This window comes from Ctenopharyngodon idella, chromosome 9, assembly GCF_019924925.1.
Source record: "Ctenopharyngodon idella isolate HZGC_01 chromosome 9, HZGC01, whole genome shotgun sequence".
Classification (NCBI taxonomy): domain Eukaryota; kingdom Metazoa; phylum Chordata; class Actinopteri; order Cypriniformes; family Xenocyprididae; genus Ctenopharyngodon; species Ctenopharyngodon idella.
This window is the reverse complement of record NC_067228.1, coordinates 2131408-2275586: the sequence shown is the minus strand read 5'-3', so window position 1 is coordinate 2275586 and position 144179 is coordinate 2131408. Positions and strand designations below refer to the sequence as shown.

The window sequence follows — 144179 nt, the reverse complement described above, 5'->3', positions numbered from 1 at the left end:
AACATTTTAAGTGAACGATCCATTTAAATAATAATGGGACGAGAAAAACTGACCCTAGACCATGCATTACTTACATGCTCTTAGAAAAAGTATTCATTCTTTACATAATTATAAACATTATTCACAGCAGCGCCATCTTTGATTTTTGACGCGAATGAAAGCGAGGCTGTGAGGGATCGACATACATCTCTTCAGAGGGTTGTTGTCATTTAATGTTAAGTTAAGAATATTTTGTATTTCCAAAATACTTAAAGGGTTACTTCACCCAAAAATGAAAATAGTGTCATTAATTACTCACCCTCATGTCTTTCTACACCCGTAAGACCTTCGTTTATAAAATATTTTGATTAAATACGATGGCTCAGCTAGGCCTCTTTAGACAGCAATGCTATTGTAACTCTCAAGATCCATAAAGGTACTAAAAACATATTTAAAACAGTTTATGTGAGTTCAGTGGTTCTACATTAATATTAGAAAGCGACAAGAATACTTTTTGTGCGCCAAAAAAAAACAAAATAAGGACTTTTCAACAATATAGTGATGGGCCGATTTCAAAACACTGCTTCGGAGCTTTACAAATCGGATCAGTGATTCAGAGCGCCAAAGTCACGTGACTTCAGCAGTTTAGCCGTTTGATAGGAGATCCGAATCACTGATTCGATTCGTAAAGCTCCGAAACAGTGTTTTGAAATCAGGCCCATTACTATATTGTTGAGAAGTCTTAATTTTGTTTTTTTTTTGGCGCACAAAAAGTATTCTCGTCGCTTTATAATATTAAGGTAGAACCAATGAACTCACATGAACTGATTTAAATATGCTTTTAGTACTTTTATGGATCTTGAGAGTTACAATGGCTGTCTATAGAGGTCTCACTGAGCCATCGGATTTAATCAAAATATCTTGTGTTCTGAAGATGAATGAAGGTCTTATGGGTGTAGAACGACATGAGGGTGAGTAATAAATGACATTATTTTCATTTTTGGTGAACTAACCCTTTAAGAATGTTTTTTTTTTTTTTTTTTTTTTTTTTTAATATGCTCTTATAAGACAAAACTTAAGAAGAAATCAAATTCTTGAAAAGAATCTTCTTAAAAATCACCTTAACTTATTAAAGTTAGGAAAACATCCAACTTGTCTTAAATGCCCAAAGGTAAGACGTTTTATGAATTTATTGGGTTGTTTCTAATTAATTGTTGTAATTAAGCATCACAACACAACACTATTTTTGTAATACTTTTATTAAGCAAGGAAGCATTAAATGGATCAGTAGTGACAGTAAAGACATTTATAATGTTACAACAGATTTCTATGTTTCTTGAGCATCAAATCATCATATCAGAATGATTTCTGAAAGATCATGTGACACTGAAGACTGGAGTAATAATGCTGAAATTTCTGATTTCATTACAGGAATAAATTACATTTTACTACATATTCATAAAGCAAACATAGGCATAATTTGCGGGTGGGACATGTCCCCACCACTTTTTGCCAGGGTCGATATTGTCCCCACCACTTTTTGACATCTCGCGGCACGAATGGATATTAATACAAAAGAAACATCTCCAGTTGATTAGCAATTCGTTCGTTGAAATGTAAATAGTATTTCACTATTTTTCCAGTATTTATTGTATTTTTGAACAAATACACTACCAGTCAAAAGTTTGGAAACATTACTATTTTTCATGTTTTTGAACGAAGTCTCTTATGCTCATTAAGGCTGCATTTATTTCATAATAAATACAGAAAAAACTATAATATTGTGAAATATTATTACAATTTTAAATTAAGGTTTTCTATTTTAATATACTTTAAAATATAATTTATTTCTGTGAAGCAAAGCTGAATTTTCAGCATCATTACTCCAGTCTTCAGTGTCACATGATCCTTCAGAAATCATTGTAATATGCTGATTTATTATCAATGTTGGAAACAGTTGTGCTGCTTAATATTTTTTTATAACCTGTGATTCTTTTTTCAGGATCATATAATGAATAAAAAGTTAAAAAAGAACAGCATTTATTCAAAATAGAAATCTTTTCTAACAATATATTCTAACTTTTTATCAATTTAACACATCCGTGCTGAATAAAAGTATTAATTTCTTTCAAAAAAAAAGAAAGAAAAAAATTTACTGACCCCAAACTTTTGAACGGTAGTGTATATTGTTACAAAAGATTTCTATTTTAAATAAATGCTGATATTTTTTAACTTTTTATTCATCAAAGAATCCTGAAAAAGTATCACAGGTTCCAAAAAAATATTAAGCAGCACAACTGTTTCCAACATTGATAATAAATCAGCATATTAGAATGATTTCTGAAGGATCATGTGACACTGAAGACTGGAGTAATGATGCTGAAAATTCAGCTTTGCTTCACAGAAATAAATAATATTTTAAAGTATATTAAAATAGAAAACCATAATTTTAAATTGTAATAATATTTCACAATATTATTGTTTTTTCTGTATTTATTATGAAATAAATGCAGCCTTAATGAGCATAAGAGACTTCGTTCAAAAACATTAAAATATAATACTGACCCCTTTAACTTTACGTATTACTATTAATGTGCACAATTCTTTGGAGTGCCACCAATGATCAATAATGTATACAGTGGTTGGTCATGATTATGTCTGACATGACTTTTTGTCTCTACAAAAAAAAAAAAAAAAAAAAAAGTCAAATATCAGACCTCGCCAAATAATGCCAAAGCCTGTCATTTGTCAAATGTTTGTGAATCCGGCGCCTGAACCTAAAATGAATCTCTTGCATTAAACTGTTAAACGCTGACATTCTAGTGATCCATTTTTCGAACTACTCTTCCGATGGGATGACGCAACAGGCATCCTGTATCGCACTCTCTTCCAGAACCTCGAGCTTGGTGAGGATTCGCCGTCTCTCCACAGTAAAGGAGAATTCTTACAGAGGAGATGTTGCAGTCCGAGAGGCAGATGTGTGTAGTCTTTCATCTGTCCCAGCTGGATGAGAATCACACCAGTTTCTCCTTGTACCAGAGCCTGATGGAGCCCCAATTCCAGATCATAAGCCGCAGAAGAAATGGTACTTGTTCCAGATGTTAAAATGATGATAAGTCTCCGACTAAGCTGTATCTTAGATTCAGTCATGTTCATGCAGTCTGGTGGAAACACATGGAACATTTGAGGAACATGCATCAAAAAGCAAAAAAGTAGAAAAGTATTCTTCCTTTACAAATATCTAAACATTCTTAAATCAGGATACATTTACTTGATAAGCAATATAAGTGAGTTCATGCTTAAAACAATATCAAAAATCTGCCAATGGGGTCAGAAAAATAAACTTAATTTAAAGGGAAAACAAGTTGTTACCCACTGGCAGATATTTGTTCTTGTTTTAAGCATAAACTCACTTAATTTTGATGCATTTTTAAGAATTCAGTCATTTTGCTTCTTCAGTAAATGTATCTTGATTTAATAATGTTTAGATATTTGTACCGGAAAACAAGACAGAAATACTGAAGGAAAAAAATCTTTTTTTGCAGTGTACAGTGAAAGCAAGCACATAGATGACAATGTTCATCACACAATGTATCAAAAATATACCACTGAAAGATGTTTATATGAAGCGTACCTTCCCCAGGTAGGTCATCTCTGCCGTGAATAAAAAGTTTGAAGCCACAGTAGCTCTCCAGCACTGTTACAAGAGATCCGTTGACAAAGTCACTTACAGTTTTGTCTGTCTTCTCTTCCAAGTTTCTCTGGTAAATCACATAAGCGTCAAACAGTTTCCCATCTGTCAAAAGAAGAATTAGCATTTTTGCATTGCATTGCAGTCATAAGTGTTAACGACAGTATTTTGCATTATTACTAGCAGATATTTATTCTTGTTCTAAGCGTAAACTCGCTTATTTTACTGAAAAACAAGACAAAAATACTGAGTAATAAATCTTTAATCTAATAAATATTATAAAATATTATTCTTTACCCTCTGTCCTGTTGAGCTTGACGATAATTTCCCTTAAGAACAGCACCAGATCCAGTGAAAACCACTTCACTATTCCACTGAGCACCAGGACAAGAAGAAATGTGCAAACGCATGCCAGAATCTCAGGGAGCATTGATGCTAAAGTAAAACGTGAATAAATGCACAAAACAACAAGGCTTTGACTCTGTTATGACTTTTGCTGAATAAATCATTTTGAATATATATTTAAATATTTTAGCAAATATTTTAATATTAACATTCATGCATTCAAAATATTGTAATAATAGAAATATTATTAAAGCCGCAAGCAGCATTTATCGGGGTTCAAGCATTTAAGGCCTTTAAGCACATATGCGTAAAAAGGATGTTAAGTTTTATTTAGCAAGCATGTAACCACTTAAATCATAGAAGGAACAGACCATTTTCAGCCAAAACAGGCAATTTACTATTAAAAATATATGGTTTTTAAAGTTTTTTAACAGTTATAGCGCCACCTATGGTCCGATCTCCATAAAAATTGGCATGCTTCTTTAGTCATATTCTGCATGTGCTCACTTAATTTCGTGAGTTTTCGTTTAGGATTCATTGGTTTTTGAGTATATTTTGCCACACCCATTTACTAAATGACCCTGTTATAGCTATCCAAAGGGTAAAGTTCAACTTTTTTTTTGTGATAATTATTGATCTAGAGAGTCCAGAGAATTGGTTCTGATCGGGCAAAAACCTAGGACTAGTTCGCAAAAGTAGTTTTTTTACATAATTGCGAATATTTAATGAACGATTTGATTGACAGCAGTGGTTCTTGAGGCAAAGTTGTTCAGCATGAGGAGATCTATCAAATGATATGCATATTGTGTGGATCAGTGAAACACAACGTGATTACAGAGGCGTAAAACTTGTTAGCGCCAACTAGTGGCCGATTTCTTTCAAAATTCTTACAGACCTCTAGGCCTACGAGTCAAACATGCACATTGCGTTTCATTCCATTCGGCCTCCGTTAACCTTGTCTAATAGGTGCTCAAAATTCATTGGCCGATGGCGGCCATGTTTTTCGAGATACGCCAATGTCCTCGTAGACTATCATGCCGCCTTGGACCAAAACACTGCATGCCAAATTTCAAGTTGATTGGACTAACGGTTGCATAGTTACAGCTGTTTTCATGTTTTTTTTCAAGTTATAGCACCACCAAGTGTCCAATCGACGCAATTTTTTTTACTGTCACCAAAGATTGAGCCCCTACATGTGTTCCAAGTTTGGTGAAAATATCTCATTCCGTTCAAGAGTTATAGCCATTTTAGTAAAAGTGGTTCTGCCCATTTCGAACAATTTGGCGCCCCTTAGCGACCGTGAATTGAAATTTAAAGTTTTTCAGACTCCACAGAATCTTTCTGCACTGGTTTGGTTCCGATCAGGTGACTAGTTCACAAAAGTAGGAAAATTTGAAATCAGAAATTTGATAAATTTGAAATCAGGCAGAAATGAAATCATCTTGATTACAATGATATAAGACACTTGAGTCTACGACAAACGGTCTAGGAGTTATGAGCAGTTTTGCATTTTTTAATCCCTGTAGCACCACCTATGGGCCAATCTGGGTCATACTCTGTCAACCTCTCCCCAAATTGAGACCTATCATCTGGCCAAGTTTCAAGTCTCTAGGCCTTATGGTTTGGTCTGCATGATCAGTTTTACGGCGGAAGAAAAATAATAAAAATCCTTACAATTACAATAGGGTTTCAGCACTACGTGCTTGAACACCTAATAATGATAAAATGTAACAAATATAAAGTATTAATTCTAATAAACATTAATACTAAAACAGAAATCTTAGCAACATTTTATTCAAGTATTAACTTTGCTTTATATTGTAAGTCAAGCAAGAGGCATTACTCACAATACACGCAGCACACAAATATTGGGTTAAATAATGCATTTTAATTTAGGTTGAACTATATTCATCATAGATAGGATCAGAGGATCTTACCTTTACGCTTCAAAATGACTGATACATAATACACTTTATAGGAGTCTTCAGCTCTGCAGCGATACTCAGAACGGAGGTCCAGCTCAGAAACTTTAGTAATGGTCAAAAATGACTCCATGATGCCATCTTGCTTTCTGGAGAAAAACCGCAGACATATTTAATTACCCAGTTCTTCATCAGAAAATGTACTGTTCATATCACAGGTCTGTTTAGAGTAACAAGAACTAGAGAAGAGCGGGATATCAGTTGTTTAGTTTAAATATGTATACTTATTTTGAGCCACTACGTTTCTGAAAATGTAGCTCAACTGTAGTTTAACTACTTTTAAAGGGGTCATGACATGAGAAATCAAATTTGCGTTGCTCTTTTGACATATAAGTGGTCTTTGTACTATTAAAACATTTTGCAAGTTTCAGAGCTTAAAACATCATTCTCCTTAAACAAAGCATTTATTTAATCAAGCTCCAAAAATGGTTAGTTTTGATATTGCAGGATATGTAACGTCACATTTGCATATTACTGCCTCCAGAGCTAGACATCGACGAATAGTTTTACAACCCGAATTCGGGAATTTTGGGACGTTTTTTAAATTTGAATAAAATGAAAACTAAAAGACTTTCAAATCACATGCGCCAATATTTTATTCACAATAGAACATAGATAACATAAATGTTTAAACTGAGAAATTTTACAATTTTATGCACAAAATGAGCTAATTTCAAATTTGATGCCTGCTACAGGTCTCAAAATAGTTGGGACGGGGGCATGTTTACCATGGTGTAGCATCTCCTCTTCTCAAAACAGTGTGAAGACGTCTGGGCATCGAGGTTCTGAGCTTCTGGAGTTTTGGTGTTGGAATTTGGTCCCATTCTTGCCTGATATAGGTTTCCAGCTGCTGAAGAGTTTGTGGTCGTCTTTCGTTTAATGATGCACCAAATGTTCTCTATAGGTGAAAGATCTGGACTGCAGGCAGGCCAATTTAGCACCCGGACTCTTCTACGACGAAGCCATGCTGTTGTAATAGCTGCAGTATGTGGTTTTGCATTGTCCTGCTGAAATACACAAGGCCTTCCCTGAAATAGATGTCATCTGGAGGGGAGCATATGTTGCTCTAAAACCTTTACATACCTTTCAGCATTCATAGTGCCTTCCAAAACATGCAAGCTGCCCATACCGTATGCACTTATGTCAAATTTGGACTCGTCTGACCATAGAACACTTTTCCACTTTGAAACAGTCCAGTTTAAATGAGCCTTGGCCCACAGGACACGACGGCGCTTCTGGACCATGTTCACATATGGCTTCCTTTTTGCATGATAGAGCTTTATTTGGCATCTGCAGATGGCACGGCGGATTGTGTTTGCCGACAGTGGTTTCTGGAAGTATTCCTGGGTGCATTTAGTAATGTCATTGACACAATCATGCTGATGAGTGATGCAGTGTCGTCTGAGGACCCGAAGACCACGGGCATCCAATAAAGGTCTTCGGCCTTGTCCCTTACGCACAGAGATTTCTCCAGTTTCTCCGAATCTTTTGATGATGTTATGCACTGTAGATGATGAGATTTGCAATGCAATTTGTTGTTGAGCAACATTGTTTTTAAAGTATCTTTTTACGCACTCTTTCACAGATTGGAGAGCCTCTGCCCATCTTTACTTCTGAGAGACTCTGCCTCTCTAAGACATCCCTTTTATAGCTAATCATGTTACAGACCTGATATCAATTAACTTAATTAGTTGCTAGATGTTCTCCCAGCTGAATCTTTTCAAAATATCTTGCTTTTTCAGCCATTTGTTGCCCCCGTGCCAACTTTTTTGAGACCTGTAGCAGGCATCAAATTTGAAATGAGCTCATTTAGTGGATAAAAGTGTAAAATTTCTCTGTTTAAACATTTGTTATGTTATCTATGTTCTATTGTGAATAAAATATTGGCTCATGTGATTTGAAAGCCTTTTAGTTTTCATTTTATTCAAATTTAAAAAACATCCCAACATTTCCAGAATTTGTGTTGTACATCATCGCACCATAGGCCCCACCCATTGGCGTTCAGTTGCTTAATGGCTGACATTTGCTTTGATGTGAGCGTTGCATCAAAAGCAAATATAATCCATTATAATCACTTTGACATGTCCAAATGACAGCTCATTTGCGTCTCTGTACAGACTTCAGAAGGATCCCAGTGTCGGAAACAAGTGGATGGTTTATTTTAATGGCATCCCGGTGTGGTGAGAAATTGAGTCCCCCCAGAAATCGGGTCTCCTTTAGGACCCTGAGTGATCCCATTGGTTCAACAGACTTTTAATGGGTAGCATTTTTAGCGCTGATTATAATTCCTGCAAAATCACGTTATGATTTATACCTTTTAAAATGCGTTACAATGACCATTAATGTCTTTTACATTACATGGTTCATATATACTGAAGCTACAGGTTGTGAAATCAGCCTGCTAGCTTAGCTTATATTCTATGTTTTTTGCTTCCAATATAGTTCCCAATTACATGTTTAATGCTCAATGATGTTTGTGTATACTTAGCATGACAATTAATTTATTAAAAATTATAATAGTAATATTATATACTATACCACATTGCTATTATTGTGTAAAAGTAATATTAAATTACTTTTACAAAACATAGTAATTACATTTTTAGGCATGGTTGTGTTTCCAGTTTGTTTTATTATGCAATACATAGGCATTTATTTTATATTTTAAGCATGTTGTTTGTGCACTTAATGTAATAAACATCATACAAGAGTGAAACGGGTTATAATTAGTCAAGACATCATGATAACAACTTTTGATCAGGCATTACTGCCTGGGTCCTAAAGGAGACCTGATTCCTCAGGGGACTCGATTTCTCATGACAACCTCAAGGAACATATTAAAAAATCCTTTAATTATAAATAGTTTACAGCAAGTTTATTGAAGGAGGTATCACCTTGTTTCCTGCTTATATCCATTCACCGCATTTATCCTGGTTTTATTCCTTTCCCAGTGAACAAAGCACTCATCACACACAGTGCGTCCAAAGAAGACAGAACATTGGAGGATCAATTCTGTACCTGAGAAACAAGAGCAATCGAGGCTTTCAGATTGGACATTAACATTAAATCTTCACTTTACTATGAAAACATGCTGTAACTTTTGGTGCATAAAAAAACGCCAACATTACAAAAGCACCTCAAGGTGGGAAATTAAATAATAATAAATTATTTGACTCCTTAACCCGCAACACATATTTGAAAAACTGGTAATATTTTGATACTATTTCTCAGTTAGGGTCGTGAACATGCATGCAAAGTTTCGACACTCTGAGATGTTGTGGAACATGCATATGAAATTTCTATTGCATTTTTAATGTTTTGCGGGTCAATTTGATAAAATATGTATTTTGTTTTGTCAGATTCTCAACTACCCTCCAGGATTATTATTGTAATCTAAAACTATTAAAAACATTTCTGTTAATTGAAAGTGAAAGTAAGAAATACAAAAAATAAAGCTTAAATTAAAATATAAACATTTGTTGATAAACATAAACTAAATGAAAATTAGAAATGTTGCCTTGGCAATAAACTGAAGTAAGTTGACATTATTAACTGGAAATAAAAACTAAAACTAAAACCAAAATAAAAACTAATCAAACCTAAATAGCAATATTTAAAAAAACAACTAAATATTAAAAATGACTAAAAATTAAAGTAAAATTAACATGAAAACTATAAAAATGTTAACATGAAAAATATAAAAATAAAAGCTATAATTCAAAATGAATAAATTAAATAAAAACTAAAATAACACTGCTACCCTCTGAGGGTTTTATATTTAAATATTTAAAATACCATTTATAATATTCACATTTTGAGAAAAACAAATGTTTAAAAAAAGTAAAAAAAATAAATAAAAAAAAATATGTTGACATGTTTACCTTTTTGATAAAACTTTAGAATAAGGTATGGAAGCTTGTTTCCACCATGAAATAATAAATAAAAAAGGTAATTGCGACTTTTTATCTCACAATTCTGAATTTTTTCTCGCAATTGCGAGTTATCAAGTCAGAATTGCGTCATATTAAGTCAGAATTGCGAGTTACAATGTCCAAATGTGAGGGAAAAAAGATTGACGTTTTTTCTCAGAATTGTGAGTTTATATCTCGCAATTCTAACTTAATAACTCACAATTGTGAGAAAAAAAGTCAGAATTGTGAGATAAAATGTCGCAATTACCTTTTTTATTTTTTTTATGTAGTGGCGGAAACAAGCTTACATACATTTGTTAAAATGAGTTAACGTATTAACTAACATAAACGAACAGTGAGCAATAATGTTTACAACATTTAAAAATCATTATCAATGTTAGCTAATAAAAATAGTTTATTGTTCGCTCATGTTAGTTCACACTCAGTGCATTAACCAATGTTAACAAATACTACTTTTAATTAAAAAAGGTATTAGTAAATGTAGAAATTAACATCAACTAATGTTAATAAATTCTGTAGAAGTTCGTGTTAACTAATGTTGACAAATGAAACCTTATTGTAAAGTGTTACCATTTTTAAATATGTCAGAAGTATTAAAGTTAAAGGATTACTGTTTTAACCGGACTTTTTTATAGTGTGATTTATGATGATAAGAGATTTTAACCCATTCCTCACCCACATCAGTGATCACAATGGAGTTATTGACGGGAAGTTGAAACGCAGGAGGAATGCTGGACATATCTATGAACAAGAGGAGGACAGTGTTAGAAACTAACTTTCAGCACAGAGTATAGGACCAGACACGGCCGGATGAGGAATATATACCTTTGATGGTCAGTCTGCGAGATGCAGAGGTGTTGTGTTTTATCCCATTGTGCTCCCAGGTGCAAACACAGGTGTAAATACCCTCGCTTTCTTTTGAAGAGTTACGGATACGTAAAGCCTCAGCCTCTTGGTTTGGAATAAGAGAGAAATCCTGCCAAAGAGAAAAGATCGGGACAATGATGTTGCATTCATGAACACACTGTTAAAAAGAAACTTTGATGGAGTAGATTTAAACATAATAGTGTAATCCACACTTTCCACAATCAACTGTAACTGTAATTATAATTTCAACTGATTCGACAGTCCCTCATGTATAATTAAGTTGGCTTGAGAAAGCCAACCCATTGTAGCAATGTGCTAATCATGTTAACTACATACTAGTAATGTTAGCAACATGGTAGCAATGTGTTAATCATGTAAATAACATGCTAGCCAGCGCAAACTATGGTCGTAAGTTCCGTTGTTGCAATAGAGTTCAATGGGACTTACGACCATAGTTTGATAACGATGCTTTCGGGAAACGCAACCCAGAGTAGCCAGAGCGACTTGAGTGACATTATCAAGTATGCTGCTGTGCCATTTGCAGAATCACCAGACTTGTGTCCTCCTGTCCACGGGAGTCCGTTCTCCTGAGTCGAACTTGCCAAGTCCTAACTACCAAGGACGCAAGTCCGAACTTTACGAACTTGGTATTGAGAAATGCCTAAGGGGTTCGGCAAAATGAATCGCTGAGCGAATCGTTTGGGAGTCGTTGAGCAAATAAGGCTAACAATAAATGCATATTATAAGAAAATTAAAGTGTTTTTTGACTTTGCATGCTTTTAAACCTGTTGTTGGGGACTTCCAAAACAAAACTAGGAACCTTTCAAATGCCATAATAGGGGCACTTTAAAGATAAACAAATCTATCTCTGCTAATGCTGTAAACTATTAGAGAGCCCTTACTTGCACATTACAATTAACAACAGAGCCCAAATGATTAAATTCAGTTGCTATTTATTTTTAGATATAATCATCAACACTCAAATGATAATAAAAATCTATGTATTGTAAACAAGTAAATTACATGTCATGAGCCGGGTTTGATTTTCTCCTTATTTCCTCTTTTTTCCCTCTGCCTTCATTTCCTATTAGACTCAGCTGTTTGTCATTACTATCAGCGCTCGCGCTGAATATGCTTTCACACCTGTTGCACTTCTCTGATTTTCTTTGCTATTTCTCCATGCTGTTTTCTCGTTTCTTTGTCAGATGATTAATTACCAGATTGTGGCGTTATCTCTCTGCTCACATCCAGATATCCTTAACGTTTATTTGTGTATTCATCCTAGTCTTAATCCCAGTAACCGTCTTGTGATCCGACCTTCTGAGCCCTCTGTACTTCAAACCTGGTTTCTTCCAGCTGCCAGGCATTGTACATTCAATCTACAACCTGTGGCGCTTCCAGATCCGAGACCGAGCTACTGAGCACTGCGAGCCTTCGCCAGATTCTGCTACTTAGTTTAGTTTTCTCTGTTTACCAGCTGCAAGCGTCCAAGAGGACGACGCTTGGCAGTCTGCCTTTGTTGTACATTTTCTGAACTGTTAATAAATCCTGGTTGATCTGCTCTTTCGCTTCTGGGTCTTCTGCTTCACACAACATTACACATAAGGCAGTTTCTCCAATTCGTTGTTGAAATATAATCATTTACACAACTTGTTTTTATGACGGATTTATTTAGGCCTTACATTAACAGGTTAAGTAAAATATAATTAATATATAACTAATATAGTGCATATATTTAGCGAAACAGTTAATTTCTCTAGCAAACTAACAGGCCGTTGACACTGGATGGCTTTTCTGAGGTAAATGTACATATTACGAACTGTTTTACTGACATCTTTCCGCGGTTGAAACACTGAGCGATTACACGAGATATGATACGTTTCAGTAAGTTGTACTGTATCTTTCAACATACCTTCATGTTCATTCTGTAGTAGTGAAGAGGAAGAGATGCTCCGCGCTGCCGTTTGAACTGAGGCGCCTAAACAGCGATCTGTCACGCCACATCAAAAAGCGTCAAAACGCCATTTATTGTTCGAATTTCGTGATAAAATGGACAGAATCTGAAAGATGGCACTTTGTTTCTTATCGAAAGTAACAAAACACAGAGCTTATTGCGATTATTGGTGGTTAATGCTGGTTAGTTATGCTCAAAAGCATTACCGCGTGCGCCCCCTTCTGGATTGGAGAGTGGATCGCCTGTGACTGACTGTATTCGTCGTGTAACTGCATGAACCGCACCGTGACGGTTAGGGACGAATACATGTACCAAAATATATATATTCGTCCCGAACCGTCACGGTACATGTATTGATATATATGTATATATATATATATATATATATCATATCATATACAAAGAAGATGTTAAGTTGAAGTCTCAAAGGAGACACAGCCCTTTAAACAGAGTTTTCAAAAACAGTAGAAAAAGGCCATTTCTAAATTATGACTGTTTTTCATGTACAAATCTTACTATAATTGGATTATAAAATGAAAAATGCTATTCATGACATCTTTAAGTATTTGAACAGATGAAAAACAGCCTATAGTGAAATTAATGAGTTTCGCATTATTGTCTAATTTCATTCAGTGTTATAATTTAGTAAATTATTTGCAATACGAGTGAACAGCTGAATTCCCCTTTGCATTAGCCAACATGAAACTGTATGAATCATTTCCAAGTCAAACACAGGATATTTGTCACGTCTAAACCTTGATCAGATGAGTGATCAGTTTAGTTGACTCATACATTGCAAACATGCCGTCAAATTTACCACAAACATCAAACCCATCATACAGTACCTTATACCAGATGAACGTGGCCTGCTGATATTCACACACCGGACAGTGGATTTGTGACGCCTTTTCTTCTACCAAAGTACGGTACAAGAGATCTGTGTTGAACTCTTCATAAACCACAATGTCAGTTTCATATTCATCACATTTGTCCTCCTCATACCACCTACAGGACGACACACACTGCTGTTAGAGGAAGATTCTGGGATGAAACAGGAATAAAGTTTGAACTATTTCTTTAGAGCAGGTGCATTGACAGTGAATGGAAGTGTGTGCGATCACCAGCGTGTGATGTAGCGTCCCGTGTCGTTCAGGGTTAACCAAAGGATGTATAATTCAGAAAGGTGGTAATGGATGCGTTCGCTCTCCTCCGTCCCGATTTGCTCAACCTGCTCTGTTCTTTCGAGGTATTTGAACCATTCGTACGAGGTGTTTTCAGTCTCAGTATGGCAATCAGTGTTGGGGCAGGGTAAATACAGGGATTCTCCAGCCATCACTCTCACTGTTTTCCTTTCATCAGATCTTTCACACTTAACTAATAAAACAGAGACACGTTTAAATGTGTTTAAAAGCATCTCCTTTTAACCCAGTCAGGAGCAAAATTAACTGAATGCATATTAATATTCAGTTAAATAATCCCTTCAAACAAATAAACAAATAAATAGGTCAACCAGTTTATTTTTTGACAAAAACTTTTTTCTTTGCCAAAAAAGCTTCTCAGCTTCTTTTATTCCAAAATCTGTCCATTTGTCAACCCATATAACTTTTTTTAACAAATGTGCAAATAATTAAATAATAATAAATAAATAACTGAAAATCTGTTCACTTGTCAACAACTCAAATATCTATTTTTTAAAGAAATGTTTAAATAAACAAATAAAAATAAATGAATAAATAAAATCTGTTCACTTGTCAACAACCCAAATATCTATTTTTTAAAGAAATGTTTAAATAAACAAATAAAAATAAATGAATAAATAAATAACTTAAAATCTGTTCACTTGTCAACAACCCAAATATCTATTTTTAAAAAAATGTTTAAATAAATAAATAAAAATAAATGAATAAATAACTTAAAATCTGTTCACTTGTCAACAACCCAAAAATCTTTAAAAAATGTGCAAAAATAAATAAATAACTTAAAATCTGTTCACTTGTCAACAACTCAAATATCTATTTTTAAAGAAATGTGCAAATAAATAAATATATAAAAATAAATAAATAACTTAAAATCTGTTCACTTGTCAACAACTCAAACATCTATTTTTTAAAGAAATGTTTAAATAAACAAATAAAATAAATGAATAAATAAATAAATAACTTAAAATCTGTTCACTTGTAAACAACTCAAATATCTATTTTTAAAGAAATATGCAAATAAATAAATAAATATATAAATGACTTAAAATCTTTCAACTACCCATCTATTTTTTTTAAATGTGCTAATAAATAAAAACATAAATGAATGAATGAATGTTTGTTTTGGTTTTTGACAAAATCAAAAGCATCTCTATTTAACCCAAAATCTGTCCTTTTTTCAACAACCCAAATATCAAATTTTAAACAAATTTTCTGATATGAAGTTACCTGTGGAGTTCGACTGATATGACGAGACCAGGACATATTCAGTCAGGAGCAAAATCATCTGTAACATCCTCCTCATCCTCCTCATCATCATCCCTGTAAAGCAAATAATCTCAAACTAAGCTAAAATACCAGTATTCAGTTCATAACTACTTTACTATAACGCAACACCATATACTGCTAACTCTACAAACGAAATGAAAGTGCGGTACCTTTATGCCAGGATGTGTAATCAGTTCCAGTGTGTGATAATGAAATAAGTTCTAGTGAAGCTGATGGCTGAAGGTATTTCTTTGCAACAGTCTGTGGTAGATGAAAGAGGATGTAATTTACCCAACTCTTCTATCATTTAATCTTCACTTTATCTTTTTGACCTTATGCTTTTGAAAACAGGATATCATAAGAAGAGATTAAAGGGATTAAGCAAGTTTTAACAGTTTTAAAGTTCATAAAACATTAAACAGTTTTATATTCAGGTGCAAGATCAACAAATACTTTTTATTACTTTAACATTTATGCACGTGACGGATGCTTTTATCCATAAGCGACATTGCACTCAAGGCTTTAATAATGGCTTCAAGTTCAATAATCCCCTCAAATAAATAAATACTAATAAACAGCAAATATCCTAGTAATATGCAAGCTAATAAGCAACTAGTTAATAGTGAGATCTAAACTAAAGTGTTACCGATTTTTCCCCCATAAATCTGTTAAAGATTTTGTAAGCATATTGCGTAGTTGTGCTTGGAGTCAATTGTTTTATTTGTAATAACGCAATGAAACATAAATTGTGCAACATCATTTTTTTTTCTATATAGGCTGTCAAAAAAGAAATTAACACATGCAAAAGCAAGAGAGAACCAATGAACTGTCAAATGCTTTTGTTTTTCTATACATTTGTTTTTTTGAATAGTAAAATAAAACCTGTAAATGTAGTTTGCCTTTTTTATGCCAAATAATTTTGTCAGATAGAAAATACCTTAACCAAGTTTAGTGTTTTGTTCTTCCCTCATATTTAAAATGTTTAAAAACATAAAATATTTTCCCCATATTTTGATGGTTTAATCCAATTTATAGTGTCATTAAAAACAAATGTCCCCTCCGGACATCACTTTTGGCACTACTGTATTATTTCCATTACAGAAGTTCAGATGAACGAATGCAGTCGTATGATGACATGTTCAGAGCTCCTGCGTATGAATTTTGGTAGAAATTAAGCAAGACGAAAACCCCACGGACAAAGAAGCCACAAGTTGAGCAAGAACTTCCTGTTTTCTTTTAAGTGCATAGAAAGATTATCTCCTAATTTGAGGTAAGTGCAAAACACACGAGAGGCCTTTGCGTTACAGTGACAGACAGCGCTCATCTGGTTAGGCTGTTGTGCTGGAAAACCCCCTGAGCCGTGATGTGAATCATTACATTGCTTATTGCTTTCATAATGTACAATAATTACATGTATTATTAATGTATTTATCCTTAAATTTATCTGCGCTGAAGAGCTGAACCGAAGCGCAACTGATGATTATCAAAAAAAATTTCCTCTAACAGTAACTCAGATGCTGAAGGGCCAAATCGTCATTACAGTACCTTAACATAACATAACATAACCAGGCTTGGGAGGGTTACTTTAAAAATGTATTCCATTACAGTTACAAATTACTTCATAAAAAAAGTATTCAGTAACGTAATCCAAGTGCCACAATATTAAAGTAATGTAATCTGATTACTTTTGGATTACTTCAAGGTCACACACACACACATATATATATATATATATATATATATATAAAGAAAGAAAGCAAGAAAAAGAAATTTGGGGGGGATCAACTTTACTATAAATAAATTGCATTTTTAAATTTAATTTTAATTATTTCTTCTCAATTTCTGCAAGTTTTTAAATGTTACACGTTCCATACTTTTGAATGGGTCTCAACAATAAAAATATTTTACAAATCTGATTAATTATCTATTGCAATATTATTATTGTTGTTGTTGTTGTTTAGAGCTTAAAAATATAAAAGTGACATCAGATCATAAACAAACTGAACAAGCTCGGATCAAACATTTCTGTTTAAGTTTGTTCTGCTTTAATTGTAATGTTTAGCATTTTGGTTACTTTTAAAACCTATTAAAACTAAGCAATCATGTCTCATTTCCACAACTTGGGAATACACAGCCCTGAATATATATATGTAAAGGGCTATTCAGACATCTAGTGGCTACAGCATGGTATTACAGATTATTTTTTAGTCCTTTGATAAAGAAAGTGTTTTCGTAGCTGGAAGGCAGAGTTTGCACTGTACAACCATGTTGTTTGCATTTTCTTCTTTGAAAACAATAGCAGCAAAGTTTCCATGAATTGAAAGCGTTTTTTCCCCCGAAGGCAGCATCGTTTCAACCTGCAGCAGTGATTCAATCTGCGTCTGAGGAGATTGTAGACGGGTGTTATTTGCGCATGCACCAGCGGGTGGCTCACGCGAGTCATCAATGGCAACAGAACCAGGAAATACTGTATAATCAAGCAGCGCTTAATATGTGTTATTATGGCAAAATAATGATTTATTTAGTTTTAAATGAAACCTGTAATCCTGATAGTATCCCCTCCTTTTTTCAAAATGTAACTGTAATCTGATTACTACGTTTTTTTGACGTAACTGTAACGAATTACAGTTACTGGATTTTTGTAACCTGATTACGTAACGCCGTTACTCCCCACCCCTGAACATAACATAACATAAATAAATAGGAGAGGATGAAAGTCACTGTCAGTGTCCCGTTATAGCGCTATCCTCTATTGCCTTTTTTCCCTATCGCATATTTTAGTAATCATCATAAATTAGGTATTATTCAAAAGCTTAAAAACTCAAAATTCGTCCTGTCAAACCCGTTTTGAAATCGGACATTGCGTTATGGAAACGGTACTTTAAAACGTTTTAGCGGGCTCTTTCCCCTACTGAACGGTGTATTTAATTTAAACTATTTTATGATCTTTCGTTTCCATGACCTTCATCAGGCATACATGTGTCATGGGACCGAAACGTTGCGCTTAATAGATAATTTTTGAAAGTACAGTAATTTTTGGCTCTCTTCATGAAGCTTCGGAGCGTTATGAATCAGCGTGTCAAATCATGATTCGGATCGCGTGTCAAACCGCCAAACTGCTGAAATCACGTGACTTTGGCGCTCCGAACCGCTGATTCGACACGCTGATTCATAACGCTCCAAAGCTTCATGAAGCAGTGTTTTGAAATCGGCCATCACTATATAAATCGTTATTTTGTTTTGTTTTTTGGCGCACCAAAAATATTCTCGTCGCTTTATAATATTAATATTGAACCACTGTACTCACATGAACTGATTTAAATATGTTTTTAGTACATTAATGGATCTTGAGAGAAATGTCATTGCTGGCTATGGAGGCCTCACTGAGCCATCGGATTTCAACAAAAATATCTTAATTTGCGTTCCGAAGATGAATGAGGGTCTTACGGGTGTGGAACGACATGAGGGTGAGTAATGACATAATTTTCATTTTTGGGTGAACTAAACCTGTGAGAAAATGGTGAGAAATATTAACGGTGAGATCATTATGTAAGGCTAGCAAACAGAACATAAAATTACCTCAGGTAATGTTATCCAGCGCTAGTTTCGACAACACTGTCTTGCTTCCTTTGAAGTTGCAGTAAAAAAGACGTTTTTATTCCACTATACTGACTTCGTCAGCTAGATTAGCTCGAGTACATGCTGAGGACATCTGCTGGTTAAAGCCGTGTAAATGCAACAAGCAAAAAAACATGTTGTACGTTATACATTTTGAAACCGCAGCGCGCCATCTTAGAATAAACAGACCGTTATCATTCGCTGGTGTGGACGCAAATATAGTTATCTTTATAGTTGTCTGGCCTTTAGTCTTTGTCCTACACACACCTATCTATTACTTACAGGTGTGTGAGGTTAATTGTTCATTGATAACTATTTTAAAGTCAAAATTTATTCTAATCTTAACAAAACATCGTCGGAAATGTCTGAGACTTTAAGGTTTGGTGAGTGTTTTGTGATATAAGTGATACTGAGATAGAAATGTTATAAGGCAGTGGAATGTGGGAGTCAGCAGTAGCTATTTTTTGGTATAGCGCCAAAACAAAATCTCAGCAACTTCAATTTTTGTGATATAATCTATAAGCTTTGATTTTATAGCAATTTTAGAGTAGGCTAAAACGTATTTTGTAAAATATATATTGTATAAAATAGAAAATGTTTAGTAAAGTACATTTTTTTACAGTATGTGTGTGTCTCAAAATGAGCCATTTATGAATGTACTCAAACGTGACGTCACATTAGAACAGGCCCCGCCCACGACTGGTGACAGAATCTGCCCTATTAGCTTAGCTCCACCCCTCAGTGAGCTGTACACAGTCCGCCATGTTTATCTCCTCACCAGAGCATTTAACAGCGCCATTCAAGTAAGAAATGTATTCTTATTAAAGCTACTAAAGTTATTCAATCAAGAGCAGTTTGTGATTTTCTGTTTTTCTTTTGTTGTTTTGTTTATATTAATAGCATATATACCAGTAGGTACTATATATTAAACTGATTTCACTTTAATACACAGATCTAATATGCGATTTCTTTCCCTGCTGTTTACGTTCACAGACATACCCAACTGTGTTTATTTGACAGTTTAAGCGCAATAAGATGTGTAAGAGAACTTAGTTTAATACTCACAGGACGCGCCGTCTGACAGCCAGCTTTCTGTGCGTGTGCTTCAGATGTGTGTGCATATATCAGAAGTTTAAACTGATATGGCTTTTAAACGCATGCAGATAATAAACTTTCATGATGATGAAAAACTGCAATATCACATGAGCTTGACTGCGATAGAGATGATAATCAAAACCAAACAGATGTTTTGATAGTTTTTGGCAGAGCATCCGAGGCACGAGCTGCAGGCTCCGCCCTCTGCTGGATGGGGGGTGGGGAGCTGCAGCTCATTTGCATTTAAAGATACACATCATATTTTGATGGTTCAATTGAACTTGTAGGGTCATTAAAAACAAATATTACTTCTGGCCACTACTGTATTTAATTATGCAATTTAATTAAGTAGAAACAAAATGTGTTGCTTTAACTAATTTTAAGTAGGCCTAAGTAAATTTTAAAAAGCATCAAAAATCATTTTTTTCAGTTAGTGATTGTTTGTTGGCCCCTGTCCTACTTGTGTAAATCATTGAGCGCATTGTCATAATCCAGTAGACTGATGTTTATGGTGATTTTGCGCTCCGACAGACAGATGGTTCTGCATCTGGTGCATCAGTGACGTGCAGCTGGATTCTGATGGAGCGCTGCAGCGACGGATAACACACTCGGAGCATCTGCAGCAGGATCTGCTTCACTGCTGGAAAAAAGAAGAAAACATGAATCAGACGGCTGGAGTGTCCAACCACTGCCACAGGCGCTCATCTATCGATGTGAAGGTGAGGAAGACTTCTGCTCATCATTATGTGCAAAAGAAACGATCAAGGCTGTTTCTGGTTTTGTGATTCTGACTGCACGCAACTACTGCTCCAAGTTTAATATAGATTTGAAACTTTTCAAAAGTGCTTTGGCAACAACCGTCCTGAATTATATAAGAAATGTTTTTCTTTAAATGGATTACAGACCGATATGCTGCATAATGTCAATTTTGTAAACTAGAGAGCTAACCTTGAACTCATTCTGTAATTCATAAGAGCGAAATACTTACATTTAATCATTTAAATTAATACTTCTATTCAGCAAGGACACATTAAATTGACAGTAAAGACATGTATAATGTTACAAAAGATTCTATTTCAAATAAATGCTGTTCTTTTGAACTTTTTATTAATTAAATAATCTGATTTGCTGCTCAATTATTATATTATGAGCAGCAAATCATCATATTAGAATGATTTCTGAAGGATCATGTGACACTGAAGACTGGAGTAATGATGCTGAAAATTCAGCTTTGATCACTGGATATAAATTTAAATTTAAAAATATATTCACATAGAAAACAGTTCTTTTAAATTATAATAATATTTCACAATTTTTACTGTACTTTTGATCAATAAATGCAGCCTTGGTGAGCACAAGAGACTTCTTTCAAAATATTATAAAATCTTTCTAACCCCAAACCTAGTGTATGATCACTATCTCTGCATGTGGGGTTAGTTTCCCACCACCATGGTTAGTTTTAAGATCAGCACAAAATAAAATAGCTCATGTTAGGTTAAAGCGCTCTGCAGATTAAAGGTTTAACTGGATGAAGGTCAGGCAGATCTCGAGGGAGACGTCAGAGGACTTTCAGTCAATGATTCATGAGACTCACTCAAACTTATACTAAGTGCATCTAAATGTAGAGCATGAAGGAAACTGCAGGGGTGTGTATGTGTGTTTATATGCATGTATTTCTTGATAATGTTTGTAATGAAAAATACACATTCATAACTGTCTTCCATTGGTGTCTGAGAGAGATGTATTGTGTCATTGAAATCTAAAGTGTTTCAACTCTTCCCCATCTGCATTAGGAAGAGCAGATCGTGTATTTAAAAGCTCCTGTCATTTAAGGTTTAAAGCTTCATGCTGAAGAAAGTATCTGTCTGTATAAAGTCTGAGTTGCTTGAGATTAAAGTTAAACTCACTATTTAATCTCCTGCTGATCTCTAACAGCACTTTAAGCCTTAATGCCAGTGGAGACTGAAACAAAAGACAAAATGAAATAAGAAAAACAACACATAAATCTGTTTGTATTTGTGCTGAGATTGTGTTGAAGGAGTATAGTCGTGGCCAAACGGAGATACTTGTTTTTAATGACACTACAAGTTTGATAAAACCATCAAATTATGAGAAAAATATTTGTTTTTAAATATGGGATGAACAAAACTCTAACTGACAAAACTATTTGGCAAAAAAAGGCAAGCTACAGCTACAGGTTTTATTTTACTATGCAAAAAAATGCATATAAAAACAAAAAGGTCAGAGGAAAAAACAACATTTTCTGACCAAACTTGGTACGTCATCAAAAGCGTGACCTGAGGTTACATGCTGCATTTCGGCACAGCGCCACCTACTGGTCCGGAGATAGCAAGAATAGCTATTTTTGCTTATAAATGACCAAAAATGATAAAACCGGTCTTGTTAGATTCAGGGCAGCATGCCGAGTCAGCCATTTTGTGCATCGGCCATTTTGTATTTTGTAGCAAAATGCTATGTTTTTTGAAAGCATGAGAGTATCATTACGAAACTCGGTATGGGTAATCAGCACGATGCCCTGAAGGAGCCTGAGAAGTTTCGAGACGGCGCCACCTAGTGGTGAGTTCAAATATTTCATATGCTCATAACTTTTGATGTGCTTGACTTATTTTAATTGGAGTAATCTCCTTAGATTCCTGAATCCTTGCCAAGTCCAACGACACCTAACATGCTAGGTTTCGCCTTATGGTTTGTGCAACGTTGCGATTTAGCTTTAAAACAACGTTCGCGAATATCTTCGAAACTGTTAGTCTGATCGAGACGAAACCACCGTAGGAAATTCGGAAACATAGGTCGTTGGCTATACTTTAATGCCAAAATACCAAAATTTTGATAGTAAGTGGCAAAAAAAATGCAATCAAATTTTTATGTACTCGCACATATACATGTCTATAACTACTAAACAAAATGAGATATTTTCACCAAATTTGACACTTATTTATGGGCACACTCTGAGGACACATAAAAAAAAAAGTGGTGGGATTGCACCTGTTGGTGGCGCTATAACTGAACAAAATATTAAATTGCCACTAACTACAATAAAGTATATGAAATAAAATGCTATATTTTACTGATGATTTTACATCTTGCTTGCTTCTTTGTGCATGGCCCCTTAATGGCTGCTTGCAGCTATATTTTTTAATGGTTGGGTTTGTCCATATATGACCCAAATTTGACCCAGCATTTTTTAGGCCACTACTTTACATACTGTATATAAACTCAGTGTCTGTCCTAATCGAATTCAAAGCACTGAATTTTACTTGTCTGACCAAATGAATGGGTGGCTTTATTTCACAGAGTTTTGAAGTTATATAACAAAACAAATGATGGCATAATACCCAGCACTCATACTCATATGTCTTAACATGTTCCTAATGCCCTAAATCCAACCGATTTTGACTTTGGTTTATGAGTATGTCTGCTTCCAGATAAAATTGTGTTAGTTTATCAGATGCGTTAATAATTCAAAGTTTGTCTCATTCTGACAGAATCCAAGACAGAGGGTTGTCATTTTAATAAATAAATAGTGTTCAGTATGCACTTAAAAATAGAACAAAGTCAACCAGATTCAGTCTAAATACAAACACACACTTCAGTGGAACAGTGGCGCTTTCAAGTGAAACTTTATCACAGTTTCTAAGAAAATAATATATTTGGTGCAGCTTTTACTTGATTCGTTTTTATAACTAAAAGCCACCAAGCGTCAACAGACACTACAGATTTGACTTTTGACCACTAATGTATATATAACCAGCGTAATTCAAATAGACCAAGGCATTCACATTCCTTTCCTGCTATTTTTAACAATCGTTATGTGGCATTTTGGTGATTCTTCTAATTTAATGTTTAATTTAATATCTAATTACAGTGGATCTTCTGAATAAGCTGTTAACGTGACAAAGATTTCTGATAAATATAGCTATATATCAGCTGTCTTATTCAGATTTCTTGTAACTGGAAAACAGGCTTAGCCTGGTTATGGTTATCAGCTTAATGTGTTTACATTAAGCTTACTAATAATTTAATATTACACTCTAAAAAATGCTGGGTTAAAAATAGACAAACCCAGCAATTGGGTTGTTTTGACACAATGGTTGGGTTAAATGTTAGTAGTTTTATTTATAGTTTTATTTATAGTTTATAAGTTTAATGAATAATAATTAAAAAATAAACATTTATTAAATTGCCTCTTGTAATTACGTGTCTGATTTGGGTTCATTTTAAGCCAGCCTTATAGTACTTTTTAATCAATAGTTGAGTTGATTAAACTACCCAGCACATTGATCAAACATTTAACCCAACTGCTGGGTCAAAACGACCCAATCGCTGGGTTTATCCATATTTAACCCAACTTGCATTGTTTTTAAACCAGCATTTTTAAATATCCTTGTGCAAGTAAACAGGGTCAGTGGCTCAAAAACAGTCTATGGTCACCTAGACATTCTGATTAAAGATTAATGTATTATCTAAACTCATCAAATGGATTAATAATGTTGAAATATCATCCTCCTCTCTCCCTCTCTCTCTGTCATCTGTAGGATGTGGGAAGTATTTCCTCGGAAATGAACTGGAAGGGTGTGGGAATCTCACTTCTGGTCATAGCGTTTGTGCTGTCGTTGATCGGTCTGTCCATCTTTCTGCTGTCTAAAGGTCTGTGTGTTTCCAGTGTCAATAAACATTCATTCACATAGAATTGAAGTACCAAATGTTTGGTTTTAAGTCAGTTTTTCACATTTTAGTTTGTAAACAAAAAACAAAAAACAAAAAAAGTATTCTTTGTTAAACCACATGGCTGGTGAGTGCTTGATTCTGATTGGTTGACAAACAGTCTTAGTTGTGTAATTAATTTCCAGTAAACGCACAGCTAAAGTAGTTCCAGGCAAGTTGTGACAGCTCCATGTATCACTTCGCCAAATTATTTCAGCTATTTAACAATAGGCACCTATAATAGCAATAGAACCAAAAACCCACAAAGACACTTTTTAAGAAATTAAGAAATTAGTCCTACACAGAACAGCATTTTTTAGGACAAAAACCTGAAAAATGTCTGACAAATTGACTTTGCACTGTTAAAAATGATGTTCTTCCTCAGTATTTTTGTTTTGTTTTCCAGTACAAATATCTAAACATTCTTAAATCAAGATACATTTACTGGAGAAGCTAAATGTCTTACATGTTCTTTTCTGAAAAATTAATCAAAATTAATTGAGTTTATGCTTAAAACAAGAAACAATATCTGCCAGGTGGGTCAGAAAATATACTTAATTCAAAGGGAAAACAAGATAATTTTTCGTATTCCACCGGCAGATATTTTGCTTTTTAAGTTAATGTATCTTAATATAAGAATGATAAGATATTTGTACACACACACACACACACACACACACCCACACACACACAAAGATAAGACAGAGGTTTGTAATCGGAAATGACGCACGGAAAACATCTATTGCTCCACATCTTGACTCTCTATCATTAAAACCCAGTAATCAGATCAAGAACTTATGAATCATGTTTGACAGTGACCTCAGTTTTAAAAAAAACATTATTACTAAAACAGCATATTGTCACCTGAGAAACATCTCCAAAGTATGTGACATTCTCTCCCCTTCTGACAATGAGAAATGTGTCTGTGAAGTTTCAGCTCAAAATACCCCACAGATCATTTATTATAGCTTGTCAAATTTGCCCCTATTTGGGTGTGAGAAAAAACACATTTTTGTGTGTGTCCCTTTAAATGCAAATGAGCTGCTGCTCCCGGCCCCCTTTCCAGAAGAGGGCGGAGCTTTAACAGCCCGCGCTTCGGTTTTGTTTGTCAAACAGAGCCATACACACCAGGCTAACGTGTATGATTGCTATCAAATGCTGTGAATGGTCTAATATATTTTCCAAAATATCGCTCCTTTTTTAGCAATCCGGCTTGCCAGGGTCTATCCAAACTAACGAGACTCTAAATAGTGTTCAGTGCTCATCTGTGGAGCCAGCGACAGAACAGTTAGCATGCTTTGCTCAAACTTTTGCCATGGTGTTAGAACTGGTACACCGTTGTCGCTTGCGAAAACAAAATGGCGGCGCCGTGGGTGGAAATGTGCAGATTAAGGGGCGGTAATATTATAATAAGATTCCCTTCCTACGTCACTAGCGGAGTGAAATCTGAGCAGCTTGTTTTTTCACATGTTTACAGAGAAAGGCTTGCCAAAACAAAGTTACTGGGTTGTCCTTTTTCACGTTTTCGGGGTTGGCAGATGCACCCGGGACCCGATTATAGCACTTAAACATGGAAGAAGTCAGATTTTCATGATATGTCCCCTTTAAGACAGTATCAGTCAGGCACAGGCCAGGTCAAGACACGAGAAACGTGTTTAACGTCCTCATGTGGCATTTGTAACTTACCACTATCTTGAACATGCTCATGTAAGTGTGTGTGTATTTGTGTTAATGGTCTCAGGTGATGCTCACCACACTCTGGGATCCTGTTTGACCCTGGATGACCTTTTCTCCAGTGAGCTGCAGGATCACAATCTCGAAGCTCAGTGGGTTTCTGGTGAGAAAGATCACACTCACAATCTCTGTTTCAATCTCAGTACATTCTGTGTGCGTGTTGGACTAAACAAGACCTGTCAAATAGACACAGAAGACTGTAAACACATGTAGGCTCTTTAAAGGGAACCTATTATGCCTTTGATGTTGTTTTTGGCTCTACTAGAACAGGTTTTAATGCTTGAATGTTGATTATTTTCCTCATATTCTCCATTGTTCAGCTCCTCTCTTCCTGGTCTGTCAGTAACGCTCTGTTTAGTTCCTGTCTCTATGAAGCCCCTCCTTCTGAAAAGCACAGTGTGCTCTGATTGGTCGGCTGGAGCAGTGTGTTGTGATTGGTGTTTGGGAAATGTCCCTGCCCCTTACCATAACCGCCAGTTTCAACACACTACTAACTAACTCAACCAGGCCCCGCCCCTTTATTCTGCGTATGAATTATTTAAATGAGGAATATTGTGACGTGTTCGTTCCCGGAAGAAACTCAAGACTACAATGGAGGCGTTTCAGGGAGTTCAGAAACAGTGTCACTGATATAGAGAATAACTTCTTTTTCATGCTCAAACAGCAACACTAAAGACAGATGAACATGTAGAAAAGCATATTAGGAGCCCTAATATTTTTTTAATCTGAATAGTGGTGTCACTACTGTTTACAGTATGTGCTGTATGTGAATATGCTTGTCCTTCAGCTCATCGGCTCGTCTACAGGGACAGAGACGGAGATCTAAAGATGCTGAACATGGAGACCAATCAGACGGAGGTTTTAATGAAAAACAGCACATTTGTGAGTAATGTCAATGGCAGTTGAAGTGTTTATAATAAAATGTGAAGCATTTACATTAAAACACAGTGGGACACTGAAGTCTGGAGTAATGATGCTGTAATAAATCACAGGAATAAATTACATTTTACAATATATTCACATAGAAAACAGCGATTTTAAATTGTAATAATATAACAATATTACTGTTTTCACTGTATTTTTGATCAAATAAATGCAGCCTTGACTTCTTTCAAAAACATTCAGAAATTTTTTAACAATTTTCTAACAATTAATTGCTAAACTCACACTACAGCATCATAATATTGATTGTTGAAGGATTACCTTCTAACATTTGATTGGTTGCCTGCTTCATCACTGTATTGTATAATTCAATGATCAATTAATGAGACTGTTTTTCACACAGGCAGTATTCAAGGCCTCCAAGTTTGCAGTGTCACCAGACCTCAACTACGTGTTACTGGCATATGATGTCAGAAAGGTCAGAGGTCACAATGATTATCAGGAGCTTTTGTTCATAAAAGGGCCAATATATATTTATATACACTGTGGTGTTTTAAAATTATTATGCAAGTGACATATCAGTAGGATTTCAGTACAATAAACATTCAGATTTTAGTTTTTCTAAGAAAGTGTTTGTTTGTTTATTTATCCATGTCTTTTTAGATAACTGGTATCAAAATAATTTGCCAGGCTCTACTTAGGCAAATGGAAACCCTACTTAGAGGTTGTTCCACATTATTAAGCAAGTCACAGTTCTCATGCAATATGGGGAGGAAGAAAGATCTTTCTGAAGATGAAAAGCATGAAATGGTGCAATGTTGTGCAAAAGGCATGAAAACAGCTAATATTGTGTGAAAACTGAATGGAGATTATCGAATTATCATAAGATTTGTGAGTGATTTAGAGCACAGCAGAACTCGGTCAGATAAAGGCTTATTAAGGAAAGTTCCTGTCAAAAAAATTAATTGTATTAAAAGGGCAGCTATAAAAAAGCCAGTGTTGAGCAGCAAACAGGTATTTGAAGCTGCTGGAGTCTCTGGAGTCTTGAGAAGCTCTCCATGCTGGCTGGCAGTTGTGTGTAAAATTGCATTTCAGCCACTCCAAACCAAACCTCACAAAGAGGAACATTTACAGTGGTTGTAGAAATGCATGAAGACTCATTTTTAAATAGTTTTATTCACTGACGAATGCCGTACTACAATGGATGGATTTCTGGATGGTTGGTGGATGGCCACCAGGTTCCAACAAGACTGTGACGTCAGCAGGGAGCTGGCGGGTGATGATTTGGGCTGGAATATTGGGAAGTGAGATGGAAGGTCCCTTTAGGGTCTCTGAGGGTATTAAAATGACTTTTGCAAGATATGTGGAGTTCATAACTGGCCATTTTCAGCTATGGTATAAAAAACCTTCTGAAATACAACGTACTATGCACTATCCCATGCTGCAAAAAAACACCACAGCAATAAAACTGTTTGAAAATGTATTTCTAAACCCACTGTAAATGTTTCTCTTTGTGAGCTTTGGTTTGGAGTGGCTGAAATATAATTTTACACACAACTGCCAGCCTGCATGAAGAGCTTCTTGAGACTCCAGAGATGCCAGCAGCTTCAAATACCTGTTTGCTGCTCAACACTGGCTTTTTTATAGCTGCCCTTTTAATACAAATAACTTGTTTGACAGGAACTTTCCTTAATAAGCCTTTATCTGACCGAGTTCTGCTGTGCTCTAAATCACTCACAAATCTGTGATACTTCAATAATCTGCATTCAGTTTTCACACAGTATTAGTTTTCATGCCTTTTGCACAACATTGCACCATTTCATGCTTTTCATCTTCAGAAAGATCTTTCTTCCTCCCCATATTGCATAAGCACTGTGACTTGCTTAATAATGTGGAACAACCTCTAAGTAGGGTTTCCATTTACCTAAGTAGAGCTGGCAAATTATTTTGTCTGAGATTGATACCAGTTATCTAAAAAGACATGGATAAATAAACAAACAAACAAACACTTTCTTAGAAAAACTAAAATCTGAATGTTTATTGTACTGAAATCCTACTGATATGTCACTTGCATAATAATTTGAAACACAGTGTATATATATATATATATATATATATATACAGTATATAAAACAACAAGTTTTATTTTGTCTTGTGTTATTTTTAGGTATATCGATACTCCTATCTGGCATCTTACTTGATCTTCAACTTACAAACACGGTATTATACATTTCTATTGTATAAAGCACTATAAAAATAAAGCTGACTTGACTATACAGACATGTAATGTGCATAAGAGAACTGTTATTTGTGTGTAAGTTATGTGATGTTTAGTTTGTGTGTGTGTGCAGGGAAGTGCATGAACTGAATCCTCCAGAGGTCTCTGATTGTCTTCTACAGTTTGCATCATGGGGGATTCACGGCCAACAGCTGGTGAGTAAAACACACAAACGCACAACAACACACCACAGCACTACAACACAAAACACTGTCAGCAGAGAGACTGAAGGTGCGGTCACATTAGCGAAATTTCATGGGCAAAAAAAAGGTCCATTGTCAATAATGTAGTGATGTACATGTATAAAAAGGTATTATGTTTTATTTAGCAAGCCTTGTAAAGACAGAGTATAATTGCACACTCACTTAAGTTTATTTAGCAAGCCTGTAACCACCTAGATCAGAGATTATAAAAAAATGTATAGTCAATACAGGCAATTTACTATGGAAATATAAGGTTTTTAAAGATTTTTAACAGTTATAGCGCCACGTATGGTCCGATCTCCATAAAAGTTTTCATTCTTGTTTAGAATCATATGTCGCATATGCTGTGAAGTTTTGAGTTTTCGTTTAGGATTTATAGACTTTCAGATATATTTTGCCACGCCCATTTTTAAATTAATGGTTATAGCTATCCAAATGCCAAAGTTCAACATTTTTTTTAATAATTATTGACCTAGAGAGTCCAGAGAATTGTGCCACAGTGGCTTTATCGAGGTTTAGTGACCTAGGACTAGTTTGCAAAAGTAGGTTTTTCAAATAATCTCCAATAAGAAAATGCATAATATATAATCATTTACGAACCTAAAAAATGCGAAGGCGCCCCCCGGTGGCTGATTTCTTTCGAATTTCTCAGGCCTCTAGGGCCGTGAGTCAAAAAGGCCAAGCCAGCCTCGTTCAGATTGGCCTCCATTAACCTTGTCCGATAGGTGCTCAAACATCATTGGTGGATGGCGGTCGTGTTTTTCAAGATACATGAATGTCCTCATAGATAATCATGGCACCTTGGACCAAAACACCGCATGGCAATTTTCAAATCAATCGCACATAGGTGTACTCTCATTTCGTTCAAGAGTGAGAGCCGTTTTAGTAAAAGTGGCCCCGCCCACTTTGAATGTTTTGACTTCCCGACGTGGACGTGAATCGAACTTTCGACTATTTTTCGATAATTATTGACAATCAGACTCCAGAGAATCTTACTGCACTGGTTTGGTTCCGATGGGGCAAAAAACCTAGGACTAGTTTGCAAAAGTAGGTTTTTCAAAAAATCCAAAATACCCAAAAATTGCGCTTAAATCCGAGACATGCGTTTTGTTCGTCTTGAGTGTTTTAGGAGTTATCAGCGATTTCATACTTTTGATCAGTGTAGCGCCCCCGTCAGGCCGATCAGGGTGAGCCTTGGTGACGTTGTAGATGGGATGGGTACTACCATCCCTCAAAGTTTCAAGTCTCTATGACTTACGGTTTGGTCTGCTCACTTTTAGGGCAGAATACCGATCTTTGAAAATCCTAACAATTACAGTAGGGTTTCAGCGCTATGCACTTGAATGCCTGATTATGAGCTGATTGAGATGCACCCTATATTGGTATATAAACAGCAGGAAAACCATGATTCACAAGCATTTTTGTATCTGTGTTACACTACAACCCTGTTGAAAAGTGCTGGTCGCCTACCAGGCTTTTCATCTAGCTTAACCAGCAAGAAACCCACGGTCAAGCGGCTTCATCAGAAAGACCTGGTTAGGCTATGTTGGTCCACTGACTAGACCATCACCAAACAAGCACTAACCAGCATTACAAAATCATAAGCTGATGTGAAACAGATCAAACTGAAAGAGCCAGAAAAGCTTCAGCATCCGTATATAGTGCAGTGTGCCAAGTACACATGAAAATTTTATATGTACAAAAGAGATATAAAAAATTGAAAATATCATGTCAAAAGTAGCTGCAGTTTTCTAAGAAATAACAGTAAATTGCCTCTGGAATATGCATTTACATCAGCCAGTACAGTCACTGACTATTTCAAAATCTACTGAGCCAAATACTATGTAAAATGATTCACAAAACACTGCACTGAGGACATCTGCTGGATAAAAATGTGTAAAGCCTTGAAACACACAATGCTTTGAATATTACTGCCATATATATGTCATTTGGGTTTCATAACCCCTTAACACTTCATCTAGTCAGGTATATTATTAATATCTGGTTCATTGGTCATATGCAAGAGGTAGACAAATCAAAACCACTTATAAACAAAAGTTAACAGTGAACATTTTAAGGCCGGAACACACCAAGCCGACGGTCGGCTGTCGGGCAGTTTTTGTTCGTCGGCCGACTAAGTTTTCTCAGTGTGTTCTGCACCGTCGGCTGAAGTTGATCATTCTGATTGGCTGTTCAGCTACTGCCACCTGCTGGTACGGAAAGGCATTTCATCTTGCGCAGGCGCAGAACGGACGTGCTACTTGGCCGTCGGGTGTCGAGCGTCGGTTTGGTGTGTCAGGGCAACTTTGGACACAGACGCTGCCGACGTGAGCCAACCCCGCAGTCTGCTTTTGTCACCACTAGTTCGTCGGCGTCGGCTTGGTGTGTTCCGGCCTTTAGAGTTTATATTTTGCAACCTATAGGTCAGGGTTGCCAGGTTTTCACAACAAAATCCGCCCAATTGCTACTCAAAACTAGCCCGGTCGCATTTCGGGGGTAAAATCAGCGTTTTTGGCGGGGTTCCCCTAGTAAAAAGCACATTCCAGGGGCTAAATATCATGTTATTTGGGGTCTCTTCAAGCCACTGACATGAAAAAAATAACCCGCGGCAACAGTGTAAAAGTGGCCCAATTCCGTGGGAAAACACTGAAAATAAAAAGTCTTGAGTTTTCTTCCGGGAACGAACACGTCACAATATTCCTCATTTAAATAATTCATACGCAGAATAAAGGGGCGGGGCCTGGTTGAGTTAGTTAGTAGTGTGTTGAAACTGGCGGTTATGGGACATTTCCTCATACATGCGCAAAGTGCTTGACCAATCACAACACACTGCTCCAGCCGACCAATCAGAACAAATTGTGCTTTTCATAATGTGTTTTTTTAACATTCAAGCATTTACACCTGTTCTAGTAGAGCCCAATAACAAAATCAAGGACATAATAGTTCCTCTTTAGTGATTGACAGCTGTGGCCCCAGTCTTTTCTTTTATTCTCTTCCATAAGCGTGGCGTCCTCTCAGCTCGTTCTCTCTCTCTCTCAGGTATACATATTTGAGAATAATATCTACTATCAGCCAGAAGTGAAGAACAGTTCTCTAAGACTGACATCATCAGGGCAAGATGGCCTCGTATTTAATGGAATAACTGACTGGCTTTATGAGGGTAACGCACCATCATCATATTGCTATGAATAACACAAGCCATGTCTCTATTACTGTCTGACCCTAACCTTTGCTGTTTTTCTGATTGGCTATTAGAGGAGGTCTTGCATTCTTCAGTTGCTCACTGGTGGTCTCCATCAGGCTCCAGTCTGGCATTTTTAACCATCAATGACACTCTTGTACCCAAAGAGCAGCTGCCCCGTTTTACAGGGACGCTTTACCCTCGCGGACAACAGTATCCATACCCGAAGGTAAGCAAGTGTTGTGCCCAATTTCGATCCCCTGCCAAATTATTACCCCCCTCGTTGAAGTCGCTACCTGATTGTCTAATCTTAACCCCACCCCTAATCCTACACCTACTCCTAAACCCACCAATACTAGGGGGGTAAAAATCTGGCAGGGGGTCGAAATTCGGCACAATGCCGGCAGAAATTCCTGGACATCTGTCTGCCTCAGCCTGCTTTTAAATGTGTATCTTACAAAAGATTAACAGCTCATGATGAACTGACTTTCTGGATCTCTCCCTCTTCTAATGTTTCTCATACTCAACTGAAATGACAAACTCATGAAGTTTAAACTGGCCTCTGTTTGTTCTTAGTCACCAGTGTAAAGATCTCTTCTCAAAATCAACTCACTGGCTCCATCGTGTGTGTTTAGAGATGGGTTAGTTACGGCTGTGACAGCGAACAACAGAACACTGGATTTCACTTCATTTCTCTGTGTGTGCAACAGGCTGGACAGGTGAATCCTGAAGTGACACTGTATGTGGTCAGTGTGAACGGATCCACACACACTACACAACTCCTGCATCCAGACAGCTTACAGAGAAGGTACCGCATACACACAAACACACACACGTTTACTTAGCTATCTAAATGAGGACATTGCACAGACTTGTTGTTTTATATACAGCTAGTTATAAATAAATACTATAACCTAACAGAAAACGTTCTGCATTTTTACAATTATAAAAAAAAAATGAAGTGATGGGAAGCTTTTTGAAACTTTGAATCAAATAAACCAGTTGCTTCACAAAATGATTCACTGTTTTGAAGCGCTGAAAACACCACACTCTGGTGACGCCTGCTGGTCATAACAGTGTAAATGCAACAAAACATGCATAAAAACACCTTTTACGAATTGCAGATGTTTTATTGAAAGTATAATCTATTAAATGCAAATAACAAATCATCTAATACCATTAAATATGAAGTGTCTGTATGTGTTATTTTATTAAATTGTACGGCTTGTTTTTTAACCATTAACTAAAATTCTTCCTTTTTATTATACAAATCTGTCATTAAATGTCTACGCATTTATAAAACTTTTAAAAACCATATAGTCACTGGTTCATGGGAACCACTGAAACATTCTGAAAAATTTTAAAACAATTGAATATTGTATGTCCAAATTGCATTCATACTACCCATATTCATACATACTTTAATGGTCATGAAGTTCAAATTCAAATGTAGTATCCAGGGTTGCCAGGTTTTCACAACAAAACCCACCCAGTTGCTACTCAAAACCAGCCCAAAACTAGCCCAGTCACGTTTCGGGGGGGTCCCCCAGTAAAAATCGTGTTGTGGGGGGTAAAATGGCTGTTCAGCTACTGCCACCTGCTGGTACGGAAAGGCATTTCATCTTGCGCAGGCGCAGAACGGACGTGCTACTTGGCCGTCGGGTGTCGAGCGTCGGTTTGGTGTGTCAGGGCAACTTTGGGTTGCCAGGTTTTCACAACAAAACCCACCCAGTTGCTACTCAAAACCAGCCCAAAACTAGCCCAGTCACGTTTCAGGGGGGGTCCCCCAGTAAAAATCGTGTTCCGGGGGGTAAAATCTGTGTTTTTGGTGGGTTCCCCTGGTAAAATTCCCATTTCCAAGGGCTAAATATCATGTTATTTGGGATCACTTCAACCCACGGACATGAAAAACAACCCGCGGCAATAGCGTTAAAGTAGCCCAATTCCGCGGGAAAACCGCGGACTTGGCAACACTGGTAGTACCGACTCAAATTACACGATTTTGGACGCAGTGAGTGTGTTAAAAACTCATGGTTATGGTAAGGGGCGGGACATTTCCCAAACACCAATCACAACACACTGCTCCAGCCGACCAATCAGAGCACATTGTGCTTTTCAGAAGGAGGGGCTTCATAGAGACAGGAACTAAACAGAGCGTTACTGACAGACTGGGAAGAGAGGAGCTGCAACAATGGAGAATATGGGAAAATAATGAACATTCAAGCATGAAAACCAGCTCTAGCTCTAGTAGAGCCCAAAAACAAAAACAAAACTTTAAAAAAAGGCATAATAGGTCGTCTTTAATAAGGCTGCTCCATTTCTAAACCTTCAGATGTTCATAATGTTTGAGCTGACAGCCTGCTGTGTGTGTGTGTGTTTGTGCAGTGAGCTCTATATCAGCATGGTGCAGTGGGTAACAGACGAGTGTCTCGCTGTACGCTGGTTAAACCGTCCTCAGAATGCCTCCATACTCACACTCTGCTACACGCACACGGGGAAATGTGTGATGGTGAGCTTACAAAAACACACCATTCATGAGAGAGAATTTGAAATGAATTTGCCACAAAAAGTTGAACTAGAAGAGGAATTTACTGAATTGCAACTCAAAGAAATTAAACACAGGTGCATTCTGGGAAATCTATTTGTCTGTCGAAGTCCCTTTCAAGGAAAGTCAGTTCACTCAGTGGCCACATTGCCGATGTGATGACTTTACAGATTAAGATAGGCTCTTTTATTTAGAACAAAGTCCCTTTAAGACAAATTATTTCACTTGGCGGCCATCTTTGAAACACCTCTCGGGCATGCAAGCGCAGCTCCTATCTCTTTGAATGGGGAAACATCAAATTCTCCAAACTTGACTGTTTCTATAGGAACCGGAGCTTCTAAAGGCCGCTGCAGTGACACAATGACTTTACCAATCGCTGATTGGCTCTTATTTAGAAGGCGGGACTTATTCCGCCATCTTACGTGTTGCACTTTCTCCCATTTGTAATAATATGCACCGTATATGCGCCTGGTATATACAGTCTTTCTGTCTGTCTTGAAAGCCTCTAAACACTTTTAAGACTTCGGTTTCAATTCATTTTAATTCTACTTCCTTGCATTCAAATTTGAATTGCAATTCTTCATGCTGGTTGCTTCCTCAATTCACATTCAGGAACTGAATTGGAATTTAAAAGCCATCTCAATTCACTTCTGAATGGCATACAACCCTGACACACACACATATATAAGTTTGTATAATGTATACAAACACATATACATGTTGGTTTGGTCTCTCATTGCAGAAGCATGTCATGTCATCAGACAAATGGATTGACAGACAGGTAAGATTGTCACTTTAGACTTTGCCATATTTATTTACCTCAGACAAGACATTGAGATAAAGTAAACTGATGCTCTCATCTCATTGGTGCAGAATGAAAAAACTGTTTTTTCTAAAGATGGAGCAACATTTTTCGTGACATCACCCCTCAGAAGCGGAGACCGAGGATCCTTTAGACACCTCACCATGATGTCAGAGCAGGTATAAAAGTGACTTTAAAAGGCTCTTATTGTGCTTTTTTTCCATGTTCATCTTTCTTTAGTGTGTAATGTTGCTGTTTGAGCATGAAAAAGCTCTGCAAAAGTCCCTCCAGTGGGAGTTATTCTCTAAATCAGTGTCACTGTTTCTGAACTCCCTGAAACGCCTCCATTGTAATCTTGAGTTTTCTTCTGGGAACGAACACGTCACAGTATTCCTCATTTAAATAATTCAAGGGGCGGGGCCTGGTTGAGTTAGTAGTGTGTTGAAACTGGAGGTTATGGTAAAGAGCGGGATATTTCCCAAACACACTCAAAGCAGTTGACTAATCACAACACACTGGTCCAGCCGACCAATCAGAGAGACAGGAACTAAACAGAGCGTTACTGACAGACTGGTAAGAGTGTGTGTGTTTGAATGTTAAAAAAACAATGTGTCAAAAACAACATCAAGACTTTGAAAAAGGGCATAATAGGTCCTCTTTTACCTTTTCTGCTTTCAGCCTGAAGGTGAAGAGGTCAGCATGCATCACCTGACCTCAGGCACCTGGGAGGTCACAGAGATCCTGACCTATGACGAAAAGTGGGATACAGTGTGAGTCACTTTTTCACACACACACAAATGCACACACATATGCAAGAGCCAATTAAACATCTGATGTGTGTTTTCATGCAGATATTTTCTCAGTAATGAGGCTGGATTCAGTCACAGGCACCTGTACAGGTCAGACACACTGATTCTGCACAGACTTCTTTTGTTTTTATTCTTCCTGAATGCCTCACATTACAGCAGTGTGACCTTTGACCTCCAGGGTGAGCACGGTGGATCCGTTCCATCGTGAGTGCTTGAGCTGTTCTTTGTTCAAACCTCACTGTTCATTCTATGAAGCCTCTATGAGTCCACACGGACGAGCTGTACTGCTGAACTGCAGGGGTAAATGACTTAGCACACACGCACATCGCGATTTCTTGTTTAAAGTAGAGGTCACGATTCTCCCATGATTCTGAATAGACAATTAAACAAAATAACATGTAATTTACTAGAAGTTCTGACAAAATGTTAATTGCGGCAGTCTATTTAAAATGTTTAATTAATTAGAATTATGCTTTTTTAAATCGCTTGAGTGAATGATTCAATGACTCACTCATAAAGACTTCACTTGTTTCATTACTGGATGAATCAGCATTTTTGAATAAATCTCTTGAATGAATGATTAAATGACAAATAAATTATTTAACTGTCACTTGTCGCCACCTACTGGTATAATAATGTAATTGATACAATCATTATTTGAAGCATCAAGTTACTTTCAAAAGGTGATTTACTCTATTTTGTTCACTACTGTAGACATCAGTGTTTATATCCGAAACTTTTATCCAGTACTTTTGTAATAATTTTAATTATTTTAAGACAAATAATGATACTGTGTGGTTGAAAAGAGTGTTTGTGAAGCTGTTTCATACCTATACATGACAACGGCTCTCTGGATCAGCACCAAAACAGATCTGAATGTTCACTGTGATCATAGACATAGACAAATCATTGTCATTTAGGAATAAGTTCGTGCAGCTCTAGTTCACACCATCACATTGGATTTTTCCTATATCAGCCTCATTCTGGTTTACAAAAATGTCTGAAGATTTCTGTAAACAATCTGTATTTTATGTTCAGGCCCAGGAATCCCTCAAACCACTGTGCACCTTCTCAGCAACATCAGCGGTGAGTCCAAACACAAAACACTGATATACACACACACAAATGCTTGTTTTTCATCAGAGCTGTTGTGCATGCGCACAGTGATCATGACATATAAGAGCCGCTGCTCACAGGGACCTCGCTCATGTCCCAAAACACCAGATTTTGGATTTCATAGTGCCCTAACAATCCCACTCTTCGCTACTTTTCCATCTACTCTATACTGTCGATAAAGGCAATGGCCCTAAAATAAAATTATGCTGTATATGCTGAAACATACTGCTGTTCTTCTGACCAATAATATATATATTTAGTTTTGCTAGGACACATCAAACCTTCAGCTGTCTTGCTTTCTTTCTCTTCCTCTCTAGATCATGTGATTATAGATGCTCGTCTGAAGATCAGAGAATTTCTCAGAAAGAAACAAATTCCAGTTAGACAAATCATGACTTTACAGATTAACAACCAGGGTATGAATCATCATTAACATCACAGTCATCTTCACCACCATCACCATGCAAATGGTAACTGGGTACAAGAGAACGTGACAATAATGAGATTATCATCTTAGACAGTATAACCAAAATGCATTTTCCAAGAACATACATAATAATAATCATCATCACTGTAAAGATAACCATCCTTCTGATCATCGTCATCATGGTTGTCACTGTCAGTAGAATTAGGGTTAGTCACTTCACTGGTCAAAGTAACAAAGTGTTTTGTCTCTGTCACTGTGACTGAAGGTTCAGGAGGTTTTAGTTGTAGCCATGTGTGGAGACTGAGGCTACATTCACACCGCAAGCCTTAGCGCTCAACATCCTCAGATTTTGTTTGTCTCTTTGTCTTGGATTTCAGTACAAATATCTAAACATTCTTAATATCGAAGTAATTTTCCCTCTCAAGTAATTGTATCTTGATTTAAGAATATTTAGATATTTGTACTGGAAAACGAGACAAAAATACTGAGGAAAAGTATGCAGCGTACCGGTATGTAAAGTCTATGCAGCGACTCCCGTCAGCACAGAACTGTGACAAACATCGATCTAGAGTGACTTAAAGGGTTAGTTCACCCAAAAATGAAAATAATGTCATTTATTACTCACCCTCATGTCGTTCCACACCCATAAGACCTTCGTTAATCTTCGGAACACAAATTAAGATATTTTTGTAGAAATCCGATGGCTCAGTGAGGCCTGCATAGCCAGCAATGACATTTCCTTTCTCAAGATCCATTAATGTACTAAAAACATATTTAAATCAGTTCACTTGAGTACAGTGGTTCAATATTAATATTATAAAGCGACGAGAATATTTTTGGTGCACCAAAAAAAACAAAATAATGACTTATATAGTGATGGCCGATTTCAAAACACTGCTTCATGTAGCTTCGGAGCGTTATGAATCAGCGTGTCGAATCATGATTCAGATCGCGTGTCAAACCGCCAAACTGCTGAAATCACGTGACTTTGGCGCTCCGAACTGCGGATTCGACACAAAAGATTCATAACGCTCCGAAGCTTCATGAAGCAGTGTTTTGAAATCGGCCATCACTATATAAGTCGTTATTTTGTTTTTTTGGCGCACCAAAAATATTCTCGTCGCTTTATAATATTAATATTGAACCACTGTACTCACATGAACTGATTTAAATATGTTTTTAGTACATTAATGGATCTTGAGAGAGGAAATGTCATTGCTGGCTATGCAGGCCTCACTGAGCCATCGGATTTCAACAAAAATATCTTAATTTGCGTTCCGAAGATAAATGAAGGTCTTACGGGTGTGGAACGGCATGAGGGTGAGTAATAAACAACATAATTTTCATTTTTGGGTGAACTACCCCTTTAAAGGGGTGAGAAATCAAATTTGCCTTGATCTTTTGACATTTAAGAGGCCTTTGTACCATTAAAACATCCTGGAGGTTTCATAGCTTAAAACATCCTCCTCATTAAACAAAGCATTTATGTAATCAAGCTCCAAAAACGGCTCATTTTGATATTGTGGGATCTGTGACGTCAAATATATTTGCATATGACCGTCTCCAGAGCAAGACATTGACGAATAGTTTTACATCATCACACCATAGGCTCCGCCCACTGGCGTTCAGTCACTTAACGGCTGACATTTGCCTACACTGGATGTGAGCGTCGCGTCAAAAGCAAGTAAAATCCATTATAATCAGTGATGCTGTCTACACTGATACATATACAGATGTATGTTCAGTTTCTGACGCACTCCACACACTTAAGTCTGTCGACAACGGGACAAATGGAAATGTGAAAGCTGGTTTATGTCTCTGTATAGACTTCAGAAGTATCTCAGCGTCAGGAACAAGTGGATGGTTTATTTTAGTGGCATCCCGGATCGCGTCGGAGGATTATTATGTTTGTTCGGAGCATTTAGTTTTGTAAATGAGACACAGTGTAATGGAGAGTTCGCAAAGAAACTTGTTGAAAGATGAAGCAGCGAACTGTATTGTATCTGAATTTGTGCCACTTTTGGCTTCAGTCTGAATGTAGCCTCAGATGATTTGTACTGATTCAGTTTCTTTGCTGTAAATGACAGATGTGTGTTTTACTGTGTGTTTACAGCACTGAGACTTGAGCTCAGCCTCCCTCCACAGTTTGAAGAGAGTAAGCGGTACCCTCTCCTGCTGCTGCTGTACGATCACACACACACACACACACACACACACATTGGTTTTCCATGTTTCCATAGATAATTGTACAAATTTAAATATTCTATCCCCTAACCTTAAACCTACCCTTCACAGAAAACTTTCTGCATTTTTAGATTTTCAAAAAAAATCACTTATTATGATTTATGATTTATTACCCACCAAAAAAAGACTATTTTAATGTCTGCAAGTGTTTCTCATGTACAAATCAGTAACACTGATCATGCCACATCTGTCTGACCTCTGTGTGTGTGTGTGTGTGTGTGTGTGTGTGTGTGTGTGTGTGTGTGTGTGTGATAGTGAGTGTGATCCTGGCTGCCAGCAAGTGAACGAGCGCTTTCGTCTGGAATGGGCCGATGTGCTGGTCAGCTGTGATGATGTCATTGTGGCCCGGGTGGATGGCAGAGGGAGTGGCTTTCAGGGCCAGCAGATTCTCCAGGATGTTTACAAGCGTTTGGGACTCGTGGACGCAGAAGATCAACTCTCTGTTTTAGAGTGAGTGTGCTGAACCTCAAACCTTCAATCTCCATCTACTGTGCGAAAGTTTTACACTGTGTCCTAACCAGATGTGATGCAATAAAATTCCAGCGACAAGCAATTTGTCTGTCCACACCAGGGCTGCATCCAAAATCACATACTTCCCTACAATATAGTAGGCGAAAAACAGTATGCAACAAAAGTAGTATGTCTGAATTTACAAACCTGATTCCAAAAAAGTTGGGACACTGTACACATTGTGAATAAAAAAGGAATGCAATAATTTACAAATCTCATAAACATATTTTATTCACAATAGAATATAGATAACATATCAAATGTTGAAAGTGAGACATTTTGAAATGTCATGCCAAATATTGGCTCATTTTGGATTTCATGAGAGCTACACATTCCAAAAAAGTTGGGACAGGTAGCAATAAGAGGCCGGAAAAGTTAAATGTACATATAAGGAACAGCTGGAGGACCAATTTGCAACTTATTGGGTCAATTGGCAACATGATTGGGTATAAGAACCTCTCAGAGTGGCAGTGTCTCTCAGAAGTCAAGATGGGCAGAGGATCACCAATTCCCCCAATGCTGCGGAGAAAAATAGTGGAGCAATATCAGAAAGGAGTTTCTCAGAGAAAAATTGCAAAGAGTTTGAAGTTATCATCATCTACAGTGCATAATATCATCCAAAGATTCAGAGAATCTGGAACAATCTCTGTGCGTAAGGGTCAAGGCCGGAAAACCATACTGGATGCCCGTGATCTTCGGGCCCTTAGACGGCACTGCATCACATTCAGGAATGCTACTGTAATGGAAATCACAACATGGGCTCAGGAATACTTCCAGAAAACATTGTCGGTGAACACAATCCACCGTGCCATTCGCCGTTGCCGGCTAAAACTCTATAGGTAAAAAAAGAAGCCAAATCTAAACATGATCCAGAAGCGCAGGTGATTTCTCTGGGCCAAGGCTCATTTAAAATGGACTGTGGCAAAGTGGAAAACTGTTCTGTGGTCAGACGAATCAAAATTTGAAGTTCTTTTTGGAAAACTGGGACGCCATGTCATCCGGACTGAAGAGGACAAGGACAACCCAAGTTGTTATCAGCGCTCAGTTCAGAAGCCTGCATCTCTGATGGTATGGGGTTGCATGAGTGCGTGTGGCATGGGCAGCTTACACATCTGGAAAGGCACCATCAATGCTGAAAGGTATATCCAAGTTCTAGAACAACATATGCTCCCATCCAGACGTCGTCTCTTTCAGGGAAGACCTTGCATTTTCCAACATGACAATGCCAGACCACATACTGCATCAACTACAACATCATGGCTGCGTAGAAGAAGGATCCGGGTACTGAAATGGCCAGCCTGCAGTCCAGATCTTTCACCCATAGAAAACATTTGGCGCATCATAAAGAGGAAGATGCGACAAAGAAGAACTAAGACAGTTGAGCAACTAGAAGCCTGTATTAGACAAGAATGGGACAACATTCCTATTCCTAAACTTGAACAACTTGTCTCCTCAGTCCCCAGACGTTTGCAGACTGTTATAAGAAGAAGAGGGGATGCCACACAGTGGTAAACATGGCCTTGTCCCAACTTTTTTGAGATGTGTTGATGCCATGAAATTTAAAATCAACTTATTTTTCCCTTAAAATTATACATTTTCTCAGTTTAAACATTTGATATGTCATCTATGTTGTATTCTGAATAAAATATTGAAATTTGAAACTTCCACATCATTGCATTCCTTTTTTATTCACAATTTGTACAGTGTCCCAACTTTTTTGGAATCGGGTTTGTACAGTACTCGTAATAGATTAGGCAAAAAGTACCCGGATGACCCACTACTTCTGGCAGGATTCTGAAGTGTGCATATGATGGACACTTTATTATCCCCTGAGGCCACAGGAGAGGATTTGTGAATGGTGAAATGACGCAACTGACATTGGTAGGTCACATGACAATGACAACATGGCACTCTGTACTTGCTGACTGATTAATAAAACATAAAATAAAAAAGAACATACTTTTCGGGTCGTGAAGTAATTACTTATTCAAAATAAGTGTCCAACTCAAGAGAGTATGCGATTTCACTCACAACCAAATCAATCACAAATCACAGCCAATCAGAAGAACGTGTGGGCATAGTCTCTCTGCAAGCACATATAAACTGAACCCAAGATTGTCATTTCATAATTTTTCTTTTAGCTGTGACGTCACAAATAGAAACGGTTTCTAAAATAGAATCGTCGCGCATCGCTGTCACAGCTGGTTAGGAAAAAAATTCTGATTAACATGATAGAAAAGATGCCTTTTATCGCACTGGTCACTTGAAGAAACTGTTTTCAGGTGACTGATGATTCATCATCTCTTCTACTGTGGAAATAACAGTGATCTTAAATGAGACTGCATGAGTATTTTCCCTCATATTAGCATTACACCTTGTGCACATTTGTTTATTTGTCTGCGGCAGGTATCTGGTGAAGCAGCCGTACATTGATGGAGGCAGAGTCGGGGTTTTTGGCAAGGTGAGTCTCACTAGAATCATTAAAGGGTTAGTTCACACAAAAATGATCATTTACTCATCCTCATGTCATTCAAGCCTGGTGGATCCAAAATGGTCAATATTCATATTCATGCATTTTATTCATATTTTATGTTAATCATTTAAGGCTTATGATTTATCAATATTACTTTTGATTTCATATATTCATGTACTCCTACTCCATATATTAATCCTCATCATATTTTCAAGTATTTACACTTTATTGTACCCTTTATGGTTATTATTCTTTTATATTTAAGTTTAAACTTATATATTAAGTTTGTGGTTAGATATTGGACACCTGCCAAGTACTGCAGAAGTGATGTTTTCGGAATTAGTTGCTCATTTGAACTCGATGTACCTTTGTATCAAAATATGTCCATTTCTATTTCTGCTAACATGTGATAATGTAAGATCTGCAAAATTCCCTTAAGGGGGTCAAAACAACCCCTATATCTATTTTCATCTATTTTTTTGACATCAGACCAGTCTATGACATAATGGATAAATTCATTTGACCTTTTCTCATTAGAACAAAACATAAGTTTGAGTGGGATGAAAATTTCCCTGTGCTTATGGTATAAAATGGACTGAGTCGTTGATAGTTTAGCCTTTCCCTTTGCTTTTCTTTGCTCTTCTGCTTCTTCTCTTCTATCCCTCATTTCATTGCAAATGTCTTAATTTTGTTCCTTCTTTCTGTATATTCTGATCTTCACCTATTGGATGCAGTGCTCTGGATTGTACAATACTCTAGATTTTGTTGTTGACTATTGATTACTTGATGAATTTGTGTGTCTCTATAGTTTCTAGTTGGTAAGTTTATTTGGGTTTGATCTCTGGCATGGTCATTGCTGGGCTGCCTGGATCTCATTTTCTCAAGTTTTTGCATCAAAGCCTGTAAAACTTCGTTCTTTTGCTGAACACAGATATTTTGAAGACCATTTCTGTCACCTGATGGAGTTTGGATTCCTCGCCACTGTTGCCTTTGGTTTGCTTAGTTGGGGTTTAAAAGACACTTAAAGGGTCATGAAACCCCCCCTGTTTTAGCCTGGTCGTTCACACCTCAAAGCTGAAAAACTCTGTGAAAATGGGCGTGTAAAACTCTGGAAAAGTGGGAGTGTTGAGGGGGAGAGGGCGAAAAACCAATGAAACACAGATATACAACACACTCATTATACAGAATAATGAATATTAATATATGAGCACTGAGAAAAATGACAACAAACTCCCAAGCACAAGGGAGAAATGCGGAAGAATATTTAAAAGGGCTAATAATACTTTCATTACGTTTACAAGCACTGCTGTCTCATGATAAATGACACGTAGTTTAACACAGAAAGAATAAAGACATTTTTGTCCATTCTTCTTTGAATTTTCGATCTAAATCAGTCATTTGTCTATCAGAATAATCATGTCGTCGCGTTTCCAGTTTGCACATATATTTCATTTGAAGAAGACTTGATGAAATATGTGTTCATAAACCATGCTGGGGTTTTATGACCCTTTATTATTCAGTAATATTATTGATTTGACTGCACTGACACTACTAGATGAGAAGAAAAATTTAACTGATCTGAATAAAGACACTATTGTCTTTTAGAGCCGTTTTACAGCAAAATTTGAAGTTTGCATAATTGATTCTGTTATTTTCCTGTTTATTACTGACTTAAACATTGGAAACCAAACAACATTGGAGCCCACTAACTTTCATTGTATGGGCAAAAAAACAGACATTTTTTCAAAATGTCTGCTTTTGTGTTCCACAGACAGGTTTGGAATGACATGAGGAGAGTAAATGATGACAGAATTATAATTTCTGTGTGAATTATCCCTTCAAGTGTATGCTGCAACTGTACACTCTACAGGCTTAAATAAATTAATTCACACAAATCAGCTGCTTTAAATAAACAGCATCTCTATTAGAGAAATGGAGATAAAAATACCTGTACAGACTATAATTAAAGTTTCAGTCTACTACAGAAATAGAAACAGGCTCTTCAAGATCAAAACCTAGTATTTTTGTCCATTTCAAAGTATGTGAATTGATCTTAGATGTCAGATGTTCATAATGCGGTTCTGTGCAGGTCTACGGCGGGTTTCTGAGCTCACTTCTGCTGCTTTCTCACAGTTCTGCGCTCCGCTGCGGCGCGGCCATGACACCCGTATTTGACTGGCAACTCTATGGTACGTGTCACACAAACTTAGCATGGACACACACACACATTCAGTAGTGTGACCATTCTGTGTTTCTACACAGCTTCTGCCTTTACAGAGAGATACTTTGGCTTCCCCATACAAAATGAGCTAAAATACAAGGTAAGATATTGTTGCTACTGTATAGTTTGAGACATAAACGTGTGACATTCAGTGTTACTTTTAAAAGTAATCCATTACAATATTGCATCACTCCCTAAAAAAAGTAACTAATTGCGTTAATTAGTTACTTTTTATGGAAAGTAATGCATTGTTACTTTTTCTTACCTGGGCTGGGCTTGCTTGTTTGTTTGTTTTTAATAAAAAAAATCTATTTTTGGCAAACGTAAAGGCTCTTTCACACCAAAAGTGAAATAAATAAGCCTCAGGCTGAAGGAAAATTAAATTCACATCTGTACAGTAGAGGGCGCAGCTCAAACAAACCTTTCAGCTGTGCTGCCATTCTGCATCACAGAAGAATAGGACTCAGGAGAAGAAAGTTCAACACTCTTATTTTAGGAATAAAAACTAAAAAATGAACCACAAATGTGATGTTTAACTAAAGTCATTTTTGCTTATTCGTATGGTTTAACTGGATCATTAAATGTCAGCAGCAAAAATATTGGTTAATAAAGTGATATTAAATGCATAAAGTGTATTTGCGTTATTTAGCATATTTATTTACTGCAGGTTTGCGTAATATTCTGAGTTTGCATTTCACTGTTTTTATTCATTTTGAGGAATACTGAATGTGTTGATGAAGTGAGGTGAATAAATGCATGTTCACAGTTTGCATTCTCCAGTCAGATACTGTAGTGGAGTGTGGGAAAGATGGAGCAGAATCAGTCGGGAGAAATGTTTTTGTAATCAAACTCTAAATTACTGCAGGAACTGTATCTCCTGCACCAGTTATTTATTGTATTTATTTTGCATGTTGAAAGCTCAATTGAATGGCATCAGTGAATGTGGTTTAGTGTGAACTAGAGGCTCAACTCTCTGCAGTAACACAAAGGCATGCGGCGTGAACGGGCTCGACATCACAGTCACAGAAGACTTTTACTGTGTGTCCTTCAGATCTCCAGCCTCCTGCTGAACAACACGCGCTCTGAGATGTTACGGTTCCTGATTCAACACGGAACAGCGGATGGTGAGCCCATTAAAAAGGAAACCCATAATTCAAAGGCGAACGGCTGCATCATCACATGACTTCTTTCTCTTTCTCTATTAGCGAACGTTCATTTTCAACACACTGCAGAACTAGTGAAGCTGCTGTCTGTGATTAATGTAAACTACAGGTTACAGGTGAGTCCTTCACACTGACAAGCACCTGCACCTTTTGACCTCCCGCGCTCGACCCTTTGACCTCACTCTCTCGACCCTTTGACCTCACACGCTCGACCCTCTAAACTCGCATGCTTGACCCTTTGACCTGACACATTCAACCCATCACGTGCTCGACCCTTTGACCTCACTCTCTCGACCCTTTTACCTCACATGCTCGACCCTTTGACCTAATTTTCTCAATCCTTTTACCTCACCCTCTCGACCCTTTGACCGCATGCGCTCCACCCTTTAAACTCACGTGCTTGACCCTTTGACCTCACGCTCTTGACCCTCTGAAATCATGCTTTCAACCCTTTGACCTTACGCGCTCAACCCTCTGAACTTACGCTCTCAACCCTTTGACCCTTTGACCTCACGCGCTTGACCCTTTTACCTCTCGTGCTCGACCCTCTGACCTCACACGCTTGACTCTCTGAACTCACTCTTTCGACCCTTTGACCTCACGTGCTTGACCCTTTGACCTCACGTGCTTGACCCTTTGACCTCACGCGCTCGACCCTCTGACCACATGCGCTCAACCCTCTGAACCCACGCTTTCGACCCTTTGACCTCACGTGCTTGACCTCATGCGCTCGACCCTCTGAACTCATGCTTTCGACCCTTTGACCTCACACGTTCAACCCTTCTACCTCACGCTCTCGACCCTCTGAACTCACATGCTCGACCATTTAACCTCACTCTCGACCCTTTGACCTCACTCGCTCAACCATCTGACCTCATGCGCTCGACCCTCTGAACTTGTGCTCTCGATGCTTTGACTTCACGCTCTCAACCCTCTGAACTCATCTTTCGACCCTTTTACCTCGTGCATTCGACCTTTTGACCTCACACACTCAACCCTTTTACCTCATGCTCTCGACCCTCTGAACCCATGCTTTTGACCCTTTTAATTGATGCGCTTGACCCTCTGAACTCAAGCTTTCAACCCTTTGACCTCACACACTTCACTCTCTGAACTCACTCTTTCGACCCTTTGACCTCACGTGCTTGACCCTCTGACCTCACGCGCTCGACCCTCTGAACTCATCTTTCGACCCTTTTACCTTGTGCATTCGACCTTTTGACCTCACACACTCAACCCTTTTACCACACGCTCTCGACCCTCTGAACCCATGCTTTTGACCCTTTTAATTGATGCGCTTGACCCTCTGAACTCAAGCTTTCAACCCTTTGACCTCACACGCTTGACTCTCTGAACTCACTCTGTCTCTCTTTGACCTCACGTGCTTGACCCTTTGACCTCACACACTCAACCCTCTGACCACACGCGCTCGACCCTCTGACCTCACGCGCTCGACCCTCTGAACCCACGCTTTCGACCCTTTGACCTCACGTGCTTGACCTCATGCGCTCAACCCTCTGAACTCATGCTTTCGACCCTTTGACCTCACATGTTCAACCCTTTTACCTCACGCTCTCGACCCTCTGAACTCACATGCTCGACCATTTAACCTCACACTCTCGACCCTTTGACCTCATGCGCTCAACCATCCGACCTCACGCTCTCGACCCTCTGAACTCATCTTTCGACCCTTTTACCTCGTGCATTCGACCTTTTGACCTCACACACTCAACCCTTTTACCTCATGCTCTCGACCCTCTGAACCCATGCTTTTGACCCTTTTAATTGATGCGCTTGACCCTCTGAACTCAAGCTTTCAACCCTTTGACCTCACACACTTCACTCTCTGAACTCACTCTTTCGACCCTTTGACCTCACGTGCTTGACCCTCTGACCTCACGCGCTCGACCCTCTGAACTCATCTTTCGACCCTTTTACCTTGTGCATTCGACCTTTTGACCTCACACACTCAACCCTTTTACCACACGCTCTCGACCCTCTGAACCCATGCTTTTGACCCTTTTAATTGATGCGCTTGACCCTCTGAACTCAAGCTTTCAACCCTTTGACCTCACACGCTTGACTCTCTGAACTCACTCTGTCTCTTTGACCTCACGTGCTTGACCCTTTGACCTCACACACTCAACCCTCTGACCACACGCGCTCGACCCTCTGACCTCACGCGCTCGACCCTCTGAACCCACGCTTTCGACCCTTTGACCTCACGTGCTTGACCTCATGCGCTCAACCCTCTGAACTCATGCTTTCGACCCTTTGACCTCACATGTTCAACCCTTTTACCTCACGCTCTCGACCCTCTGAACTCACATGCTCGACCATTTAACCTCACACTCTCGACCCTTTGACCTCATGCGCTCAACCATCCGACCTCACGCTCTCGACCCTCTGAACTCATCTTTCGACCCTTTTACCTCGTGCATTCGACCTTTTGACCTCACACACTCAACCCTTTTACCTCACGCTCTCGACCCTCTGAACCCATGCTTTTGACCCTTTTAATTGATGCGCTTGACCCTCTGAACTCAAGCTTTCAACCCTTTGACCTCACACGCTTGACTCTCTGAACTCACTCTGTCTCTCTTTGACCTCACGTGCTTGACCCTTTGACCTCACACACTCAACCCTCTGACCACACGCGCTCGACCCTCTGACCTCACGCGCTCGACCCTCTGAACCCACGCTTTCGACCCTTTGACCTCACGTGCTTGACCTCATGCGCTCAACCCTCTGAACTCATGCTTTCGACCCTTTGACCTCACATGTTCAACCCTTTTACCTCACGCTCTCGACCCTCTGAACTCACATGCTCGACCATTTAACCTCACACTCTCGACCCTTTGACCTCATGCGCTCAACCATCCGACCTCACGCTCTCGACCCTCTGAACTCATCTTTCGACCCTTTTACCTCGTGCATTCGACCTTTTGACCTCACACACTCAACCCTTTTACCTCATGCTCTCGACCCTCTGAACCCATGCTTTTGACCCTTTTAATTGATGCGCTTGACCCTCTGAACTCAAGCTTTCAACCCTTTGACCTCACACACTTCACTCTCTGAACTCACTCTTTCGACCCTTTGACCTCACGTGCTTGACCCTCTGACCTCACGCGCTCGACCCTCTGAACTCATCTTTCGACCCTTTTACCTTGTGCATTCGACCTTTTGACCTCACACACTCAACCCTTTTACCACACGCTCTCGACCCTCTGAACCCATGCTTTTGACCCTTTTAATTGATGCGCTTGACCCTCTGAACTCAAGCTTTCAACCCTTTGACCTCACACGCTTGACTCTCTGAACTCACTCTGTCTCTCTTTGACCTCACGTGCTTGACCCTTTGACCTCACACACTCAACCCTCTGACCACACGCGCTCGACCCTCTGACCTCACGCGCTCGACCCTCTGAACCCACGCTTTCGACCCTTTGACCTCACGTGCTTGACCTCACGCGCTCAACCCTCTGACCACACGCGCTCGACCCTCTAACCTCACGCGCTCGACCCTCTGAAACCACGCTTTCGACCCTTTGACCTCACGTGCTTGACCTCATGCGCTCAACCCTCTGAACTCATGCTTTCGACCCTTTGACCTCACACGTTCAACCCTTTTACCTCACGCTCTCGACCCTTTGACCTCAAGTGCTCAACCATCTGACCTCATGCGCTCGACCCTCTGAACTTGTGCTCTCGACGCTTTGACCTCACGCTCTCGACCCTCGGAATTCATCTTTCGACCCTTTTACCTCGTACACACACCTCGCAGCGTCTGAATTGGGAAGCAGCTTTTGACTTTGTGCGCTCGTCCCTTTGACCTCTCTCGCCTCTGTGCAGATCTTCCCTGATGAGGGTCATGATGTCATCAGCAGACGCTACATGCTGAACACACGCTTCTCCTTCTTCAGAGAGTGCTTCTATGACAACATACCTGTTCCCACAGAAACCAGTGACGACGACGACGACGACGACTAGCATCGGTTGCACCAGGAATTATCATCTTGGTGACCAGCTCTCCCATCTTTTAAGACAATCTGACCTGGAGGCAGAGACAGAGTGATGCTGAGTCTGAGGACACACTCAAACTACTTGTTCAAGTTTGTTATTTTTCATCATTTGTCCACACTATAGCATTACATCTGTATTTAGCAGCAGCGTGACTGATGTTGAGTGCTGTCACTCTTAACAGGCTGAATGAAACATTGTTCTGTCTCAATTAAATCACTGGGCTGATCACGGGTTTTTATGGCCTGTACTGGTATATATATTACTTTCAGAGAAGTACACAATATAAAATCTAACATCTAACGTGTTTGTAGTTCAGTGTGTGTTTTTCCTTTCAAAAGGAGCATGACTGACTACTCTGGGCTCCCGTTGAGTCATTGATCCTCTGGTTTTCTAGGCTCTTTCTGAAGGCCTAACCCTGTTTCATCATCCATCCTATCATCTCCAGAAGAATAATGATGTGAACATCAGATCATACAGCGCATGTCATCTGCATTCACTGCATTCACTGCTGTTTGTTAAAGGGAGCATGAGAAACCTGTACTACTGCAGTCTGACATTAAGAGTATTAAATGACACAATCACTATAATAATTCAGTTTTTTTCCAATTTTGTAACCCGATACAATATTAGCAATTATATATAAAAGTTGGGGGGGGGGGGGGGGGGGGGGGGGGGGGGGGGTTATACCATTTTTATACAAATTATATAAATAATACATAATATCAGTACTTTGGAGATGTTTCTGAGGTGACAATATGCTGTTTTAGTGACATTGCTAATATGTTTTTTTTTTTAAAAATTGAGGTCACTGTCAAACATGATTCCTAAATTCTTGGCCTGATTACTGGCTTTTAGTGATAGAGAGTCAAGATATGCAGCAACAGATGTTCTCCATGCATCATTACCAATAACAAGTACCCCTGTCTTATCTTTGTTTAGCTGTAGAAAGTTCGGGGACATCCACAATTTTATGCTCTCTATGCAGTCCAGCTGGGTGGAAATTGAATTGTGGGCATCTGGTGCAAGTGAAAGAGTTGTGTGTCATCTGCATACTGGTAAAGGAAATATTGTACTGATTAATTACACCAGCTAAAGGAAGCATGTATAAATTAAATAACAGAGGACCCAAAATTGAGCCTTGAGGAACACCAGAGGATATGTCGTCATCTGGAGGTGTAGGTACCCAGTGTAACGCCTGCTACTTAAGTAGGATCTGAACCAGTCTAAGACAGGACCTGAAAACTGACCCGGTTCTGTAGTCGGTCGAGTTCAATGTTTGTTGGAACTATGGTTTTGGGAAACACCGACTCATTGAACTGTGCTGATAATGACGGAACTTGCGACCATAGTTAGCAAATAATGCTTTTGGGAAACGCACCCCAGGAAGATCTGTCCTGGGAAGTAAATCAGTTTTGCTGAAGTTCACCTCAGCAGCTGCCTCTTTCCACTACAGTAGTTACTTTTTATGGATTAAAAAAAAACACAAAAGATTTGGGGACAAAAGTGCCGAAAAATTATGCAAGTCACTAAACACTGCTGATATATAGCTGTGAAACACCGTCTTCATCATATCCAGTGACCTTCATTAACTATTGATTTGGACAGGAGTCTGGACAAAAATATTTCAAACCTAGAAAAATTTGAATGTGTAATGTCGTTGCTGTTTTCATGTTTATTATTGTTTGTTTATGTAATGCAGGGATTCCCAAACTTTTTTTGTCAGACAAACTTCTTTGATCTAAAATATTTACTTTTCAATAATTTAATAACATTTGCATGTTCTCAGTCCTCTGATGTTGGATAATTGTCACATTGACATGCAAGTAAACAACTAAAATATACATTTTTTTTTTTAGTGTTTTTATTTTCAAATAATCTATTCATTTTAGTTTTACATTTTTATGATTTAATTAATCATTAGCTTTTCATCAACTCACAATCCCCCTGCAGTTTTTTCATTAACCCCAGTTTGGGAAACTCTGGCATAATGTAATGCTTAACGCATTTCATGTTGTTGATAACAAAGAATGGAAAATATTATCTTTCTCTATGTTTAAAAAAAAATAAAAATCACAGAGCTACTATAAACAATACCATAAAAAACATCAACCATTTTATCAGAGATACAGACTTTGAATGAGATGAGTTGGTTAGACCAGTGCTTCCCAATCCTGTTCCTGGAGGCACACCAACATTACACATTTTTCAAACTCTTACTAGTCAAACACACCTGATTCAACTCATCAGCTCGCTAGTTGAGACTCCAAGACCAGAAATATGGGTCAGATAAGGGAGACATCCAAATTGTGCAGTGTTGGTGTGCCTCCAGGAGCAGGATTGGGGGAAACAGAGTTAGTTAGACCACTACATCATGATAATGTCATCATCCGTAGACAACCATCAACACCTGATCAGATTTTCTCTTTGTTTTTCTTGCCATATCAAATGTGCCTTATAAACACGGTTGTAGCAACCAAGAAAAAGTAATGTAAAAAAGTCAAGGTTCAAGAACCCAACTCAAGCAAACACTGATCACCATGATGGTGACTTTAACCTAGACCTATACTTCATTTACCGTTTGTAAACTTTGATTCCCACAGCCACTGGCTCCAGATGGAAATTCATCATCATATGGAAAATTAGCGATCCTGTCATATGAAATAAACTACTTGGTAAGCAAAATTTATCTGCAAATTTCAGTGATGTTCAATAGCACTATCTTTACCTGTGTCTGCTGTTAAGGGACAGACATCTGACACTTGAAACTGGTGATGCAGAACTGGGTTCCTGATCCAACAATATCTTGTCAACTAAAAAGTGCCAAACATCCAATACACTTTAAAATCTTGAGTTCTGTCTTGAGTTGTTTACAGTAGTGGCCAAAAGTGATGTCCAGCCTTGGAAAATTGACATCTTCACCCTTTATTCAAATATTATTCAAAATTTGTTGAAGATTATATTGCGTAATTGTGCTTAGATTCAACTGTTTTATTGGTGGTGATAACGCAATGAAACATGACAAATTGTGCTGACATAATTTTTATCCAGGCTGTCATACAAAGAAATTCTGAACACATGCAAAAACAAGAAAGAACCAATAGACTGTTAATAACTGATTGTTGTAGTCAATGTTTGCTTTCCTGTGAGCTTTTTGCAGAGTAAAACAAAACCTGTAGCTGTAGTTTGTCTTTTTTGCCAAATAATTTTCTCAGATAAATACTTTAAACAAGTTTAGTGTTTTGTTCTTCCATCAAATTTAAAGGTCCAATAAGACATTTTCGGAGAGGCTAGCAATTGCGAGCTAGCTTTCAATTCATAACCATCTTCTTGGCAAAGCGTCACAAGAGATGGCATTAAACTACCTCATGTCTCAAAGCACATAACATTACAATAATAATGAACGTAAACAACTTTAGAGAGCTTGTATCTGACTGCTGCAGATTAATTTCGGTGTTGATACTCTTAACATACGCATAATTCCGATTCTGAGGACGTGAACAGCTCCGGTTAGAACGTCACGGGTTGCCATCTCTTAACTACAGTAGTTATGGTGTGAACACAGCATAAGATCATTGTTTTGATTTGGTAGGAACTGTAAAAGGCGGCTGCTATTAGTTTGTGGTGCTCCTGACTGTCTGTATAAACTAGACAAGTCATTTCACTTGGCGGCCATCTTTGAAACGCCTCTCGGGGATGCAAGTGCAGCTCATATCTCTTTGAATGGGGAAACATCAAGTTCTTCAAAGCTGTTCCCCAAGCTTTCGATTAAATTTCATATTTGAAATCACCAATAAAAATGTCTCATAAATTTTGTTTCTAAACACTCGAATCATGACAAAAAACGTCATTTTTCAGGCTGGATCAAGCTAATGCGCATGCGCAGACCTAAGTGTGCGTCTCTATCCGCTTGTTAAGTCGTGACGTAAGGAACGCCGTTTCCGGGACTCATTTCACTTGAGAATGCCATCGACGGCCATTTATGAGCTCTATTTATTCATATTAAACATCAATTATTTTAAAAAGTTAAACATTTTAAATAATTACAGTCTCCGTGCTCACAGCATCACAGACATTAATATTTTAACGATTTATAAAAGATGAATCATTGTCTGGCCATCTGGAATTTTGGTATGGAGATAAAGGTTATAATTATATATTTTTTGTAGTATTACACCACATCGTGTGTGTATATTAGCACCATTTGTTGTTTTCTTGTGGTATGAGATAGAGCGTTTGGACCCGGAAGCGCTGCAGCGTGACGTCTGAACCGGAGCTTCTAACGGCCGCTGCAGTGACGCGATGACTTTACCAATTGCTGATTGGCTCTTATTTAGAAGGCGAGACTTTCCGCCATATTGCGCGTTGCACTTTCTCCCATTCATAATAATACGAGTGCACCGTCTTTCTATATATAAAGTGTAAAAAAGGCCACCCTTCAGAAATGGACTCTCCCAAACTCCTTTTGCCTCTGTTCATGATTTGGACTGTTCCAAAACTTTCTGGGGAGTTGGAAAACAAGAGCCGTTTCTCAATATGCGTTCTTGTCTGTACTTGTGTTCTTGTGGAGTTATGAAACGTCATCAGTCGCTGCCCAAGTACTGTTCCAATTCAAAGTTCACATCTAGCCAAGTACAGTTCAAATCCGCGGACGTGTTCTCGATTCGCCCCTTTTATCGAGGATGCATCGAGAGGTGACTTGTGCGGACTTGAGACAGCCAGGTATCCCAGAATGCATCTCGCACTAACCAGCAAGCATCAATAGTAAAGGAGAAAACCTGCGTAATTTAAACATATTACTGTTATGTCATGATATGTAGTTTTAAGAGTTTTTCAGGCGAGAATACTGGTTTAAAGCTCAAATTTGTGGTTTATTGATAAAGATAGTGCCTTTCTGAAAATTTGATCTGACATTGTCAGAGTTGTGAGATCCAGACGCTCATGTGCCCTGTCGAGAACAGCCTTACCTTACCTGATGTCTCTGTAGCGGTTAAACATGACATAATTCGTCTTTTGTATATCTAACGGGCGATCTTTGGTCTCACAAATCTATAATTTGTTCCGTGGCAAATCGTTTTGGCTGAGGGCAAAGTTACGTTTCATAACTTTATATATTTAGGCTATTTAACTTTACCGTTGTAGCCTACTAAAGCGCTGATTTTGTACGCTTGACTGAATGGACTACTTGCACAACTACTTCCGCGTTCTACTTATTACGGCTCGAGCGTTTCCGGTCAGCGTTCAGCGCACTTATTTAGACTTTATGCGCCAGAAAAACAAGCGTGCCGCCATCTTTATAATATTGTCTTTGAACTTCCGTTTTCGCGGTAGCTCTGTATATTTTACGCTGTCAAAGAATAATTAGCTGGTGAAGTGGATTTACTTGTTGTAGAGTTAATGAAAGTTATCATGAGCATTGTTATGTTTAAAGCAGATGTCTTAACAAATGTCAGTAGACCGGGAAGATTTTAAAACGAGCAGTTCATTCATAAATACGTAAGATCGCTGTGGAAATACAAACCGGAAGTCGGAACGAGCGCAGCGCTGAAAAGGGGCGGAGCTACATAAAGTCTATACAGAGATAAATAAATATATTTCCCCACTAACCTGCCGCCGTCAAGTGCTCGTCTTCTCATTAGCAGTGTTTTTCTCTTAGTCATTCATACCTGTTAAATTTACATTTACATTTAAATGAGTTTAAACGAACAGAGCATACAAGACATGCACAAACAAACCAAGATGACGATTAAACAGCAGTATAACCTTTCACATAATAGTTACAATTAATCAAATACTTATGAAGGCGAACCATGGTTATACTATAGTAAGAGTAGTAACTATATGGTTAATTTTCGTACGAGCACTATTGCTTGCGTTGGTGCTCCTTTATTCCAGTGTTTGAAATAGTTGAATGAATGTGAAAACTGCCTTAACGATGTCAAATATTTAATTAATCTTAAAGAATAATGCAATGACAGCGCAACTTATTTGAATATTAGGATTTTTGACATAAATGTGTGAATTACAAATGATTGTCAGTGAAAAAATGGCACAGAATAGTGACTAAAATTAAATTATAATATTATGTTCATTCTGATCACATTCATCACGTCTCGCACTTAAAGTTCCGTTGAGTTCGGAAAGGTCTGTACACGGTAATCATCAGAATATCTCTTCTCCTGTCTCTGAATATGTCTGGAATTTAAAATAATCCCAATGACTCTCATTTTAAGAGGCGTTTAGTTAGCTATGTGATAACAGCCCATTGAAAATGGATATAACCGGAAACAACTGAGCCGTAATTTATCAAACCGGATGTGCGTCACGAGGCTCAGTGCAAGTAGTCCATTGTTTGCTTTATTTCTTATTGTATATTATTATACCTTTTATAATGGCTATATTGATCATTAAAACTGACATTTAACAAAAAGAGACAGGGTTGTGTTTTATGTTATTTCATTTTATTATCAGAGTATGCACATACGTTTTACATACATTCTAAATATCTTAAAGACATCTTCTAAAGGTCTATTTGACATCTGACAGGAAACGTCCTATCAACCTTATTCCTGACTAGCCTACTGCGTTTCGAATTATGGGTTGCACTTCCGGTTTGGGGAACTTCCATTTAAAAAGACTGAAACGAATCGTTTCAAATCATAAGGATGCCCTACAAATAAAGCTTATCCGTCAGTTTGACTGAATGAGCCGTCAATTTTTCTTTCAAGTTTTATTTTCAGACATCATGAGAATAACGTAACGCTTGGTATTTTAACATAACATGTTATAACAAGAATATCTATGGCACGAGCTCTTTTCAGTCGCTGCTTTCTATCCTCGTGATTATTTTCTTTTGTCCCTTTGCATACCGCTGTAATAGTATTAAAAATGACAACATATACTGCACATTTGTGGTCTGTTCTCCCGATATAAGTTACGATATATCCCATTAATAATTCACTGGAATGCACGAAGAATCTCACGTTTTTCTCCTCAAAGCCTCACGTCTCTTTCCAGGTTTGTTTTCACAGGTAAATACAATTTATTATCTGTAAAAATGATGGAAATCACTTTGAAATAGTATCATGCAATGCTGAAGTTCATGAAAATTTTTTATTAAGGCAACGTATATTACACAATACCATAGACTGGACCTCAAGCAACGTGGATTGTGTGCCTCTCCTCTCTTCCTCCAGACTCTGGGACCCTGATTTCCAAAGGAAATGCAAAATTTACTTTCATCAGAGAACATAACTTTGGATCACTCAGCAGCAGTCCAGTCCTTTTTGTCTTTAGCCCAGGCCAGACGCTTCTGACGCTGTCTGTTGTTCAAGAGTGGCTTGACACAAGGAATGCGACAGCTGAAACCCATGTCTTGCATACGTCTGTGCGTAGTGGTTCTTGAAGCACTGACTCCAGCTGCAGTCCACTCTTTGTGAATCTCCCCCACATTTTTGAATGGGTTTTGTTTCACAATCCTCTCCAGGGTGTGGTTATCCCTATTGCTTGTACACTTTTTTCTACCACATCTTTTCCTTCCCTTCGCCTCTCTATTAATGTGCTTGGACACAGAGCTCTGTGAACAGCCAGCCTCTTTTGCAATGACCTTTTGTGTCTTGCCCTCCTTGTGCAAGATGTCAATGGTCGTCTTTTGGACAACTGTCAAGTCAGAAGTCTTCCCCATGATTGTGTAGCCTACAGAACTAGACTGAGAGACCATTTAAAGGCCTTTGCAGGTGTTTTGAGTTAACTAGCTGATTAGAGTGTGGCACCAGGTGTCTTCAATATTGAACCTTTTCACAATATTCTAATTTTCTGAGATACTGAATTTGGGATTTTCCTTAGTTGTCAGTTATAATCATCAAAATTAAAAGAAATAAACATTTGAAATATATCAGTCTGTGTGTAATGAGTGAATATAATATACAAGTTTCACTTTTTGAATGGAATTAGTAAAATAAATCAACTTTTTGATGATATTCTAATTATATGACCAGCACCTGTATATATATATAATTTGCTTTGTCTACTTCTCTAATGCCCTTTACCATGTTGATTATACTTATAACCAGTATTCAAGTACTGCTTTATAGATCTAGTACTGTTTATAGATCTGTGATTTTACAATTGTTTATTTATATTTTGTATATTGTTTATGTTTACAGAACCACACATACGTGACATTTGCACAATAAATCATCTACAAGTACCCCTGGTGTGAGACGTATGTTCTAAAAAATAAATTAAAAAAAAGAAATAGAAATGCAGGAATGATGTAGGCTAATTGTTAAATAACCATTTAACAAGTGATATAATAATCATGGTATTTAAATAGGGCTGGGCGATATGGCCAAAAAATCATATCCCTATTTTTGGGCTGAATGGTGATGTATAATCTCAGTATTTTGTACATTTTTCTATTTGAGCTAAAAAAAAAAAATCTGTATTTAATTAAAAAAATGTTATTTCACATCCTGCCCAATATTGTCCTACAATGTTCATATTGAAGACTATCCCCGAACCCATAGAGATTGCATTGCAGTGCCTGCCTGCAGTTCTTTGAATGGAAGTCTATGAGAGCAGATTCTCGGCCAGAGTGAAATCGCCCAAAAAGAGGCGGTACTCCACAGAACGTGACTTGACACTGATCGGACTATAGCCTTTATCCAGAGGCATAACAAACAGACTAGCAGTGACAGCTTGCATAACTGTGGTTGAATGTGATTGAAAAAATACGTCCCTTTCTCACTTTGGTGGTGCGTCGCCCTATCGCCCTAATGAAGAAACCGCTCCTGGCATACATTGACAGGCAGGTATCCTATTATTTCATTCGGACCGAATATAATGATTGGATGAACATTTTATGGTCCTATTTGTCCATATTTGTAGAAATACATTTAGACCTTTTAACATAGTGACTGCTATCAGGACATGAGGAGACTTTCAACCAGTATAACAAAAATGTTTCTGTAGAGAATCACCTATTGCACCTTTAAAATATTCAAAATACCAAATATTTTCCTGATATTTTGATGGTTTAATCGAAATTGTAGGGTCATTAAAAACAAATATCACCTCCGAACATCACATTTCACTACTGGTTGTGGAATTCATTCATTCCAGCCCACTCATTAAAGTTTTCTCATAATTGTACTGTTGGCATGATGGCATTTCTTCATGTTCCTAGTTAGGGGTGGGGAACGTTGATCCTGGAGGGCCACTGTCCTGCAGAGTTTAGCTCCAACCCTGAAAAAAAACACTCACCTGTCTGTAACTTTTGTAATTCCGAAGACCTTGATTAGCTTCAGGTGTGTTTAATTAGGGTTGTTTTGGATTTTGAATACTCTGTCCTGTGTGTTTTCTCTGACAACTGTCCACACCACAGCTATAACGATATAGAGATGTCTGGGGGGGATATTTATTTTTAATGACACTATAAGGTTGGATTAAACCATCAAAATATGGGGAAAATATTTTATATTTTTAAACATTTTAAATATGAGGGAAGAACAAAACACTAAGCTTGGTTAAGATATTTAACTGACACAATTTATTTGGCACAAAAACAAAAGAGAAACTAGTTACAGGTTTTATTTTACTATGCAAAAAACAAATGCATGATCAGTTATTAATATTTCATTGGTTCTCTCTTGCTTTTGTGTGTTCATGATTTCTTTGTATGACAGTCTGGATAAAAATTATGTTGCGCAATTTGTCATGTTTCATTGCGTTATTATCACAAATAAAAAAAATCAACTCCAAGCACAACTACGCAATATGCTTACAAAATCTTTAACAGATTTGTGATTTTTTTTTTTAACATTTCAGTTTAGGGTCCAGTTCTCACTATTGCTTATTAGCTTGTATATTACTAGGATATATAAGCTAGACTGTTTATTAGTACTTATAAAGCACATATTAATGCCTTATTCTGCATAAATGTTAAAGTAATAAAAAGTATTTGTTGATCTTCCGAATATAAAACCGTTTGTTTTATGAACTTTAAAACTGTTAAAACTTGCTTAATCCCTTTAATCTCTTCTTATGATATCCTGTTTTCAAAAGCACAAGGTCAAGAAGATAAAGTGAAGATTAAATGATAGAAGAGTTGGGTAAATTACATCCTCTTTCATCTACCACAGACTGTTGCAAAGAAATACCTTCAGCCATCAGCTTCACTAGAACTTATTTCATTATCACACACTGGAACTGATTACACATCCTGGCATAAAGGTACCGCACTTTCATTTCGTTTGTAGAGTTAGCAGTATATGGTGTTGCGTTATAGTAAAGTAGTTATGAACTGAATACTGGTATTTTAGCTTAGTTTGAGATTATTTGCTTTACAGGGATGATGATGAGGAGGATGTTACAGATGATTTTGCTCCTGACTGAATATGTCCTGGTCTCGTCATATCAGTCGAACTCCACAGGTAACTTCATATTAGAAAATTTGTTTAAAAAAAATTTGATATTTGGGTTGCTGATAATGGACAGATATTAGGTTAAATAGAGATGCTGAGATGATTTTGATTTTGTCAAAAAAAAAAAAAAAAAAAAAACTTTGACATTCATTCATTTATGTTTTTATTTATTTACTTTAAACATGTGTCTCTTTTTTATTAGTTCAGTGTGAAAGACCTGATAAAAGGACAGTGAGAGTGATGGCTGGAGAATCCCTGTATTTACCCTGCCCCAACACTGATTGCCATACTGAGACTGAAAACACCTCGTACGAATGGTTCAAATACCTCGAAAGAACAGAGCAGGTTGAGCAAATCGGGACGGAGGAGAGCGAACGCATCCATTACCACCTTTCTGAATTATACATCCTTTGGTTAACCCTGAACGACACGGGACGCTACATCACACGCTGGTGATCGCACACACTTCCATTCACTGTCAATGCACCTGCTCTAAAGAAATAGTTCAAACTTTATTCACGTTTCATCCCAGAATCTTCCTCTAACAGCAGTGTGTGTCGTCCTGTAGGTGGTATGAGGTTGGAAATGTGATGAATATGAAACTGACATTGTGGTTTATGAAGAGTTCAACACAGATCTCTTGTACCGTACTTTGGTAGAAGAAAAGGCGTCACAAATCCACTGTCCGGTGTGTGAATATCAGCAGGCCACGTTCATCTGGTATAAGGTACTGTATGATGGGTTTGATGTTTGTGGTAAATTTGACGGCATGTTTGCAATGTATGAGTCAACTAAACTGATCACTCATCTGATCAAGGTTTAGACGTGACAAATATCCTGTGTTTGACTTGGAAATGATTCATATAATTTCACATTGGCTAATGCAAAGGGGAATTCAGCTCGTATTGCTAATGATTTACTAAATTATAACACTGAATGAAATTAGACAATAATACGAAACTCATTAATTTCACTATAGGCTGTTTTTCATGTTCATATACTTAAAGAGGTCATGAATTTAATTTTTCATTTTATAATGTTCCTTAAGGTCCAGTTATAGTAAGATTTGTACATGAAAAGCAAAAAATGGCTATTTTCTACTGTTGAAAACTCAGTTTAAAGGGCTGTGTCTCCTTTAAGACTTCAACTTGACATCATTGCATATGAAATGGAAACAAAATAAAAAAATAAATAAAAAAAAGACAAACTTTAAGTTTGAAGTATGAAGTTTAAAGTAGTTAAAATTTGATGGTTTTGGAGGCAATAAAGTCTATCAGAAAAACAGATAGATAGATAACGATAAAGATATATTTCTAAAAATCGTTCTAAATTTAAAAGAATAGCACTGTCCACACCACAGCTATAACGATAACGATATAGAGAAACAATATCGTTGGGATCACTTTCAGAACGATTTTTTTTCCAGCTGTTGAATGATAAAACACTGACAGCCAATCAGAATCCATTCTAATTTAAGCGCATTTAAAATGGCAGACGAAATTGCGGAGAAGTTAATCGCCGAGGTCCAGAAAAAGACACCTCTGTTTGACAAGTCAAAAAATGATATCATAATGCCAGGCTAGCAAACTGTGTAATATAAAATTACCTCAGGTATCCAGCGCTAGTTTTGACAACATTGTCTTGCTTCCTTTGAAGTTGCATTGAAAAAGACTAGGCGTTGTTTATTCCACTATGCTATATTGACTTCGTCAGGTAAATTCACTGTTAAGACGCTAGCTAATCACTCGAAACATAGCATGCTGAGGACATCTGCTGGTTAAAGCCATGTAAATGCAACAAGAACAGCAAAAACGTAGTACGCACTTTAAAACCGCAGCGCATGAGCGTAGAATAAACAAGCCGTTATCTTTCATTGTTGGTGTGGACGCAAATGTAGTTATCGTAGTTATCTTTATAGTTATCATTCTTGGTGTGAACAGGCCTTAAGAAATATTACAAAGAATGGCAGCTTATGTGAGTGTAATGGACTTCTGGCAGTTTAAATTTGAATTTTGATAGTTTGAGTTTGAACAGTCTTGGCTCATTTGAACAATCCGTCAATACTAGCATGTTGCTAGGACGAATTAGCACATTACTAGCATGTTGCTAACATGATTTGCACATTGTTTGCATGATTTAACATGCTGTTAACATGATTATCACATTGTTAGCATGTTGCAAGCATGATTACCAAGTTGCTAGCCTGGTTTTGCACATACAGTAGGTAGTCAACCAGAATAATACTTTTACTGCTGCGGCGGCAAAACTGGGGACGTGTGTTTGCTGCCTTTTATCGCTAAGTGGAGCTATAATCACAGACTTTTAAAAAATTAGAAAGTAAATGTGTCAGTTCATTCTCTCAAGTATTAATCTGCCGCGGGTCGTTGAGAGCTGTGGTAGCAGATGAATTCAATTGAAACACTGTAGTTAAACGAATTCATAATCATAGTGCTGAAATTACAGAACAAATGTAGAACTGAAAATAAATGTAGGCGTTTATTATTTGCATCGAATTTAAGCAAAGTAAATGTTAACACTGTGAGCTCAGTTTTTTATGTAGCCTAGGCCTATAATTAGAAATGCAAGTCAATAGGTTGTCTCTTATATTTTGTTTTCTTTTAATTTGTAGTAGATTCATTAACTGAAACATTAACACTGAAATAAATTAAACTAAATGATCATAAAATTAAGACGTCAGGACTTGCTAACCGACTCAGCAGCATTTGTGTTTTTGCTTCATGATATTAAGAATGAAATACAGTAGGTTGTTATGATCAGCATACTTTTCTTTAATTAATAATGAAAATATTTCAAAATAAAAATATAAAACATGCCAGTATAAAAATGCTACATGAATTAGGCTTTGTGTAACCCCTCTACCCAGGACCTACTCGCCCCGCTCTGTGCGGGCCTCGAACCTGGGTCTCTGGCGTGGGAGTCAGACGCTCTAATGAAGAGGCTAAAGGCTGCAACCTCTAGCGTCAGTTGCTAGAGCATCTCTTGAGATCAGAGGAGTGAGGTTTACTTGCACAGCAACTAGTAGCTGGCCTCCGTTACACTCACCCCCCCTAAACCTCACTCCTATCCGGGTCACGGCACCAATGTAACCCCTCTACCCAGATCCTACTCACCCCGCTCTGCGCAGTGAGTAGCGTCAGTTGCTAGAGCATCTCTCGAGCTGAAACGAGCATGTTGTTAACATGATTAACACATTGCTAGCATGATTAGCATGTTGTTAGCATGTTTTGTTAACATGATTACCACATTGTTAGCATGATTAGCATATTGATAGCATGATTTACCATGTTGCTAACATGATTTAACATGTTGTTAACATGATTAGCATGTGTGCTAGCATGAATTAGCATGTTAACATGATTAGCACATTTGTAGCATGATTTAACACATTGTTTTGTTTCAAAACATTGTTTGTACGATTTAACACAGTTTTGTTTCAAAACATTGTACGATTTAACATGTTGCTAACATGATTACCACATTGGTAGCATGATTAGCATGTTGATAGCATGATTTACCATGTTGCTAGCATGTTGCTAACATAATTTAATACATTGCTAACATGTTGTTAACACGATTTGCACATTGTACGATTTAACATGTTGTTAACATGATTATCACGTTGTCAGCATGTTGCAAGCATGATTAGAGTTGCTAGCATGTTGCTAGCATAATTTTACACATAGATAGCATGTTGTTAACATGATTGCCATGTTGTTAACATGATTTAGCACATTGCTAACATGTTGCTAACGTTATTAACACATTGCTAACATGCTAATTTGATTAGCACATTGCTAGCATGTTGTTAACATGATTACCATGTTGTTAACATGATGTAGCACATTGATAACATGTTGTTAACATGATTAGCACATTTCTAGCATGTTGCTAATATGATGAGCATGTTGATAGCATGATTTACCTTGTTGCTAGCATGATTTAGCACATTGCTAGCATGTTGCTAACATGATTAACAAGTTGTTAGTATGATTTAGCTGTTGCAAACATTATTAGCATGTTGCAAGCATGTTGTTAACATGATTTAACATGTTGCTAGCATTATTTAGTGTGTTGTCAGCATGTTGCTAAAATGATTAATATGTTACTAGCACGTTGCTAGCATGATTTAACACATTGCTATCATGTTGTTGACATGATTATCACATTGCTAGCATGATTTTGCACATTGTTACCATGTTGCTAACATTATTAGCATGTAGCTAACATGTTGCTAACACGATTAGCACATTGCTAGCATGAATTAGCATGTTACTAGCATGTTGCAAGTCAGATCAGTTAGAAAAGATATAGCACGCTGAGTCAGAACAGCCTGAAGGTCTGACCCGAGTTTGGAGGTTCTAGCTTAGAAGCTCTAGGAGGAGTTAGTCAGAAATTTTATTCTCAGAAAAAGAATAATAATAATACGTTTAAATAGCATTTCAGTAAGTTGGATTGAGAAATTATACATGAGAAACTGTCAAATCAGTTGAAATTATAATTTCAGTTACAGTTGATCGTGGAAAGTGTGGATTACACTATTATGTTTACATCTACTCCATCAAAGTTTCTTTTAACAGTGTGTGCATGAATGCAACACCATTGTCTCGATCTTTTCTCTTTGGCAGGATTTCTCTCTTATTCCAAACCAAGAGTCTGCAAAGGTTTTACGTATCCGTAACTCTTCAAAAGAAAGCGAGGGTATTTACACCTGCGTTTGCACCTGGGAGCACAACGGGATAAAACACAACACCTCTGCATCTCGCAGACTGGAAGGTATATATTCCTCACCCGGCCGTGTCTGGTCCTATAAACTCTGTGCTAGAAGTTAGTTTCTAACACTGTCCTCCTCTTGTTCATAGTTACAGTAAGTAAACCTCAAGGAACATATTAAAAAATCCTTTAATTATAAGTAGTTTACAGCGAGTTTATTGAAGGAGATATCCACCTCTTTTCCTGCTTATATCCATCTACCGCATTAATCCTGGTTTCATTTCTTTCCCAGTGAACAGAGCACTCATCACTCACACTGCGTCCAAAGAAGATCAGGATCAATTCTGTAAGTGGACTCTGCCGACAAATTCCCACTGATGGAACTCTTTTCAAGTGAACCAAAAGAATCTAGAATTAATATGGCTGAATTGATTCAACAAGGTCTGCAGAGACAACGGATCAAAGACCTCATCAAGCAAGCCAAAAAGGAAAAGAAGAAGGGCCAGTAGGTGGACGAATATCCAACAGCCGAAGATCGACTCGAAGGCCAACGAGAAGATCCGATTGCTTAGACAACAACAAAAAAATAATACGAAATTAATTTTGCTTATAAAACAATCATATGCTTTGAATGCTTTTGCTTCTGGTCTAGAAAAAATTACTAGCGAGGTGGGGGCTTTAACCACAAGCCCTAGCGCCGTTAGTAACTAACCCTGTGGTTTAACCCTATGGGTTTAACTGATTTCCTGTTAAGCTTCTGTAACCCACCCAAAGTAACAGGAAAGGGTTAAAGGGATAGTTCACCCAAAAATGAAAATTATCCCATGATTTACACATCCTAGGTGTATATGACTATCTTCTTTCAGATAAACACAATTGGAGATATATTTAAAAATATCCTTAGTCCTCCAAGGTTTATAATGGCTGTGAATGGTAGGCCAAATTCTAAAGGAAAAAAAGCATCCATCCATAAAAAATGAATCCATACGACTCCAGGGGGTTAATAAAGGCGTTTGTGTAAAACAAGTATCCTTAAAGTAAAATAATGAGCTTCCGGCGCGACAGCTATACGCATTCGACGTACGTCCAAAAAGCGTTAACTTCCGTGATAACTTGATTCCGTGACGCATGTCATTGTCATTGTTTAGAAGTTAACGCTTTTTGGACATACGTCGAATGCGTATAGCTGTCGCGCCGGAAGCTCGTTATTTTACTTTCTCGCTTTGCAAGATAGAAAGGTGTAAAAACCACAAACGCCGAGCAGCCAACAATTAGATTATGCTTTGCAACATGAACTTGCTGCATAACAATGGAAAGAGTGACTTCAAAATGTAGTCTAAAGGTTATAAATTGTAAAACTTGTGTCATGCACCTTGCGGTGAAGACTTCTCGTTGTTTTGTTGATTAATTTTTTATTCTGAACTTTATTAAAACAAAGCCATTGTATGTGGTGATTCGAAAACCTCTCTAAACAAGTCTCAGAGTAAATTATTTTTCTTCAATAAATCTATTGTCCGAACCTTGGATGTTAAATTCCATCGAGCCCAAGAGCATCTGGACCTGAACTGAGCTTGGCTGGACTCCCGCTTGAAATTACTGACCAACTGGCAGCGCTCTCAATCCTGATAGTCTGAAGGTAAGTGCAAATCTTTTGATTTGAGCTGGTTGATTAGATGTTTGCTAAGTTGTTAGTAGTTTCGGGGGAAATAAATATGACATAACAAACACTATTAATTTTAAAAATATATTAGTAAATGTTTAAATTAACATCAACTAATGTTAATAAATTCTGTAGAAGTATTGTTGTAAGTTCATGTTAACTAATGCTGACAAATGAAACCTTATTGTAAAGTGTTACCATTTTTAAATATGTCAGAAGTATTAATGTTAAATGATTACTGTTTTATAGTGTGATTTATGACTGTAAAAGATTTTAACCCATTCCTGACCCACATCAGTGATCACATGGAGTTATTGACGGGAAGTTTATGTTAGCGAACCTAGCCCACAGCTCGGTGGTAAACACCCAAACAGTCATGGTATATGCGTTAGCCCAACGCACAAATGTATTGATAAAGCACTGCAGTTGCTCTATTCTTTATCATAATTCCAAGTAACAACAACGACAAACATGTGACACATTTCTAGACAATTATGAGCGAACACATATTGCTGTTAGCTGGTTAGCCGGAGACCTACAAGCTGCGCACAGTGTACACAACACACACAACTAAATATGTATTGTGCATGCTCCCGAGAACATAACAGCAACAATTATTAATCAGGTTGTAATTCGGAGGAGGAAGAAGCTGGTCCAAATAAACTGGGTACTGACCCATCCTTCAATAACAACCGGCTTGCGAATCCCTTGTTGAGCGCATTTAAGTTGAAGAAGCAGTCGTCATTTACTGACGGGAACACACAGCACAAGGTTCGGGCTTTACTGCTGTGGTATCGTTGTAAAGATGAACAAAAGGAAATGAAAAAAATTCTGTCATTTATTACTCACCCTCATGTCGTTCTACACCCGTAAGACCTTCGTTCATCTTCAGAACACAAATTAAGATATTTTTGATGAAATCCGATGGCTCAGTGAGGCCTCTTTTGACAGCAAGTTAATTTACACTTTCAATGCCCAGAAAGGAACTAAAAACTAATTTAAAACAGTTTTCCCTGGCATCTGCACGCGCAATAAGTGGGCGGACAATATGCTAATGTTTCATTTTGACGTCACAGTGAAACGGCTTGGGATTCGTTTTACAAACGACTCGTTTAATTGACTCAGAGTCCACTCTTACTTTTGAGAGAAAATAACTTTATATACGGTGCACTTTCAGATTTAAAACTTTGCAGGATGTTTTCATTCACTTCTGCCACCTGATGTCACCTGATGGAGTTTGGGTTCCTTGCCGCTGTCGCCTTTGGCTTGCTTAGTTGGGGACACTTGACATTTGATATTCAACAGTGCTTTGATCTGCCTGCATTGACACTATTCTTTTAAGAGCTGCTGTACAGCCAAATAACGTACCAGTTATCAATGTAAAGCTGCTTTGACACAATCTACATTGTAAAAAGCGCTATATAAATAAAGGTGACTTGACTTGACTTGACTTAGAGCTATGTTACACACTACATGAAAGGTAGTTTTCAAAAATCCGTAATAGGGGCACTTTAAGAGAGTTTAGTGATTTCCTCGTCTCCTGCAAAAATGCAATGCCTCATGTACAAGGTCTAGGAGTTTTAGATGATTGTGAAGAAAACCAGAAATTTTTGCAGAAGCTTCCTGACTGGGTAACAACTCGCTGGAATTGGTACGTCACTAAAGCAGATGAAAGGAGGCTATATCCGAGTTTTCAGACTTTGAGGCAGAGGAGGCATGTATTGCATGTAATCCTGTTTCCTCTCTACATGCTTTAAAACATGCAGATGAAAAGCCAGAAACGTCTCAAAGCCAGCGCTCTGGTGCAAAATGTTAAACCCACTGCAAAGAGCTTGAGTGCATTGGAAAGAGAGAAAGAAAGGCTCCAAACACAGCCCGTCTGCCACTCAGGATAAGAGACAAACAGAATGTGTCTGCTGTCGGCAAAATCACTTCATATACAAATGTGAAAAGTTTGCAGCAATGCCTCGAGGAAAAGAAAAGGTTCGTCATCAACAACAAGATGTGCTTTGGTTGTCTCAGAATCGGCCATATCTCCAAAAAGTGTAGAAAGTGAGCAATATCTGCAGGCAAAGTCATCCCTCTTTTTACTTAATGAAGAACATTCTCGAAGGAGGAAAGCCAGAAGCTTCACCTGATGAAAGGGCTTCCGCTAGCTTATTTTGTCAGATAAATACTTTAACCAAGTTTAGTGTTTTGTTCTTCCATTAAAATTAAAGGTCCATAAGACATTTTCGGAGAGGCTAGCAATTTGCGAGCTAGCATTCAAATCATAACATCCCCATCTCCTTGGCAAACCATCACAAGAGATGGCATTAAACTACCTCATGTCTCAAAGCACATAACATTACAAAGATAATGAACATAAACAACTTTAGAGAGCTTGTACCTGACTGCTGCAGATTCATTTCTGTGTTGAGACTGTCGACGTGGATGCGCGTAATTCCGATTCCGAGGACGTGAACAGCTCCGGTTACAACGTCACGGGTTGCCATCTCTTAACTACAGTAGTTATGGTGTGAACACAGCATAAGCTCATTGTTTTGATTTGGTAGGAACTGTAAAAGGCGGCTGCTATTAGTTTGTGGTGCTCCTGACTGTCTGTATAAACTAGACAAGTGATTTCACTTGGCGGCCATCTTTGAAACGCCTCTCGGGGATGCAAGTGCAGCTCATATCTCTTTGAATGGGGAAACATCAAGTTCTTCAACATCAAGCTTTCGATTAACTTTCATATTTGAAATCACCAATAAAAATCTGACAACTGTCTCATAAATTTTGTTTCTAAACACTCAAATCATGACAAAAAACGGCATTTTTCAGGCTGGCTCAAGCTAATGCGCATGCGCAGACCTAAGCGCGCGTCTCTATAGGAAGCATATCAATCGCTGATTGGCTCTTATTTAGAAGGCGGGACTTATTCCGCCATATTGCACTTTCTCCCATTCATATAATAATACGAGTGCACCGTCTTTCGATGACTGCGTCCGAAAACTGGAAAATGCTGCCTTTGGAGGACACATTTCGAGGTAGGAAGGCATCAAGGCATGTCCGAATCCAATGTTAGCTTCACTTCCTGTCTCATGAGATGCCTTCATCTGATCGATTTTTAAGGCAGCATAGATGTATCCTTCGCTGCGTCCGAAAGTTTGTGTGTAAATGTACGTTTCTGACCAACATTTTCCAATTTTGATGTCATTTCTAGCGAGAAATTACTACTGTAGTAATTAAATATGTTTAGTTCTCACCAAAGCTTGCGCTATTTTGCTGTAGATCATTAATCCGTTACGCTGCCTCAGAAGTCTGTCTGAAATCAGTTTCGTGCGGTGCCTTCATGCACAAACGTGACTTGTAAGGCAGCAGACAGCAAGTCAGCTGCCTAGGTTTCCGGATGCAGCCTATATGTATACATTTAGGCTGCGTTCCAGTTCGTTTTTTATGCCCTTCCCTTGCTAACTTCCCTCAGTCTCGTTGACTCGGATGTACGTCCTTGCTTACGTTGCACGAGTGCCCACTACTGGCTGAATCTTTGCAAACCCTTGATCACTTAGAATTTCCCTTACGAAATTGTTTAATGCAGAATTCTATATGTATATAGGTGTGTTTGGGTTGTTTTAAATATAAAAAAAAAAATTATATATCAGTTATTTGTGGTGGGGTAAATTAAACACGATATGCGGTGACGTCACAGTCGTGTTGCATTGTGGTATATGGAGCTGCCTGAAGTGTACATATGAAGTAGACTGTCGATTTTGACTGTCAGTCAAAAATTGGTCTGTCCATATAAACTTACCTCGTCCACTTCACGAAGTGGAACACACTTCGAAATGGCGGCAGGGATTCCCCCAAGGGGAAGTGCTTAGGGAAGTTCGTGAGTGCATGTCTAAAAGTGGAGTGGAACGCACTCTTTGATAAACTGCATAGCATGAAACGCACTGATGACGTATGATATCTGCGCGAAAATAGGGTATGTAAAAACATACGTTTACAGGCAGGTATCGTATTATTCATTCGAACCGAATATAATGATTGGATGAACATTTTATGGTCCTACGCCTTCCACAGACGTTATATATTTATAAAAGTACATTTAGGGGCCGTTCACATATCGCGTCATTTGTGCACGCAAGTTAGTTATTTCAAATGTAGGTGCGCGGCAAGTACGCTCATAATAGAAGTGACGCGGTCGCAACGCGCATTTTCCAGACAAGCCTATGCCGCTACGAGATGAAAACATCTCAACTTTTCAGAATACCGGAAGCGCACGGCAGGTCATGTGACAAGAACCAACCAATCAGCTTCAGCCTTTGCGTAACAAAACATCAAAAGCTCAGCTGTACAGGGTGGGTTTTTATTTCTCATCTCCATAAATATATCTAGTAGTAAAGCTAATGCAAGGGCTAGAAATCAATTTATCCTTTGCGGAAACTTCCTCGTCGTCGTGGAGAGCGCAGTTCATGGTTGCATGACGCTACGGGAGTGCAAGTGCTTCGGAAAGAAGGAGAAAGCGGCATGGCCGCGCTTTCCGCTCGTTTTTGGATGTGATATGTGAACATGCCGACACCGATGAACTAGTGGCGACAAAAGCAGACTGCGGGGTTGGCTCACGCCGGCAGCGTCTGGGTCCAAAGTTGCCCTGACACACCAAACCGACGGCCAAGTAGCACGTCCGTTCTGCGCCTGCGTAAGAAGAAATGCCTTTCCGTACCAGCAGGTGGCAGTACCTGAACAGCCAATCAGAATGATCAGATGGCCCGACAAGCTCCGACGCTGATTCAACATGTCGAATCGGCAAAAAAAAAAAAAAAAGCCAACGCGGACAAACTTCAGCTGACGGTGCGGAACACACTGAGAAAATTTAGTCGGCCGACGAACAAAAACTGCGTGACGGCCGACCGTCGGCTCGGTGTGTTCCGGGCTTTAGACTATTTAATGTAGTGACTGCTATCAGGACATGAGGAGACTTTCAACCAGTGTAACAAAAATGTTTCTGTAGAGAATCACCTTTAGAATATTAAAAAAACAAATATTTTCCTGATATTTTGATGGTTTAATCGAAATTGTAGGGTCATTAAAAACAAATATCACCTCCGAACATCACATTTCACTACTGGTTGTGGAATTCATTCATTTCAGCCCATTCATTAAAGTTTTCTCATAATTGTACTGTTGGCATGATGGCATTTCTTCATGTTCCTGTAGACTGTTCAGCTGAACCAGAGACTATATAGAAATTATAGTACATTGAATAATGTTGGATTTGGACTAGTTGTTTATTTATAGACATGACTGTCATAACTAGAGAACAATAACAATCAACCCGACCCCTCACCCCCCCTCCCTCCACCAACAGTAAAACTAAACAATCAGCGATACAAAAGCCCTCCAGAGACAAATAATCTGATCCAAGACAGTCCGTTCTGCCATCTGATGTATGTCAAAAATACATTTGAACGCCCTCTTCTGTACAACACACAGCCGCATCCATCCCAGAATGCACATACAGAGAGTGTTATACACGTGTGCTGATCTTCACGCAGATCCTCGAGCTTTCGACGGATGGATTTACGGTTCTTCCCAGCAAGTGCTTGTGATAAACAGAATCGAATGCAGCTCCTCCGGAAGGTGAAAACATACTGACAGACAGAAAAGTGGCAAAAGAAGTGAAGCAAAGCAAAAGAACCATGCAATGGCTGCCTTGAGCCGTCCCACCTGGACAGTCTGTGCTGTGATTGGCCAATGCATCAGCCAATCGGAGATCATAGTGATTCATGATATGTGAAACTTTCTAATCCATTTCCAGTGATAATGATCTATAGGCCAGGTACAAAGAAACTCTCTTTCTCTCTCTCTCTCATACACACACACACACGGCTCTAATACATACATCATCCAAACGGTTACACACATGCATATATACATGTTCAAACACACACACACACTCCTGGCTCTCGCTGTTTATTTGAGCGTTCTGCTCTGGATGTTTGTCTCAACGTCCAGTGTGTTTCACTGTCCCGTGTGTGTATTGTGGTGTGTGCTGCATGTGTGTTTGTGTGCTGCGTGTCATCTTCGCTCTACTCTTCCTCTTCCTCCTCCTCCTCACTGATGGGAAGCCCTTCCTCCTGCAGGCAGGATCTGAAGTAGCTGCTCAGTGTCGCGGCCACGTGTCGCCCGCTGCTCTTCGACAGAAAATGACCCTCGTCTGGATAAATCTGAAGAAGAACCATCCAGAAAACGATCAAGAAACTAGACTACCATCAATTGACAGAGACACACAGATGCTGGAAAACACAATGCCAGTCACATGGTTTTCAGTACCTGCAGCGTGTAATTCGCTCCCACCTTCACCAGGTTCTTAATGAGCTCGGCCGTGTGCTGGAAATGAATGTTCGCTGGAGGAAAAACAAACATTATTTTCAAGAATGGCTCAATGGCAGAATAATGCAATCAAATGATATGCTACGATCGCGAATACAGAAGTGGCCAAAAGTGATGTCCAGCCTTGGAAAATTTACATCTTCACCTTTTATTCAAATAGTAATCAAAATTGGTTAAAGATGTTGTAAACTATGGAAGCTTGTTTCCACCACAGAATAAAACAATTTAAAAGAACTTTTTTTCTCAGAATTGCGTGATAATTGCAATTGAAAATGATATAGTCCAAATTGCGGGATATAAATATATATAACTTTTTTCTTAGAATTGCGAATTTATACCTTGCAATTCTGACTTTATGTGACGGAATTGTGAGTTTATATCTCACAATTCTGAGAAAAGAAGTCAGAATTAGGAGAAAAAAGTTACAAGTTAATATTCTGCAATTCTGACACTATAACTCGCAATTGCGAGCTTATATCCCACAATTAAAAAAAAGTCAGAATTGCGAGATATAGATTCGTAATTCCAACTTTTTTTCTCGCAATTACGAGTTTATATTTCGCAATTCTGACTTTTTCTTGCAATTGCGAGTTTATATTTCACAATTCTGACTTTATAACATCAATTGCGAGTTTATATTTCACAATTCAGACTTTTTTCTTGCAATTGCGATTTTATATTCTGCAATTCGGACTTTATAACATCAATTGCGAGTTTACATTTCACAATTCTGACTTTTTTCTTGCAATTGCAAGTTTATATTTCGCAATTCTGACTTTTTTCTTGCAATTGCGAGTTTATATTCTGCAATTCGGACTTTATAACATCAATTGCGAGTTTACATTTCACAATTCTGACTTTTTTCTTGCAATTGCAAGTTTATATTTCGCAATTCTGACTTTTTTCTTGCAATTGCGAGTTTATATTCTGCAATTCGGACTTTATAACATCAATTGCGAGTTTATATTTCACAATTCTGACTTTTTTCTTGCAATTGCGAGTTTATATTTCGCAATTCTGACTTTTTTTAGAATTGCAAGATATAAACTCGCAATTGCGAGTTATAATGTCAGAATTGCGAAATATTAACCCTTCTGAGAAAAAAAGTCAGAATTGCGAGATATAGATTCATAATTCCAACTTTTTTTCTCACAATTACGAGTTTATATTTAGCAATTCTAACTTTATCTTGCAATTGTGAGTATATATTTTGCAATTCTGACTTTATAACATCGAATGCAAGTTTATATTTTGCAATTCGGACTTTATAACATCAATTGCGAGTTTACATTTCATAATTCTGACTTTTTTCTTGCAATTGCGAGTTTATATTTCGCAATTCTGACTCAATTGCGAGTTATAATGTCAGAATTGCGAAATATTAACCCTTGTGAGAAATAAAGTCAGAATTGTGATATAATTTCGTAATTCTGACTTTTTCTCACAATTGCAAGTTTTTATCTAGCAATTCTGACTTTTCCCAGAACTACGAGATATAAACTCGCAATTCTGAGGAAAAAAAGTTATATATATTTATAACTCACAATTTAGTTTATATCACGCAATTCTGAATGAAAAAAAGTTAGTATTGTGAGATAAAAAGTCGCAATTACCCTTTTTATACAGTGCAGAAAAAAACATCCATAAAAAGCAGTTGTGCTTGGAGATTATTTTATTTGTGATAATGCGATGAAACATGCCAAATTGTGCCGATATCATTTTTGGCAAAAAAAAAATAATAAAAAAATCCTGTTATTTTGATAGTTTATCTGAACTTGTATGGTTAAAAACAAAAATCCCCTCCAGACATCACTTTTTGCCACTACTGTACAAAGTGAATATCTGTATGGAATCATTCAGACCAGTGTTTATTAATATATTTATAGAGCATGTATGTGAATTGCATTGTATTACGTATTGCACGTCATGCACATTGTGCGAATAGTGTACGTTGGAAACTGTAACACACACTGACCGTCTGCAGTCGCGTGCAGCAGCATGAGCGTTTGGTCTCTGAAACCCTGTGGATTCTGCAGCACACTGGAGAACTAGAAAACAAACAGTCTGTTCACTACATTCAAGCAGAGTCTGAGTTCACCAACATCTAACCAGCACTTACCTGATATCTGGTGTCGTCCTGAAGAGGAAATCCCAGATAGCGTTCAGAGAAGGCCGAGGCTGAGAGAGAGACAGAGATGAGTTTCACTCACAGAACAGAAAACAATGATGATCTCTGCTCTGAAACTCCTGCTGTTCTAGACACGTCAGATTTTATGTTCTCTGAGGATTTTTTATTTCCTGTCTCTATGAAGCCCCTCCTTCTGAAAAGCACAGTGTGCTCTGATTGGTCGGCTGGAGCAGTGTGTTGTGATTGGTCAAGCACTTTCGAGCATGTTTGGGGAATGCCCCGCCCCTTACCATAACCGCCAGTTTCAACACACTACTAACTAACACAACCAGGCCCCGCCCCTTTATTCTGCATATGAATTATTTAAATGAGGAATATTGTGACATGTTTGTTCCCGGAAGAAACTCAAGACTACAATGGAGGCGTTTCAGGGAGTTCAGAAACACTGACACTGATATAGAGAATAACTCTGTGCTTTGGAGAGCTTTTTCATGCTCAAAACAGCAACATTACACACTAAAAAAAGTTGAACATGTAAAAAAGCACATTCACATCACAAAAACTTACCGTACAAATTCCAATCTGTCACAGGCGACATGGCCGCCGCACATTTAAACAAGTTCTCAGTGGATTTAATCAGAAGAAGTGCGATATATCCTCCATAATCCTGCAGAAAGACGAATGTGGAAGTGTGATGAAGGAACAGTGTTTCTATCATTACAGCAGCCGATACTTAAACCGCGACTTACCCGGCCAAACACGCCGATTCTGGTTCGATCGATGTATGGAGATTTCAGCAGGTACCTGGAGCAACAGCATGATTTCGTTAGCATGTTTCACAGCAGTGTGTGCAGTTTTAGATCACACAAACAGAGCACGAGGGAGAGTAAATGAGGACAGAAATGACATTTTTGGCAGGTAAACGTTCTTACTCAACAGCAGCCAGCTGATCCTGCAGTTCCACGGCTCCCAGACGCTTGTGCACATCCTGTAACACCTTCTGACCCTGGAAACCGCTTCCCCTGCCATCCAGACGAGCTACGATGACATTGTCCGAACTGACCAGCACAGAGTCCCAGTCCACTGCGTACTGCTCATTCACCTGCTGACCACCGGGGGCAGCATCACTGACGCACAAATAAAACACATCAGCACATCATCACTGCCTGCATTTCGATCTGAATTAATGTGCCTCTCCTGCTTCTGGTCATGTGTGTTTACAGCGCCTTTGAAATTCAATGGAATGGAATGTTTTCACAGCTGAGAAATGTGCATGGCACCCTTTCTACTCACAAAAAGTTGTTTATTTCACCTCGGAGCTGCTTGAATTTCACATCACAGGGCTTTAGGAGACTAGTAAAGGTAGTGACACAACTACTCACTTCAAACACCTCCATAAACCCAGGTGAACAGCAGATCTAATAGTACCATATGAATTTATACACCAGATCCATTGTAAGTATCTTTAACCCTTGTGCAGTGTTGAAAACCCTATAACACTCGTGGTGTTCCAGGTCAAAAATGACCGGCCTGCTTATAAATCTCTCAATATGCTACCTTATCACCAAATATTGGATTCAATCTTTTTGTCAGCTTGTTTTCTTTCAATTAGGACAGGTTTTGTATTTATTTTTGAAACTGATTGATCGTTGGCCTCAGTGCTGAACAGATCTGAACACACACACACAAATCTGCTTACATGATCAGCAGAAGGGCGTAAGTGCGGGACTCAGAGAAATCGGGTGGAAAGGCGATCTTCAGCGGCAACTCTGCAAAAACACACAAGGAGCAGTTCAGTGCTGCGTATGACGATCTATCAAGTTCAGCAGTGGCCAAAAGTGATGCCCAGCCTAGGAAAATTTATATTCATATATTATTCAAAATGTGTTAAAGATTTTATAAGCATATTGCATAGTTGTGCTTGGAATTGATTGTTTTATTTGTGATAATGCAATGAAACATGCCAGATTAAAGGCACAATATGTAATTTTTCACCACTAGAGGTCGCTTATTCAAAACAAAGGTGTAGCTTGATGACGCCTTGATTTTGTGAAATTTGTTGTCTTCACGTCTACAGCCGCTGGAAAAGAATCCGATGGGATTCAGGCAGAAATCATATTAATGGATAAACTAATGTATTAAAGATTTATTAACATTACTGTAGTATGAAGCAGGGTGTGACTGAAAGCCGCTGGAGCGATTGCTAATTAGAGACGAGCGAGACACATGTCTCTAAAGCAGTGCAGCTTTTATTATGCCACAGTCGCCGCTTCTGCTTCTTCTGGTCAAGCGTATGTGGGGTAACGCAGCGCTGTTTATCATATTACACACATTTGTGTGTTGAAAGTTGAGACACTTGCTGCACACTGCAGTAAGCTAGGTCGATATTAGTCATGGTAAAACATGGTACTCGCGGTAAATCAAGAAAACAAGATTTAAACACTAAGACTTACTGTGTTGAGTTATATAACAATGATTAGTTTTCTGTCGATGAATGTATACAAACTGTTGTTCCCTTGTCTTATAAAACATATAATATATCAAAGCGTTTTTGGTGTTTCCATGGTTTCTGCTAGGGTTTCTACCCGATACCAAGCTCGTGTACTTGTACTCGTACTCGTAAAAACACCCCTGATACCAAAGACCGATACCTCTTGTGACGTAACTGACAGAAAGTGTCCGTGCACAGAGACACCGGTGGCAGCAGCAGAAACAATGTCAGCCTCAGGGATGTGGAAATACTTCAAAAGTAATGATGACAACACACACATTGCGAACTGCATGCTTTCAGTCCCAATTCGTTATCGATTAGTGAAGGCGGGATAGGCGGAACTGCGCTGAATGACACAGACCAGAAGCGCTCTCTCTCTTTCTTGCGCGCGATCCCAGTTCTCTCAGACAGCACGCGATCAGTTCTCCTCGTGCCTGAATGGTCAAATACACACAGAGTTGTCAAAGTGTCCATCGTGTGGAGTATCTCACGTAAATACAGTCGGTTATGGCTTAAGTCGACGTAAACATTTGGGTGAAAACAGGATATGTGTCAGTATCCATGGATTCGGTCTTAAAGGGACCGTAGCCTATATTTGTCATTAATGTTAATAAAACAACAAAAGATGTTAAATAAATGTATCCATGGTAAATAATGACCACTGTATCTGAAAAACAAGTTTATTTAATTTGTATCTCTATAGTATTTGTTGTATTGTTTGTAAGTTTCTTTTTATATAACAATTATATACATTGGTAATTATGCCCTTTGAAGGTTATTGGACACTGTGAATTTTTGTTCTTTAAGTTTGTGACAAGCACATAAAAATTATTACTTGTTTCATTAGAGTAATAATAAAGAAGCTGTCCTACATTCATTAGTCTCACTGTGTTGTGCTTGGAAAACTGCAACATAACCAAAAAAAAAAAGAGAGAGAGAGAAATTAATTAATGTATAGGCATCGGTATCGGCGAGTACCAGAAAAAAAGTATCGGTACTCATACTCGGTCTACAAAATAAAACGAGAAATCAAGGGTAACGTGGATATGATGATATTGATAGGCGACGCACAAATTTCTCTGGATTAAAACATTCTTGGAAACATTTGGATAGTACACAAGTCAACAAAATATACAACACTGTTCTAGTGGATTTTGGATATTTTAATCCAAAAATCGTACATATTGTGCCTTTAAGCAGACACCATTTTTATCCAGGCTGTCGTACAAAGAAATTATGAACACATTCAAAAACAAGAGAGAACCAATGAAATATTGATAACTGATAATGTTGTAGTCAGTGTATGCTTTTTCCTGTCAGCTATTTGTTTTTCTATGCATTTTTGCATAGTAAAATAAAACCTGTATCTGTAGTTTGTCTTTTTTTGCCAAATCATTTTTTTTTTTAGATAAAAATACCTTAACCAAGTTTAGTCTTTTGTTCAACCGTCAAATATTTTCCTCATATTTTGATGGTTGTAGGGTCATTAAAAACAAACCTCCCCTCCAGACATCACTTTGGGCCACTACTGTATCTTCAAGAGCAAGATACTGAACTCCGGCAGTACCAAACCATCACATTATTCTTTCACACTGTGTGCTGGAGCTGCTCTGTGTGTTTATCAGGTAAAGCTGAGCGGTACGTTACCGAAGTGGTCGGTCTGGATGCTTTTGTACTCCAGCAGCTGGATTCGTTTGTATCTGAGAGCAGCTTTGAGCGCAGAGTTATTCTCCAGTATGTAATAATCTGACGAGAGATCAACAGCACAAGACGTGAATCAACACAGAGTTATTAAAGCAGAACCAGATGGATAAATTAATACGTGAAAACTCACTGGCAGTGTTCAGAGTGTGTATGATCACTGTCGGTGCTCCTGGACCTGCAGGAAGACCAAAGTTAAGACTTTTCTGACCCCACTGGCAGATACTTTTTCTTGTTTTAAACAAGATTTTTGATACATTTTTCAGAAAAACAAGACTTCAGTCATTTTGCTTCTCCAGTAAATGTATCTTGATTTAAGAATGTTTATTTGTACTGGAAAACAAGACAGAAATACTGAGGAAGAACATCATTTTTTGAAGTCTGCTGCTGCGCTATTGCTCACAGAGGGGTGAAAGTTCACTCATCAGGACTGTGGACTGTTACATGAGAGTGAAGTATTTCATGGTCAATAAAGTATTTTAAATTCATGGTCTTCGTACCTTTGCAGTGCAGAAGGACATGTTGGTTGTTGGGGCTAAAAACGGCACTGAAGAACGTGCAGTGAGCTTTATTCAGCTCACAGGTCAGACATCGGCGTGAAAACAAGCCCACTGTGGACACACTGAGCACAAAACAGACCGGGTTATTATTATAGTTTTAAAATTTTACTAGTTTTCATTTTTGTTTTGTATTTGCTTTTTAATTTCAGTTAGTTTTAATGGGGCATAAATAGTTTTCCTCGAAAATCATTACCTTTACTTAGTATTCAGTTTTAGTATCTTTTTAATTTTTATTATCATAGTAAAACCTTTGGTGTTTGTAAATGTGTATTTGACTAAGAGTATCTAATATCTAACAAGCTACAAAAATCACTCAGTGTTGAATTTAGCTGTTTTGCCATTTATTACAGCTCAGAAATACTATTAATCATACTTCCAATATATTAAAACCTCATAATATTGTCTAGAACAAAAAACAAACAAACTTACTGCTTGTTTTTACTTGTCATACATATTTCAAAGATTTCACTTTGCATATATATTATTATAAAAAGTAATTAAACATTCTGACAACTTCAGAATCATAACCAGGTCAGCAGACAGAATTAGTAAAAGATGCATTTGCTTCATTGTGTGAGATTATTCAATGCACTTTCAAATCGGTTGGACTCTTCCCCTTTATTAAAGCACCACAAATGTTTCCATCGCTGATAACTATTATTCATTTGCTTTTATAACAGGCAGAATCATAAAAAAAAAATCCCAAACTGAGCTCTGTCATTTCCTACAGATTATTTTCTCCATTAGTGGCCTGCTGCTGCGCTGAGTTCAAATACATGTGACATTACTCTGCCATCTACTGGTCATTTATGATTCAGCAACATTGATGGATCCACTCCTTTCAACCTCTGTTTTCAGTCGAACCATGTACGAGAACATACGTTTATTCTCCAGGGATGCAAACAGGGAAGGGGAAAAAAGGTGAGAACATTGCGTGGCATGTTATTTAAGACAATATTGGCTGATTAGACGGCAATACTAAGCTGAACTTATGATCTCTCTTCACCGTTCCCACATCTCAGACCTCACATACAAATATTACCCTTTATAGACATAGTTTTTAAAGTAAAGAGTAAAGGAAGCACTGTACAGTACTTTCTGAAACAACCAGTTCTTTATTTACCCTTGTAAGTTCACAAGTACCCCCCCATAAAAACACTTTCTCATTGCATCTATGCAAATCGGTGACCTATTTTGATCTCAAAAAGGTGAGTTGTCACTGAAAGGTATGGAGTTTGCATCTATGATTCTCTGAAATTTTCACAACAATTTTCATTAACAATAATAACCTTAACCAGAGGCCTGGTTTCCCTCTCTACGCTCATCTGAACACACGCTTCTGTTGACAAACAAACATGAACGGACACGAATCTCACCTGAAGAGATGCCGGTGGGTCGGGGAGCCCTCGGTGCTCAGGAAATATCTGCATTAGAACAGACATTGATTTATAGTGTTTTTAAAACACTGTGATCATGTGTGTTACACACAGCAAAAAAAGAAAAAAAAAAGTCTTAGTATTTTTGTCTTGTCTCCAGTCCAAATATTTAAAAATTCTTAAATCAACATGCATTTACTAGATAAGTAAAATGGCATAAGATATTACATCTTGTTTTTTTGGGGGGGAAAAATTAACGAAATTCTCTGGTTTAAGAAAAATAATCTTGTTTCTGTTTTAATTAAGATTATTTTTCTGACCTCATTTGTAGATAATTTTGCTTGTTTTAAACAAAAATACTCACTTAATTTTGATTTTTTTTTCAGAAAACAAGACACAATATATCTAATTTATTATATATAATGTATATAATATATATAATAAATATAATATTTTAAAATATTTGGAAACAAGACAAAAATACTAAGAAATACTAGTTTTTTATATATATTAGTATTTAAAGGGGGGGTATCACACACAGTTTCTGCCAATCTCATGTTAATCTTGAGTACATATAGGAGTAATATTGCATCCTTCATATCTCAGAAAAGTCTTTAGTTTTGTCATATTTATAAAAGATAAATACGCTGTACCGAGTCTATCTGGAAAAAGCAGAGCTCCTGGAGGCGTGTCTGCCGTGGGCAGAGCTAAAGAGTCACGAGCGCGCACAGCTTCTGCGTAGAGATCGTCTGCTAGCTGTGACATCATTATAAACACAAAGGCAACAAAAACGTTCGTGTTGTTTACATTTTATGCACTTACGCGCTGATTGCCAACAAAACACAGACATCTGATGCAGCTTTACTCACCACCCGCGATCTGCAAATCCAGCGCCGAACTGGGACTTGTTTACAAAGTATTCATCACCGAAATCCCGGGAACAAACAAACATGTGTGCAACTCCGTTGCTGCCCCGGAAAAACAAACTTCACCCTCTGTTCCCTTAACGCTGGGTTCTTTGGGAAGCTGAAAAAGGTAATCTTTCCCTCACAACCAAAAACACACTCCGTCGGTGACAGGAGCTGCGTCTCATTTCGGAGGCTGCATCCTTCGGAGATCGCATTTGAAGGCTGAATACTCCATCAAGGATGTCATATTTAAGAAAAGTAACCGTAATAAAATTGACTGATATTCATTGTGAGGCGTAAAATACTGTAATTTCTTTCTTACGTTGCAATCTAACGGTTATTTTTCTTAAATGAGACTGCCTCGATGATGTATGCAGCCTTCAAAGGGTGCAGTCCCTGAACTGGGACACAGCCATTGTTGAAAAATCTCTCGGCTTCCGTATCCCGAACAAAACGCGTTGATGGGCGGCTCTTGCTCTTGCTCTGGGTGATGTGTGTGTGTGCACATTATCAGGGAGAAGTGCCTATACAAGGAATTCCACCCTTTATTACGTGATAAAGGGCCACACTAGAAAATAACTCTCCGAATCCTGTACCGAAACCAGAAGTAGTCATTTGGCACAGAAATACTCCGTCATACGTCCAACTTGTGTTTTGAAACTTTGGCCATGTTTAGCATGCGAATGCAACTCTTTAACAGTGTAAATAAGAATGCATGAAATAGCATTGCACCCCCCCTTTAAATACTAATGCATATATATATATATACATACATACATACATACATATATTTTTTTTCTTAGTATTTCTGTTTTGTTTTCCAGTACAAATATCTAATCATTTTTAAATCAAGATTCATTTACTTGAGAAGCAAAATGACAAAGGACATTGAGTCTTGTTTTCTGAAAAACATCAAAATTAAGTGAGGTTTTGCTTAAAACAAATGAAAAGCAAAATTATTTTTCTGACCCCGTTGGTAGATATTAGTTCTTGTCTTAAGTATAAACTCCCTTAATTTTGATTATATTTCCAGAAAACAAGACTTAAATCAAGATATTAAGAATTTTTAGATTTCTGTACTGGAAAACAAGACAAAAATATTGAGGAAGGACATAATTTTTGCAGTGTGTTTGTCGGTCGCTTCATTATCGCCAATGGAAATGCAGAAAACCGTATATACAGTACGTATGTTACACAAGTATGAGAGTCATAGAGATCCTGTTTTGTATGTAGGAGTAAGTTCTCGGCCGTGTTTTACTCACATGGTCTGTGCGCTCTCATCGTAAGCCAGAATCTGTGTCACCTCCCAGTTACCTGACGTTAGATGACGCACCTCATTCTGATCTGCCCGCCCCTAAATAACCACATGACATTATCAACACCGGACTGATGCTATCGATCACACAAACAGATTCGCACATATTGGCATCACTCCTGGAGTATCTGTACCTGAGAGGTGAACATGGCGATGTGGTGAAAGTCTCCACGTCCTCCCTGCTTCACCGGGACCGTCAGGAAGAAGCGGCTGGCGTCTCGTGAGAAGAACGGTTCCTGGTTCTGAAGCAGAGAACCAGCAGTGGAACACCAGATGCATTAAACTCATGTGACTGAAGATCATTATGCAAACATCTAGTGGAGATTCACCTGTTTTGAGAGCCAAACTTCTGATGTTTCTTCATGTCTCTGAAAAGAAACATGACCATCACTATCATCAGCGTGTGTGAGTGCGTATGTGAGTGACTGTGCAAATGCTTGTGCATGTGTGAGTCCTTGTGCATGTGAGTGTGTGTGTGTACCTTGATGCAGGCTCCAGTGGTAGAGTCACAGACAGTCAGAATTGAGACGTTCTGTGCTCGATTTAACCAGCGCACTGCTGTCTTGGTCTTACTGATCCACTTCACCATCACCACATAGTGTTCCCTACAGACACAGAGAGCGTCAGTCACGTGCTCCAACCTCCATCACAGACACAAACGCACTAACACTATACCTGAGCTTGAGCTCATCTGGTGGTGTGAGCTCTAGCGTGTGCGTCGGTCCGTACAGATTGACTACAAATAGTTTGACCACTGGATTGGGCTGCCCAGCCTGCAAACACAACACGCGTCAACACTTACACTTACAATAACATCAACAACAGAAATAATTAACGTTCCTCTACCCAGGGTTAAAAGCAGGGTTTAGAATGACAATAGCCCAGGGTTCAGGTGCAGTGTGAAAAAGCCCTATTATCTCCCACTTTTTCATACTTAATGCTCTTTTTACATCAAATAATGCTTTGTCTTCACTTACCCCACCTGCTGGGTAATATATCTGAGCATGAGGATGTAAAGGTCAAGCTTAGCCACTTACCTTGGGATACGGGTACTGTTTGCCTTTCGGGTATGCGGAGCCGGTGAAAGTGGGCAACACCATGTTTGGCACCAGACTGTCATTCAGGACCAGAAATGCCAAGCGCTCGCCGTCAGGTGACCACCAGTGTGCCACATGCGTGTGCAGGACCTCCTCTGAGTTTGTTGTAATGGTAATTGGTAATTTGGTCTTTTACAATAGGTTCAGTTATCTGTTATGTATGAGATCTCACACTGGAGTCAAACACAAACACCTGAGCATCACGTCACTCATCATGTCGCACCAGAGGAAACATGCATCATCATTAGAGCTGCACGGTTAATCGTTGAAAGGTCGCAAAAAACACGTGATCTTATTCAATGACAATGATTCAGTTATGTCTAATAAACCTTTGACAAGTACGATCATTCAGATCTGCGTTCTGATCCTGAGAGAGCCGTTGTCATGAATAAATATGAAACAGCTTCACAAACAGTCTTTTCAACATCACAGTGTCATTATTTCTGTCTTAATAATAATTCAAATTATCACAGAAGTACTGAGATAAAAGTTTATAGTTCAGATATAAACACTGATGCCTACAGTAGCAATCAAAATAGAGTAAATCACAATTTGAAAGTAACGTGACTCTTGAAATAAAGATTGTATCAGTTACATCATTACACCAGTAGGTGGCGACAAGTGACTGTTAAATGTGTTTGTCATTGAAACGTTCATTCAAGAGATTCGTTCAAAAACTCCAGTAATGAAACAAGCATTTATGAGTCATTGAATCATTCATTCAAACCAAAATTTAAAAATATATAATCAAATTAATTACTTTTAAATAGACTGTAGCAATTAACCTTTTGTCACCTATAGTATCATTTTGAACCTATGGAAGCTTGTTTCCGCCACTGAATAAAAAATAAAGATAACTGCGACTTTTATGTTATGTAGTTATGTCAGAATTGTGAGAAATCAAGTCAGAATTGCGAATTATAAAGTCAGAATTGTGAGATATAAAGTCAGAATTGCATGATATAAAGTCAGAATTGCGAGATATAAAGTGAGAATTGCGAGTTATAAAGTCAGAATTGCGAGAAATAAAGTCAGAATTGCGTGATATAAACAATTGCGAGTTATAAAGTCAGAATTGCGAGTTATAAAGTCAGAATTGCGAGAAATAAAGTCAGAATTGCGAGTTATAAAGTCAGAATTGCGAGATATAAACAATTGCGAGAAATAAAGTCAGAATTGCGAGTTATAAAGTCAGAATTGCGAGTTATAAAGTCAGAATTGTGAGATATAAAGTCAGAATTGCGAGTTATAAAGTCAGAATTGCGAGATATAAAGTCAGAATTGCGTGATATAAACAATTGCGAGAAATAAACTCGCAATTCTGACTTTTTTCTCACAATTGTTTATATCTCGCAATTCTGAGAAAAAAAGTCAGAATTGTGAGATAAAAAGTCAGAATTGCAAGTTTATTTCTCGCAATTGTGAGTTTGTCGCAATTCTTTTATTTTTATTCAGTGGTGGAAACAAGCTTCAATATGAACCTCTAGTAAATTACATCTTATTTTGTTCAGTTGTCTATTCAGAATCGTGGGAGAATCGTTTTTTGTGATTCTAAATGTATCAATAATGGTGCAGCTCTAATCATCATCATGTCATATACTCCTGAAATCATCTCATATACAGACATATAACAGAGCAAGGTCTCACCTTCATAGAGCCAATCAGCAATGCCATTATAGATGATGCCCTCCTTCCCAGATGAGGTCAATCTCAGCGAGTTAGTCCTGACGTCCGACTGATAGTAAATATTATTCTCAAATATGTACACCTACACATACACAAACACAGGGAGTAATGCAATATTGTAACCATAACGCATTACTTTTGAAAGTAACTTTCCCCTACGTGGCACATGTAGTACGTCCGAACCAGAGACCTGCATGCGCGACTATTTCAACTCAATTTTGTGCATTTGATAGCTGCTTTCAAATGGTCACGTGCTTATTTGTGTTCACGCTCTCAGATTGTTAAATGCTAACATTCTTTGTTCTGTTATTTTATATGTGATGTTTAATGCAATGTTTAATTAATTGCACCGGATTAGAATGCTAATGTTGGATTCATTGCTTGTGTTAGACTACATGAGAAAATGATTTTTGTCTACCTCATGTAGGAGATTTAATGCCGGTGCAGGTTCGGGTCACGTTTTTTATGTCAAATGGGTCGGGTCGCTTACGGACTATAATTAGTGTTTCTGTCGGATATCGGGTCAGGTGTTCTGTTAATTACTGCAGGTGCAGGTTTATCAAACAGGACCCGTGCAGGACTCTGATCCGAATTACATTCATACTATATAGAACATACTTTTTTAGCACTCGCAAAGCAAGTACTCATTCAAAATAAGTACCTACTCAAGAGAATATGCGTTTTTGGACGCAGCCATAGTTATGGCCTGATAGTAAAAGTTGAGCTCACCAGCTGCTGGCCCTGAACGCCCCACGCCGCATGCTGCAGTTTAGAGTTTAACACCTCTGGAGGGTCCAGCTGCAAAACCTCCCTACACACACACACACACACACACACACACACACACACACATAACAGCTTTTACACTTCTGCTGCAGTAGATGATTGTTGCAACATGCGGTCACGCAACAACGTGTGCTCTCGCATCAACACAACACGCATGCATCGCCTTGTTGGACAAAAATATTTTGTAAGTAAAGTGGTAGATTGTGTTTTTTTTTGCGCAAACAAAGCACTCAAATCGCTTCATAAAATTGGGATTGAACCACTAGAGTCACATGGATTAATTTTATGATGTCTTTACTAACTTTCTGGGGCTTGAAACTAGTAGTTGCATAGACTGTCAATGGAGGGACAGATATCTCTCAGATTTCATCAAAAAGATCTTTATTTGTGTTCTAAACATGAACGTAAGTCTGGGTTTGTAACGACATGAGGGTGAGTAAATAATGACAGAATTTTCATTTTTGTGTGAACTAACCCTTTAAGTCTGCTTGTAGTAGCAGAATGATGGCTACTATGTGCCAACAGGGGTAAACTGTATATTCGTGCAGTGTGCACGTCAAAAGATCAAATCCGATTTTAAGCTTGTGACATATAAATGCACACATCAATTTAACCCTTTATTGCACATAATGTATAGCTTACATAGATACATTGACTATATTTGTTTTCATAGCCATTGCAAATTGTTTCGGGGCAGGATAAGGAATAACACTGTTTTTAAAATAAGTTACAGCCCTATTGGATGAGAACAAAACTTGAACTGAATTGAGCTGAATAATGAGACTACTGACTTCTATGTCTGCTTATAGATGAAATAACTGATGAACTTTACACAGTTGTTGAACTGAACTGTATCAACATTGAGCCTTTTAACATCACAGCAGCATGTTCAAAGTGTCTGTCATATCTGCTGCTTATTGTTTACCCTAGAATACCTTGCACAGTACATGCACGTTTAAATAATAAATTATATAGACTATATTCTCTGAACATCTGTGAGATACAGTGAGATCAATAATCTTACTCCACCTGGTGTGAATGCTGTATATGATGTAGGACGCCATGAATGAGTGCCGGTAAACCTGCAGTCAGAAAACAAAACAACAACAAATATTAAACAAAACGACCTTAAAATGACCAAATTACTTTATTGTCTTAATTTACAGTTTGCTAGTGAAAACAAAATCTGATTTTAAACACAATAAATAATGCTAGAATGAAAGTTTGTGCACTGCAAAAAATTATTTTTTTACTTAGTATTTTTGTCGTTTTCCAGTACAAAAATCTTTTCAATTTACTTGAAAAGCAAGATAATAAAGGATTAGTTCACTTCAGAATTCAAATTTCCTGATAATTTACTCACCCCCATGTCATCCAAGATATTTATGTCTTTCTTTCTTCAGTCGAAAAAAGGTTTTTGAGGAAAACATTCCAGGATTTTTCTCCATATAGTGGACTACACTGGGTTTTCAGTTTCAGTGCAGCTTCAAAGAGCTCTACATGATCCCAGACGAGGAATAAGAGTCTTATCTAGCGAAACGATCGTCATTTTCTAAAAAAATTAAATAAAAATTGTATACTTTTTAACCACAAATGCTCGTCTTGCTCTGCGCCACGCATTACGTAATCACATTGGAAAGGTCACACATGACGTAGACAGAAGTACCGCGGTAGGGCGAAAAACTCCATCTCATTTTCTCCTCCAACTTCAAATTGTCTGACATCGTTGTTTTACCTTTTTTTTTTTTTTTTTGTAAAGGCCGTTTGAATTAGTCTTTGCACGTTTGCTTTGTAAACGGTACTTCTGCCAACGTCACGTGTGACCTTTCCAACGTGATTACATCATGCGTGGTGCATCACAGAGCAGAGCAAGATGAGCATTTGTGGTTAAAAGGTATATAATTTTTGTTTTTTTTTTAGAAAATGGCCGATGGTTTCTCTAGATAAGACTCTTATTCCTCGTCTGGGATCATGTAGAGCTCTTTGAAGCAGCACTGAAACTGACATTTGGACCTTCAACCCGTTGAACCCCAGTGAAGTCCACTATATGGAGAAAAATCCTGGAATGTTTTCCTCAAAAACCTTAATTTCTTTTCAACTGAAGAAAGAAGACATAAACTTCTTGGATGACATGGGGGTGAGTGAACTATCAGGAAATTTGAATTCTGAAGTGATTTAATCCTTTAAGTCTTGTTATCTGAAAAATGTCAAAATGGAGTTTTTGCTGAAAACAAGTAAAGCTCCTCTCTTCCCAGTCTGTCAGTAACGCTCTGTTTAGTTTCTGTCTCTATGAAACCCCTCCTTCTGAAAAGCACAGTGTGCTCTGATTGGTCGACTGGAGCAGTGTGTTGTGATTGGTGTTTGGGAAATGTCCCGCCCCTTACCATAACCGCCAGTTTCAACACTCTACTAACTAACTCACTCAATCAGGCCCCGCCCCTTTATTCTGCGTATGAATTATTTAAATGAGGAATATTGTGACGTGTTCGTTCCCGGAAGAAAACTCAAGATTACAATGGAGGCGTTTCAGGGAGTTCAGAAACACTGACACTGATATAGAGAATAACTCGGCCTTGAGGGACTTGATGAACATGAATAAAAGCATAATAGGAGCCCTTAAAAAAGTCTGTTAAATTCCAGAAAACATCACATACCTGTTTGACATTGTAGGCGAAAAGCACATACTTCATGTCTGGGCTTAAAGAGTATCTGGTGGCTTTAAAAGTGTCCTGGGAAAAACAAACAAACAAACAAAAAAGCTCACAGGAAAAAGCAAACATTGACTACAACATAATCAGTTATTGATTCTCTCTTGTTTTTGCATGTGTTCATAATTTCTTTGTATGACAGCCTGGATACAAATGATGTCACACAATTTGGCATGTTTCATTGTGTTATTATCACAAACAAAACAATCAACTGCAAGCACAACATGACTACAAAATCTTTGTATATTGAATTAAGGGTGATGTTGTCAATTTTACATCACTTTTGCCCACTACTATATAAATAAAGATTTACTCACAAATGTGACATTCTTCAGCACAATCTCCGTCTCGTTCGTGAGGATGTTAAACCTGATCACGTGTCCATTGTGGTTTCTGTAGATAACCTCAGATTCTGACAAAAAGTAAAAAAAGGAGTTAGTTAATATCTCCTATCTGTGATAAAGAACAATATCTGCCAGTGGGGTCGAAAAAATCAACTTAATTCAAAGGGAACACAAGATTATTTTCTGACCCATTAGCAGATATTCTCTCGATCTTCTTTTCTGCTTTTCACCTGTGCTCTAGCTTGTGTCCTGATCTATCTTATACTTCAAACTGTGTCCAGTCCGGACAGATAAACAGGCTGACAGTAAAGCAGGACTGCTCATCTGTTTCACGTTCAGTCATTCACATTTATGAGCTGCTTGACGGTTGTAAAGGTAAATTTCCGGTCTGAGACTCTTGCAGAGCTGCAGTGAGGAAAAGCAGACGACACACGTGAAACATAATAGACAAACACAAAAACCAGAACAAAAACACTGACTGTTGAAAGCAGAAAGGATCTGGAGAACGATGACCTATTCAAAGTCCTGATTTGTTTTTGGGCTCTACTCATGCTTGAATGTTCAAAAAAACACCTCGCACCTTTAATGTTTAAACTTGAATGATGAAAACATGCTAAAGTAAAGGAGAACGTTAAAAGGTTTCTGGATTGTCAAGAAAGCTGTAGTCCATCTTAAGGCTGCTAAAGGCCCATACAAGCACTGCTAAATTATGCATAAACATCTGTTTAAAAGGCTCATTTTCCGGCTATGGCATTAGTCATTTAAAGAAATAAATTCAAACAGCAGCAGATTTTAAATTACTAATACAACATACATGTGTAAAAGGTGAACTTCGCAAAGAGATTTGTCTAGAAGAAACAGTTTGTCCAGAAGAATGGTGGGCTTTCAATAAAGCTTGGCTGCCTATTTATTAAAAAGGCGGGGAAAAAAAAGAAATCGGTGCTACCTGACTAGAGAAAACAGAGAAAAAAAAAGGCTGTTGTCTTCCCATTTTCCAAATAGGTAGGAAAGCTTCAACACCCATAATGCAGTCCCAGTCTGCTATGGATACGCTTGACCAGAGTCAAATACTGCCTTGCTTTAGTAGGAAATACTTCTTAGCAAACTTTTAGTCACAATGGTGTCGACTTGTATTGTTTCCAAGAGCAAGTATTCAAATGTTTAGTGGGAGTGAATTATTTTTGGTTTCCAGTGCGTTGTAGGCAGTCGATAAAGGCTGCAAAGAATCGTAAAAATGGAGAGAACGCCACGACGGACACCTCTGTGTTTGTAGTCAGCAGAGGTTGGAGTAAGTCACAACTAAGTCTCAAGTCTTAACCTTCAAGTCTCAAGTAAGTCCAAGTCAATTTTTGTGAGAATCAAGCAAGTCAAGTCAAGTCACTGCTTTATGTCAAGCAATTCAAGTCAAGTCGTAGCTTGGGTCAAACAAGTCACTGGCAAGTCATACAAATGTTTGATGATTTAACTGAATTTATATTAAAATAAGTTAAAACTATAGTAGTTATGGACTACTGGAGTTTCATTTGCAACAAAAAAAAAAAAAATGCAATATGCATTTCTACTCAAAAGGTGTCCACATACAGCTAAGTTGTTAATACAATAAAAATCTAAAAAAAAAAATAAAAAAAAGATGTGTGTATGAGTGAAAAGTGTATTTTTTGCATGTGCATGGTTATGTTTGCAAATTTGATTTTTTCTTTTGATTTGTTTGTGTGTGTGAGAGAGAGAAAGAGAGAGAGAGGTGATTTGATTGAGTGTGATTCATTAATATTTGTGAGTGGATGTGTGTGCGCGTGTATGAGTGAAAAGTCTATTGTTTGTTTGCAAGTTTGAGTTTTTTTGTTTGTTTTGTTTGTTTGTGTATGCATGGTTGGGTTCGCAGGTCTGCATGATTTTTTTTTCTTTGTGTCTGTGTCTGTGTGTGTGTATGTGTATACAATATACAATATATTTATGTGCATCCCCATAAACTATCCATAGGCTTTTCACTCAAAGTCTAACACTGAAGACCAATTATTACACACTGTACACATGCATATACTAAGTGATATTGCAAAAAAAGCTGACATTTCCTTATAAACAGTGAATAATCATTTACAGTGCATTGCACTTGCAAAAAATTAAATGTGATAATTTTCTCTGTTACCTTTGTTCTTCAATGACAGACAGCATTGGTTGCTGTCACTTTAAGATCTGCTGCACATGACGCTGATCTCACGCGCATCCCACTTTCTCACAACTATTTACTTTCGTTTAGGACTTGAACTCATTCAAGGCTGCTCTAATGAGGATACTCGACAAAACGGACATTTTTGACATTATGATTTAACTGTGTGTTATTGTTCGTTCAAGCGTGACATTATGGCACGCGTCTTTCTGTGCGTCATGTGTGCGACAGGACATTCACAGACAGCGCGTTCTCTTTTTCTCTTTTGGCGAGCTTAAATGGTTTAAAAGCATCTGCGTGAATAAGAGCGTGATCATATATTGTAATGCTAGCCAAAGGATGACAGAAAAAATGGATGCTGCATTTGCGTTAAATATTTTTGACGCGTTAAACTGGAAAACGTTGACAGCACTGATTTTAACCCAATTTTCTTTTTAATGAACACAAAACCAATTCAAAGTCAACTCTTAACATGTCCAAAATGTTTTTGTTTTTTCAAAAACGTTTGGATCACGATAGCTCTCTCTGCTTGCCTGCTGCGTCATGTGGTTAGGTTGCGGTGCGTTCAAAAACAGATATTTATTAAACAAAAGACAAGTTATTTTGAGTCATTTAACTCAAGTCTGAGTCAAGTCTCAAGTCATGAATGTCAAGTCAAAGTCAAGTCAAGTCTTTTATTAATATATGTCAAGCAAGTCTCAACTCCTAAAATGTGCGACTTAAGTCTGACTCGAGTCAAGTCATGTGACTCGAGTCCCCCACCTCTGGTAGTCAGCATTTCAAACAGGATGGCTACAAACAGTGTTTTAGACCAAATGGAGGAGGAACTGAAAGAAGTTCCAACCGAAGCAAAACGCTGTCACATACAGGTAAGAAAGCTGTTGCCATACTAGTTCTCCATTTTTACAATAATGCTGTTTAAAGAGTAGACAAAGTACGATACAATTCTCAGTGATAAACCTACTCTTATAATATTTTTTTTCAAATAATCTGTCGATCCGACTGTCCATACAAAAAAGCAGAAGTACAATCTGTAGTTTTCACGAAAGCCCTGGAGCTGCAAAACACGTAATTTGGCGGATTTTTGCTGATGAAAAAATTTTAATTTCTCGGTCCAGGTAACAAGCTGTTCATTTAAATATACTACTGACAATACAAAGCGGGTTGAAAATTGGTGAAGTTACATTTTAAGGGATTGGACAGACAGGACAAAACATCTGATATGTCAAAACAGATCTGTGCATTAGTGCGATGCCTATTAGCTTCCCTCGACTAAAGATTTTTGTAGTCGACTAGCAGTCGTTCATTTAAGCAATTAATTGACTAATCGCGTTTATATTAATAAACCATATGAATCATAATAATGAGCCTTTAATCGCCTATATATAATACATATATATAGGCCTAATCAGTGCTCAAACCCATGCACAGAGCTCGACAATAAGGACTGCCCGATGGCCCGTGTGAACGACGCTCGGGACAGTAGACGGAACGGTCACTTGCCCAATCGGGCCAGTGCTGTAGGGTGTGCGATATATATCGTCTATGAAATCGTAGATTCAACAATCTGAAATTATTAAGTATGTAACTCACTTTACAAAAACCAAACAAAAATACATCCATTGAGTGCAAGCATGCTCTACGTGACGTAGTCTAGTTAGTAGGTTAGACTAGTGCGCGTGCATTATTAGCTACTAGAGATGCACCGATACTAAATTTCTCTGCTGATAACGATAGCCGATTATTCAGAATGATATCGGCCGATGCCGATACTGATAGTTTGGTTTTTCTTAAGGAAAAAAAATCTCTCCCAAATAATGTTGCAAACTATACAGGGAACCCTCTCATTTGGTACACTACAATATTAGAGGTTACAATTAACAACAGAGTTATTATATTCAGCTGCTGTTTATTTTCAAATATAATAATTAAACTCAAATAAAAACTGAAATGTTTGTATAAAACTTAGTATCACATAAGGTAGTTTTCATAAGCACTTTTTATCTTCACGGCAAATTTACACAAACATAATTAAGAGTAAATAAGCTCCTCTCTAGTGTTTTTTTTATATATAGATAGCTAAGGAACTGTGAACATTGGAAAACATCCCTGAGGTAAATGTGACATGATGTGACGTATTGTTCACAAGCTGTTTTATTGACGTCTTTCCGCGGTTGAAGCACAAATAAAGATTACATGAGACGTGATACATTCCGCTAAGTTGTACTAGGCTATATCTTTCAACATACCTTTGATGTTCATGCATGTTTTTCGAGATATAACTCGTACTGAAGAGGAAGAAAAGACTCGCGCTTCGCGCTGCCGCCTGAACTGAGGCGTTACAGCGATCTGACACGTCACATTTAAGAGCGTCAAAACGCCATTTATTGTTTGAATTTCATGATAAAATTAGACAGGATTTGAAAACTGAAACTTTTATTCTTATCAGAAGTAACAAAGCCTTTTCCGATTATTGGATGGGAGGCGCTACAAATAATATTTGATGTAGCAAAAAATAAAAATAAAAACGCAGACCTGACAACCCTGGCTTGAACTACGGGTGATTCATAGGGTCAAAAAGAGCCTGGTTTAACGTCACTATTTTTATACTGTTAATGTGTTAAAATTCAACACAAAAGCTGGTTTGCCAACCGCCAAGAAGAAGAAGAAATTCAACACAAGAGTGATTTTCTTCACACACAGTATGTATGAGCTGCAGTCTAAACATGTTTTTCCACACCCTTTTGATTGACAGGATATAATCGGCCCTGGCCGATAGTGATAATAATAGCTTTTATCGGCCGATACCGATTGTTGGCCGATACATCGGTGCATCTCTACTAGCTACTACTTAAATGTTCATGTGATAAGCCATATTTGAGGTCGATGATTGATAGACAATTGTTTGGATTTCTGCTGTTAACGATCTGTCTGTCACAGACTGTGTGATTTCGCAACTTCCTATGGAGGTTTTTCCTGCGACTAACCGCCTAATACCAGTTTTGGTCGACCAAGTCTCTTCTCATCTACTAACAGTTAGTCAACAATTAGTCCTACTATTAGATCTCCCGCTGTATATGATGTCATAAGTACGAATCAAAAAGCAGTAAAGCTGAGAAAGTGTAAAATCAATCACTGCTCTCGACTGGAAAACGTTCAGAGAAATGCTGCTATGAAATATTCATTCTCTTGTACTCTGCAGATGTGATTCTGTGGGTCATGCGCTGTACGTACATACAAGCGCTCGCTAGAGGACAATCTACACGTAGATGCTCGGCTCGGCTCTCAGGGTTACATCAGATTCAGCTGCATCGCGTCCGTGTCTGAGACAAACTGAAGAGCAGCGTTACGTCTGGAGTCACTGCAGGACTCTGATAAGCATGGGTCTGTCAAGCTGAAGGATTCACTGCATCACACACACACAAACACACACACACTGAAATATTCATGCTGCTGCTGCTGCCAGTGTAAGACCCGAGTGCTCCTTCCCTCTTCCTGTTACCATAGCAACTACCACATCTACTGCTCAGACACATCCCCACACACACACACACACACACACACACACACAACGCCAATGCCTGTGATGCCCGATATGACAAAAATATTTGGGCAAAAACAGTCAGAGATGGTATTCAAGGATCTGAAAGGTCAAGTTCTCAAAGGCATGTCACATCATGTGCTACTGTATGTTCATTTCCTACAGGCTGGCCAAACTAGTCCTCATCTCACTGATTCGTATGATGCAGGAAATAGTATTTGTTTCTTTGATCAGAAATGAGCTCTAACAGGAAGATGCATGACGTTAAACTGACACACTCTCCTTTTACAGCCTCTATATTAGCCTACATTTGATCACCCCATTACAATAGACTGTGAAGTTTAGCAGAGACTCGCTTACATAAGGCTCCTGACAGTTAAATGTAAATATTTGCATGACTTTTTATCATTTATAGATGGAGAATATACCTGTGAAATGTACGTTATGCACTGAGGAAAACCACATCTCATCTCTCTCAGAGCATCTGATGGGGCAAGCCGTGTTAAACTATGCACATTAACTATATCTTACCAGTTATTTTGAAGCCCTTAATATAAAGAGTGTCTCATGTTTAGGATAAATTGGATTATGCACTTCCCTCACAGCAGCTCACTCTGTGTCCTCCGCAATTTTTCAGATGCGCTCGTAATATCAAGCTACTGTATCAGGGTATATACAGGAATCATGGAGTTAAATTTAATACCTTTTAAGACTTTTTCCATACATTTTAAGACCTCATCACCACTTACATCAGCAACACTTTAACTTAAATTTACTATATATTGATTGTAAGATAGCACAACTAAACAGTCTTAGTTTGTGATAACTCCTTATCAATGCAACATAATTCAGAAGGGTGGGAACAAAGTACAAGAGAATTAACTGAGTGACTAACCCAATGCAAGGTTTATTAGAAAGAGAAACCAGAAACAAGAATTAGACCAATAAACAAAACAATTGACAAAACTTACTGAAGAGGGAAAATAAAGCTCTTCAAACATTTGCGCGATAGAGACCTGCATTTTGCGTCCCATAGCGGCTTTGTGGCTAGCACTTAGCATGTGGGACTGGACAGCGTTGATCCTCATCGAGGTTACGCTAATTGCCTTCCGACACACAGAGCAGTACGTCTCACGGTTATTCCCAGAGACGGCCCTCACACATGGTTCCAACTAGGGGTGCAACGGTTCAGTTTTTATCAGGGTTTTAGGGTCACTGTTACGGTACGGTTCGGTATGTGCTATGTTCAGGGAAAAAAGGACTATGGTCAAATAAAAATAAAGAAAATAAAAATCAAACTGCAAGCAACAGCACAAATAAATACAATAGAGCAAAGATACAAAGGTTTCAGGTTTTTCTGGTATCAGTAGTTTTCAGGTATACAGAAACTGAATGAAGTAACGTTAGCTATTAAAACAACACTGCATAATCTTCACAAGATTAATCATTATTAATTATTAATTAAGTTACAAAAGCTATTTCATCAAGAGCAGTGAGTGATTTCCTTGTCTTTTGTTGTTTGATTAACATTAAAAACACAGACAACAGGAATGCAAGGGCTGCTGTCTCTTTAAGAAATAATGCATGGATCAGTACACTGACACTGAACACATGCGTTCTTTCTCAAGTGTAAGTTCACTTAATAACCGACTATGTTTGCTAGGATACTCGCCAAGACGGGCATGTTGACAATTTTTGTGTGAATTTATCCATTCAAGCGCAAGACTTGAAAGAGAACTCAATGTTTGCACACTGTACACGCGCGCGCTTCGGATGAGTGCACAAACCTTCTCACAGCGCGCGTGTAAGTTCTCTTTCACGCCTTGCGCTCGAATGTTTAAATTAGCCAGGCTTAAATGAGTTTAGTTTAAAGGCAGATAGCAATGTGTTCTGTTCGGGTCTCACCTGTGCTCGCGCGCTATCAACACCAGGTGATGACGGCGTAAATGACTGCTCATATAGAGCATACAGCACTCGCATTGAACAAAGTTTAGGGGAAGCCAGAATGCGTATCCATCAACAGAAACATACATTAGCCTAACTCTGTCTGTTTTATTTATTTTCAACAAACCATATTATAGATGCGTATGCGTCGTCAGATATGAGATGAACCGAGGTGCAAGTGCGTGCCGAAACGTGTGTGGAGAACGGCACGGTTGGATTTTTTACTGAGAACCGTTACACCCATAGTTCCAACTCCTTATCCTCCAACCATTTGCACGAAAACTTCTATTTTCCCATTAGTCAATGATGTTGCTTAACAACCGAGCGTGAAAGGACCTGTGCTATCAGTCAGTCAGTGAGATCAGATGACAGAAGACATCAAATCTAGCGGGATTCTATAAATAAACTATACAGAATCACACTTTTTGCCTACGCAATGATTAAATTCAGGTAAACTTCAGCATACAACCTCTTTGGACAAATATACATAATGAAGATTATACAAAATGTAATACCTTGGAAATTGCTTTTAAGACTTTTTAATACTTTTTAAGGGCCTTAATTTTCTCTAAATTGATTTATCAACTTTTAATACTTTTTAAGACCCCGCGGACACCCTGTGTATACTGATATGAATGGTACTGCCTCATCTTATATGGTTTATAAAAATATATCGATATTCTACAATATCGCTATATTTTTATACGGCCTAGTATTGATGCACGATATATCGGCCACCATATCGGTATCGGCCGATATATGTTCATTTTTAATGTTAGCGTTATCGGCCCGATAAGAAAATTTGGCCGATATATATATATATATATATATATAAAAAAGACGATAAATAATGGATTATTTCCTTCAGCTGAGACACTTCAGATGCAATCTGTCCGCCATTATGGTTTTAAAATGCTTGAAATATGATTGAAATCACTTCAAAAAGGAAAATACAGTTAAGTACAATGTAAAGTCTTATAATTGTGTGTTTGGGACATGGCTTTTAATGGTGAGACTTTTGTTTTTGTAATCAGGCTCTCAAAAATAATATAAAAATTTTGATTTAGATTTAACGGCCAATATATCGGTTATCGGCTTTCAAATATAAAGAATTATAGGTTATCGGTATCGGCCAAAATTTTCATATCGGTGCATCCCTACCACCCAGCCCTAACAACCTTACCATGCTGTGATAAATAAGGAAAATGTAAAAATGTTTGTTGTTGCTAGAGCAAAGCTTTCTGTAAAACAATAAACATAATATTAAAATGACATTAATATTCTGCAATCAGTTCAACTGACAGCACAATCCGAACTGCACACAAAAAGGGTCAGAGCTGCTGAAATTGGCATTCACAATTCGACTGTACTGCAAAAAATTATTTTCTTTCTTAGATATTTGTAAAGGACAAAAATACTGAGAAAAAACATTTTTGTAGTGTGGTTGTTCAGGTGGATGCAAGTGCTTTCATTTGCCACTGGATTTGATTTTCTTTCTGGAAAACAAGACAAAAATACTAAACATTCTTAAAGGGGACATATATTATGAAACTCAGACTTTTTCCGTGTTTAAGTGCTATAATCGTGTCCCCGGTGCATCTACCAACCCAGAAAACGTGAAAAAGGACAACCCAGTAACTTTGTTTTGGCAAGCCTTTCTCTGCAAACATGTGACAAAATGAGCCGCTCAGATTTCTCTCCCCTAGTGACGTAGGAAGGGGATCTTATTATAATATTACCGCCCCTTAATCTGCACGTTTCCACCCACAGCGCCGCCATTTTGTTTTCACAAGCGACAACGGTGAACCAGTTCTAACACCATGGCAAAAGTTTGAGCAAAGCATGCTGACTGTTCTGTCGTTAGCTGCACAGACGAGCACTGAACACTATTTAGAGTCTCGTTAGCTTGGATAGCCTGAAGTTGACTCTGACAAGATCGATTGCTAAAAATATTTTAGAAAATATATTAGACCATTCACAGCATTTGATAGCAATCATAAACGTTAGCCTGGTGTGTATGGCTCTGTTTGGCAAACAGGTGCGCTATGTATAGTGGGCGTCCATACGGGTTTTGCACAAAAGATTAACATGACGACACATGCTAGTGGATGAGTTGAATCAACTCCACAGCAACTACATAAATTTCTCCACTAACCATTCAGAAACGTCCAGTTTCATTCTAAAAGTTGTAACTTCTTCCTGAGTCTCTCCATCAGTGTCGACTCCGGTTTGAACAATGTAAGGCTGAACACCGTTACTGACAATCCTCATTTTGTCTGCGTGAGATTCTCCAGCTTTGTTGTTGTTGAGAAACCGAAGCGCGAGCTGTTAAAGCTCCGCCCTCTTCTGGAAAGGGGGTGGGGAGCAGCAGCTCATTTGCATTTAAAGGGACACACAAAAAAAAAAAGCGGTGCGTTTTTGCTCACACCCAAATAGGGGCAAATTTGACAAGCTATAATAAATGATCTGTGGGGTATTTTGAGCTGAAACTTCACAGACACATTCTGAGGACACCTGAGACTTATATTACATCTTGTGAAAAGGGGCATTATTGGTCCCCTTTAAATCAAGACACACTTGAGAGGAAAAATGGCAAGATATTAAGTCTTGTTTTCTGAAAAATGTGTTAAAATGAAGTGAGTTTATGCTTAAAACAAGTACAAATATCTGCCAATGGGATCAGAAAAATAAACTTGTTTTCCCTTCTCAGATATTTCTTGTTTTAAACAAACATTTTGACACATATTTCAGAAAACAAGACTTAATATCTTAAGTCATTTTTCTTCTCAAGTAAATGTCTTTATTTAAGAATATTTAGTATTTTTGTCTTGTTTTCCAGTACAAACATCTAAGAAAGAAAATCAATTTTTTGCAGTGAAGCTTTACATGTCAGTCAGATGTTTTCCTATTACTCAAGCTGGTGGTTTTATAATGTTTATCTGCGGTAATGATCAATCATCATCAGCTGTTCTTAAGAGCTCATGGTGGTGTACAGATGATTAATGAATGAGAACCATTAGGAATTAATGATGCGTGTGGATTTGCAGTCATATTGTCTTACCGTTGATCCAAAGAGCTTCAGGGTCGTGCACATAGAAATCTGTACTGAAAAGATCCTCCACCGTCAACTTGGTGTCACTACCTGGTAGCGTATCCACTGTCACACACAAACACAGACAAGGGCATCGCGATCAGTAATGGAGCTGCTGAAGGCCACAGGTGTCACACATTACGTAACAAACAGCAGATTCACTAACGCACAGAATCAAGACTTTAGCAATGCAAACGTTTGGTAACACTTTATTTCGATAGTCCACTTTAGACATTCTACTGACTATAAGCAACTAAGCAGGTCAACAACTCACAGCGTGTTGAAGCCTATAGAATCCAGTTAGAATGACCCTAAAATTCAAGATATCAAGGCAAAAATGCCGCTGTATGAGTTGTCGTCTCATATTTATATATGATATAGTTAAGCAATATCACACGAGTACTGTTTTTGTCCTGAATAGCACGAGTGCAATAAAGTTAATATTGTGTTATTTTAGACACAATATTGTCTGTTTTTGCTCAATTTTGCCAATGAAAATATTACCTATAAAGCCAGAGCAGAACTGTTGTGCGTCTCCGAGCAACACACAACATTGAATCCGCGTTGAGCAAATCAGTTGAGTGAATCAATGATTCAATGACTCATTCATAAAGTGAGCCACTTACTTCATTCCTGAATGAATCAGCTGTTTGTTTGAATGAATCGAATGAATGAATGACTCAAGGACTTACTCATTTAGACATTTACTGCCACCTACTGGCAGTTTTAGTTTTTTATTTAGAGTATCATTTTATAAAAACAAAAAAAAATCATATTTTCATATTAATAAAAACCTATTAAAGGTATAGTTCACCCAAAAATCAAAATTCTGTCAACATTTACTCACCGCTCATGGTCATTGTAGCCTAAAATGTTTGTGTAATAATAAATTCTATGTTGAATCAAATAAAACATTTCTTTCTAAAGCTACTTTTTGTAATGTCTATTTGATGCTTTTCTTATTTAACACAATAATGACTTTAAATGATCTTTGGGGATAATTTCTCAGCCAAATTTGATGTCAGATTAATTTGCAATTAGTTAGATTAATTAATCGCTACATCGTGTAATTAATTAGATTAAAAATGTTAATCGCTTGACAGCCGTATTTGTTATAGATTTTGTAGTCATATTGCGTAGATGTGCTTGAAGTCGACTGTTTTATTTGTGATAACACAATGAAACATGCCAAATTGTGCCAACATCATTTTTATCCAGGTCAACCAACCAAATATTAATAACTGATTATGTTCCTGTAAGCGTTTTGTTTTCCTATGCATGTTTTTGCATAGTAAAATAAAGCCTGTAGTTTTTGCCTCACATTGCCTCACATTTAAAATATTTAAAAAATATCATATTTTGATGGTTTAATCAAACTTGTAGGGTCATTCCCTCCGAACATCACCTTTGCTCCGAAAATCTAATTACTATTTTTCTGGTTAAAATTGCGATTTGCGATTTAAAATGCGATTTTATAAAACAAATGAAAAAAAAAAATGTAGCCTGCTTGTTTGTAGGGCTGCACAATTTGGCCTGAAATTTTGTGCTAATATATTATTTTGACTAATTATTTTTATTATTATTATTACCATTATTGCTAAATAAAAATATTAAACCAAATAAGAAATATTACTGTTGTAATAACTTTCATTATTAAAGTATTTAGCATTAGTATTTAATTATAAATATAACTATAATAATTAGAAAATAATATTTAAATCTTGTATGACAAAATGTGGTGTTACCTGTTAACATGCAAGCAGTATGTCTATAAATCATTAGAAAGGTCTAAGGATTTATTATCAAATATTATATTATTATGATAAAAAATTTGTCTCAATAATTTCTTTATTTTTGTCAGGAGGTATGCAAAATCAAAAATGTATTTAATATGAACTAAGTGCCTCTTATGCATCCACTGTGGAAAAAAAACCCTGTACACTTATGTACGCTGGAGAAAAACATATTGATTATATGTTCCTCTCAAAATTTTTTAGAGAGAGGAATTATTTTTCCTATTTTTACCCTGAATAGGATTGAGTGAGCTTTACTTGGCGCTAAACATGTCTGTTTCATACTGGACGCCGGAGGGCGCCCTTGAGCAGATGCTCCAAATATACGCAATATAACAAATGCTGTTCCAGGAAATCCCAATGGGCATCATGCTATCGCTATGACTGAATAAAAAGAAGGTAGAAACGCTTTGATTGATTAAACATGAATAAAATAAACAGACGACTACAACAATACATGGTTTATATATTTTCTTCAAGCCTTCTCGGGTATTTCCATAATAATAAAGTATATTTATAATCCAATGCTAATCAAAATGCTATTTCAAACACTTAACTGACGTTATGAAGTGAGTTTGGAGTAAAAACACATTAAATGTTGTCTTTTGTTAGAAAAGAAGTTCATAAAGGCTTCTCATGTTTGGAAAGTTTGTATATTTGACGTGTGTTGCTTTTTCTAATGCAGTGCTCTCAGATGGAGCGTCATTTACTACTGATCACAGAGCAGCTCTTCACATATTTATATAATTAAAAATCGCAGCCGTTGCAATATCATAATCGCACTAAGCAAAATCGCGATTTCGATTAGATTACGATTAATCGTACAGCCCTACTATTAGTAAACCGTTAGGTTTGGGTTCGGGTTAGAATAAGTTGGCATGCACTTGCAAAGTTACTTATAGTTAGTAGAATGTCTAAAGTAGACTATTAAAATGAAGTGTTACCAAAAGATTGCAAGTTTCCAGGTGGAACTGGAGCACTCAATGAATGATGATGATGAAATTCATCATTATGGGTTTGCTGTACCTGGAGTGAGGAGGATCACAGACATTGTGATGAGAGAACAGACCACCAGAATGACCAGCAGAGCGATCGCAATCCCCTTCCAGTTCCTCTGAGGAGGACTCATGCCACCCAGATCCTTCAGGAGAGAGAAACAAACATGTTATTTCTTCAGCTGCTACATAAATCATAGCAAAAAGAATGTCGAGGGTTTAACGTTTAGTAATGCTATACTTTCCGGTTTGAACAATGTAAGGCTGAACTCCGTTACTGACAATCCTCATTTTGGCTGCGTGAGATTCTCCAGCTTTGTTGTTGTTGAGCGACCGAAGCGTGAGCTGTTAAAGCTCCGCCCTCTTCTGGAAAGGGGGCGGGAGCAGCAGCTCATTTGCATTTAAAGGGACACACACAAAAACGGCGTGTTTTTGCTCACAGCCAAATAGGGGCAAATTTGACGAGCTCTAATAAATGATCTGTGGGGTATTTTGAGCTGAAACTTCACAGACACATTCTGGAGACACCAGAGACTTCTTGTAAAATGGCCCTTTAAACTAGTTGAATTGGAGTCACGGGTTTCTGTCAAATGGATCAAGGCCTTGTGCTCCAATGCTTTATTCCACCTTAAATTTTCTGAGATGCAGCTGTGGAGACATCATTCATCTTCTCTCCTGCTATGTTCTGCCAACAAGTTACTTCAAACCTTTACATTTACAAAGGTCTAGAATCGCTGGCTGTACAGGTACCGCTCACTGACAAAAGCTATAAGCGCTTTCAGGCTGAGCAGTCAGAGAACTCGTCAATTCTCCAAATGGACTTCAGCAGCGAATGTTATAAAACACAAACAAGGTGATATAATACAGTTCAGATTAACAAACTTGTGGACCTGGACATCAGCGTGACTAAACTAAAGCTCATGGTCTAGTTTAGAAGAGCCAACTGACCTGCTCAAGATGAACCTGATTTAAACTTCTATAACTTCTTTTACAATTTCATTTTGTGAAGATGCTTTCACTTTGCAATAATCTTTAAAAAGAGATCAACCTTACGTCTGTATTTCAAAGCATTCATGATTTACAACCATTTAAGTTCAGGTCTGTGCTCAAAAAGGGGTTCATGATTAACAGTTTAACCCTCATGTTGTGTTGGGGTCATTTCAATCCGGAGAGGATATTATTTTCCCCGAAAATGCTAGTTAAAGTTATCGCATTGGACTAAAACATATCGACTTTACTCACCCGGGGTATAACTACATATATAAATATATATTTTACAAAATAATTTGGCCTGTAAAATTGCTAGAAAATCAAAGCCACGACTAACCAAATTTGAAGTTGATATCACAGAAATTGAGCAGGTAAAAGATTTTAAAGTACTGTTTTCATGGTAACACAATGTTCAAAACGATTTTCATCCGTATGAAATTGGAGCGTTTAAGCTTTAGACCAACAGGCTACATAATTTATGATGATTACTAAATTATGCATTCGGGGAAAAAGGCAATAAAAATAAGTGTATTACTGATTACTAAGTGCATTAGATCTTGTACATTATGTCTTCAGTCACAGACAATTGCTCTACTTTCAGAGGATCATAAATCATATAAACACTGTCAACTGTCAATGTCAAAAGACTTGTGTCCTCATATACATGCAAAGACTTCAACATTATAACTCTCGCTCTCTGTCTGCAAAACCAGACAGAGTCTGTGTCTGTGACTGAATCTAGTTCAGCCAAAGACTTATTTTTATGAAGGAAGTGTTTAAAAAATGTGATTATTCAGATTTTAAATATGATTTGACATTAGCTGCGATTTCAGTTGATGGCAATAATACAAAAATAAAGAACTCATTAAACCTGGGGTGTGAGCGGCTGTACACGTGTACAAAGACAGAGAGTGTGCGGCGCTATTTTCGGCGAGGTGACGCGTGTAATGGCTGCTTGCTTTGACCTCGCTGTGGGCACATTTAGGACGGTCACAGGGACGAACAGATTCACCCAATCATCATTCATTTCTCAAATGAACAGCAGCCCACAGGTTCATATGCTTGATGTCACCTGCATTCCCTCACACGCCATGAAACACGATAATCGATAGTGTTTACTAAGACAGAAAACACGTGTGAACACTCAAAATCCATAAATGCAATAAACTGTAAGTCCATGTAAGCAAATGTCAGCAATGTCATTGTGCAAAATATTTTTAGCATGCATGTATAACTGAAAGGTCTGGACAATGTCAGAATTATAAAACGATAAATAAAACAACATCTGGCCTCTGAAAACCTCTAGAATCTATTCCAACTAGAGGTGGGCGACACGACCAGAATTTTATATCACGATAGGAGTAATTTTATTTCACGGTGTCATCCAAGATGTTTATGTCTTTCTTTCTTCAACCGAAAAGAAATGAAGGTTTCTGAGGAAAACATTCCAGGATTTTTCTCCATATAGTGGACTTCACTGGGGTTCAACGGGTTGAAGGTCCAAATGTCAGTTTCAGTGCAGCTTCAAAGAGCTCTACATGATCCCAGACGAGGAATAAGAGTCTTATCTAGAGAAACCATCGGTCATTTTATATACTACAAAATTATATACTTTTTAACCACAAATGCTCGTCTTGCACTGCTCTGTGATGCTCCACGCATTACGTAATCACGTTGGAAAGGTCACGCGTGACGTAGGCAGAAGTACCGAGCAAGTGTCTACAAAGCGAACATACAAAGACTAAGTCAAACGGCCTTTACAAATAAAGGTAAAACAATGATGTTGGACGATTTTAAAGTTGGAGGAGAAAATGAGATGGAGTTTTTCACCCTACCGCAGTACTTCCGCCTACGTCACGCGTGACCTTTCCAACGTTTTTACATAATGCGTGGCGCATCACAGAGCAGTGCAAGACGAGCATTTGTGGTTAAAAAGTATATACATTTTTAGAAAATGACGATTGTTTCTCTAGATAAGACCCTTATTCCTCGTCTGGGATCATGTAGAGCTCTTTGAAGCTGCACTGAAACTGACATTTGGACCTTCAACCCGTTGAACCCCAGTGAAGTCCACTATATGGAGAAAAATCCTGGAATGTTTTCCTCAAAAACCTTCATTTCTTTTCGACTGAAGAAAGAAAGACATAAACATCTCGGATGACATGGGGGTGAGTAAATTATCAGGAAATTTCATTTCTGAAGTGAACTAATCAACATTTTTGATACCATTGAACTTCATAATTCTTGTCACCAATTTCAATATCACAAAAAAGACTAATGCTAGTCTAACTAACATAAGTAAATAAAACTCTCAAGCTTATTTAAGGCAAGAAAACTATCTGCATTTTGACACATAAGTGTGTGTATTTGATCGTTGACCGTTTTGAAGTCCAATATGGCGCCAAAATGAACTCTGTATGAGCAGCCGTTTATGTGCGCGTTTTATGTGTGTGCGCTCAGAAACTGAAATTCACTTATACTGAAATTAGTTCTCTTTTGCTGCTTATATGAAGCACCAGAAACACTGTACTGGAACATTTCCTCTCACTGATGAAAGCTAATGGTTAATGGCTTACACACACACACACACACACACACAAGATTTTGAATAGATACAATGCATTTATATAGTTTGTTCACATCAGTTTTTTTGAGTGTGTTGATTTTTTCTTCACCTATCCATCAAACCAATAAGATTTGATCTTAGGGTCACATGCAGTGTTGCCAACTTAATGATTTTGTCACTAGATTAGCGACTTTTCAGACCCCTGTAGCAACTTTTTGTAGGATTCTTTGATTAATAGAAAGTTCAAAAGAATAGCATTTATTTGTAATACAAGTATTTCAGAAAATTATGTCTTTACTGTCACTTTTGCTGACCCCAAACCTTTGAATGGTAGTGTAAATGTATACATATATCGAAACCATAACTATGACTATGCTTCAGATTTTTACAGTAATGATTGCACAGCCATAACCCAGTAATGAACTACATCATTATATCATATCCCGGCACACAGACACTGAACTACAGTGACATTTCTCCAAGCGCAGTGCTGTTTTTAGAGTGCAGTTTTATGGTTCCCTGCATCCGACATCGCAATGTCATTGTGTGCATTCATTTTCAATAGCGAACAGAGAAACTAATACACAAACAATGATTTATAATGAATCTAATAACATTGCACTGTAAATATGATAGCCATGTTTGTGAAGGCATCATAATGTCAAATACATTCAGCTGAAGGCAGAGAGGTCGTACCGCATCAATATAATAGATAAAGGCACAGATCTTTTTAGCGGCACTAAAACATATCATCTGATATTTACAAATATTGCAATATTAATAATACGCTATTGTCAACAAATGTTTTGTTGGCATATTCATCGCTACACTTTTCATGAGCCGTGTCTAGTCATAGGAGAAAGCATTTTAACATTAAAAAACACACACACACACACACACACACAACCTTATCCATGAAAAGTCCCTAATGAGGACACACCTGCCTTAAAGGAAATAATTCACTTAAAAAAATAACATTTTTGCCATCATTTACTCTCCCTCGTGTGATTTTAAACTCGTATGATTTTCTTTCTTCTGTGGAGCACACAAGCGGATATTCTAAGAACGTTTCATCTGTTTTTGTGCATAAAACTCCAAAAATGACATAAACAGAGAAAGTGATCCATACAACTCCAGGGGTTTAATCCGAGTCCTAGGTGTATATGACTATCTTCTTTCAGACAAACACAATCGGAGATATATTTAAAAAAAATATCCTGGCTCTTCCAAGCTTTATAATGGTAGTGAATGGGGGGTGAGATTTTGAAGCCCAAAAAAGTGCATTCATCCATCATAAAAATAATCCATACGGCTCCAGGGGGTTAATAAAGGCCTTCTGAAGTGAAGTTATTTGGTTTTTGTAAGAAAAATATCCATACTTAAAACTTTATAAACTAAAATAACAAGCTTCCGGCAGACGACCGTACTCATACTGCGCAAGTCGACTTGCGCCATAAAAGTAACCCACTGACACGATGTATGACGCAAGACGTAGAAGTAGCGTAAGCTTAGACGTCTCTCGCGATTTACAAAACCCCATCCTCTTTGCTTCAGAAGGCCTTTATTAACCCCCTGGAGCCGTATGGATTATTTTTATGATGGATGGATGCAGTTTTTGGGGTTTCAAAACCTCGGCCCCCATTTACTTCCATTATAAAGTTGGGAAGAGCCAGAATACTTTTAAATATATCTCCAATTGTGTTCATCTGAAAGAAGATAGTCATATACACCTAGGATGTCTTGAGGGTGAGTAAATCATGGGATAATTTTCATTTTTGGGTGAACTATCCCTTTAAGGCCCGTTCACACCATGGACGATAACTATAACTACAAAGTTTTAATAATCAAACTAATTTAATGAGAATAAGTTCACATCACAACTATAACAAAAATGACACTGAGGAACGATATTGTTGGAATCACTTTTAGAGCATTTTTTTTTCCAACTGATGAATGATAAAAACATTGACAGCCAATTAGAATCCATCCTGCATTAAAGAGCTCGAGCATTTAAAGCGACAGACGCCAAAACAGCAGCGCGTTTAATAAAACAAGGCTCGAAACTGCGACCATTTTAGTCGCATATGCTCCCTAAATTTAATGTTTGCGACCTCAGAATATATTTGGGAGCATTTGTGCGAGTGCAAATAATTGTTGAGGTGCGACCTGCTTTCATTTCTCTACAAAACGTTCCCTGTATTACTGCACAGTATGTGCCTGCTGTGAGCTGATGCAGTAACCGGTCCACCGTTCTGTCACATAACCAATTAAACTTCATCTTTACGTTTAAAGCAGATTTTAGTTTGGTTAATATTAGCAGTCATTCAGCCCTTTCAAGGTGCTCCGTTGTCACGTGACAGGGAGCTAACTATCGCGCAAATTACAAAGAGCTGAAAAGAACACTGTTACACAGGGCTCGACATTAACACTTTAGTTTTTATATTTAAAACAAATACTACAGTTAAGCAACATTACACGACCAAGAGTAGGCCTACAGTTTTCCTGAAAATCCTGAATAAAACCATCACGATTGAAAATATATCAGTTCACAACAGTTCAATAAACTGTAAAAAGTAGTTAAAATGAAATCACTCACATTTTAGACGCAATAGTGGCTGTTTTTGTTCTGTTTCAGCAGCGAAAATAGTTCCAAACAAAGATCACAGCAGAACCATCACGCATTTCATGACAACACAATCGTGTTTTCATTACTGAATGATTCAGCATTTTGAACGAATCGGTTGAATCAAATTCAATGACCCATTCATAAAACTGCCTCATTCTTGAATGAATCATCCATTTGAATGAATAATTTGAATGAATGACTCAATGACTCACTCCTTCAAACGGTCACCTGCCGCCACCTACTGGCAGTTTAGTTTCTTCTTTAAAAGTATCATACTTTCCAACATTTCTTTTTTGTATTTTCAAAAAAAAAATTAAAACAATCTCATAACATTTTTTAATTCCGTTTCAGTGTAAATTATTTAATTTGACTGTAACAGCCCTACAGTGTCTTATTATTCTAACTGAATTTACTGATCAAATTTAAGAATTTAAAATGAAAGATGAAGCAATAAGATTAGAGGAAAAAGCCCTTTATAAAGGTATTAAAAAAAATGCCCTCGGAGTAAATATTACAAATATGCAGATTTAAATGTCAAACCTGAGTGAACACTGATGAGAATATCGCTTCAGAATAAATTATTACAACACAAGAATCCTATTTTTTTTTCCAGACAAACAACTTTTTTATTCAGACAAGCGAATGACAAGGCTTTTTTAGTTGTGGTGCTCCTAAATTTTTGAAGTTGGGAGCACCAGTGCTACCAAGTAAAAAAGTTAATTTCGAGCCCTGTAAACAGAACAATATTGTCTGCTGGTGTGGACACTAATATAGTTATGGATCTTAGTGTGAATGGGCCTTTACCCTAACAGATATGTAACACTTGCTCCATTAAAACTTCATTTAGAGGGTGGTGAAATATTACTTTGGATTTAAGAGAAATAGACTGGTTAAGTCTAAGTGTGTACTTGTGAGACTAGGTTTTGTGCCAGTAGAGGAACCATTTTCATGCAGGTTTTTTCCACTGTGGCTTGAGACACGTGACCAAAAGCTCAAATCATAATAATCAGGACATGCTCATCATTGGCTGAAGGGTGAATGTTCGTTGCCGGTGTAAAAAGCACCAAAGAATGCATTATTTCTATTCAAAATCTTGTTTGCTCTGAACATTCATGTTCAGAGCCTTTACAGTTGCTTCTACCAGTCAATCATTCCAATAAATGCCACATTCTCTAGATTAAAAACCATATAATAAAAGCAACCATTACTTGAGATGTGCATCTGAAGGCCAGCTGTGAAAATGAAGGCTAAAAAGCATTTTCAATCATTTTTTCAGTTTTATAACATCAGCACTGAACTGAATGAACTGTTTTTAGATACTGTAATTCCTGCAATTTCACTCCCTCCTTGCATACAAAACAAAACACACTTCTGAAAGAGTGCAAAAAATAAAAAATATAGTGCACTGTCACTTTAAAGTGTCTTTTTTAAATAAAATCTTTGATCAGGTAAAAAAACAGCTAATGAATATAGCATGTAAAAATAATTCTAACAAATAAAACATTCTAAACTGCCTTAATAAAAAAACAACAACACTTTATTATTTTAGTGGTTTAATAATCCCAGTTGCATCTTTTTATTTATAACAACAGCATATTAACAAGAGGCAAAATAAATTTACAAAGTCTAATGTTTTCAAATGGAGAACGTAAAGAAATGTCAGGGGAGTCCATCAACTCCCCAAATATAAACATAAATATAAGCATTTGTTTTAAACTACAGTTTTATGTGTTGGTTGATATATAAAGAGTGAAGGGAATGGAACAGCTGGAATATTCACTGCAGTACGCATACGTTATGCATACATTTGCTGGAATACACAGAAAAAATAAACATCATCTGGCAAGTTATCTGAATTATTAATAATGTTTTTGTTGGTCTAGACCAGGGGTGGCTAACCCTGGTCCTGGAGAGCCACAGTCCTGCAGAGTTCAGCTCAAACCCTAATCAAACACACCTGAACAAGCTAATCAAGGTTTAAAAGGTTGCTAGCAAGCTATAGGCAGGTGAGTTTTTATCAGGGTAGGAGCTAAACTCTGCAGGACTGAGACTCTCCAGGACCAGCGTTAGCCACCCCTGGTCTAGACTGTTATGTTACATAAAGTTTATTAATGAAGGGAGGCAAGTTATTTTACTTCTGACAGCGTTGTTGACTCCTCTCCCTTCAGACACAATACTTTAATGGTGTTCTTGTGTGCGATTCTCAAAACGGCCACAAGATGGCGTCATTTATCAGTGAATCCGATATTACAAAACCGACACCCGATTATGGGAAACTGATTAAAGGTCCACTGAAGTGCCTTGGAATGAGCAGCGTTATTCAATGTGTTGAGGTAATTTCCACTGAAACAGGAAGACAGAGCTGGACATATCGAACAGCTCCTCCCATTTTTAAAAATAGCCAGTAGCGTTTTGTTTATATCACAGCTCAGTCAGAGCTGTTGAGCTCGGTAAAACCTCAGTTTCTCCTCCTAATCTCTTCCATATTGCTTCAAAATATAGCATTCTGTGCAGAATTCAAATGAGTCCGATACGTTTTGTGGTCTGCGCCGACTTGCGCATATGATCCGCTCTGTGCTAACATGTCTCTGAACCGGAGCAGACTGTGCGCGCTGCGGCGGTTCGCGTGACACTAATGTGAAACCAGACTTCATTCGCCCCAATGGAAAGCATATTTTCACTGTCTTACACCGTATCCTAACCAGACGCCGACACGCGATAAAAGGTATCTTTTCCATGAGTTTTTGTCCTAACCAGCCGCGACGGCGACACGCGAATATTCTATTTTAGAAACGGTCTCTATTTCTCTGCGACGTCGCGGCTGGAACAACAACACAAAGTATGGCAATGATAATATCAGGTACTGTTTATGTGCTTTATTCAGGCGCGCCGTTGACATGGGGGACAGGGGGGTCAGGACCCACGCAGTTTTGAAAAGACAGAAATCGACCCCCGCACTTTTGATAAGGGCTGCTTCAATCAGTCACACTAAATCATCTTTTAGCTTAGGATATTTTCTTTCAAATGAGACCATTTTCATGTTTCTGTGAGCTTTCGTTTGTAAATAATCAACTGTTTTGTCATGGATGTGAACAGGAAATGCGCTCTCGAACGGAGAAACACGCGATCTCCAAACAATCGATCAAAGCGTGCTAACGTTTTTGGACAGGTCGATGGTATATAAATCATGCCCGAACGTTAGCGTTTGTCAATCAAGCCAAACCCTCCACTCAGAAACCGAGAAATTTACACTTTAAGGTAAGGAGGCTGATCTTTCAGGTTGACGCGTGAGCTGGCTTGACTGGAGTTTTCGTGAGGATATAGTTTACGGACTGTTTTGATTTCGGTAATTACATCTAGAAAGGTAAAAGCATTGATGGCATCTATAAAAGAGATATCTGAAAGCGAAACGAAAGTGATTATTGCCTCGGCCCGCGACGCAGTGGGGAGGACGCACGAGAGTAGACCTGCACGTTTAATTGGTATTTGTATACTGTAATACTGCATTTACAATGCTTATCAGTGGCATGCACTTTGATCGCGAAAGTGAAAGTACCTTTTGCGGTCACATCGCGGTGCCCCTGCCCCGGAACGCAGTTTGGTCCCCCCCACTTTGAAAATGTCTCCTGCGCCCCTGGCTTTATTTAATGTTAAAAGCGTCTAACGTGAGTTTGAATATCATTCTGTGTTCCCAGCTTTTTAGCTGTAATGAAAACAACACTGGCTAATTCACCTCAGATCTTGAAAATAAATAAATGGGCACAAGAACGTTCAAACTGTAGGCGCGTCCCAATTCGCGTACTTATGCACTATTCTATGACGTTTTTACGTACAAATAGTGCGAGTAGTGCGTTCACACAGAAAATTCCAAAAAGAAAAAGTACACTTTAAATACCCGTATGATGCACTAAATTAACGGAAAAAACGAAGTGTGGAATGTTGGACACTTCATGCACTCAACTGTCACAGCTTTAATTACGTAGCGGAGGGAGAGGGCCTGTCAGACTCTGATGTTAAATAACAAAATAACCTTATACAGTTCACACACTACACGGATGAGTACATAGTGCATAGTGTATAGTGCGTCATTTGGGACGCAACTTGTCAACTCAATGCGAACAAACAAGTGTATTCTATGACAAACATTGGTTCAAACACTCCGTTATGTACTTTAAATAATGTTTAAATTGTGTAATATTTATGAATTTTACTAAGTACTTGCCCATTTCATTGTGTCTGCTGTGCTCTTGCCAAGAGAGCCCGCCCACACTCTCTTCTGATTGGCTGTGGTTTTTGATTGATTTTATCGCTCCTCTTTTTCAAGTCGCGTCTAGTGTGGACAGTCAAATTGCTCGTCGCTGGAATCTTATCGCATCACGTCTGGTTAGGACACGGTGTTAATCATTCCCTGTCCCCTATATAGTTCGAACAGGAGGGGTTACATTGGTGCCGTGACCCGGATGGGAGTGAGGTTAAGGGGGGTGAGTGTAACGGACGTAAGCCAGTAAGAGCTGTACGTGTAAACCTCACTCCCCTGATCACAAGAGGCGCTCTAGCGATTAACGCTAGAGACTGCTCTTTAGCCTCCTTGTTAGAGCGCCCGACTCCCATTCCGGCGGACCCAGGTTCGAGTCCCACTTAGAGCGGGCAGTTTGAACAGGAGGGGTTACATGATGTCATCAAAATCATTGATCCATATTGGCGGAAGTGAGAGACTGCAAGTTTTGAATGCTTATATCTTCTAAATGCGAATTTTGTCATTGTTTTGGGGCTTATATAGATAACAGTAAGGCTAACATATTCATACGAAAAGCCAAAATACTTCAATTTTGATTACATTGGGATTACTTTAAAGGGTTAGTTCACACAAAAATGAAAATTCTGTCATTTATTACTCACCCTCATGTCGTTCCACACCCTCAAGACCTTCGTTAATCTTCAGAACGCAAATTAAGATATTTTTGTTGAAATCCGATGGCTCAGTGAGGCCTCCAAAGCCAGCAATGACATTTTCTCTCTCAAGATCCATTAATGTACTAAAAACATATTTAAATCAGTTCATGTGAGTACAGTTGTTCAATATTAATATTATAAAGCCACGAGAATATTTTTGGTGTGCCAAAAAAGATTTCAAAACACTGCGTCAGGAAGCTTCGGAGCATTATGAATCAGCGTATTGAATCATGATTCGGATCGCGTGTCAAACCGCCAAACTGCTGAAATTACGTGACTTTGGCGCTCCGAACCGCTGATTCGATACGCTGATTCATAACGCTCCAAAGCTTCATGAAGCAGTGTTTTGAAATCGGCCATCACTATATAAGTCGTTATTTTGGGTTTTTTTGGCGCACCAAAAATATTCTCGTGGCTTTATAATATTAATATTGAACCACTGTACTCACATGAACTGATTTAAATATGTTTTTAGTACATTAATGGATCTTGAGAGAGGAAATGTCATTGCTGGCTATGCAGGCCTCACTGAGCCATCGGATTTCAACAAAAATATCTTAATTTGTGTTCCGAAGATTAACGAAGGTATAACGGGTGTGGAACGACATGAGGGTTAGTAATAAATGACATTATTTTCATTTTTGGGTGAACTACCCCTTTAAATATCGGGAAATGTATCTGTAAAACTGATTATCGGTTGATCTCTAAAGTTGAATTGCAGATACTGTAAGCTACATCAAACTACTCAGATGATGTCTTTCTGTTTCAAAACGTTGCATTAACTTGTGAGAGAGGCTACAGAGACACCAGCGATCGCTCTAAAGATGCTACTGATGGACTCACACAGCACAGGTGTCAAACACAAACAACCTGCAGCAAACGCTTCTGCATGACTGCCTCATATCACAGCTGAAACTCTCTCTCCTCATGTCAACAGTGGATTTCAGCTCCTTAGTTTGGGTTACAAATATTTCCTAATGTACTATAAACCATGTTAACGTGGAAATGAGTTGACATCCATTCATATTCAAACTAAAACCTTTAACACTTTATGCGAGAACTACCACGAATCTGTTCCAGTCCAGCTCAGTTTAAACACAGTCTGTGAACGCGTTTTTCCGTCAGCGGTCACCTGACAGTGTCTCAAAGCAGCTTTGATGAAAAATTCAGCAGCTATTCGCTCTTATGTCAGAGAAAGCCGCGATTAATTATTCACAGACTGACTGTCGCACCGTGTTTAACGCGCGAGGGTTCGCGGCACGGAGAGGTGACCCACGGCCTGTCGACTAAAGACACGAAGCACCTTCATTCGGTGTCCTCTCGTGATTTTATTTGACTTTAGACACTGTTTAGACACGAGTGCGCGCGTGCACAGCCCGAGCGAGAGGACAACCGTTACGAGCAGAAACTGATGCTCGCGATTGATAATTTACTGTCGATGAAATAATTGTTTTATATTTATTTTTCATTTTAACCGAATGCTACCTGTGATGTCATGAATGTAATGTGACAGAACGAACGGGAACGGGCGTTGGATTCGCGCGCGCGCGCGATCTATTACCTGATACTCTCCGGATTTGGGAAGAAAAGACGTTACAAATCAGTGAAAACGCGGGCACGCGTATTTTTGTATAACATATATAAAGATGCCGTTCGTTACCTCATCCTGCGGATTCGGTCTCTGGCTTTGCTGCTCTTTGGTGGCCGTCATGGTTTGAATCCCTTTTCAGATGCCGCTGAGAGATGCCAAAAATACCCAAACTGGCGATTCTAACGCCGTTTCCAGGACTGCAGAATCGTGAACTCGAATCGCTCCTTTCGTCCGTGGAGGAGCGCGCGCGGCGTTTTGGGCATTCCACCGCAGCAGCGCGCGGACAGTCAAAGGGAAGCGTGATCGATCGTTGCGAACGATGGTGTTCTGATTCTGATCTCTGTCGAATTTAAACTGACGGATGCAAATCCGGCGGGCAAGAGCGGCGCGCGCACTGATGCTGCGCTCGAGGGGCGGGAGGATTCGCGTTGATGACGCGCGAGCCCGACAGACAGACAGCACCTTGAACAGCACGAGCGCTCAAGGATATCGCATTCTTCAAGGCAATTCCAGCAACTGCATTAATACATTCTGTCTGAAACATCAATGCCAGCATCTTGACTGTGACACCTGCAGTCAAAACCTGAAGAACATCAATGTCAACTTGTTTTCACGTTAATAAGGGGCCAAACCAGAAGCGTGACCTCGAGACTATGACATCCAACATAGAATTACGTAAATATAAAATAAAAAAAACCATGCAACACTTCATTTGAAAAAGTGGTGACATTTCTCAGACATCTTTGCAATTGAAAGGGTTTTTTTTTTTTTTTTTGTGAGGAATATATTTGGTTCTACATCCAAATATATTCCTGACAAAAAAAAAAAGATCAGTAAGTGTCAATGCATTTGACATAAAATCTGAATACATCATTTTAAAATCTCAATTCATTCAAGTGAACAGCTAGTTTATGATCCCTTTTTTAAGCTATGAAATGTGTGCTGGATAAATTTTGCACCTCATTACAGTTGTAAAGTAAATTTTAAATGTTTTTTCTTTTGTGAATTTTCCATAGTACGGTGGGCATTTCCGTGGAACTGTCCACTCATTTTGGACACGTTACTAAACTGCCAAATATATTCCTGATGGTTGAAAGTGAGAGGACATTTATATTTTGTTGTTGTTGCTGCTGCTGAGTTTATAATAATCTCAGTTCTTCTGAGTCTGCAGCAGATGCCAAACAGACCAAGCAAAGGATTGATTCACTTCAGAATTAAAATTTCCTGATAATTTACTCACCCCCATGTCATCCAAGATGTTTATGGCTTTCTTTCTTCAGTCGAAAAGAAATGAAGGTTTTTGAGGAAAACATTCCAGGATTTTCTCCATATAGTGGACTTCACTGGGGTTCAACGGGTTGAAGGTCCAAATGTCAGTTTCAGTGCAGCTTCAAAGAGCTCTACATGATCCCAGACGAGGAATAAGGGTCTTATCTAGCGAAACGATCTGTCATTTTCTAAAATAAATAAATAAAAATTATATACTTTTTAACCACAAATGCTCTGCGATGCGCCACGCATTACGTAATCACGTTGGAAAGTTTTGAAGTTGGAGGAGAAAAGTTGGAGTTTTTTGCCCTACTTCCATCTACGTCACGCGTGACCTTTCCAACATGATTACATAATGGGTGGCGCATCGCAGAGCAGTGCAAGACGAGCATTAGTGGTTAAAAAGTATATAATTTAAATTTTTTTTTGAAAATGGCCGATGGTTTCTCTGGATAAGACTCTTATTCCTCGTCTGGGATCATGTAGAGCTCTTTGAAGCTGCACTGAAACTGACATTTGGACCTTCAACCCGTTGAACCCCAGTGAAGTCCACTATATGGAGAAAAATCCTGGAATGTTTTCCTCAAAAACCCTTGGATGACGATTTAGGTGAGTAAATTATCAGGAAATTTGAATTCTGAAGTGAACTAATCCTTTAATACGAGACTGACGACAGCAGTGTTTGAGGATTAACATGCTGGAGCAGAAGCAGAATTACAACAGGAGCAGAAAGTGCTACAAAATGTTCATTATTTAAAAAAAAAAAAATCAACTGCAAATTGACTTTCATAAATGGAAACACCAGTTGCGATCACATCAATGATTAAATATGACCAAAAACTCACAAATCGATGGCTTTAATGAAGGATTAAATGCATCTGTGACATGCTTTACACAGTTATTGAAACAAACTGAATCAAATAAACACTGAACTGACTCCAGCTGAATAATGACCCTATTCATTTTCTTTACAGCAGAATTGAATTGTGCGCATAACTGATCATTATTTTCCTGTGTATTACTGTGAAGCAATCTGTATTGTATATAAAGTGCTGTAGAAATACAGGTGATTTGATTGACAAGCTATTAGTTTCAAAAGAACAAAACTCAGATTCATCCCTGTTTACACACATTTACACACAGTGGATGTCTGCGGGTGGATCTGATTGTTGCAGAGTTTAAAGCAATGTATAGTGTAATACTGAAGCGTTACGTTTATACTCTCAATACAGTATGAAAGTTGTTTATTTGCAGTTGTTATTCAAGTCCTGTACAGTTACGCTGTTAGCTTTATTCAACACAAATTCCCTTTACGTTCTTGTTATACAAGCTGAGGAACAAGTCAATCGATTTTCTGTGGAGGCTGCTGATCATTGTATTTAAAGAAGACTTGCACTTTTTCAAAGTCTTGATGTTGTTTTTGGCTCTACTAGAGCAGGTTTTCATGCTTGAATGTTGATTATTTTCCTCATATTCTCCATTGTTGCAGCTCCTCTCTTCCCAGTCTGTCAGTAACGCTGTTTAGTTCCTGTCTCTATGAAGCCCCTCCTTCTATAAAAAGCACAATGTGCTCTGATTGGTCAGCTGGAGCAGTGTGTTGTGATTGGTCAAGCACTTCAAGCATGTTTGGGGAATGCCCCGCCCCTTACCATAACCGGCAGTTTCAACACACTACTAACTCAACCAGGCCCCGCCCCTTTATTCTGCATATGAATTATTTAAATGAGGAATATTGTGACGTGTTCGTTCGCGGAAGAAAACTCAAGACTACAATGGAGGCGTTTCAGGGAGTTCAGAAGCGTAATAGCTATAGGACACCATTAATTCTAAGGCAAATAATCAGGTCTAATCATGTCTCACTCACAGCTCGCTCACCAGTACTGGACTTTTAAACAGCATATCATGTTATCTGTCAGTTAAACTCAATGTTGCAGTATTTTTGTGTGTCATTTCAAAGGTTTTTCAGATGCTCCAAACATCCTGATAATACAAAGGCTTTGCTGCTTTATTATTTCACACAGTAGACACAGCTGATCTCTCTGATCTATCGTCTCTTTATTCATGAGCTCCAGATTTAGTCAAGGTGATGACAACCTTGTGCGAGGTGTTCAAGAATGAGAGAGAGAAACATCTTTCTGACCTGATTTCACCGGCTTATGTGTGTGTGGATATAATATGGACATATTGTACATTCAGTCCATAAGATACACTTGTCTGTGAAGTTTAGCTGAACTAATCTGTCTGAAATCCCTCCCATCACCGTAAAACAGTTTTTTTTAATTGCTCATCTACACACATAATCACTTTCCGATGTGTTTGTGGACATATCTGCAGCACACTTAACGGACCATTTAAACTGCCGTTCTGGACTGCATCTTGGTGTTTGTGGCACAGCATGTTTTACATACATTGTTATTACATTCCCACTTAAACCTCTCGTCTTTAGTCTTTGTCCAGAAGACTGACCTCTTCCTTTAAACAACACCAATAATCTTAGATGATCAACATTTGTAGCCCAAATCATATCAATTCTTACTAATGAGACAATCACAAATGTCAATTTAAAGTAGGGTTGCAAAGGCGCAGAAAATTTCCGGAAACTTTCCATGGGAAGTTAAGCTGGGGAATTTTGGAAGTTGGAAACTTAACAAGAATTGACGGGAATTAATTGGAAATTTGGGATAATTTACACAAACTGTATTATATATAAACATAAATATAAACATTTTGTTTGTCTGCAAGATGTTTTTTCCAACTATATTTAAGTTCCCTGTTATAGGCTAACCTGCAATTTTCCCTTTCACTCCCATTAATTCCCATGGAAAGTTTACAACTTTGATAATTCCTGGAATTTTGCAACCCTAATTCAGTTCCCTGTTATAGGCTACCCTGCAATTTTGCACATTTCTGGTTTATTCCCATTCCCATATATTCCCATTAATTTCCATAGAAAGTTTGCAACTTTGAAAATTCCTGGAATTTTGCAACCCCAATTCAGTTCCCCGTTATAGACTACCCTGCAATTTTGCAAATTAATTCCCATATATTCATATTAATTCCCATGGAAAGTTTACAACTCTGAAAATTTCTGGAATTTTGCAATCCTAATTCAGTTCCCTATTATAGGTTAACCTGCCATTTTTCAAATTTCCAGTTTATTCCCATTAATTCCCATATATTACCATTAATTCCCATGGAAAGTTTCCAACTTTGAAAATTCCTGGAATTTTGCAACCCTAATTTAGTTCCCTGTTATAGGCCACTCTGCAATTTTGCAAATTTCCAGTTTATTCCCATTAATTCCCATGGAAAAGTTTCCAACTTTGAAAATTCCTGGAAATTTGCAACCCTAATTCAGTTCCCTGTTATAGGCCACTCTGCAATTTTGCAAATTTCCAGTTTATTCCCATTAATTCCCATATACTCCAATGAATTCCCATGGAAAGTTTCCAACTCTGAAAATTCTTGGAATTTTGCAACCCTAATTCAGTTCCATGTTATAGACTACACTGCAGTTTTGCAAATTAATTCCCATATATTCCCATTAATTCCCATGGAAAGTTTCCAACTTTGAATATGTCTGGAATTTTTCAACCCTAATTCAGTTCCCTGTTATAGGCTAACCTACAATTTTGCAAATTTCCAGTTTATTCCCATTAATTCCCATGGAAAGTTGCCAACTTATATATTCCCTATTACGGCCTTCCATTAAACCGCTGGTGTCGGTGGCAGAAATAAGCAAGTTAAGTACGCGTGCCAATTAAGTCCATACACGCAGATGTTAAAATGCAAACTGTCTATTTTGTTCCAGTCAATAAACACTGCTTCCAATCTGCTTTCTGTGAGCTCTCGTTCTTATACTGTTCATAATTCCCAAGCATAAAGTTCATACCTTGCAGACAGAACAAACTCTTTATCCACAATCCATGTCAACACGTAAGCACTCATCTGTGCGGTAAAAACGATGTATGGCTTAGCACGGTCAAAAACTGTTTGCCTCCCAGCCACCAAACACACCTGTCGTCTCATTAACTCCTGTGCTCTAAATATACAGCCACATTAGAGCGACACCCAATGGACAAAACATACATTGCATTAAAATGGCTCCTACACACCGGCCCCTTAATTGCTTATGGCAGACAGACATAACAATTACACAAAATACAAACCCAATTCCAAAAAAGTTGGGACACTGTACAAATTGTGAATAAAAAAGGAATGCAATGATGTGGAAGTTTCAAATTTCAATATTTTATTCAGAATACAACATAGATGACATATCAAATGTTTAAACTGAGAAAATGTATCATTTTAAGTGAAAAATAAGTTGATTTTAAATTTCATGGCATCAACACATCTCAAAAAAGTTGGGACAAGGCCATGTTTACCACTGTGTGACGTCCCCTCTTCTTTTTATAACAGTCTGCAAACGTCTGGGGACTGAGGAGACAAGTTGCTCAAGTTTAGGAATAGGAATGTTGTCCCATTCTTGTCTAATACAGGCTTCTAGTTGCTCAACTGTCTTAGGTCTTCTTTGTCGCATCTTCCTCTTTTATGATGCGCCAAATGTTTTCTATGGGTGAAAGATCTGAACTGCAGGCTGGCCATTTCAGTACCCGGATCCTTCTTCTACGCAGCCATGATGTTGTAATTGATGCAGTATGTGGTCTGGCATTGTCATGTTGGAAAATGCAAGGTCTTCCCTGAAAGAGACGACGTCTGGATGGGAGCATATGTCGTTCTAGAACTTGGATATACCTTTCAGCATTGATGGTGCCTTTCCAGATGTGTAAGCTGCCCATGCCACACGCACTCATGCAACTCCATACCATCAGAGATGCAGGCTTCTGAACTGAGCGCTGATAACAACTTGGGTTGTCCTTGTTCTCTTTAGTCCGGATGACATGGCGTCCCAGTTTTCCAAAAAGAACTTCAAATTTTGATTCGTCTGACCACAGAACAGTTTTCCACTTTGCCACAGTCCATTTTAAATGAGCCTTGGCCCAGAGAAAACGCCTGCGCTTCTGGATCATGTTTAGATATGGCGTCTTTTTTGACCTATAGAGTTTTAGCCGGCAACGGCGAATGGCACGGTGGATTGTGTTCACCGACAATGTTTTCGGGAAGTATTCCTGAGCCCATGTTGTGATTTCCATTACAGTAGCATTCCTGTATGTGATGCAGTGCCGTCTAAGGGCCCGAAGATCACGGGCATCCAGTATGGCTTTCCGGCCTTGACCCTTACGCACAGAGATTGTTCCAGATTCTCTGAATCTTTGGATGATATTATGCACTGTAGATGATGATAACTTCAAACTCTTTGCAATTTTTCTCTGAGAAGCTCCTTTCTGATATTGCTGCACTATTTTTCGCCGCAGCATTGGGGGAATTGGTGATCCTCTGCCCATCTTGACTTCTGAGAGACACTGCCACTCTGAGAGGCTCTTTTTATACCCAATCATGTTGCCAATTGACCTAATAAGTTGCAAATTGGTCCTCCAGCTGTTCCTTATATGTACATTTAACTTTTCCGGCCTCTTATTGCTACCTGTCCCAACTTTTTAGGAATGTGTTGCTCTCATGAAATCCAAAATGAGCCAATATTTGGCATGACATTTCAAAATGTCTCACTTTCAACATTTGATATGTTATCTATATTCTATTGTGAATAAAATATAAGTTTATGAGATTTGTAAATTATTGCATTCCTTTTTTATTCACAATTTGTACAGTGTCCCAACTTTTTTGGAATCGGGTTTGTACATAAAGGAGCCATAATACAACATTTGATAATAAATTGTGACATTGTTACAACCACAAACTCTTATTCCCCTTAATCATTTGTCTCCAGTAAAACCAAAGCTTTTAACAAGTCTTTCTAAAACACTACCATTAGTTTTAATCTTTACTGTATTTACTAAACCTTTCGAAAGGTTTCATTACTTGATCTACTTGTCATGTCAGCTTCAAAGATTTTCAATGACAAACCATTTATGGTGGATATAGTAGCTTTGCAACTCTTTTCAGTGCCAGCAGTTCTTCCCTTTTGAAATGCAGCCTATTCAGCAGTTTTCTCAACTTGATCATCCAAGCAACTAATGCTTCTAATCTTTTCCACTCTAAGAAGTAGGTGATAAAGTGATAAGTGTTAGGATTTGGTGTATCTTTTAGGATGACAATAGCTTCTTTATGATCTCTTGACTTTGATTCCTGGTCTGCATTTTCCAGACATAGGTCCTCTTGAGTCTGGTCCTCATCCTTGACATTACTTTGACATTCCTGGCTTGCTTGTGTATTTTCCTTTAACAAAGCAAAGTTCTCCTTTGATTGGTCTAAGAAGTTTCTTAAAAGAGCATGTAATGATGCTTTAAAATCCATTTCATCAGAATCAAACAATTCTCCTTCCTTCTCATCTTCATTAAACCTTTGAATAACCAAACCTGACTTTATCAGAATGTCTTCACCAACTTCAGCCATTTGCACAAGAGTAGCCTGATCTTGGATTGATCTTTCCATCTTTTTTACCTTAAGTTCTTGTTCAGAAGCTCATAACTCTACAAGTGATTGTTGTGCTGCTTTCTTGTCAAACAGGTGATCTTCCTGTATATCTTGAATCTTAACTGACTTGTCCATTATTTCCACAAGCCTCTGATCCTCTCTGGACATTTCCTTCTCCACCATGTTTTCATTGAAGTCATGTTTAGACTGATTTTGAAGCAATTCCTTGAGCCTTCCAATAGAGATCCTGTTAACAGTAACAGAAGGTGTGCCAGCAGTCACTGCTCTTCTCTGAAAGTCCATTAACAACCTACCCCAATAGGGTTCTAATGGCATATGGTCCATTACCATAGCTGTTTATTACCTCCCATGGCTCCAACACTTGGGATGCATTGACTCCAATATGCAAGTCAACATTAGCCTCAATGTGTGGGATGTTTACTCTGTCCAAATATGGCCAGTTGGATATTTCCTCCTGTGTTACAATGTTGCCTGAGTTGACAGGCATTCTCTTCTGAGTGTACACTTCAGGAAGGGAAAAGAAACGATTGCTGTTAATTCCACCAACCTCTAAGCCAATAACAACATTACAAGATACAGACTGCTCTTGTCCCATGGTACGCAGACAAATGTTGACCTTTTTACCTCTGATGTTCAGTTCATTCATCAACAGTTCTGAGCAAAAAGTAGCTGAACTCCCAGGATCCAGAAAGGCATATGTTTGAATCAGTTTGTCTCTTTTGGCTGATTTTACTTGCACTGGAATAATTGACAGTAGGCACTTCTCATTACTGGCCCCTGTATGTCCACAAGTTTGTGCAGAAATTAAACTGCTCCTTTGCCCCTTGTCCTCCACAGCTGGTTTGCGATGTATGTGCAACACTGAAGGATGGGTCTGATTGCAAACTTTACACACAAGGCGGTTGTCACATTAGTTGCTTACATGTCCAGTATTCAGACAGATGAAACAAATTCCTTTTGCTCTCAAAAAGTCAAGCTTTTCTCGTTGTGACCTTCTTTCAAAAGCATCACACTTTTCCAACACATGATTGCCAGAACAAAACAAGCAAGATCTTTTGTCCTTTGTTTTATACGCTGAATGATCTCTCTGTTGTGGTGTTACATTTCTCCTTGGACCTGAAGTAACAATATTTGTAGCAAAACTATTTCTTTTAAATGGCTTGCTTGGATTCACTGCACTTGGTTGTTTGTCCTGAATACATCCAAAGACAGGATCTGATGCCATCTTTGCCTGTCTTTTAATAAACTCCACAACATGTGAGAATTTGGCTCTACCTTGATTCAGCTCCATAATCTCACAAGCTCTTTCCCTCCAACGTTCTCTCAATTTCAAAGGTAGCTTCATTACCACAGTTCTCATATTGTTTGGCATGTTAAGCTCTTGCATGTAAGAATTCTCTTCAATAATGTTACTGCATGCACGTAAAACAATGAATATGCATGTAAACCTTGTGCATCCTCATTCTTTAATAATGGCCAACTCAAAGCCTTTTCCATATATGAAGCAGCAATCTTAAACTCATTACCGAATTGCTCTTTCAAAAGTTTCTTGGGTAATGGATAGCCCACATCTGGATCACAATGCTGGCAACTCTGAACCAGCTCTCTAGGTTGTCCTATGGTGAATTGCTCCAGAAAATACAAGCAGTCTCTTTTATTGTGAGTCTTTTCTTCAACACAATGCTCAAAAGCTCGAATGAATGGTACATACTGAAGTGGATTACCATCAAAGATTGGGATTTCTCTTTTAGGAAGCCTGTTAGGTTGAGCTTGATGTACCAAATATGTAGTTAATTCCTCCTGTCTTTTCAGAATCTCATACAAAGGTTCACCTTGAGATGGAAGACAGTTCAAAGCTTGAGATGTTGCCATGTTACCTCTGGAGTGTTGATCAAAGGAATGCAAGTCATGTAAGTACTGCTTTCTTGAGTGGTCAATACTGCTTTAGGCTGCTTTAATGTTGATTGTGTTGTGACATTACAAGAAGCACCAACTGATTGTGATGGAACGATGCTGATAACACCAGCTCTATCCATTGATTTTTGACTCACTGGCACATATTCAGTAGCTTGTGGGTTCAACATCTTTGGTCTTGTAGAATAAAGAACTTCATTTCCTGTCACATCCTTTGAAATCTGAGACTTTGATAACATTTTTCCTTTAGAATGTGAACTACTAGCATGTGAACATTGGCTATGCCCATCAATGGTACTAAAAACAGCAATTTTTGCAGTAGATGCTGCAATCTCAGCATCTAATTCAAGTTGTTCCATTTTTCTTCTCAGTTCCTCCTGCTGCGTTTCAAGTGCATGTTTATTCTTTAATGCAGTAGCACGTGCTACAAGTGCAGCTCTGCCTCGGCCTGTATATGTGCTGATACGGTGGATGAACTACTGCTGCTTGAACTACGCTTACTAAAAACAGTGGCCTGTTGCATGAAGCTAGCTGAACAAACTCTGAGTTTCAGAGTAGGTTTGCAGTTGACAAATCCAGATAAATCCAACCTGGTTTAGATCAGGTTCAACTGTTGCACAACGTTCGCTTTAAACTTTCCCTGTCAACTCAGGTTTAATCCAGAGTTTGCAAAGCGCGTGCACCTGAAAGTCTGACACTTGCGGCAAACAGCCAATCACACAGAACAAGGAGAACGTCAGTTTGATTCACTTCTCGCGAGAGAGCCACGCAATTCATGTCACTTCCGAAGATTAAGAGATCGTTATGAAAAATATGAAATAAAACGCATTTACAAAGCAGGAATAAACACTGCTGCTGCAGTGAGAGTTTGATAAGGCAGCTGAAAGAAAATATCTGACTATATCAATGCATGTGAATCAAACAAATAGACCAAATAATTAATAGGCTATAGTTTCACAAAGAGCTCAAAAGAATACATGTAAGCTTAATCTGTTTAAAAGCATTATATATTATGCATGTATTATATTTATTTTAATTTAAAAGCAAAGTTTAATATTGTCAATTAATATAATCGGCCTAATTATATGAATATGTCATTAATTATTCATAATTTTAATTTATTTAATATAAATATAATAAATAATTAACAGCAAATGTTGTCTCTAAAATGTTTTCACTATAAACTGATTTAATTTGGAGCGAGAGATACAGGGGGAGTGGCTTTATTGCATCAGATACATGTCACTTTACTCACAGCTGATTGGTCGAGTTTGGGTTTGCGATCTCTAACCCAGAATAAAACCTGCTCCGGAGCAGGTTAGCCGTGTAGCATCAGTTACCATATCAACAAACCCCGCTAAAAACCAATCCACCTTCATAAACCCGAAAAACCAGAGTTTGCTCAAACTAATCTTGAACTTACCTGGGTAGAAACTGAAACTGGCTTTGTGCAACAGGCCACATGAACAGCGAAGTAATCCAGCATGAACAACGAATCCACCAAGAACAACAAACTGAATCCACCAGGAACCACAGATAATCCACAGCTCGTCCTCAGGTTTCCACTACGAAATCCAATGTCCATGATGCAGGTACACGTTGCATTGAAATTCATACTCAACGAAGCCTCCGTATTCAAAGTGTCGTCCACGTCCAGCTCATAGTTCACTTGCAGCGAATTCGACGATCATAGTAGCAGATCTTTTGACTAATATGCTCGAAGCAAAGTTTTTGACTAATATTACGGCCTTCCTTTAAACCGCTGGTGTCGGTGGCAGAAATAAGCAAGTTAAGTACGCGTGCCAATGAAGTCCATACGCGCAGATGTTAAAATGCAAACTGTCTCTTTATTTTGTTCCAGTCAATAAACACTGCTTCCAATCTGCTTTCTGTGAGCTCTCGTTCTTATACTGTTCATAATTCCCAAGCATAAAATTCATACTTTGCAGACAGAACAAACTCTTTATCCACAATCCATGTCAACACGTAAGCACTCATCTGTGCGGTAAAAACGATGTATGGCTTAGCACGGTCAAAAACTGTTTGCCTCCCAGCCACCAAACACACCTGTCGTCTCATTAACTCCGTGCTCTAAATATACAGCCACATTAGAGCGACACCCAATGGACAAAACATACATTGCATTAAAATGGCTCCTACATTCCCATTAATTCCCATGGAAAGTTTCCAACTTTGAAAATTTCTGAAATTTGCAACCCTAATTCAGTTCCATGTTATAGGCTACTCTGCAATTTTGCAAATTTCCAGTTTATTCCCATTAATTCCCATGGAAAGTTTCCAACTTTGAAAATTCTTGGAAATTTGCAACCCTAATTCAGTTCCCTGTTATAGGCTACTCTGCAATTTTGCAAATTTCCAGTTTATTCCCATTAATTCCCATGGAAAGTTTCCAACTTTGAAAATTCTTGGAAATTTGCAACCCTAATTCAGTTCCATGTTATAGGCTACTCTGCAATTTTGCACATTTCCAGTTTATTTCCATTAATTCCCATATACTCCAATTAATTCCCATGGAAAGTTTCCAACTTTGAAAATTTCTGGATTTTTTCAACCCTAATTCAGTTTCCCTGTTATAGGCTAACCTGCAATTTTGCACATTTCCAGTTTCTTCCCATTTCTTCCCATTCATTCCCATGGAAAGTTTCCAACTGAAAATTTCTGGAATTTTTTAACCCTAATTCAGTTCCCTATTATAGGCTTACCTACAATTTTGCAAATTTCCAGTTTATTCCCATTAATTCCCATGGAAAGTTGCCAACTTATATATTTCCATTAATTCCCATGGAAAGTTTCCAACTTTGAAAATTCTTGGAAATTTGCAACCCTAATTCAGTTCCCTGTTATAGGCTACTCTGCAATTTTGCAAATTTCCAGTTTATTCCCATTAATTCCCATATACACCAATTAATTCCCATGGAAAGTTTCCAACTTTGAAAATTCCTGGAATTTTTTAACCCTAATTCAGTTCCCTGTTATAGGCTTACCTACAATTTTGCAAATTTCCAGTTTATTCCCATTAATTCCCATGGAAAGTTTGCAACTTTGAAAATTCCAGGAATTTTGCGCCCTTAATTCAAAGTGGGACAAAATCTGGGCTGTATTAAAGTATCACTCCTGCTGATGTCCAGCAGCTGTCGGTCTGTGTTCTCCAGGAATAGCTCACTATCCTTCAAGTCAAGATAAATGAATGATGAATCTGCTGACAGTGAGGAAACCACATATTTTTAAAATGGATGAACTAGTCGACTAGCCAGAACAAGCGCTGAACTGCAGCTCACTGGATCTTTAAAAAAGAACCTGGATGGAGCTCAGCTGTGTGTCCTGGTTTCATCTGGTGTGTGTGCCGGTGGCTTTACACTCATTAAGGTGAGACGGCGTTCTCTCTCTGTCTCTTGGGAGTGTATGCTAATTATTCTGGGTCAGAGTGATAATTGCACAAGTACGTGCTGGATTCAGCACTATTAATAAAGTTCTTTAAATCTTCTGTCCTCTGACCCCGGCGACCTTACTGACACTCTCTTAATTGAGGATCACAGCTTTAAAATTGACACACAAGCTGATCAACAATATCAGAGCATTTTTACGGCGAGTGTGACTAAGTTTAATTAGGTTGCACTGGCGTGACTACAGCTGCTCAACACTGCTGTTCTGATACACGTGAGAAAGACCAAAAGTGGGATGAAACAGCACTTTGGCTTTGAATCACATGCCGTTGATTAATTATGAATATTGATGGTCAAAAGCATAGAAGTGAAGATATTTTTTTGAAGCATCACTGAAAACATCGTACTGCGATTAAGTTCTTACTCTGATTATTGGAAATAATCACATTGGTGCACATGAAAACAATTGGCGTTGAGCTGCATGATTAATCGTTAAAAGATGGCGCTCTCGATTCAAACACCCATGTGATCTTATTCCTAAATGACAGCGATTCCTCTCTGTCTATTAAACCTTTGACAATCACAGCGAACATTCAGATCTGTGTTCTGACCCAGAGAGAGCCGTATTTTTAATCTAAGGTGTGGTACATTTTTCTAAGGACAATCAGAATTAAGCGCTTTAAAATTCACTGCACTGTGATACTGTGATCAAATAACAACAAACTAATATGATTCACATCTTTAAAACTTTACTGTTTAATATTTTATGTAGTATATTATCATGTACTGAAAAGCAGGAATGACCCATAGAATCATCTTAGAATCATCTTAAAATAAATGCATCAATCAACACGACTGACTTCAGTGTTTTCTTTATTTTTAGTAATCGATTCAATAAAGTTCATGCAGGCTGCCATGTTGAACTGATGCTGTATGAACCACAGACGCTCTCTAGTGGTCACGACTGAGCAGTACAGGCAGTCAGTACATCAAAAGTGATCTGAAGACTTGAAATCAGCATATGCCACATATTTTACTACCATTATGGTTGCGATTATGAACTTAATCACATCAATTTGATAGATGTATTGGGTGCAGTAGTGGGCAAAAGTGACATCTTCCAATTTATTTAAATATTATTAAAGATTTTGTAGTCAGTTGTGCTTGGAGTCGATTGTTTTATTTGTGATAACACAATGAAACATGCCAAACTGTGCCATCATTTTTGTCCAGGCTGTCATACAAAGAAATTATGAACGCATGCAAAAACAAGAGAGAGTCAACCAAATATTAATAACTGATTATGTTGTATCACTGTATGCTTCTTCCATTGAGCTTTTTTTTCTATGCATTTTCTTTTCTTGCATAGTAAAATAAAAACTGTAGCTGTAGTTTCCCTTTTTATGCCAAATAATTTTGTCAGATAAATACCTTAAGTTTAGTGTTTTGTTCTTCCCTCATATTTAAAAAAATTAAAAAATATAAAATATTTATCAAACTTGTAGGGTCATTAAAAACAAATATCCCCTCCGAATACTATATTACTGCTAAATATATAAACTGCTAATTCTTTCAATAATATAAAATTGCATAAATTATTCTTGAACTGACCAAAGTATTAAAGGGATAAGGTTACACTTAAACCATATATTAACATTAGATGTTAAATTTTTATGTCAAATCCACTATTGTGTTATATAGAATTGTTCTACGGCATTTAATTCAATTACATCAGAAGTAACTAAGTAATGTAATTAAGAGTAATCCCTTACTTTACTTTTTCAAGGGAAAAGTAATTAAATTACAGTAATTAATTACTTAATAATGCATTACACCCAACATTGCCAACATGTGGCAATAAATTACAAGAGCTCTGGTCAACTCACCTTTATTTCTATAGTGCTTTATACAATACAGGTTGTTTCAAAGCAGCAACTTCATCAAATATGAGACAAATTCAAATTCTGCCTATAAAGCAGCTCTAAAAAGACAATAATGTCATTATTCAGCTCAATTCAGTTCAGTTCAGTAACTGTGTAAAGATCATCAATTATGAAACAAGTTCAGCTCATCTATAATGGGCTCTACAGAAGACAATAGTGTCATCATTCAGCTCAATTCTCATCTGATGGTGTCAGTGAAGTCAAATTGATATTATTACAGAATAACTTCTAATTAATTCTGGTACCTCACACAATAAACTAACAAATAAAAGAGATTCTCTCACATTGTAAATCAGCACAAGGCTTTAACATCCACTAACACCTGAGAACCAAACGCACAGCATCACTAGTGCAAATCAAGATCTTCTAAATCAGGAACAGATGCTGAAATGGGCCACTAGATGGCGACCAATTATGCATCAGCGTGCAACACGAACATGAAGAGCCATTAGATCCATTACAACTGTGGAAAAATGCGTGGGAAGAAAGTGCTCACTAAACTCTGTCACTGCTGCTAAGAAACACCAGATGTTTCTTCCAAGGAGGCAAAACATGAAGATGAGGAAATAATCAACAGCACAAAAATAGGCTATGGGTCGAACAGACTGTTAAAGAGCTCCTATTATACTTTTTTCCATGTTCAACTGTCTTCAGAGTGTAATTTTGCTGTTTGAGCATGAAAAAGCTCTGCAAAGTTACAAAGCACAAAGTCTCTCCAAAGGGAGTATTTGAGTAAATGTAATTTGTTACTGTACTTAAAGGGGACAAATCATGAAAATCTGACTTCTTCCATGTTTAAGTGCTATAATCGCATCTACCAACCCAGTAAACGTGAAAAAGGACAACCCAGTAACTTTGTTTTGGCAAGCCTTTCTCTGCAAACATGTGAAAAAACGAGCTGCTCAGATTTCGCTCCCCTAGTGACGTAGGAAGGGGATCTTATTATTATATTACCACATTGCATGTTTCCGCCCACAGCGCCGCCATTTTGTTTTCGCAAGCGACAACAGTGTACCAGTTCTAACAACATGGCAAAAGTTTGAGCAAATCATGCTAACTGTTCTGTCGTTGGCTGCACAGATGAGCACTGAACACTATTTAGAGTCTCGTTAGCTTGGATAGACTGCAAGTTGACCCTGACAAGATCGATTGCTAAAAAAGGAGCGTTTCTGTCTGAGCGATATTTTGGAAAATATATTAGACCATTCACAGCATTTGATAGCAATCATAAACATTAGCCTGGTGTGTATGACTCTGTTTGGCAAACAGGTGCGCTATGTATAGTGGGCGTCCATACGGGTTTTGCACAAAAGATTAACATGACGGCACATGCTAGTCGATGAGTTGAAACAACTCCACAGAAACTACTTAAATTTATCCACTAACCATTCAGAAACGTCCAGTAAAAGTTGTAACTTCTTCCTGAGTCTCTCCATCAGTGTCGACTCCGGTTTGAACAGTGTAAGGCTGAACACTTTCGTCATTTTGGCTGCGTGAGATTCTCCAGCTTTGTTGTTGTTGAGCAACCGAAGCGTGAGCTGTTAAAGCTCCGCCCTCTTCTGGAAAGGGGGCCGGGAGCAGCAGCTCATTTGCATTTAAAGGGACACACACAAAAATGGCATGTTTTTCCTCACAACCAAATAGGGGCAAATTTGACAAGCTATAATAAATGATCTGTGGGGTATTTTGAGCTGAAACTTCAGACGCATACTGGGGACACCAGAGACTTTTATTACATTTTGTGAAAAGGGGCATAATAGGTCCCCTTTAAGTATCTTTTTGGCTACTTTTTAGCTTTACTTAGTATCAAAGCAACTTTTACGCTCCGCTTGACTACATTTTTGAATAAGTATATGTACTCTTCAGTCCAAAAACATTTGTGCTGAGTAATGCAATTACTTGTTACATTTTGCATGGCACCTAACTTTTTCTGCAGCTGTTTTTTTCTGCTACAAAAAAATTGATATCGCCATCTACAGGGCATTGAAGGTACTATATCTTGAAACTTTTGCCTTTACTCACCCAAACTCGTCAAACAAGGCTACTTTAGAGGAATGCAAGTGTATTAGCAGGTAGTTGTGAATCGCAGGTGTTTAATATATGAGATGAGGCCGAAACCAGCACATCCAGTGTAAGTAGGCTTTGACTATTTAATTTTACTTAACAATATTTTACGTATCCTTCATATTCAAGAGACCTTTTATTGAATGATATTGGTTTACTTAAGCTGTTTTTGAGCACTTAAGCTTAACTGAGATGAGGCTGTTGTGTCGACCTTGATTTATTGCAATTTTGAGGTCTTCAGTTTTATTTTGATTTTAGAAAATAAACATGTAATTGCTCTCCTCACAAATCAACTGGCATGTCTCTGAGGTGTTGAGGACTAGTGCATCTTTGAGCCTCAGTATGTACTACTGAATGTGCCACTTACACAGTTTTCCATTAAATTACAGAATTTGTCTAAATCGTTGTTAATGTATCTACAAAATGACTTCAACCTAGGCTGGAAGAGTGTGCATAGACATTTTTCAGTCTTTTTCTTTCTGTGTATTTAATAAAGCACATGCTTAATATAACGTAAATGATGTCTCTTATTGAAATATGTAGTAGAAAACCCATGAAAGATTTGTTATTTAAAAAATCCATGGCATATTTGGACAATGGGGGGTGGCATTTTGTTTAGGCGCACAGTGCTTTCTATGTCGATGACGTCAAATGGTTGCACTCAGTGAGCTACTGATGCTGCCCTGTTGCTATTTTTAATGCAACACAACTCGGAATATAATATGTGATGCCACATTATGCAGCTTTTGGTTGTAATTTTAAGTCGATGAGCAACAAGAGAACCGATGCAAGTCTTCACTGCTTTACTAGCGATAAAAGGAGAAAAGAATGGGAAGTTGTGAATAATGTGGATGAATAAAACTTCCTAAAGATCCGTGTTTTTGTTCTCTTCACAAGCCCTGGTGCCTTTGAGGCTTTTAGTAGACCACAGCTGAAAGAGCTTACAGTTGGCAATGGATATAAGTGTATGCTTTAACCAAATGCCGCGTCTGTTGTGGAGACTGATGAGGGCAGCCCATAACACATCTGAATTGAGACAGACTGCCTCAAAGCTTGTGTGTGCTGTGATGCACGGGATCTTCTCAACATGTTTAACTGTGCGTAATGCATTCAGGTGACATATCAGACGATTTTAACACATCAATCATACAACAGTAGTTCGAACAGCCACAGAGACATTGCACGGCTTCAATGTTTTCATCCTCATTAATTTTGCGCTCTGGCTCAAATTGAAAAAGCTGATCATGTTTTAAAAGGAACCCCGCGGGTATTAAGACTTGAATGTGTTAGTAGATTACCGTTGCACCAAAACATAATCAAAAGTATCAAAGGCATCAGGGCTAAATTGGGAGAGAACAAAGACGTGGTTCTTTAGGAAGTTTTCGTCTTCATTACTTCCCATTCTTTTCTCCTCTTATCACTAGTAAAGCAGTGAAGACTTGCATCTCTTCTCTTGTGGCCCATCGACTGAAAATTGGCATTGTATATTATATTCCAAGTTGTGTTTCTGTAAAAATAGCAACAGGGCAGCATCAGTAGCTCACTGAGTGCAACCATTTGACGTCATCGACATAGAACGCACTGCGCACCTAAACAAAATGGCGCCCCCATTGTCCAAATATGTAATGGATTTTTTAAATAACGTAATTCTTTAATAGGTTTTCTACTATATATTTCAATAAGAGACATCATTTACGTTATATTAAACCATATACGAACGTGACACGTCAGGCATATGGCGCTTCATCCACACAGAACGCACACGAATACTCTTCTTGCTCTTGAATGGACAAATACACATAAATGTATGGCAAAATGGCAAATCATGGTAAACACAGCCAGTTATGTCTTAACTAAATGTAAACAGTTGAGAAAAAAGTCGGATGTGTGTCATTATATTAGATGTAATATATTGCATTTAGTCTTAAAGTGACAGCAGCCTAAAATAGCATATCTGGTCATTTCACCAAAAGAGTCTGACGACGTCATCCAATCTTACTCTTTCGAAGCGACAGTCCAAGTAGCCTACTTCACACAACGTTTTCCAGCACCTTAAGGCTCAATATTTGAAAAGTTTCGTGATGTAGGAAAACTAACACTTGAAAAAAGCTAAATGTTTTATTGGTAACACTTTACAATAAGGTTCATTAGGTAACATTAGTTAACTACATTAGTTAACATGAACTAATAACGAACAGCACTTATACAGCATTTATTAATCTTTGTTAATGTTAATTTCAACATTTACTAATAGATTATTAAAATCTTGTTAACATTAGTTAATGCACTGTGAACTAACAGGAACAAACAATGAACAACTGTATTTTCATTAACTAACGTTAACGAAGATTAGTAAATACAGTAACAAATGTATTGCTCATGGTTAGTTCATGTTAGTTAATACAATAAAGGTGCAATATGTAATGTTTTTGCAGTAAAATATCCAAAAACCACTAGGCCAGTGTTATATATTTTATTCACTTGAGTACTTACAATATCCCAAATGTTTCCAACTATTTGTAAATCGTGAGAAAATTGCAATTTTAACCAAGGCTTCGGGACGTGTGAGGAGTCGCCTGTCAATTGCGTCATACCCGCGTTACACTCGGTTTCCGGTTTAATTTTGTAGAAACCATGGAAACACCAAAGACGCTTTAATATATTACACTTTTTAATAGACAAGGGAACAACTGTTTTGATATATTTATAGACAGAAAACTAATTGTTGTTATATAGCTCAACACGTTTAGCCTTATTGTTTAAATCTGATTTTCTTGATTTTTTTGCGAGTACCATGCTTTACCATGTCTCAGAGAAAAACACTATTTTGTCAAGTAGCTAACATAGCATAATCAGATGCAGTTTTATTTTTAGTAACAGTAATACAGCATTTACTCCATCATGCAATACGTTTTAAAATGAATTGCATGCCATTTATCAACACAAGCCACCCAGCATTTAATATGATATTCTTAAATCGATCTATCTTACTGCAGTGTGTCTCAAACAAGTGTCTCACAGCAGCCGCCGAGCGAACACACAGAGTAACGTTATAACATAATTTTCAACACACTCAAGTGTATCTAATGTAATAAACAGAGCTGTGTTACCTCATACTCATGACCGGGAAAGCGGAAGCAGCGCCGGCGACTGTGGCATAATAAAAGTTCTGCTGCTCGTGAGGTGTGTGTTGCACAATCGCTCCAGCGGCCTCGTTCAGCTCCCACAACACTCGGTCCTGCTCTGCTTCATACTACAGTAACGTTAATAATCGCATCCATGAACATGATTTCTTCCCGAGTCCTATCCCTATTCTTTTGCACCGTCTGTTGAGGTGAAGACCACATGTCCCAAGATTCTGCGCTCAAACTTGGCGTCATCAAGCTACGCCTTTGTTTTGAATAGGCCTCTAGCGGACAAAGTTTTTACATATTGCACCTTTAACTAATGTTTAACTAATGAACCTTATTGTAAAGTGTTACTGTTTTATTTTAAAATCCAAAAAGACCGCTATCACCGGCAATCACTATTATAACAGTTAAAACTCTATTTATTTATTTTTTTTATTTATTTTTTTCCTGAAGTATGTAGGAAAAGTCACAACGTCTCATGAAGAAAAAAAAAACTTTCTTCAAATTGCAAATGAAATTAAACAGCGAGTAAAGAGCGCTTCCTAATTAACGTTACTGAAGCTGTCAGTTCAGGGCAACTGATCGAGTGTGAAAACTTCCGTTTTAATCAATGAATCTGTCAAAACTGCACAATGAATCTTTTATTTACATCGTGTCTCCACTTTGTTTATTATAACGAGAGGATTTGTGCGCATGCAGAGCTTAGTAAACTTGTGCTAAATATAAACTTATTCAGCGTTTTGAGAGATACTGAGCAGATTCTCATTACCAGTAACTTAAACACCTCTGATATAACAACCAGATTCACTTTAATTCACTTACTTTTCTGTTTTATTTAACAATACAAATTATATATTACTCGTAGTAATATAACTCTATTAATCCTGCAATAAAAAATATATTACTTGCATTGATCTGACCAGGCAGCCAAGGTATGGCAGCCGCCATACCCAATTGACGTCCCTGAAGTTAATCAAATAACAAAAGAAAAAAAATCACTGATCTTGACTGAATAACTTTTGTAGTAGAGCCCAAAAACAAAATCAAGACGTTGTAAAAGGGCATAATAGGTCCCCTTTGAAAATACACAAACCTGATGGAGAGTGCAATTTGATTTTAATAAATAGTATGTTTAAATAAATAATAAACATGCAAAATACTAGGCTGTGGTGCTGGTTTACTGTTCATAGGGTAAACAGCTTTAACCTGGACACCATGTAAACATCAAATGAAAGAAGAATTTACATTGGAATACACAAACGCTCTGGTGTTTGCATGTTTCTGCATCTGTTGCGTGGGAGCGTGTGGAGTTATGCGGCACATTAGCGAGCTGCCGCCCACCAACAACCATCATCATCTACAAGCAACCATCTTTAATTCCTCTTTGACATGCCATGAAACCAATAACGGGAAACTATTAGAGTATTTGCAAAGCAAAATTGACAAACACTCCAGCGGCTGTAAAGGCCAGAAAGGTAAAGGCTATGAATCATTTATAGGTACTTTGGAATGAAGCCAGGCTGTGATGGACATTGTCTAACATATATGAATACATACTGGGTGAATAACGTGTGCACAGTTTTATAAAATCGAAATTATCTCTCAACTCTAAAAAATACTACATTTACTAAATACATACTACAGAAATACTCAATTTCTAACAATGTATCACTCTTTTGAATCACTGTCTAAATTCTCATCAGGATTATTTGGGACAGAAATTTTGGTGATGCTATATTGCATCAGATTTAATGCTATACAAGTCATTATAAAAATGGTATTTTGAGACATATGTCACACATATGTATCTGAGCTCAGAGTAGAAGCAGCTAATATTTGTGTTCTGAACATCGTCTCTTTTAATCATTTCTTTTGTCATTTCAGTTCCTCTAATGTCACTTTCCTTCTCTTGATCTCATCTGTCTGAGTGTCCGGCCGCTATCAGATATTCTCGACCCAGCAGACGAGACTCTCATTTAATTAGAAGATGCTCTCGCTCTCTCAGATAATTACACTTGTGTTTGTCACGGCAGATACACGTTTCAGTGTAATATTGGGAAGTGCTGCGATGCTTTCTATGACTCTGTGTATGTGTGTGTGTGTAACCTGAGTCTCTGTTATAAGCATATCGGATAGCCTTTCTGAAGTAATATGAGCGCACAAACACACACTAGTATCATACTAACTGCATTGTGTGTGTGTAATGTGCATTTGAGATGATGGACAGAGTGATGAGGGATGATGGTTACTGGTCGACCTCTCATGTCCTGACGGCTGTGAGAGGAACCGATCATAGCAGTGACTCATTCACACACAAACTCACACACACACACTTATGCAGCACATTTGAGCTTCAGCAAGAACCAATGAGGTTCATTTAATGAGCTCAAACATGCTGCGTTCGAATGAACCTCATTGGTTCTTGCGGAAGCTCAAACGTGCTGCGTAACACGAGAATGAACCTCATTAGTTCTTGCTGAAGCTCAAACGTGCTGCGTAACACGAGAATGAACCTCATTGGTTCTTGCGGAAGCTCAAACGTGCTGCGTAACACGAGAATGAACCTCATTGGTTCTTGCTGAAGCTCAAACGTGCTGCGTAACACGAGAACGAACCTCATTGGTTCTTGCTGAAGCTCAAACGTGCTGCGTAACACGAGAACGAACCTCATTGGTTCTTGCTGAAGCTCAAACGTGCTGCGTAACACGAGAACAAACCTCACTGGTTCTTGCGGAAGCGCAAACGTGCTGCGTAACACGAGAACGAACCTCATTGGTTCCTGCGGAAGCGCAAACGTGCTGCGTAACACGAGAATGAACCTCATTGGTTCTTGCGGAAGCTCAAACGTGCTGCGTAACACGAGAATGAACCTCATTGGTTCTTGCTGAAGCGCAAACGTGCTGCGTAACACGAGAATGAACCTCATTAGTTCTTGCAGAAGCTCAAACGTGCTGCGTAACACGAGAATGAACCTCATTGGTTCTTGCGGAAGCTCAAACGTGCTGCGTAACACGAGAACGAACCTCATTGGTTCCTGCGGAAGCGCAAACGTGCTGCGTAACACGAGAATGAACCTCATTGGTTCTTGCTGAAGCTCAAACGTGCTGCGTAACACGAGAACGAACCTCATTGGTTCTTGCTGAAGCTCAAACGTGCTGCGTAACACGAGAACGAACCTCATTGGTTCTTGCTGAAGCGCAAACGTGCTGCGTAACACGAGAACGAACCTCATTGGTTCTTGCTGAAGCTCAAACGTGCTGCGTAACACGAGAACAAACCTCATTGGTTCTTGCTGAAGCTCAAACGTGCTGCGTAACACGAGAACGAACCTCATTGGTTCTTGCTGAAGCTCAAACGTGCTGCGTAACACGAGAACGAACCTCATTGGTTCTTGCTGAAGCTCAAACGTGCTGCGTAACACGAGAACGAACCTCAATGGTTCTCACACATGAGCTTCTGTTTACCATAACTGATGTGTGAATTGATGAATGTTTTTATGTGAATAAAAGCCTAAATTCAATCTGTTCATCATACTGTATAAAGCAATCATATCTTTTCAGAAAATTTGTACTAAACCGTTAAATTCATATGGATTCGTTTTATGATCTCTTTATGAACTTTTTGAAGCGTAAAAAAAAAAAAAAAAAAAAAGCTCTCAGATTGCATCAAAAAGATCTTCATTTGTGTTACGAAGATGAACAAAAGTCTTACGGGTTTGGAACGACATGAGGGTGAGTAAATGACAGAATTTTCATTTTTGGGGAACAAAGAGGACAGTTTTTTTTTCACCATTCAGAGAAGAAAACTTAGTTTAGGATTGGAAAATTCATGATATTCTATGGTAGTCTATCCATGAATAAAATTATCAGTAACACTCCAAAATTGAAGTTAACATGAACTAAACAGAACAATACTTTTAAAGCATTAAAGCATCTAATATACTATATTCTTTCACGATAAAACGGGTGAAGTTTGCAGGGTGGGGTGTTTGTCATGCATGGACTTTTAAGATGACCAAACAAACACTAAACTCACATTGTAAATATTGCCTTTCTTAATGCATTGGAGAACTGCATCACTGGATTATCATGTACAGCTGACAAAACTGAATCCATATATTCGTAATCTTATCGGTCTGATTTCATCTGCATTTGTGGTACTTTTTGTGCGTCATGAATGTAAAAAAGTAAAACAAAACATCACTGTGTTACATGACAATCCCATCAGCTAATGGGAATCCCATTATTATTGATCATCTGTGTTTGATTAGTTGTGTGACGCCAATCAACCTGTCACTGCATTGGGAGGAAAAAAACACAAAAACACTTACTGTGATGCTCTTGGCTGATGACTGACATTTGACCTGATGATGAGAGACGCTGGCGGTTTGATTCATCGAGGAAAAGCGATGAAGATCCAAAGGTGCGATCGATTAATTGAATCTGTGATGGTTTATCTGACAGAAGCTCCTCGATCATCATGAAAGCGAATGAATTGAGCAATGCTCGCCTCGTTCTCTCTCTCTCTCTCTCTCTCTCTCTCTCTGTGTGTGTGTAATGCAGTATTGGAGTCACTGTAACTCACTGAGATCTGCTTTCATACAGTTCATCTCTAACCAACCGCATCTGAGTCTGTTCCTTGTGCTTTAATTAACATCAGAGGGTGTTTTAACTCTACTCATCTGTTGTCATGAGGCGAGTTAAAAAACAAAAAAAACAAAAACAAACAAACAAACAAAAAAAAAAAACAGTTACAGAGCTTATTTTTTTTAGGTTTGACAAATTCAGAGCGCGCGCAAACCTGATGCCAACGGTCGATCGCGTAAAAACGTGTAGCAGAATCAAATTAACCTCTCGCGAGAGTCAGATTCAACCCGATTTACTAAGATCATTAAATATGACGAATACAGAAGCCTGAGAAACAGCTGAATATATTTAAATATGATGTTAATGATAACATAGGATATGTATTTAAAATAGTATTTAGAGTAGAACGTCACGTGTGCTGTCATCTAGAAATTACAGTAAAATGCGCCCTTTTCACAGACTGTGATGACGCGTTTTAACGGTCATCAATATCGTAAATCCTGCAAAGTTTTTTTATATTTTAATTTTTTTAAAATGTATGTACATTTATAACACTATATTTAGTATTAATATTATATTTGCATCAAACTACAAAAAAAAAAAAAAAAGTTAACGCTGCTTTAAGGATGTTTCTATGGAAGTCTGTTTTCCGCCACTAAATAAAAAAATAAAAACAGTAATTGCGACTTTATATCTCGCAATTCTGACTTTTTTTTTCTCACAATTTTGACTTTTTTTTCTCGCAATTGCGTGATATAAAGTCAGAATTGCGAGATATAAACTCGCAATTACGTGATAGTCAGAATTCTGAGATATAAACTCGCAATTGCGTGATATAGTCAGAATTGCGAGAAAAAGTCAGAATTGTGACTTTATATCACGCAATTCTGACTTTATAACTGTGAGAAAAAGTCAGAATTGCGAGAAAAAGTCAGAATTGTGACTTTATATCACGCAATTCTGACTTTATAACTGTGAGAAAAAGTCAGAATTGCGAGAAAAAGTCAGAATTCTGACTTTATATCACACAATTGCGAGTTTATATCTCAGAATTCTGACTTTTTTTTCTTACAATTGAGAGTTAAAAAGTCAGAATTCTGACTTTATATCACGCAATTGCAAGAAAAAAAAGACAGAATTCTGAGATAAAAAGTCACAATTACTGTTTTTATTTTTTTTTTATTTAGTGTTGGAAACGGGCTTCCATATGTTTCTAATTCAGCTATGGGAGTGATGGTAAAAATGACATCTTTCTCTCTTCTGACCTAATGTTATCAGTCGCTCTCTATTTTTTCCCCTCTTTTTGAAAGTTGAAACACTCTTGTGAAGTTTTTCTTTTGCTATTTGCACAAATGGAAACACAAAAAATATTTAATGTAGTCTCTCATTCACCGCTATAAAAGTTTACCCAACTATGACGACTTCCGCTTCTGTCTATTACAACATGGCGTGAACACACTTAAAGGGATAGTTCACCCATAAATTCTCAATATGTAAAAGCTTAAATTAAATCTGTTTATCATACTGGATAAAGC

The 144179-nt window shown here is 37.9% G+C and overlaps 3 protein-coding genes and 2 long non-coding RNA genes across 6 annotated transcripts; 2 read left to right on the top strand and 3 right to left on the bottom strand.

Annotated features, from left to right (window-relative positions):
* Window positions 1-1963: 1963 nt before the first annotated feature.
* On the bottom strand, window positions 1964-15375 carry il1rl1 (interleukin 1 receptor-like 1). The gene is made up of 10 exons (XM_051907011.1): window positions 15177-15375; window positions 13872-14124; window positions 13596-13755; window positions 10755-10905; window positions 10605-10670; window positions 8892-9015; window positions 5953-6086; window positions 3968-4105; window positions 3614-3775; window positions 1964-3140 (listed from the first exon to the last, which is right to left on the bottom strand). The coding sequence occupies exons 1-10, from the start codon at window positions 15265-15267 to the stop codon at window positions 2776-2778; spliced, it is 1644 nt and encodes a 547-aa protein (XP_051762971.1). The 5' UTR covers window positions 15268-15375; the 3' UTR covers window positions 1964-2775.
* A 5095-nt stretch (window positions 15376-20470) lies between these two features.
* Window positions 20471-51499, top strand: LOC127518696 (inactive dipeptidyl peptidase 10-like). Its single transcript, XM_051905697.1, has 26 exons — window positions 20471-20647; window positions 24485-24596; window positions 26395-26490; window positions 27175-27269; window positions 27673-27747; window positions 29437-29489; window positions 29621-29702; window positions 32790-32910; window positions 33006-33160; window positions 33642-33739; window positions 35317-35440; window positions 36219-36257; window positions 36350-36457; window positions 36957-37048; window positions 37130-37177; window positions 37266-37387; window positions 38126-38173; window positions 38521-38619; window positions 40744-40813; window positions 41130-41324; window positions 43791-43845; window positions 45947-46046; window positions 46120-46178; window positions 47130-47202; window positions 47284-47357; window positions 51097-51499. The coding sequence occupies exons 1-26, from the start codon at window positions 20588-20590 to the stop codon at window positions 51232-51234; spliced, it is 2391 nt and encodes a 796-aa protein (XP_051761657.1). The 5' UTR covers window positions 20471-20587; the 3' UTR covers window positions 51235-51499.
* A 10748-nt stretch (window positions 51500-62247) lies between these two features.
* LOC127518928 (uncharacterized) lies at window positions 62248-67437 on the top strand. The gene is made up of 4 exons (XR_007931693.1): window positions 62248-62415; window positions 66335-66482; window positions 66712-66765; window positions 66861-67437. It is a non-coding gene; the product is annotated as an uncharacterized LOC127518928 (long non-coding RNA).
* Window positions 67438-73108: 5671 nt separating this feature from the next.
* On the bottom strand, window positions 73109-142594 carry LOC127519082 (inactive dipeptidyl peptidase 10-like). Of its 2 annotated transcripts, none has more exons than XM_051906522.1 (26): window positions 142389-142594; window positions 105120-105234; window positions 102271-102366; window positions 91531-91625; window positions 91160-91234; window positions 89535-89587; window positions 88449-88530; window positions 87681-87801; window positions 85974-86128; window positions 85612-85709; window positions 85418-85541; window positions 85266-85304; window positions 85071-85178; window positions 84884-84975; window positions 82714-82761; window positions 81278-81399; window positions 80911-80955; window positions 80724-80822; window positions 78285-78354; window positions 77518-77712; window positions 77335-77389; window positions 77153-77252; window positions 76577-76635; window positions 76433-76505; window positions 74398-74471; window positions 73109-74291 (listed from the first exon to the last, which is right to left on the bottom strand). In XM_051906522.1, exons 1-26 carry the CDS (start codon window positions 142452-142454, stop codon window positions 74154-74156), a joined length of 2397 nt encoding a protein of 798 aa, XP_051762482.1. In that variant the 5' UTR covers window positions 142455-142594; the 3' UTR covers window positions 73109-74153. The 2 variants fall into 2 exon arrangements, with proteins under 2 accessions (XP_051762482.1, XP_051762483.1); XM_051906523.1 differs by lacking the exon at window positions 142389-142594 and adding an exon at window positions 117884-118433.
* LOC127519083 (uncharacterized) lies at window positions 140495-141761 on the bottom strand. Its single transcript, XR_007931720.1, has 3 exons — window positions 141337-141761; window positions 141133-141234; window positions 140495-140724 (listed from the first exon to the last, which is right to left on the bottom strand). It is a non-coding gene; the product is annotated as an uncharacterized LOC127519083 (long non-coding RNA).
* Window positions 142595-144179: the final 1585 nt, after the last annotated feature.

What these genes read in the sequence shown, in the direction of transcription:
- il1rl1 (XM_051907011.1), bottom strand. Translation starts at nt 15,267, where the DNA reads ATGATGATGAGGAGGATGAGGAGGATGTTACAGATGATTTTGCTCCTG. An exon ending in CCACGTTCATCTGGTATAAG is followed by an intron (nt 10,906 to 13,595) that starts GTACTGTATGAT and finishes TCTCTTTGGCAG; the next exon opens with GATTTCTCTCTTATTCCAAA. An exon ending in AGATGACCTACCTGGGGAAG is followed by an intron (nt 3,141 to 3,613) that starts GTACGCTTCATA and finishes TGTTTCCACCAG; the next exon opens with ACTGCATGAACATGACTGAA.
- LOC127518696 (XM_051905697.1), top strand. Translation starts at nt 20,588, where the DNA reads ATGAATCAGACGGCTGGAGTGTCCAACCACTGCCACAGGCGCTCATCT. An exon ending in GCTCATCTATCGATGTGAAG is followed by an intron (nt 20,648 to 24,484) that starts GTGAGGAAGACT and finishes TGTCATCTGTAG; the next exon opens with GATGTGGGAAGTATTTCCTC. An exon ending in AACAGTATCCATACCCGAAG is followed by an intron (nt 33,161 to 33,641) that starts GTAAGCAAGTGT and finishes TGTGTGCAACAG; the next exon opens with GCTGGACAGGTGAATCCTGA.
- LOC127519082 (XM_051906522.1), bottom strand. Translation starts at nt 142,454, where the DNA reads ATGAATCAAACCGCCAGCGTCTCTCATCATCAGGTCAAATGTCAGTCA. An exon ending in ACCCACCGGCATCTCTTCAG is followed by an intron (nt 81,400 to 82,713) that starts GTGAGATTCGTG and finishes TTTTGTGCTCAG; the next exon opens with TGTGTCCACAGTGGGCTTGT. An exon ending in GAATCGGCGTGTTTGGCCGG is followed by an intron (nt 77,253 to 77,334) that starts GTAAGTCGCGGT and finishes GTCTTTCTGCAG; the next exon opens with GATTATGGAGGATATATCGC.